The following is a 144,179-nucleotide window of genomic DNA, read 5'->3' as shown; positions in this document are numbered from 1 at the left end:
TGGAATAGTTTGGAGTGACAGAGGTTTGTAGGTTGAGCTGGGGATGGAGGAGACAAACAAAAGAGTAGAAGGTGAAAGTTTACACTGGAGAAGAGAAGGCAGAATAATTTTTCCATTCTGGAATATTCCTGAAAGATGAGTGGTGGTTGTGTAAGTCTGTTTGATTTAAGTTTTGTGCTGTAATCTGATATATTATTGTTGAACATGATAATTTCAAGATATAATTGTTCACAAAACAAACTGTTTGTTGTTATTCTTGCAACAGATCTCCTCTGCAGCATGTGGTTATGGATTCACATTACTGTCTTCACAAACCACTGACATCACCAAGCTGTGGGGAATGGGCCTGAACAGAGATTCTCAAATTGGATTTCACAGGAGTCGACAGGACAGGAGTGAGTTGCTGTTTCCTCCATGTTTAATTTTACTCGATCAGAGATCTGAATTCAGTGTTGAGATTCTTGTGATTACAGAGAATAATTCCTCCATTGGTGTCTCTGGTGTTTGTATTCCTAGAAATTTATCCCATTCCATTTAAATTTATTACTGTGTTGTTTTACAAACAAGTGAAAATCTTCAGATGCTGGAACTCAGCAGGCCAGGAAGCATCTTTGGAAAAAAGCACAGTCAGAATTGGGTTTATTATCACTGGCATATGACGTGAAATTTGTTAACTTAGCAGTCAATTTAGCAGAGAGAGAAGAAAATAATAATCAAATAAAACATAATAAACAAGTAAATCAATTACATATATTGAATAGATTATTTAAAATGTGCAAAAACAAATACTCTATACAATATTTAAAACAAAAGTGAGGTTGTGTCCAAAGCTTCAATATCCATTTAGGAATGGGATGGCAGAGGGGAAGAAGCTGATCCTGAATGGGATGGCAGAGGGGAAGAAGCTGATCCGGAATTGCTGAGTGTGAAATCCTTTGGCAGACTGGGGTGAAAAAGCTGAGGAGTAGATTTGAAAGGTGGTGGGAGGGGATAGGTCAGGTGATAGGTGAAACTTGTGGGGGCGGAGCACCAGAGGGAGGTGATGGGCAGGCAAGGAGATAAAATGAGAGAGGGAAAAGGGGATGGGAAATCGTGACAGGGTGGGGGGACGCGTGGCCGCCTCCACTGTCGGGATAAGGCCACACTTAGGTTGGAGGACCAACACCTAATGTGGTTTGGGTAGCCTCCAACCTGATGGCATGAACATCGATTTCTCAAACTTCCGGTAATGCCTCACCCCCACTTCACCATTTTATCTCCTTGCCCGCCCATCGCCTTCCTCTGATGCTCCTCCCCACCCCCCTTCTTTCTTCCATGGCCTTCTGTCTCTTTCACCAATCAATTTCCCAGCTCTTTGCTTCATCCCTCCCCCTCCAAGTTTCACCGATTGCCTGGCGTTTCTCTCTCTCTCCTCCCCCACCTTTCAAATCTACTCCTCAGCCTTTTTCTCCAGTCCTGCCAAAGGGTTTCGGCCCAAAATGTCGACTGTAGATGCTGCCTGGCCTGTTGAATTCCTCCAGCATTTTGTATATGTCCCTAGATTGTTTTATTCTCTTCTCTTGTTTATCCAGCTTCCCAATAAATTCACTAATGCTACTCATTTCAAAGACAAAAGGAGCAGAATTAGGCCATTCAGTCCATTGAGTCTGCTCCACCAGTCCATCAGGGTTGATTCATTGTCCCTTTCAACTCCATTCCCCTGTAATCTCTGACCCCCTTACTAATCAAGAACCTGTCAACCTCTGCTTTAGATGTACACAATCACTTGGCTTCTACAGGACTCTACGGTAGTGAATTTCACCAATTCACCACCTAAAGAAATTCCTGCTCATCTCTGTTCTAAAGGGAAATCCTTCTGAGGCGGTGCTTTCTGGTCCAAGACCCACTCACTAGAGGAAACATTTTCTCCATGCCCACTTTATCTAGACTTCTCAATATTTGATCTTTGCTTTGGTTCCAATTAAATCTCTCCCCTCTTGCCTTACATCTGTGCCCTCTAATTGTAATTTCCCGGTCCTGCAAATACGACATCCCCAAAGTTGCATTCTCTGTCTATATCCCTCATGATCTCATACATCTCTTTAAGATCACTCCCCCTCCTCCCCCCCCCCACCGACGCTCCAAGGAAAAATGGTCTAAACCGACTCAGCTCAGTCCATCAAGTCCTAGAAACTTCCTTGTAGGTTTTTTCCTGTACTCTTTCCAGGTTAATGCCACCTTCCCAAAAGTAGGGAGACCAAACGAAACACAATTTGTCAGGGGGGTGGGAACTGAAGTGATCGGACTGAGGATGGGGTGATTTGTACACAACTTGATGGAGTGTGTAGTGAGGCAGTGAGGGAGAACAGACAGATAATAGGGCAAAATTGCAGTCAGTGTGGGATGAGTTGAGGTGCAACACGGGAGCAAAATCAAAGAGGGAGATGAACAAGGACTGAAGGTGTTGTACAGTATACAGAATGAGAACATAAAACGTGCAAGTCTACAGCACACTACAGGCCCTTCAGCCCACAATGTTGTACCAACCATGTAGCCTACTCTAGAAACTGCCTAGAATTCCCCTAGCTCATTCTCCTTGGATCCCATGCCTCCTTACTTTCTGAAGTATTTATTCCTAATCATATTATGCCTCTCCAAATGTTCATAAATCCTGTCTCTCAGGATCTTCTCCATCAACTTACCAACCGCTGAAGTAAGACTCACTGGTCTATAATTTACTGGGCTATCTCTACTCCCTTTCTTGAATAATGGAACAACACCCGCAACCCTCCAATCTTCTGGAACCTTTACTAGCCCCACTGATGATGCAATGATCATTACCAGAGGCTCAGCAATCTCCTCCCTCGCCTCCCACAGTAGCCTGGGGTACATCTCGTCTGGTCCCGGAGACTTATCCAACTTGATGCTTTCCAAAATCTCCAGCACATCCTCTTCCCTAATATCTACATGCTCAAGCTTTTCAGTCCACTGTAAGTCATCCCTAAATCACCAAGATCCTTTTTCATAGTGAATACTGAAGCAAAGTACACTTTAAATACCTCTGCTATCTCCTCTGGTTCCATACACACTTCTCCACTGTTGCACTTGATTGGTCCTATTCTCTCACGTCTTACCCTCTGTTTTTCACGTACATGTAGAATGCCTTGAGTTTTCCTTAATCCTGCCCACCAAGGCCTTCTCATGGCCCCTTCTGGCTCTTCTCTTCTTTCTTAAGCTCCTTCCTGCCAGCCTTATAATCTTCTATCTTTCTATCATTACCTCGTTTTTTTTTTAACCTTTTGTAAGTTTTTCTTTTCTTCTTGACTAGATTTACAACAGCCTTTGTACACAATGGTTCCTGTACCCTACCATCCTTTCCCTGTCTCATTGGAACATACCTATGCAGAACTCCACGCAAGTACCCCCTGAATTTACAGGAACATTCCTTTCCACATTGACTCTATCTAGGCCTTTCAATATTCAATAAATTTCAACGAGAACCCTCTCATTCTTCTGAACTCCGGCAAGTATGGGCCCAGTGCCACCAAATGCTCCTCGTACTTTAACCCTTTCATTCTCAGAATTATTTGCCTGAATCTCAACTGGGCCTTTTCCAATACCAACTCACCTTTTCTTGGATAAGATGCTCAAAACTGCTCTCAATTCTCCAAGTCCAGTCTGACCTGACCAATGCCTTATGAAGCATCAGCATTATATCTATGTCCTCCTCCACTGTCAAGATGAAGCCACAGTCAAGTTGGAGGAACAACACCTTATATTCCATTTGGGTAGCCTCCATCCTAACGGCATGAATATTGATTTCTCTAACTTGCGTTAATTCCCCTCCTCCCCTTCTTACCCCATCCCTATTTATTTATTTACTATTCCCCCCCTTTTCTCTCTTTTTCCTCTCTCTCATTCCCTCTCACAATCACTCCTTCCCTGTTCTCTGGTGCTCCCCTCCCCCTTTCTTTCTCCCAAGGCCTCCCATCCCATGATCCTTTTCCTTCTCCAGCTCTGTATCCCTTTTGCCAATCAACTTTCCAGTTCTTAACTTCATCCTTCCCCCTCCTGTCTTCTTGTATCATTTTGGATCTCCCCCTCTCCATCCCACTTTCAAATCTCTTACTATCTCTTCTTTCAGTTAGTCATGACGAAGGGTCTCAGCCTGAAACGTCAACTGTACTTCTTCCTATAGATGCTGCCTGGCCTGCTGTGTTCCACCAGCATTTTGTGCGTGGTGTTTGAATTTCCAGCATCTGCAGATTTCCTTCTGTTTGAGCATTATATTCTTGCTTTTATATTCTACTCCACTCAAAATGAATCTAACATTGCAATTGCTTTCCTTACCACAGACTCAACTTGCAAGTTAACTGTTAGGGAATCTGGCACAAGGACTCCCAAGTCCCTTGGAACCTCTGATGTTTGAATTTTCTCCCCTTTTAGAGAATAGTTTATGCCTTTTTTTCTTCTATCAAAGTGCAATATCATGCACTTCCCTACACTATATTCCAACTGCCACTTCCTTCACCCATTTTCCAAGTCCTTCTGTAGATGAGAGCTACCTGCACATACACCTATCTTTGTATTGTCTGCAAACCTGGCCAAAAAGCCATCGATTTTGTCAGTCAAATCACTGACATACTGTATAATGTGAAATGAACCAGCCCCACCACCGACCTCTGCAGAACACCACTGATCACCCACAGTCAACTGTCACCAGTAGGCAAGATTTCCCCTTAGGAATCATGGTGATTAGGCCTCTTTTATCATGTGCTTCCAATTACCCCAAAATGACATCCTTAACAATGGACTCCTGCACTTTCCCAACCACTGAAGTCAGGTTAACTGGCTTATAATTTCCTTTCTTTTGCCTCCCTCTTCTCAAAGTTCGAAGTTTTAAAAAAAAGAGTGGTGTGACCTCAAGAACCGTTTCAGAATTGAGTAATTCTTGAACAATCATTATTAATGCCTCCACAATCTCTTCACCACCTCCTTCTGGTCCAGGTGGCTTATGCACCTCCAGAGCTCGCGGCATCCCAGGCACCTTCTCCTTAGTAATAGCAACTATACTCCTTTCTGTACTGACACAAAATACTTAAGAAGTTCATCCACCATTTCCTTGTCTCTCATTATGACCTGTCCTGTGGATCAATAGCCACTACCACTTCACTTTTACTCTTTATGCTTCTGAAAAATACTTTTGGTATCCTCTCACGAGGAAATCTGCAGATGCCGGAAATTCAAGCAGCACACGCAAAATGCTGGTGGAACTCAGCAGGCCAGGCATTATATTTCAACTTCTGGTTTTTAAAAACTTCCCAATCCTCTAACTTTCCACTAAATTTTGCTGTATTATATACCCCTCTCTTTTGCTTTAATCTGTCTTTAACTTCCCTTGTCAGCCAAAGTTGTGTCATCCCCCTTTAGACTATTTCTTCACCTTTGGCATGTATCTGTCCTTTATCCTCAATATAATGTGTATCCTGGGATGTTAAGCTCCTTTCAGCCACAACTCAGTGATGCCCACAAATGATACCTGACAATTTCTAACTGTGCTACAAGATCATCTACCTTATTCATCTACCATCTCACCAGGGGAGAAAACCTTGGCTATCGTGGAGATGACTTACAGCGGACTGAAACTCTTGAGCATTTAGACATTAAGAAAGAGGATGCGCTGGAGCTTTTGAAAAGCATTAATTTAGCTAAGTCACCAGGACTGGATGAGATATACCCCAGGCTACTGTGGGAAGTGGGGAACGAGATTGCTGAGCCTCTGGCGATGATCTTTGTGTCATAAATTCAGTGGTGGGCAAGTTGTTGGAAAAGATCCTGAGAGACAGGATTTATGAGCAATTGGAGAGACATAATCTAATTAGGGATAGTCAACACGGCTTTGTCAAGGGCAGGTCGTGCCTTACAAGCCTGATTGAATTCTTTGAGGATGAAGGTAGAACACATTGATGAAGGTAGAACAGTAGATGTACTGTAAATTAGATTTCAGCAAGAGATTTGATAAGGTACCCCATGCAGTGCTTATTAAGAAAGTAAGGAGGAATGGGATCCAAGGGGTCATTGCTTTGTGGATCCAGAACTGGCTTGCCCACAGAAGGGTAGACGGGTCATATTCTGCATGGTGGTTGGTGATCGCGGTGTGCCTCAGGGATCTTCATGATTTTTATATATGACCTGGATGAAGAAGTGGAGGGATGGGTTAATAAACTTGCTGATGACACAAAGGTTGGACGTGTTGTGGATAGTGTGGAGGGCTGTCAGAGGTTACAGCGGGACTTTGATAGCATGCAAAACCGGGCTGAGAAGTGGCAGATGGTAGGTCAAATATGATGACAGAATATAATCTTTAAGGTAAGACTCTTGGCATTGTCGAGGATCAGAGGGATCTTGGGGTCCGAGTCCATAGGACACTCAAAGCTGCTGTGCAGGTTGACTCTACGGTTAAGAAAGCATACGGTCATTGGTGTTCATCAATCATGGGTTTGAGTTTAGGAGCCGAGAGGTAATATTGCAGCTATATAGGACCCTGGTCAGACCTCACTAGGAGTACTGTGCTCAGTTCTGGTCGCCTCACTACAGGAAGGATGTGGAAACCATAGAAAGGGTGCAGAAGAGACTTACAAGGATGTTGCCTGGATTGGGGAGCATATCTTATGAGGATAGGTTAAGTGAACTTGGCCTTTTCTCCTTGGAGTGACGGAGGATGAGAGGTGACCTGATAGAGGTGTATAAGATGATGAGAGGCATTGATCGTATGGATAGTCAGGAGCTTTTTCCTAAACCTGAAATGGCTAGCACGTGGGGGCGTAGTTTTAAGGTGCTTGGAAGTATGTACAGAGGAGATGTCAGGGGTAAGTTTTTTGACCCAGAGAGTGGTGAGTGCGTGGAATGGGCTGCCAGCAACAATGGTGGTGCCGGATACGATAAGAGTCTCCTGGACAGGTACATGGAGCTTGTAAAAATAGAAGGCTATGGGTAACCCTAGTAATTTCTAAGGTAAGGACATGTTCAGCACAGCTTTGTGGGCTGAAGGGCCTGTATTGTGCTGTAGGCTTTCTATGTTTCTATAGTGAAGGAGTCTTGAACTGCAGAGCACAGTCTCAGAACAGAGGGACCTCCCTTTAGAACAGAGATGAGGAGGAATTTCTTTATTTTATTAAGATACAGCACAGCATAGGTCCTTCGGCCCTTTGAGCTGCTCCGCCCTGCAACCCCCAATTCAACCCAAGCTTCATCATGGCACAAACTACAATGACCTACCAACCTGTACTTTTATTAGCCAGAGGTTAGTGAATCTGTGGAATTCATTGCTACAGACATTGGGTATGTATTCAAAACAGGGGTTTACAGGTGCTTGGTTAGTCATGGTGTCAAAGTTTATGGGGAGAAGGCAGGACAATGGGATCGAGATGGACAATAAATCAAACACAGTGGAACGGTGAAGTAGACTTGATGGGCCAAATGGCCTAATTCTGCTCCTATGTCTTATGGCCTCGTACAATGCTATATGTGTAGTCTCATGAATGTTTTGTACAATTGCAATATAACACCCCAACTTCTATACTGGGTGCCCTAACTAATAAAAGCCAGCATTGCAAAAGCCGCTTTGCCATCCTGTCTACCTGTGGTGTCACTTTCAGGGAAGCATGCATTTGTACCCCTGAGTCCCGCTATGTTACTATTTTCAGTGAGCTACAGCCTTGTACCCCAGAGTCTCTAGGAACATCAGCCCTGCTGTTGACTCAAAATGTCATACCAGAATATGACTTCCCAAAATGCATTCACACACCAAAAAGCTTTTGGTACATTGGCCTTCATAAATCAAAGTACCAAGTACAGGTTATGTTGAAGTTGTATAAGAAACTGGTGAGGCCTAATTTGGAGTATTGTGTGTAGATTTGGTCACCTACACACAGGAAAGGTGGAAAGAGTACAGAGAAATTTTACAAGGATGTTGCCTGGTCTGGAGTACCTGAGTTATAAAGAAAGATTGAACAGATTATGACTTTATTCCCTGGAACATAGAGGTAGAGAGGATATTTGATAGAGGTATACAAAATTATGAGGGGTATAGCTAGGATAAATGCAACAGACTTTTTCCATTGTTGGGTGGGACTACAACCAAAGGCCATCAGCTAAGGATGAAAGGTGAAAAGTTTAAGAGGAACATGAGGTGTAACTTGTTCACTCAGAAGATAATGAGAGTGTGGGAACAAGCTGCCAGCACAAGTAGTGCATGAGAGCTTGATCTCAACATTCAAGAGAGGTTTGGATTGGTACATGGATGGTAGGGGTATGGAGGGTTATGGTTGCTATAGTCATCGATGGAGTAAGCACTTTAAATGGTTCAGCACGGACTAGATGGGCTGAAAGACCTGTTTCCATGCTATAATTTTCTATGACTCTTCCAAGACACCATAAGCCTTCTAGAAATACTGGAGAACCAAGTGTCTACTATCGAGGAGGAAATAAATGAAATACTAATTAAACACCAGCAGAAAAGTGAATGAGTTTGAAAGTTGACAGGATCTGTTCCCCATGGTTTTGTGAGAGCTGGCAATGGAAGTGGTCAATCCTTTGATTACCTTCTTCCAAAATTCTAGATTCTTGAATGGATGCTGCGTATTGATGGTTTGCACACTGGGACAAAGAGCGAGTTCGGCCTACCCTCTTCAGAACATGGATAAATAAGTGGTGATGTGATGAAAACATTTGAAGGGCTAGATAAAGTTGTGTGAGATGCAGGAACTAAGTCTCAATTTTCTCACAGAATAGGAGGAGAATATTCAGCCTATCGGGTCTGAGCCAGCTCTCAGAGCAGTACCATCGGCCCTCCTTATCCACGAATTCAACCAACCGTGAATGGCGAAAACCCAGAAGTGCTCTTCCAGCACTTGTTGTTCGAGCTTGTACAGACTTTTTTTTTCTTGTCATTATTCCGTAAACAATGCAGTATAACAACTATTTTACATAGCATTTACATTGTATTAGGTATTATAAGTAATCTAGAAATGATTTAAAGTATACGGGAGGATGTGCGTGGGTTATCGTGGATCGAGATCGAAAAAAATCGGAAGTTCTGTTACTGTAAGTTGAAACAGGTACATCCGGTATTGTTTAGCGTCAGTTAGTCAAACGTTTGTCTTAGTATATAATATATATTTTACCTTTCTATACATATAAAACACTTAAGAACATATGTTTCAGCGCCGGGCCCAGTGACAGACCGCTTTCGAGTGTGGTCTCCATTCATGCCAGGTTGATGTGGAGGATCACAAACTCAAAACCCCAAAATGCAATAATTAAACCACTGTGTTGCTTAGTAATAATTGTAGCTTTCATCAGGGCAGGGTCTTTCTCACTTTATCCTTTAAAATTGTTCAGATCGTTGACCAACGTAACCTAACGCTTTTCCAATGACTGATGGTGTTTCACCTTTTTCCGATCGTTTTATTATTTCCACTTTATTTTCAATCGTGATCGTGATTATTTTTGTGAACAGAAACACTGCGGATTCAGAACATTGCCACCGGGTCCTAATGTCCACCGCACTGAGGCAGGTTAAATAAGGTCTGGGGTGCCGCTGAGTCCTAAGGTCCACCGCATTGAGACCGGTTAAATAAGATCTGGGGTTCCGCTGGGTCCTAATGTCCACCGCATTGAGACCGGTTAAATAAGATCTGGGGTTCCGCTGGGTCCTAATGTCCACCGCATTGAGACCGGTTAAATAAGATCTGGGGTTCCGCTGGGTCCTAATGTCCACCGCATTGAGACCGGTTAAATAAGATCTGGGGTTCCGCTGGGTCCTAATGTCCACCGCATTGAGACCGGTTGAATAAGGGACTTGAGCATCCGCGTTTTTTGGTATCTGAGAGGGGTCCCGGAACCAATCCCTCGTGGATAAGGAGGACCGACTGTACCTTTGCCCCAGTTGTCTATGAAGGTTCTCAGTCATCCAGGTCATACAGGTATATCAAGCAGAAGTAAATCAAGACAACTGGACTTGCTGTGTTGCCCAGCAACTCCTCTGGTGATAACAATGTGCACATTTTGGACAGGGAGGACAGGTAGTTGAAAGAGGTGTTAAAGGAGCCATCTTTGTCAAACTGGAAAACCCATCCCTAAACAGACAGGCTGTGATACAACAGTACCTATCAGCTACTTACAAAGTAGTCGTAACATCTCTACCCCAACATCTCCACAACTGGTCACACCTCCATTCATGCAGATAAGACTAATGACCCTTTCATTACCTCTGTGACTTGTAACAACCCTCATGTGATTGCTATACCTTTTAACAACTCAGAGTTTATAAGCCAGAAAACTACCCACCATGAAGAAGCCTCTTGGATGAGTGGTGAGACGTCTTTTAGACAACACAGCAAGTCCAGTTGCCTTGATTACTACTGCTTGATACATTGCCCCAGTTATTTTCCTTGAACCTTTTTCCTCTCTTACAAGCAGCCATCAGCTCACTCCCCCTCCCCACTCTTACCAGCCACCTCCACCAGGGGTATTTTACTGTGTCCAATTAACCTATAACGAGGTTAGGAGTCTGGGTCTTGGAGATGTGAGGCGAGACTGCAACATTGCCCGCTCAAAATAACGACTGAAACAAGGAGAAATTTCTTTATTCAAAGGGTAGTGAGCCCTTGGAATCCTTAGCCCTCTACTGGTGTCATACCTCTTGGAATTTCAGATCATTCCTGAGTTTCTGTCCTAGCTGAATGCAGTTTGCAAGTTCTCCTGTGACCATGAGGGTTTCCCTGGCACTCAGGTTTCCTTCCAAATCCCAAATGTTGTGCAGATTAATGACTGCCCTGGTGTGTTGATGAGTGGATGAAGTTTAGGGGTAGGGAATAAAATGAAATTGATTTGGGGTTAGTGTAAACGGGTTATCGGTGGTTTGTATCCACTTGTGGGCTAATAAGTACATCCACATACTTTTTAATTTTTCTTTCTCTTAGTAATATTTAATGTTTTCCAAGAGGCAGTAATTTATCTCTAAACAGTGACCCTTTGTGCGACATTCTCCCACCAAATGGAACATCATGCCCTAAACCACCCAGTCAAAACTCCTCATGCAGTCGTGTGTTTTCATCAAGTCACCTCTGGCTCTTCTAAATTCTGTGGAGACAACCCAGCCTGCCAGACCTTTCACATTGGACATCTCACCCGTTTCCCAGGGTAGAGGAGTTTAAAACTAGGGGGCGCAGGTTTAAGGTGAGGGGAGAAGAACCTGAAAAGGATTTGAGGGGTCTTCACACAGAGGATGGTGGGTAAATGGAACAAGCTGTCAGAGGCAGGTACAATTACAACATTTACCAGACATTTAGATGGTACATAGATAGGAAAGGTTTATAGGGGCCCGGGCCAAAGGTGAGGAAAGTTAACAGCATGGACAGGTTTGGCTGAAAGTGCTTTCTCCATGCTCTGTCACTGTGATTCATGGTCTCTAAACTGCTTCAAATGCATTAACATCCATCTTTAAGATCAACACTGTAACCAGTTCTCCAGATGCCCATCTAACTTCTCTACTTCCTATGTAGTTCTCCTGATAATATTCTATTACACAAGATGCTACAAAGGAGAAACACACAAAATTCTGGTTCAGGCAGCACCTATGGAGCAAACTAAACTGTTAACATTTCGGCTGAGACTCCTCATCAGAACCAAAATGTGGACTCTGCATTCTTCACTTCTGTAGCAACAGAGCGCAGAGTGGACCCTTACAGCATTTTGAGCCAGCCACCTCAGCCCCCTCCCTCCCAATTTAACCCTAACCTAATCACAGGACAATTTCCAATGACCAGTTAACCTACCTGGTACATCTTTGGACTGTGGAGGAAACTGGAGCACCCAGGGAAAATGCGTGCATTTCACAGGGAGTGAACCCTGAATCTGAAACAGTAATAGAGCCACGCCAGTTACAACGCTATCATGGCTTTCCCATGCAACACTTGCCCTTTTTACTTTTGTCTTCCCCGCCATGCAGGAATGCACACGAGTGAAGCAATGATTCACTTGCATTCCTTCTTGTCTTGTCTTCTGCATTTGGTGTCCAAAATATGGCCTCCATTGAAATGGAGAAAGCACATGCAGGTTGGCTGAATACAGATTCACTCAGACCACCAGAGTGAATTGTGTGTCCTATTGCCTATTTAATTCTCCATCCCAATATGTTATCTGTCTCCTGCAGTATCCAGTGATGCTCAGATTAAGCTCCAGAAACAACACCTCAACAACACCCTTGGGACTCAATAACAACTTCAGAGAAAGCTTGTTCTGTTTCTGATATTTTGCTGGATATTTCTGTTTCAGTTTATTTAGTTTATTTTCTTTTGCTAACTGCTTTTAAGGTAATTATCACTGAAAGCATCAAGTTGGATAAGTTGTGGGGGGGGGGGCGAGGGAGGACATTTTTTGAGCTTATAGGCAATGATCTTTACATCACCAATAGGGATGGGAGAGGTTCCAGAGGATTGGAGGGTTGCAGGTTTATTCAAGAAAGGGAGTAGAGCCCAGGAAATTATAGACAAGTGAACCTTCTGTGGTTGGGAAGTTGATGGAGAAGATCCTGAGAGGCAGGATTTATGAACATTTGGAGAGGCATAATATGATTAGAAATAGTCAGCATGGCTTTGTCAAAGGCAGGTTGTGCCTTACAAGCCTGATTGAATTTTTTGAGGATGTGACTAAACACATTGATGAAGGTAGAGCAGTAGATGTAGTGTATATGGATTTTAGCAAGTCATTTGATAAGGTACCCCATGCAAGGCTTATTGAGAAAGTAAGGAGGCATGGGATCCAAGGGGACATTGCTTTATGGATCCAGAATTAGCTTGCTCACAGAAGGCAAAGAGTGGTTGTAGATGGGTCATATTCTGCATGGAGGTCAGTGACCAGTGGTGTGCCTCAGGGACCCCTTCTCTTTGTGATTTTTATAGATGACCTGGATGAAGAAGTGGAGGGATGGTTTAGTAAATTTGCTGATGACACAAAGATTGGGGTGTTGTGGATAGTGTGGAGGGCTGTCAGAGGTTACACCAGGACATTGATAGGATGCAAAGCTGGGCTGAGAAGTGGCAGATAGAGTTCAACCCAGATAAGTGTGAGGTGGTTCAGTTTGATAGGTCAAGTATGATGACAGAATATAGTATTAATGGTAAGACTCTTGGCAGTGTGGAGGATCAGAGGGATCTTGGGGTCCGAATCCATAGGACACTCAAAGCTGCTGCACAGGTTGACTCTGTGGTTAAGAAGGCATACTGTGTATTGGCCTTCATCAACTGTGGATTGAGTTTAAGAGCCGAGAGGTAATGTTGTAGCTATATAGGACCCTGGTCAGACCCCACTTGGAGTACTGTGCTCAATTCTGGTTGCCTCACTACAGGAAGGATGTGAAAACTAGAAAGGGTGCAGAGGAGATTTACAAGGATGTTGCCTGGATTAGGGAGCATGCCTTATGAGAATAGGTTGAGTGAACTCAGCCTTTTCTCCTTGGAACGGCAGAGGATGAGAGGTGACTTGATAGATGCTTGGGATTGGGTACAGAGGAGATGTCAGGGGTAAGTTTTTTACTCCGAGAGTGGTGAGTGCGTGGAATGGGCTGCCAGCGACGGTGGTGGAGGTGGAAACGATAGGGTCTTTTAAGAGACTCCTGGATAGGTACATGGAGCTCAGAAAAATAGAGGGCTGTGTGTAACCCTAGGTAATTTCTAAGGTAAGGACATGTTCAGCACAGCTTTGTGAGCTGAAGGGCCTGTATTGGCTGTAGGTTTTCTGTGTGACAACCTTGGTCAGCGTTGCAGTGGGTATTCTCTCCGTTCTCCCTAAATCCTCCCTCTTTTGTTTGTGTCCCACTTCTCCATTTCTGTCTAAAACACTGTTCCTCCCTTCAATGATGTGTCCTACTAGCAGTTTCTGATTATGAAGTGAATTTATTATTCCTTTTCAGCGAGGGGTTATGAATACGTACTGGAACCTTCCCCTGTGCCATTGCCTCTGGAGAAGCCTCAGGAGACGCGAGTGCTGCAGGTGTCGTGTGGGAGGGCGCACTCACTGGTGATGACCGACAGTGAGGGAGGTCTGCACTCTTTCTGTTTCAGCACATTTATCCCTCTTCTCTTTGTATGATCCGAGGTAACTTCCTACGTGTTCCAGTAATTCTTCCCCTAAAATTCCAACATTTGTTTGCAGTTTAAGTAGACCCAGTTGGTTAAATGATGAATTAAGTGTGATCATCAATGAAATACTTGAAGTAGACAAAATTGCTCTGTCATGTTAGGAAAGAAGTGCCTCTTTCAGTTGCACTTATTCCCATTTCATAAGACTGTAAGATATAGGAGCAGGCCATTTGGCCCATTGAGTTTGCTCTGTCATTTCATTATAGTTGATCCAATTTCCAATCTCCTGCCTTCCCCCTGTATCCCTTCATGTCCTGACCAATCAAAAAGCTATCAACCTATGCTTTAAATATACATTTAAAAACTTGGCCTTGACAGCTGCCTGTGACAAAGAATTCCACTGATTCTCCACTCACTGGCTAAAGAAATTCCTCCTCATCTCTGATCTGAAAGGACGCCCCTCTATTCTGAGGCTCAGTCCTCTGGTCGTAGATGCTCCCGCCATTGGAAACATCCTCTTCACGTCCACTCTATCAAGGCCTCTCACCACTCAATCAATTTCACCCCTCATTCTGAGAATTTGGACAGGTTCTGACGTGTTTACTCATGCTGCTGATGGTCACTGTCTGCTGGCCAACAGTGATTCCTATTTCTTCTTTCTTTTTCAATCTTTTTATTAAATTTCATATATAAAAAAAAACAACACAAAATAATGAATAGATTACAGATTCAATAAACTTGAGATTACATTAGTAATAGGATAATAATATCCTATTAAAACATCCATCAACAAAAGGTGCATAAATCAATCAAGTCTATGTAAATATATATGAAAAACAAAAATAATCGTCGAAAAAAGAGAAAAAAAAAATTGAAATTATATATGAGAAAAAATATATAATGAAAAAAAATACTAAACTAACACTAACATGGGCAATAATAACACTTTATAAATATATAAAGGTGTCAAGAAAAGAACTCCAGAACTCCATACCTGAACAAGTATAAGTAGAGAAAAGGATCTGAAATAAGCCAAATTAATTCATATGAAAGTGTCGAATAAATGGTCCCCAGGTTTCTTCAAATTTAATTGAAGAATCAAAGATAGTGCTTCTGATTTTTTCCAAACTCAAATAAGAAATAGTTTGGGAGAGCCACTGAAATGTAGTAGGAGGATTTACTTCTTTCCAGTTTTGTAATATAGACCTTCTGGCAATTAATGTTACAAAGGCAATCATTCGTCTGATTGAAGGGGAAAGTTGATTGCCATCTTCATTTGGTATACCGAAAATTGCAGTAATAAAATGGGGTTGTAAATCGATATTCCATACTGAGGAAATGACATCAAAAATGTCCTTCCAATAGTTATGTAAAGTGGGACATGTCCAAAACATGTGAGTCAATGAAGCCACTTCTAAGTGACATCTGTCACATTGAGGATTGATATGCGAATAAAATCGGGCAAGTTTATCTTTAGACATATAAGCTCTATGTACAATTTTAAATTGTATTAAAGCATGTTTAGCACAAATAGAGGAGGAATTAACCATTTGTAAAATTTTTTCCCATTTATCTGTTGATATATTACATCGAAGTTCTTTTTCCCATTCTTGTCTAATTCTATCCGATATTTCTGGCTGTATCTTCATAATCATGTTATAAATAAAAGCTACTAATCCCTTCTGACAAGGATTAAAAGTAAAAATCAAATCTGAAAAATCCGATGGAGTTGAATTAGGAAAAGATGGAAGAATTTTATGTAAGAAATTTCTAATTTGTAAGTATCTAAAAAAATTAGATTTAGGTAATTCAAATTTGTTGGATAGTTGATCAAAGGACATCAAAGTACCTTCAAAAAAAAGATCACGAAAACATTTTATACCTTTCCTTTTCCATATACTAAAAGCTTGATCTGTCAATGAAGGTTTAAAAAAAAAATTACATAAAATAGGGCTGTCCAAAGCAAAGTTTTTCAGATTAAAGAATTTGCGAAATTGAAACCAAATTCGTAGTGTATGTTTAACAACAGGGTTAGATATCTGTTTATTGAATTTGGCTAAATCAATAGGAAGAAAAGAACCAAGAACGGAAAATATAGAATATCCCTTAACCTCACTACATTCCAAATTTACCCACTGTGGGCACACAGGTGAATCCAAATCTAGTTTCCAGTACATTAGGTTACGAATATTATTCGCCCAATAATAAAATCTAAAGTTAGGTAAAGCTAGACCACCATCTTTTTTAGACTTTTGTAATTGCCTTTTGCTTAACCTAGGATTTTTATTTTGCCAAACAAATGAGGAAATCTTTGAATCAATATTATCAAAAAAAGATTTAGGAATAAAAATTGGTAAAGCTTGGAATAAATATAAAAATTTCGGTAAAATCATCATTTTAATAGCATTAATCCGACCAACTAATGATAAAAATAAGGGAGACCATCTAGTAGTAAGTTGCTGAATTTGATGAAGCATAGGTAAAAAATTCAGTCCAAATAAATCTTTATATTTCTTGGTGATTTTTATACCTAAATAGATAAAGTTATCAGTAACAACTTTAAATGGCATCCTATCACTCAATAAAGTTTGCGCGTTTAAAGGGAATAACTCACTCTTATCTAAGTTTAACTTATAACCAGAAAAACTACCAAATTGAGCCAACAAGGATAAAATAGCAGGAATAGACCTACTAGGATTAGAAATATATAACAACAAATCATCAGCATAAAGCGATAATTTGTATAACTTCTCATTACGGGTAATACCAAAAATATTAGGAGACTCACGAATAGCAATAGCTAAAGGTTCTAATGCAATATTAAATAATAAAGGACTTAAAGGACAACCTTGTCTCGTACCACGAGATAATTGAAAAAAAGAGGATCTATAATTATTTGTAAGAACAGAAGCAACAGGTTTATAATATATTAATTTAATCCATGATATAAAATTAGGACTAAAATTAAAGTTTCTCAATGCATTAAATAAATATGTCCATTCAACTCTATCAAAGGCTTTTTCAGCATCTAATGAGATAACACATTCTGGGGTTGTAGGTGATGAAGTATAAATTATGTTAATCAATTTTCTAATATTAAAGAAGGAATATCGATTCCTAATAAAACCAGTTTGATCTTCTGAAATAATCTGTGGTAATACCTTTTCTAATCTAATGGCTAAAATTTTTGTAAGAATCTTAGAGTCTACATTTAATAATGATATAGGGCGATAAGATGCACATAAGGTAGGATCTTTATCTTTTTTAAGAATTAGAGAGATAGTAGCTTCATAAAACGATTGAGGTAATCTCTTCTTAACAAACGCATCATTAAAGATTTCACATAGCCAAGGAGAAAGCAATAAAGAAAAAGTTTTAAAAAATTCTACAATAAAACCATCAGGACCAGGAGCTTTCCCTGAATTCATTGATGAGATAGCCTCTCTTATTTCATCCATAGAAATAGGAGCATCAAGCAAGCTACAATCTTCATCTATCAGTTTAGGAATATTCAAATTATTAAAAAAATTATCCATCGTAAACCGGTCACCGTCAAATTCTGATTGATATAAAGATTTATAAAAATCTTGAAAAGTGTTATTGATTTCTTTATAATCAGTAGTTAAATTACCGTCTTGTTTACGAATTTTAATAATTTGTCGCTTAGTCGAAATAGCTTTTAATTGATTAGCTAACAATTTACCAGTTCGATCACTATGAATATAAAATTGAGCCCTAGTCTTAATTAATTGATTCTCAATTGAAGAAGATAATAATAAACTATGTTCCATTTGAAGCTCAACTCTCTTCTTATAAAGTTCTTTGGTAGGAGTAACAGAATAAATCTTATCAATTTCTTTAATTTTATCCACCAATAAAGCTATATCTGAATATCTTTGTTTTCTTTTACCAGCGGAATATGAAATAATTTGTCCACGAATAAAAGCCTTGAAAGAGTCCCAAAGTATTCCTTTATCAATCTCTTCATTATAGTTTGTTGAAAAAAATAAGTCAATTTGTTGTTTTATGAAGGTAATAAATTCTGGATCTTGAAGTAAAGTAGCATTAAGTCTCCAAGATCTAGTATTGATAGAAGAATCCGAAATCTTGATAGATAACTTCAGAGGTGCATGATCCGAAATAGCAATAGAATCGTATTTACAATCAATAACATCTGTTAATAAACGATGATCAATAAGAAAGTAATCAATTCTAGAATAACTATGATATACATGTGAAAAAAAAGAAAATTCTTTACCTTTAGGGTTCAAAAACCGCCATATTTCAGTAATTCCAGAATCAACCATAAAAGAATTAATAAGTAAAGCTGATCTATTCGGAAGGGTTCGAATAGGTTTAGATCTATCCATCGAAGGATTCAAACAACAATTAAAGTCTCCACCCATAATCAACATATATTCATTCAAATTAGGAAGAGAAGTAAATAACCGTTTAAAAAATTCAGGACAATCAAAGTTTGGAGCATAAATATTAACTAAAACAACTTTCCGATTAAAAAGTGAACCAGTTATCAACAAAAATCTACCCTGTGGATCAGAAATAATTTCATAATGTGTAAACGAAATTGAGGCGTCTATAAAAATAGACACACCCCTAATTTTAGCGGTACAATTTGAGTGAAATTGTTGACCTTTCCAGAACCTAAAAAAACGTTGATTATCCTCCCTCCTAATGTGGGTCTCCTGTGCAAAAATAATATTAGCGTTCAATCTATGGAATACTTTAAATATTTTTTTACGTTTAATCGGATGATTTAAACCATTAGTATTCCACGAGATAAAGTTAATAGATTTATCCATCATACCAATATTAATTGTGTGTATCATAAAAGGTTAAAAAAACACATAACCCACAATTTAGGAAGAAGGAAAATTGATTCAGGAGCAACCGGAGATCCTGACACCTCAACAATATTAACAATTTAAAGTCAGCCCATAAACTAAAAGCAAAAAAATAAAAAGCAAAAGCATGAAAAAAGATCCCTCCCCCCTCCCCCCACCCTTTGAAAGAAAGCCAAGCGGCAGGCGCATAAACTAATACTAATATTACCCCCATTTCAAGATGGCAGCTCCATAAGAAAATTTTTTAAGAAAAAACTATATAACACCCCAATTAAAATATAGAGTTGCAAAAAAAAAAAATATATATATATATATATATACCTACATATATATATATATATATATATATACATACACATACACACCCATATCAGACAAATCAAAAAAAAAACTAAAATAGTAAAACCAGAAAGATCATTAATAAAAAAAAAATGCACATTAAAGTTTAAAAATGTGATACACCTTTAAAAAAGAATTTCCATATTCAGATACAAAGATGACGTTTCACAAGCCAAGACTTATGGGAAGAAGAAACGACATTTTGAGAAAGCCATATTACAAAATATGAATATAAATTCAGCAATCTAATGAGAAAATATAGTAAAAAAAGTTATCAAAATAGAATATTTTTATATAAAAAAAAAAGATTTAACAGACACTACAACATATTTAAAAAAAAAACTAAAGAAAAAGAATTCAAAACCTTTGTTCCATTTCTAAATACAGGCAAGCAAATAAACGCTTATAAAAAGTAAAGACTTATGGGAAGAAGAAACGACATTTTGAAAAAAATAATTCATTATTACAAAATACAAACGTATATAAAAAAAGGATATTATAAAGATTAAAACAGCATCTATAAGCGATAATAATAGTAAAAAAAAAGACCCAGACCCATAGTTCAAAATAAGAAGTTATAACCCAACTTCCAGGGTTAAAACTTAAAATGAAATAACATCCTCTCTCCAAAAAAAAAAAATCTTCAATGTAACTCATAGTTCAAGTTGCACTAGAGGATCGATATTCTTCAACAAATTTCTTCGCTTCTTCAGGAGTGATAAAAAAGTGTAGACTGTTGTCGGGCAGCACCATTCTAAGTTTCGCTGGATACATTAAAGCTTGTTTAAAACCAAGCGAATGAATCTCTGCCATCACTGGTTTAAAAGCGATCCTGGCTTTCATAACTTCATACGAGTAGTCTTCAACTATTCGAAATGAATAATTTCTGTAGGAGATCATACCTTTTTTACGAGCTAATCGAATTAGAAGCTCTTTCTCACGAGGATAATGAAGGCGAACAATCACCGCTCGTGGTTTATCAGACACAGACGAAAGCCTCGCAACTCTATGAGCGCGGTCAATAACAGGTTCATTTTTCAAACCTTCACCACCGAAAATTTCCCACAGTAATTTAGAGAAAAATTCAGTTAAATCACCGGACTCAACTTTTTCGGGAATTCCGATGATGCGCAAATTCTGTCTGCGAGAACGATTTTCAAGATCAGTAATTTTAAACTTGTACTGATCTAAAGTTTTAGCAGTCGACTCTATCTTCTTCTCTAACACTTCAATTGTACGTGCTTTTTCACAAATTGATTGTTCAAGAGTCGCGATCTTATTTCCATGCTGTTGAACCTCTAACGCCTGCGACTGAAACTTAGTTTCAAGCGATTTAACAACTCCTTCAAGATCGGATATTTTCGAAGTAATCCTCCTTTCCAAACTTAACAGTTTACTGTCCAATTTACCTTCTAGTCTGCCTTCCAGAGCCGCAAATTTAGCATCCAGTTTATTGTCCAATTTACTTTCCATAGCCGCAAATCTAACATCCAGTTTAGTGTCCAAAAGACCAACAATTGCGTCGATGGATAAAGGATCCTTAGCCGATTTCTTACTTGTAGCCATTTTAGGTTTGACAAGATTAGATCAACTATTATTTTAGGAAAAAAGGGTCAATCAAAGGTAGCAACTCATATGATTAAGTTCGAAAAGGTCTAATTAAAGGGTGATTATAGTTAAAAAAATAAAGAGCGCCTAAAAGGCAGATGCTTACGTCGCCATCTTGAAACTCCACCCCCCGATTCCTATTTCTGATGTCGACAGCTGACAATAAGTTCATGAGAATTACCACCAGGGCTTTGTGAAATCCTCTAAGAAGGGGTTTCAGCGGCCTGCTGCAGAACGAGGTGAGTGGAAGGAGTGTTGTCGGGCGTTCTTTTTGGTTCAAGTGTGAATGGATTTAATTTTGACAGTGTTTCACAGACTGGCACAATTATTTATTGAAGGTGGTGAGTGGATGGTGAAATTAACTAGTGGAGAATTACCTTGTCTTATCGCAGCACTACATTCTTAACAATGTTATACCTGTCGCACCTTGGGGTGCTTCTGCTGAAATCTGTAGAGCCGTAACAACATGAAACACTTTTTTTTTGTAGTATTCAGTATGGGAAACAATGCGTATGGACAGTGTGGGAGGAGCATTGTTGACAGTGAGATTTATAGGTAAGCTACCTTGAGCTCTGAATCTGAATCAGAACAGTAATATCTTCCTAAACTCAGTCTAGCTATGGAGAACCACAGATACTTACAACACAGAAGACCTTTTGGCTCATGATGATTGTCAGGTCAAGAAACTCAGCTATTTGGGTTACTTCCCAGATCTCGGTCCCTGTTGTGTCCAGCTCTTCATGTGACCATCTAGGAGTTATTTAAAGTTTTGTATTCCTTCCTCTTCCTACTCGGGTAGTGAGCTCCACCCCACTGCTCTTTAAGTGAAAATCCAGGTCCTCCACTCATCCACATTTCCCCTGTCATTAACTGCTATGGTTTCCTCTCATGATTTTGTTTGTTTAAATCTCTTCCTGATCTGCTTTGCCTCAGTAGTAAGTACCCTATCTCATATCCCTGTAGCTGTTCTTCAGCCCTGATACTATCCTTGTTAATCAGAACAGAAAATGTTGGAAACACTCAGCAGGTCAGGCATTATCTGTGGTCTTCGTAAACATGTTGTTTGTCCTGCTGAATGTTTTCATCATTTTCTGTTTTTATTTCAGATTTCCAACATCTGCAGTGTTCTTTATATTCGACAATGTCGGAAATCTCTTTGGCAATTTCTACAATCCAGTCATAACCTTGCTATAGCATGATGATCAGAATTCATGAAACCTGGCCTGGCCTGTTTGAGATGGTTTCCATGTCTAATAGAACCACTCTATATGCCTTCTTTTCTGGCTTACCTATCTGACCTAATAACTCCAGGGTGCCTCTCTTCCTCTCCACTTTTTGGTCTCATGTCTTGTGTTGTATGTTCCTTTTCCTTGTTCTTTCTACTCTTTGTGTATCTTTCTAGATTAAATTTCATTTGTAATGTTGTACCAACTAACCAGACCATTAATAGTACCCTCCTGCCAAAACCTAGCTTTCTCACTATCAGCTACTGGTTTTGGTATCAAAGAAAGGAAAACATCTTAATCATGGGTGCTGCATTAAAGTTCATGTATACCAGAGAAGGCAAAGGATTCAACATAATCTTCCATTCATTGAAGTTCTCATTGACCATAATTCTTGGCTTTCTCACATGAACCAGTTTTATAATCCAACTTATCATGTTCTTTTGGATCTTGCAGGGTTTTGCTTTCTTGATCAGTATTTGCTCACAGGAGTTTGTCAAATACTTTGCTAAAAATCCATGTAGATTAGATCAAGTGCATCTTCCTCATCAGCTCTCCTCAGTAGACTCAGTAAATGTTAGCTAGGTTAACAGACTTTAACGAATCCATGCTGATTGTCTTTGATTTACCCTTTGCTCTCCCTTAGAAGTTTTTCCAATAATCCCTCCATCGTTGCTGTGTGGCTAACTTCCCAACAGTTACTTAGTCTATCCAATTCCCCAGTTTTAAATGTTAGCAATCTTTCAGACACAATGCCTGTTGTCAAAGTGTCTGAAGAGATGATACCAGCTATTCTCCCTGCATCCAGACTGACGGGTCTTGTTAGAAATTTTGTGCACTCCCATCATGTTAGGTTGACTAGACTTGTTACGAGTGGGGAATGTTCTCCCATTATTCTTCTAACTAGTTAGTACAGGCCCAGTCAACTTGATCTCTCCTCATCTGACAGTCCTGCCATCCAAGAATCACTCTGGTGAATTTTCTTAACTCTCTGTGGCAAACATTTCTTTCCTGAAGTAAGGAAACCAAAAGTGCATGTAATATTCCAGGTGTGGTCTTGCCAAAGGAATTGATTGTAGCCTTCAGAAGAGGGTAACCAGAGGCCCAAGAGCCAGTCCTGTTCGGAGGATCAGAGGTGGAGAGGGTCAGTAACTTTAAATTCTTGGGTGTCATGATCTCGCAAGATCTGTCCTAAACCCGTCACATAAATATAATTGCAAAGAAAGCACAACAGCACCTCTGCTTCCTTAAGAATCTGTGCAGATTCGGCATGTCATCGAAAACCTTGACAAACCTTTACAGATGTGTGGTGGAAAGTGTGCTGACTGGCTACATTACAGCCTGGTATGGGAACACCAATGCCTTTGAGTGAAAATCCTACAAAAGGTAGTGTATTTGGCCCAGTACATCACACGTAAAACTCCCAACCACTGAGCATATCGACATGAATTGTTGCCATAGAAAAACAGCATCCATCATCAAAGATCCCCCCGCCACCCAGGCCGTGCTCTTTTCTCACTGGACCATCAGGTAGAAGCTACAGGTGCCTCAGGACTCACACCAGCAGGTTCAAGAACAGTTACTACCTCTTAACCATCAGGTTCTTGAACAAAAGAAGATAACTACACTCTTCTATTGAGATGTTCCCACAACCAGTGATCTCACTTCAAGGACTCTTTGTCTTGTTACTTCATGTTCTTGTTATTTATTGCTATTTATTTATATTTCCATTTACATACCCCTATCCTCATTATATGCGTCTTCAGACAATGCAGATTCACAGTTATGCATCAAACCTATTTCTGCCAACTTTTCTTTATATGTGTCCAAAACTCACTGTTATGCGAGGCTGTTGGGATGAGAAGCACCACTTTCCCGCCAATACAAGTCCCGTGCGCACGCTTCAAAGTCACTCCCGCCAGTCTCGCATTGGTTTTGACAGCGTGTGGATGTGTGATCTTGCGCTGTTAAACTTTTGTTGTTATTACCTACGATGCACTGATTTTGTGCTTGAAATATTTTAACTGTGCCTCCTAAGCATCCTATCTCGAGGCCGGGCCATTAGCCAAGCAGCAGAGAACTGCTTTAACACTTGAAAAAAAGTTGGAAATTGTAAACAGGGTGACGTCAGGTGAGGGTAACACAGCTCTGGGATGCTACTTCGGCCTGTGTGAGTTACTTTGTAAACCAACAATTCCCAGTCTGTCACATGTTATATTAATACCCGGCCTCCCGAAGAAGAAAACCCCATTGACCATTTCTGTGTGAACTAGGGTGATCTACCTGAAAGTGTTGAGGGTACTTAAGAGATTTCAGTTTTGCAAACAACCAAGCTAAGGCATTTCTGGTCTTTGTCATTAGTTCCCTTCTTGGAAGTTCACCCACCAGTAATCTGCGAAGCCAGAAGATTTTGTTCAGTTCCATTGTCTTTGGTAGCACTATCTCACTGTTTTTTGATTCCTCTGAATCAAACTCAAAGCTCATGGTCTCCTTCTGGGATCCCTCTGTTATCATCTTGCTCTTGTTTATGTACGAGAGGGTCCTTCTCTCATCCTTCCCTCCCTGGAGAATCAGCTTCCTGAGGCTGAATTGTACTTTGTAGAATTTTAAATTTTAACTAAGTATTTAATGATCCAAGTACAAAGAGGCTTTGAATGGTTTAGGATTGCTGTAGTGCCTGCAGTTCTGGGGTTAACAGCAACAGGCTGTTGTAATGTGAACTACAGTCTAGATAGACCAGGTAACTATAGGGTAGTCCTCACAGCAATGGTGGAGTAATGTATACCAAAATATTTGCTGATCTCACACACTGGCTGTGGTTAATTTTAATATCTTATTGTATTTTTTTCCAGTGGCAGCCAGATTATTCACCGCATTGAAGGTGTGGATAGTAGAATTGTTGAGGTAATATTTAAAATCCTTGTTCCTTTTTAAAGTGATGAAAGTGCATGGAATTATAAACTAGTTCCACTGAGAATTTTATCTTGGCAAAATGAAGTACAGAGCTAACAAATTCATTATCAAGTTTTTCTTTTCATTGTGTTCTCAGCTTTAAGCATGAGCAAGTTTTCTCTAAGCATGTGCAGACCAGTTTGAAGAACCTGCACACTTTGACAATTTATCCATGCATAATCCAACTTGTGTCCCGCTCCCTCAGATGCACCAGGACATCACTTGACCCAGCTCACACCTACCCTTTGAGATACCGCAGTTCATTAACCTCTACCTGTCTGTGTGTTCAACTTCATCAAATGCTAATGTGCTAAGAAACAGGATCTGGGTACATTTGGAAAGGCAGGGGCTGAACAATCTTAACTGGCGTAGCTTTGTGTGGGGCAAATCCTTTCTCAATAACTTGACTGAGTTTTTTGTGGAGGTAACCATTAAGATTGATGAATACAGGGCAGTAGACATTTTCTGTATAAAATTTAGTAAGGCACTTGACAAGTTCCCACATCATACTAGTAATCCAGAATGTTGGGATACATCCAAGATCACTTTGTCATTGGATCCAAAATGGGATAAGTGATAGGAAGCAGAGGATAGTGATGCAAGGATTATTTTCTGATTGAAAATCCATGACCTGTGATGTTTCACAGGGATTGGTGCTGGGAATTTTGTGATTTATGTTAACAACTTGATATGAAAGCAGCAGGAATGATTACTAATTTTGTAGATGTCACTAAAAGCAGTATTGTGGACGATAAGAACAGTTGGCTAAGGCTACAGTAGAATACGAATCAGAAAAAAAGGTGGGTGGAGCATTGACAAGTGGAATTTAATCCCAACAAGTGTAAGTTTATAAAAGGTTCAGAGAGCTAGTTAACATTAGAGATCTAGAAGATTATAAGGCTAACAGGAAGGATCTTAAGAAGGAAATTAGGAGAGCCAGAAGGGGCCATGAGAAGGCCTTGGCGGGCAGGATTAAGGAAAACCTCAAGGCATTCTACAAGTATGTGAAGAACAAAAGGATAAGATGTGAAAGAATAGGACCGATCAAGTGTGACAGTGGGAAAGTGTGTATGGAACCGGAGGAAATAGCAGAGGTACTTAATGAATACTTTGCTTCAGTATTCACTATGGAAAAGGATCTTGGTGTAGTAGTGATGACTTGCAGCAGACTGAAAAGCTTGAGCATGTAGATATTAAGAAAGAGGATGTGCTGGAGCTTTTGGAAAGCATCAAGTTGGATAAGTCACTGGAACCGGATGAGATGTACCCCAGGCTACTGTGGGAGGCAAGGGAGGAGATTGCTGAGCCTCTGGCAATGATCTTTGAATGATCAATGGGGACGGGAGAGGTTCCGGAGGATTGGAGGGATGTGAATATTGTTCCTTTATTCAAGAAAGGGAGTTGAGCTAGCCCAGGAAATTATAGACCAGTCAGTCTTACCTCAGTGGTTGGTAAGTTGATGGAGAAGATCCTGAGAGGCAGGATTTATGAACATTTGGAGAGGCATAATATGATTAGAAATAGTCAGCATGGCTTTGTCAAGGGCAGATCATGCCTTATGAGCCTGAATGAATTGAGGATGTGACCAAACACATCGATGAAGGACGAGCAGTTCATGTAGTGTATGTGGATTTCAGCAAGGCATTTGATAAGGTACCCCATGCAAGGCTTATTGCGAAAGTATGGTGTATTGGCCTTCATCAATAGTGGAATTGAATTTAGGAGCAGAGTGGTAATGTTGCAGCTATATAGGACCCTGGTCAGATCCCACTTGGAGTACTGTGCTCAGTTCTGGTCGCCTCACTACAGGAAGGATGTGGAAACCATAGAAAGGGTGCAGAGGAAATTTACAAGGATGTTGCCTGGATTGGGGAGTAGGCCTTATGAGAACAGGTTGAGTGAACTTGGTCTTTCCTCCTTGGAATGATGGAGGATGAGAGGTAACCTGATCGAGGTGTATAAGATGATGAGAGGCATTGATCATGTGGATAGTCAGAGGCTTTTTCCCAGGGCTGAAATGGTTGCCACAAGAGGACACAGGTTTAAGGTGCTGGGAAGCAGGTACAGAGGCGATGTCAGGGGTAAGTTTTTTACTCGGAGAGTGGTGAGTGTGTGGAATGGCTGCCAGCAACGGTGGTGGAGGCGGATACAATAGGGTCTTTTAAGAGGCTTTTGGGTAAGTACATGGAGCTTAGAAAAATAGAGGGCTGTGGGTAACCCTGGCAATTTCTAAGGTAATGACATGTTCGGCACAACTTTGTGGGCCAAAGGGCCTGTATTGTGCTGTTGGTTTTTTATGTTTCTGTGTTTTTCTATGTGATTAATTCTGTCGTCAGATAGGGGAAGGGCATATACAGTAACTGATAGGGCAATCAGGAATGTTGACAAACAGAGAAACCTTGTAGTAGTGGGAGGGAAAGTCAGTGCGGGTGGGTGAGGAGGGCATACAGCGTGCCTGTCCTTATAGGCTGGGCTCGGTTTTGCAGCTTTACAGAACACTGGGCCACAGCTGGGGTATTGTGTGCACAATATGATTACACTGGAGAGGGCACAGAGGAACTTCATCGGGCTGTTGTCTAAATTAGAGCCCTTTAGTTCCAAGGATATATTGAATAAGATGGGTTTGTGTAACCTGTGAGGTGGTCTGAGGGCTGACCTGATATAAATATGTCAAATTGTGAGATGCATTGACAGCGTAGGCATTTATAATCTTTTTCCCATGGTAGGGGTATCAAAAACAAGAGGGAGTAGGTTTAAAGTGAAGAGCAGGAGTTTTAAAGGGGATCATTTGTTAGCTGGAGAGGGGTTGATATTTGGGACATGCTGGCAGAGGAGGAGGTGAAGTCAGATACAACCACTGTCTAGGAGACTTGGGCAAAGCACAGGAGGACGCAAACCTAATGCTGGCAGATAAATAGACCACACTTGCTTCTGTTCTGTGCAACTCCATGACCTTGTTAAAACTTTGCTGTTAAATTACGGCTTTAGGGGAATGAAGGTTTCTGGGCAGGGAACCTCATTTCCTGTTTGTTGCAGTTGGCACTGAGATCTGCTTTCACCACATCAGTGAGCAGAGCAGAGGAGTAAAAGCTTGCAGGGTCTCTCCTCATCCTCCTGGCTGTGTGGCTCAGTCACAGGGCTACAACGCCCAGAGTTGATAAGCAGAACAAAACTAAAATTGTGACACAAGTTTGCGAGATAAAAATACGAAGGTGTTCAGCTCATCTGATAGGATTAATGGAAAGCCATGATTCTATGAGCCAAATAGTGTTACTTTGGATGTAGTGCTGTTCGACGAACTTTGTCTTTGTAATTCATCAATGGACTGTCTGATTTACAGGTTGCTTGTGGGCAGGATCACAGTCTCTTCAGAACAAACAAAGGCGAGGTATACTCCTGTGGATGGGGAGTTGACGGACAAACAGGTGGGGGTTCCGTGTGGCCCAGAGTTTGACCTGGTGCAGTCAGGATTCAGTTTAACAGCTTGTAATATCTCCATAAGGCAGTGTCCATTATTAAGGACCTTTATCACTCACAACATGACTTCTTCTCATCATTACTGTCAGGAAAGAGGTATAGGAGCCTGAAAGCACACACTCAGAGATACAAGGACAGCTTCTGTCCCTCTGCCATCTGATTTTTGAATGGACATTGAACCCATGAACAGTACCTCACTTTTTATTATTTGTGTTTTTGCACTATTTAATTTAACTATTTAATATACATATATATATACTTTTGATTAATGTTTTATATATTATCATGTATTGCATTGAAGTGCTGCTGCTAGGTGAACAAACTTAATGACACATGCCAGTGATATTAAACCTGATATGATCTTGCAACAGGAAACTATTTACTAGCAGAGTCAATACCAGATCATCAAAGCAATTCGAATCCCCCACTAAATTTATCTACAAACCCTTAGCCCCACATTCCCAACAACTGTCCGTTTGATTCTGCCAACTGGCGGTTTACAGCAGCCTGTTAACTTTTAACCCAGTGTCTTTGGAGGAAACCAGAGCAGCTGGGGGGAGGAGGGTCCTTGCTGTTACAGGGGAACTTGCAAACTCCACATAGATAGCACCAAAGGGCAGGATTGGAGAGGTATGCCAGAGCTCTGCATCAAACCACCAAAGATTCAAGTGTAATTGTTAATTATTTACTCAAATCTTTAAACTTGGCAAGAAAAATTGAACACTTTTTTAAAATCTGTCTGGATCCTTGTTCTTTTATAAATTGTGGCATGGTAGGTTTAAAAAAAATAAGTTATGTGGTGAGTCTTTTGCCCAGATGTGGGCATTAGAATGGTATTGGAGAAATGCGTGTAACAAGAGATTAACAAGAGATTAACAAGACATTAACAAGAGATGTAATCAATGTTCACACCCAAAGGACTTGGAGCCAAATAATGGTGTTGCAAACGCCTATAAACCAAGACAGTGATGTGGGATACAGGGGTAAGGGGCCAAAGGTTTGATGGAGAAGCAGCTTCACAACAAGTGCTGGATTGCACTGACCCGGGTGGCTATGTTCTGCCTGTGCTTGGTGTTACCTGTACAAACATTGTTGCTACACACACAAACTGCTGAGTTCCTCCAGCATTTTGTGTGTGTTGCTCAGATTTCCAGCATCTGCAGACATTCTCATTTGTGGTCTGCTTTGCTGGTCTTTTATGCCCAGATTTGTGTTCTCTTAATCAATTCTTGATTCCTCCTTTGCTAAAATCCAAATTGCTCCTGCTCCTTGGTTCCTCCTTTTCCTGGCAACTTGATGTGGCTTCTCCTTTTACCAAATACTACTCAGGACATAATTTGCTAGCCTCATGGTTGGGTTACATTTTTTTGTATTTTTATACTGGTACGTAATGTACGAGGGGTGATTGATAAGTTTGTGGCCTCGGATAGAAGGAGTCAATTTTAGAAAGCCTAGCACATTTATTTTTCAACATAGTCCCCTCCTAGATTTACATACTTAGTCCAGTGGTCGTGGAGCATACGAACCTTGGACCTCCAGAAAGTGTCCACAGCAGGGGTGATTGATAAGTTCGTGGCCTAAGGTAGAAGGAGATGAGTTATACAGCTCTCGTTACATGCACATGCAGGTCAACTCTTTGAGTGATTATGCAGGAAGTTTGAAGTTAATAACTCATCATGTAATGAAGGCATCATATTGTTGTCTCTCTTCCCTGTTGGACCCAACATGAGAAAATTATTAAGTAACTCCTTCCCATTGCACAGCACCAAGATAGCCTGTTCTCCAGCTCATTGTTCAGGATGCTGGTCTAAAACGCCATCCTGTACACACTCCAATATGTCTTCCTCCATGGTATTATTGTTGATAAGGTTTGATAAGTCAATATATAAAAGTCACTCATGGTAACTGTCCTACCCTGACTATATGCATCTTTAATTTCCTGTTGGGTGCCATCCCCTGTATTACCAGGAGTGTTTGGAACCCCACAGACAACTCCCACCAGTGTTTGCCATGACCTAGTGATTGTCGGCTCCACCCACACCTCATCTTCATTTTCAGAACTAAGTGAAGTTCATTCCTTTTTCTCCACCCCCTCTGTACAACAGTCCCACAGACAGTATTCATGTCAAAAGATTCCATTGACTCAGTTTATGAGAATTTACTCTTTAGTTGTGGGCTAGTTCAGTATTCCCTGATCTTTCTTTACTCAGGTCTCGGTCACAATGGTGCAGTGTCCAAACCAACCAGGCTGACAGGAGATATTGCTGGAGTGAATATTGTGCAGATCGCAACATATGGAGACTTCTGTTTGGCTGTATCGGCAGAAGGAGACCTGTTTGGTTGGGGTAACTCTGAGTATCTGCAGCTTTCTACGGTCACTGAGTCCACACAGGTGAGCATGGTTCGTAGAACACAGAACTATAGGGCAAACAACTCACCTTTGCCCCCCCCCCCCCATGTCCATTCTGCCTGTGTATGGTCATATCTCCTAACTCCCTGGCAGCACATTCCAGGCACTCTGTTAAGATAACGTTATCTCACATCTTTTCCTCCTCATCTTAAAACTATGCCTCTCAAAATTTTGTATACCTCTAACAGCCACGTGCTCCAGAGAAAATAATCCAAATTTATCAGAGCTTCATTATAGCTACTTACCCTCTAATGCAGGCAACCTCTTCTGCATGCTTTCAAAAGCCCCCACATCCATCCAGTAACGGGATGGCCAGATCTGCGCACAATAATGCAAATGTGTTATATGTAGCAGCAACCCAACTTCCCAACTTTTATACTCAGTGCCCCAACCAGTGAGGGGAAATACGCTGAACACATTCTTCCCCACCTATCTACCTGTATTGCCACTCTCAGGAAGCCTTGGACTGTACCCTAAGATTCCTCTAGATATCAGTACTCCTAAGGGCCATGTCAGTTACTATACACTTTCCATTTGCATTTGATCTTCCAAAATGAATCACCTCACACTTGTCCAGGTTAATCTCCATCTGTCATTACTCCACCCAAGGTTTTGATTGCTCTATATACTGCGGCTCTATACAACCTACCTCAGTATCCCTAATGTCCATGTTGTTTTTAAACTTGTTAAACCTCCATCCTCATCCAGATCATGTATATCACAAACAACTGTGTTCCCAGCAGTGATTCCTGTGTAACCACACTGGTGATGGAATAACGCCTCTCTACCACAGCTCTCAAATCAGTTTTGTATCCAATTCACCAACTCACGGTGTGCGTTGACCAGCCTCACCGTGCAAATTGGGAGGGAGAAGGTAAAGTCAGATGTATCAATATGACTGTGAAGTAAAGGGAATTACACAGGCTTGAGAGAGGAGCTGGCCAGAGTTGATTGGAAGGGGACACTAAGCAGGGATGACAGCAGAGCACCAATGGCTGGAGTTTCTGGGAGCAATTTGGAAGGGGCAGGATAGATGCATCCCAAAGAAGTAGTATTCTAAAGATAGGATGATGCAGCTGTGGCTAACAAGGGAAGTCAAAACCAACATAAAAGCTGAAGAGAGGACATAAAATAGATCAAAAATTAGTGGTGAGTTAGAGGGTTGGAAAGCTTTTAAAAACCAACAGAAGGAAACTAAAAAAGCCATAAGGAGCAAAAAAAGATGAAATATGAAGGAAAGCTAGCTAATAATATCAAAGAGGATACCAGAAGTTTTTTCAGATAAAGAGTAAAGAGAGGTGAAAGCAGATATCAGACCACTGGAAAATGACACTAAAGAAGTAGTAATGGGGGACAAGGAAAGGAAAGGGTGGACTAACTGAATGAATATTTTGCATCAGTCTTCACTGTGAAAGACACTAGCAGTATGGTGGAAGTTTGAGAATGTGAGGAGGCAGAAGTGAGTGCAGTTACTATTACTGTAGAGAAGGGGAGAAGGTGCTTGGGAAGCTGAAAGGTCTAAAGGTAGGTAAGTTAGCTGGACCAGATGGACTACACCCCAGGGTTTTGAAGAGATTGTGGAGGCATTAGTAATGATCTTTCAAGAATCACTAGATTCTGGCATGGCTTTGGAAGACTCTTAAAATTCACTTCATTCTTCAAGAAGGAAGAGATGTAGAAGAAAGGAGATTATAGGCCAGTTAATCAGATCCCAGTGGTTAGGGAGATGTTGGAGTCTATTGTTAAGGATGAGGTTTTGAAGTACTTGGAGCACATGATAAAATAGGCTGAAGTCAGCATGGTTTCCTTAAGGGAAAAGCTTTCCTGACAAATCTGTTGGAATTGTTTGAGGAAATAACAAGCAGGCTAGATGACAAAGGAGAATCGGTTGATGTTGTCTACTTGGATTTTCAAAAGGCCTTTGACAAGGTGCCATACATGAGGTTGCTTAGCAAGATAAGATCCCATGGTATCACAGGAAAGATACTGGCATTAGACAAGAGAAAATCTGCAGATGCTGGAAATCCAAGCAACACACACAAAATGCTGGAGGAACTCAGCAGGCCAGGCAGCATCTCTGGAAAAGAGTGTAGTTGATGTTTTGGGCCAAAACCCTTAAGCAAGACTGGAGAAAAAAAAGCTGAGGAGTAGATTTAAAAAGTGGGGGAAGGGGGAGAGAGAGACACAAGATGATAGGTGAAACCTGAAGGGGGAGGGGTGAAGTAAAGAACGAGGAAGTTGATTGGTGAAAGAGACAGAAGGCCATGGAAGAAAGAAAAGGAGGAAGGAGCACCAGCAAGAGGTGATGGGCAGGCAAGGAGATAGGATGAGAGAGGGAAAGAGGGATGGGAGAAGGTGTGGGGCATTACCAGAAGTTTGAGAAATCGATGTTCATGCCATCAGTTTGGAAGATACCCAAACGGAATATAAGGTGTTGTTCCTCCAACCTAAATGTGGCCTCATCACGACAGTGGAGGAGGCCATGGATAGACATATTGGAATGGGAATGGATTGTTAGAACCGTTGAAGTCAGCAGCAAGGATCGCAGCTTGGAGACATCTGTGCCTGCCAGCGTTGGAGACGGCAGTTTCTGTGGACTGTAGATGGACGATCTTCCGATCCTTGCAGGACACGAGAAAGTCAAAGAACTGGAAATTGAAAGCATTGATCCGGCGGAGCATAAGGTATCTTACAGTTAGTTATAGGCGATGGAGAGAGAATCCCAGAGTTGTGGAAGTGACTGGCATAGGGACACCAGGTACTTCCTCATGGCGGAAAGCGTGGCATGTAGAACGTGGAGGGAGAAGCACGGGGAAAAGCCGTCATTTGAGTGTGAGTACTAGGGGTCCTCAGAGGGTCCAAATTGAGAAGTTTGAAAATGAATGTGGAAACGGTGTGGTACAAGCTGGTGGTGAAGACATGTTCCCAGAAAGGATACATGCCTGTGGTAGTGGGGACTGGATGAGCATTGGTTAATTGACAGAAAGCAAAGAATGGGAACAAAGGGGCCTTTTCTGATTGGCTGCCGATGACTAGTGGTGTTCCGCAGGGCTCAGTGTTGGGATCACTTCTTTTTAAACATAAAAATGCATGTCAGTGATGGAATTGATGGCTTTGTGGCCAAGTTTGCAGACGGTACAAAGGTAGATAGAGGGACTAGTAGCATTGAGGAAGAAAGGAGTTTCCAGAAGGACTTAGACAGATTAGGAGAATGTGTAAAGAAGTGGCAGATGGAATACAGTGTTAGAAAGAGTGTGGTCATGCACTTTGGAAGAAGGAATAAAAGTGTAGACTATTTTCTAAGTGGGGAGAAAATTCAAAAAACTGAGAAGCAAAGGGAGCCCTCGTGCAGGTTGAGTCAGTGGTGAGGAAGGCAAATGTGATGTTAGCATTCACTTGAAGAGGACTAGAATATAAAAACTGGTGAGGCCTCACTTGGAGTACTGAGAGCAGTTGTGGATGTGCTGACATTGGAGGGGGTTCAAAAGAGGTTCACGAAAATGATTCCAAGATTGAAAGGCTTGTCATATGAGAAGTGTTTGATTGTTCTGGGCCTGTACTCACTGGAATTTAGAAGAATGGGGGAAGTAGGGCTCTCATTGAAATCTATAGAATGTTTAAAGGTCTAGATGGAGAGGATGTTTCCTATAGTGAGGGAGTCTCGGACCAGATGGCACAGCCTCAGACTAGAGGGACATCCATTTAGAGTAGAGATGAGAAGGAATTTCTTTAGCCAGAAGGTGGTGAATTTTTGTAATTTGTTGTCACTGACGGCTGTGGAGGCCAAATCATTGAGTGTATTTAAGGCAGATTCTTAATAAGTCAGGGCATGAAAAGTTGCGGGGAGAAGGCAAGAAGATGAGGTTGAGAGGGAACTAGATCAGACATGATCAAATGGTGAATAATCTTGATGAATCAAATGGCCTCATTCTGTTTCAATGCTTTATAGTCTATGGAATACTTGATTAAACGCTTTACTAAAGTTTGTGTTGCAAACATCCATGATTGTCACTTCCTCTAAAAACTCAATCAACTGAATAAGACATTCGAAGACATTGAATAAGACAGTCGGGATGACTGTCGCTAATAAGTAAACATTTTTCTAAATGCAGGTAAATTATGTCCCAAACAATCTTCTGTGGTAGTTTCCTTAGCAATGGTGTAAATTGGTCTCTAATTGGTCACTGGTCTATAAATGCATGACTTCTAAGCAAATGGACAACATTCTGGGATCTTATTTGTGGCAAAAGATGATACAAAGATCTTGATCAAAGCCTCAGCATTCTCCTCCTTTGACTGTCTCAATAACCTGGCATCGATTCCGTCAGACCTGGGAACTTATCCACTTTAGTGTTTCTTAAGAATCCTGACATCACCTCTTTCTTAATACCAACGTGCCCAGAATGTCAACGTATTCATCCCTGATGTAACGATCATCCATGTTCTTCTCATTAGAGAATTCCAATGCAAAATATTTGTTTAGGACCTTGCCCACTTCCTCTGCTCCAGACCTGGATCCCTTCTTTTGGCTTTGAATGAGCTTCCCATTCCCCTCATTACCCTCTTCTTTTTAATGAATGTTTCAAATTCCTTGAGGTTCTCTTTAATCTGACATGTCACAGACACAGACATGGACTCTTTTAGCCCTCCCAATTCTTTGTTTTTGTTTATTCCCAATTCCTTTCATTCCTTAAGGGCCTTCTCCAATTTAAGCTTCCTCAATCCTACATATAATTCCTTTTCCTCTCTGACTGAATTTACAATATCTCTTGTCCTTCAAGATTGCCAAACCTTGCCATCCTCATCTTTCATCCTCACAGGAATGCTTAATAACTTCCAGAATTGTGTTCATTGTTCCCAAAGTGCACCTATCCAGATGTACTCCTCAGTATAAAGTCTAGTACAGCCTCTTCCTTATTTACATTGGAGAATCCACGAATTGTTTCAAGAAACCCTCCGGGATGCACCTAACAAATTTTGTACCATTTAAGCCCTGTTCACTAAGGTAGTTTCAGTCAATATTAGGGAAGTTAAAGTCTAGAACAACTCTGTTGTTTTTGCATCTTTCTGTGATCTGCCTGCATATCTGCTTCTCTATCTTCCGCTGACTATTGCGAGGTCATTAGTACAACCCTATCATAGTGACTGCACTTTTTGTATTCCTGAACTATACCTATATTGCCTCAGTGGCTGTGCCCCTCACTAAGTTCTTTTTGAGTGCAGTTGTGGCATTCTCGCAGTCCTGTAATACAGCTTCTCTCCCCCACCCCACCTCTTTTACCTCCCTCTCTATCACATCTGAAACATCTAAACCCTGCAACATTGAGTTACCACTCACTATCTTAACTAATGGTCACAACGACATAATTTTGTGAACTGATCGAGACACTAAGCTCCTGTACCTTACCCATAATGCTCCTTGCATTAAGATAAATACACTTCAGACGGCAATTCAACTGGTCCAGTCTATTCCAGTTCGATTTATTGACCTAACCTCTAGACTAGTCCCATTTGTCATGTTTGGTCCACATGCCTCTAAATCTTTCCTATCCATATATGTACATGGCCAAGTAGCTTATCAATTTTGTTAATGTACCATACTCGACCACTTCCCCTGGCAGTTCATTCCATTTTCGGACCACTCTCTGGGTCATTAAGCTGCCACTCATATTCTTAAATATCTTCCTTCTCAATTCAAACCTATGCCCTCTAGATCTTGATTCTTCAATCCTGGGAAATTTCCCAAGAGACTTCCATGTCCCCGGCATCAGGGAGGCGACACTCCATATAGAATCTTGCTCACAGCCATAGAAATGCTGTCTGTGCACCTGACTGGAGAGTCCTCTGTCACTAGTGTCCATAGTCAGAGTACAGATAATTCAGGAGGGATCTTCATTCACTGCTGGGAGAGAACATTATCTCACCAACTCTGGGTCACTGGCATGGTGTCCCACCTGGTCACACTCACTGTTGTCCTCCTAACTCTGCCTCACACTCAGCTTTCCATCAGCCCTCTCTGCCATTCAGCTGTGATTTGATGCTGCTCTGTGCTGAGATTACATGGCTTTTACAGTTCAAGTCAGAAAGAAGTTTTTCGGTCCACTCCGACTACACGCACCCATCGATAATCATTCCACGATCAAATGATCTGATCTGTGGCTGGGTTTTGAGCTTTTTCCTTTGAAGGTATAAGTTATTTTATATCTTAAGATAGTTAAAATAGTTTTATTAGAACTTTTGTATAATAATACCTTCCTGCTTTGATGACTACCATAAGAAGATTGTCAAACATCGTTACAGATGTGGAAGAAATGGCAGATGGAGTTTAATGCAGCCAAGTGCCAGTTGTTGTGCTTTGGGAAGTCAAATGCAAAGGGAATGAACACAATTAATGGTAGGACCTTCAGTAATGTTGATGTAGAGGGGGATCTTGGGGTCCATGGCTCTCTGAAAGTAGCCAAGCAAGTAGATAACGTGATGATGAAGGTGTATTTTATTGTATGCTGCCTTCGTTGGTAAGGACATTGATTAAAATGGCTGGTAAGTCTTATAGCCATTAAAACTCCGGTTAGGCCCAGCTTGGAGTATTGTGTGTAACTCTACTCTCCCCATTGTGGAAAGGATGTGGAGACTTTGGAGAGGGTGCAGAAGAGGTTTGCTAGCATGATGCCTGGATTAGAAGGTATGAGCTATAAGCAGAGGTAGGACAAACTTGCCTTGTTTTCTTTGAACGAAAGTCAAATGCCGAGCGTAGACCTGATAGAAGTTTATGAAATTATAAGGTAGAAAGTTGGAACCTTTTTTCCAGGGTAAAAATAAAAATACTGGAGGGTATGCACAAAGTGTAAGGGGGCAATTTCAAAGATGATGTGCAGGAAAGCTTTGTGGTGGGTGCCTGGAATGTGCTGGAAACCAGTATGATAGAGGTTTTAACGAGATAGAGGCTCTTAAGACAGGCATGTGAATATGCCTGGAATGGAGGGATTGGACCATGTGTGGGCAGAATGTCACTAGTTCAATTCAGTACTTGGTGCTGAAGTGCCTGTACTGCTCTATGAGCAGAGATCAGTAACTCTGTCCCGTCCGTGGCTTTGCACTCTTGCAGTGTAACTACGAACTGGGAATTAATTCTCGTCGATTATTTCTTTGGTTCCATCAATGAAAACCCAAATCCCTAAAAGCTCTGGAATGAAACCAATTTCTGCAGGCAGGTTGTCAATGGGAAAGAAGATGCTGAAAATGCATGGGGAGAGTAGGGTTCCAGAACTGGACGGGTGGATTTGTGCAAAGCCTAGCAGTGGTCATTTGGAAACTTTTCACTATGTCTGATGTGATCTTTCAGGTGAACGTGCCGAAGAAGCTCCCCTTTAAAGGCCTGGGACGGATAAAGTCTGCGGCATGTGGTGGTTCTCATGCTGCCGCCCTCAATTGTAAGCTATCACCTTCTGTAACTCTTTAAACCTTCCACTTCCTCTTCATCCTTTATTCCAGAAAATTGGATTGTGCATCAGGGAGGGCTTCACACATCTGAAAGTGATGTTAGCTGTGACTACCGGCCACATTCGGTTCAGAGTTCGCTTGTGGTCCCTGCCTGCCCAAGTTAGAATGCTACATTGCCCCAAAACTTGTAAAAGAACAACATCCACCTTGAGCAAAACTTTAACATTTCATCTAAAAAATGCACTCCCTCAAAGGACTAGGGTATCATTGGAGTGTCAAGTGTGGGAGTGAGTCCACTCTCGTGTGTGTCAAATGTTCCTGCTGTCCATTCGTCAATCAGCTGACCCTTTTATATCTCTATCTGGAATTGTTCATAACAGTACTTGGATTTTCTGAACACATCTTCGCTTTGGTATTTGCAGGTGATGGCAATGTGTTTGTGTGGGGGTATGGGATCCTGGGGAAAGGACGTAATCTCTCTGAGTCCAGAATACCAGAGATGATCCCACCGACTCTGTTTGGCTGCTCGGAGTTCACACCCCAAGTGCGAGTTGATCGTATTGCCTGTGGGCTCCACCATTTTGCTGCCATCACTAGTGAGTACATCGTATAGTTTGAGGTGTTGCCATTTTATCATGCTCCAAGCTCCCGTCTCTTGGTCTGTATTTCATTTCCTTTAACTCATCCTTCAGCCTAACTCTACCAACCTTCTATTAAACTATTCAAGACTAAAGACTTGAACTCCCTGGTCTCTCTGTCCATCAACATTACTTAGTCCTCTACCCCATCCCATATACGGATGTCCCACCCCACTGGATTTCCCAAAATGCATCACGTCAGATTCAGATTTTCTTTTACAGTATCTGTACATTTTAACATAGAGTGAAATGTATCCTTTGTGTTAACAGCCAACAGAATCCAAAGGTATCCACACATTCTGGCTCCATCACGCTCACAATGTTCAACGGAATTCAGTTCTGCTCTGTCCAATTTTCTAGCTGCTCTATATATCCTGCTGTCGCCTTGTACCATTTTCTTCACTGTCCACAACACCACCAACGTCTGTGTTCTCTGCAATGTTTGGCTGCAGATCAACCTTTGACATCCTGTGATGTCACTATATGCTGCCATTGTTCAAACGTCACCTGTCTCTCCTATATGTTCTCTTTATTCAACCAATAGTTGAAGCTCTGTATTTGGGAGAACAGTGGATTACATTGTTTGCTTAATGGTCCTTGTGTTCCAGATCGTGGTGAGCTCTTTGTTTGGGGCAAAAACCAGCGAGGTTGCCTTGGCATTGGGAACAAAGATGACCAGTACTTCCCCTGGAGGGTGAGTTCTCCAGAATACTTGGTGTGAGTTCTGACATTTCACAGGTCTAGCTCACAAAATTGTTAATAAACAAAACAAAATTAAGGCAAGCAGCTGCCAGCAGCTTTTGTCATTCCACATTCTCTTTAATAAATCCCAGGGGGTCGAGAATTAAGGGGATCTCTTATGCAGACATTAATATTTCAACAGAAGGTGTCCAAAGAATGATTGTCTTCTGAGGAGAGGCATGGACACAGCAGAGATAGCTGACTTACTGAGCACTGATGCTCAGTTTGAAAACTTGATAAATCTCCTGTTGTGAGGATGCTCAACTCCTTTAATGAAACAACTTCCTCAGAATCATTTCATTTCATATGCTTACTATCTGAAGTCATTTCAATAGATATATTTAATAGAAACATAGAAAACCTATGGCACAGTACAGGCCCCGTGGCCCACAAAGCTGTGCCAAACGTGCCCTTACCTTAGAAATTACCTAGGGTTACCCATAGCACTCTGTTACCTCCCCAGGAGTCTCTTAAAAGACCCTATTATATCCGCCTCCACCACCGTTGCTGACAGCTCATTCCACACACTAAAAAAAAAACTTACCCCTGACATCTCCTCTGTACCTACTTCCAAGCACCTTAAAACTGTGCCCTCTCGTGCTAGCCATTTCAGCCCTGGGAAAAAGTCTCTGACTATCCACATGATCAAGGTCTCTCATTATCTTATACACCTCTATCAGGGAAATGTATATAATATACATCCTGAAATTCTTTTTCTTCGCAAACATCAATGAAAACAAATGATGCCCCAAAGAATGAATGACAGTTAAACCCCAAAGCACCCCCCAGCTACCCCTACCCACGCACAAGCAGCAAAGCAACAAACCCCACCTCCCCCACCAGCAAAAAAAAGCATCTGTACTCGCTCATGTAGCACTCGAACATGCTGTAAAACTTCAGTAAAGACACAGACTTGCAGTACCCCAAAGGCTACTTGTTCACCGAGTACTTTACATACCACAGGCTCTTTCTGCCCCTAATAAGGAAAAAAAGAGGTGTCCCCATTTCACAGTTAGAGTGGAGGCATAACAAAACAACTTGCTGATTTATGGTGTTGAAAGTCTTTTTTATGGTGTTGTGTCGCTTTTTCCGAGCCCTGTGCCCAAAGAACTCGGTTCTCAGGGCTCACAGCCAGCCCACTGCTTCCGATCTTCCACGTTCTCGTTCTCCCGCGATGCATCAGTCAGCAGAAGCACCAGCATTGAATCGGCCCACCTCCAGAACCACGAAAATCCTTATCCCTGGAGACGTGCTAGTCTTCCGGGCTGCGTCCTTGGCGTATGGAAAGGTAGCCCGACAGCAGGTCACGTTCCCGCAAAGAACCAAAATCAGTACGTAACTCCAGGTCGGGGGCTTCAAAAGAACCTTGAAAGGGGAAAAGAGATGTCAAAGATAGAAATAGAGCTGTTTCCAAAGATGCAAGCAAAGGAGTTTAACGCCATCATCACTCCAAATATCAAGTTGCAAGACAGAAGGCCTCGTGTATCTGATCTCCAGCTCGTGGAGATCAGGTGGAACCCACTGCTCTGACTAATTGTATTTGTTTATCTGTTTCAGGTGACGGTACCAGGAGAAGTCATGGACATGGCTTGTGGGGTCGACCACATGGTGGCAATGACAAAAACATTCATCTGACCTGTTGGCCCACGATTATCGAACATGCTTGACTCTTGGCAAAAACTGATTCGAGTACTCGACTTGAATCTCACACGGAGGCTCATTTTGAATGAGACATGCGTTTCTGGTTTTACTCCAGTGTTCACGATGGTCCAAATGTGTTCGAGCTGCTTCCAGTCCCACAGCCTGGCCATCCTAACTATTATTTCTTTAAGACTGAGTGCTGAAATTATTTAAACACTGTGCAGTGAAATTAATACTACAGCTGTGATAATGTTGATCACTGAATGTCACCTCACCTGCTCATAACAGGGATTTCTACCCCAACAATCACACCAACAAACTGGCTTCTATGGATAAGAATTCCTCTGTTGCAAGTGCCATAATTCTCAACTAACTTTTCACTATGATGTGGTTTTGAGATCCACAGCTTTCCCTGCTCTATTGTTTCCTGGCTCTTAAGTTTCATTTACAGATACTTGGAGTGAGAGAGCCTCATGGAATGACTGAGCTTCACCACACAGTGGTGTGGTCACACTGCCAGCAACAGGCTAAAGAGCACACCAACTACACCGACATTCCCATGGAACCTGCATCCCAGCTTTATGGGCAAACTGCCCTTTGTTGACAGAATGTCGTTTCACAGTTAAGCAAACATCTTATCGGTCCACACTGGGCCTGAAGAAGGCGGTGAATCCCAGTCCCACGATAAACTCTCCAATTACACCACTCATCTGCCTTAAAGGGAAAGCAAGACACATTCTCAGAATTTATGTCTCAGAACTTCAAACTCTTCCTGCTGACCCAGCACACACTCATCATTGGTTGAAAGCAGCACCAGCAGTGTGGTGGGACAGGAAGTGGTTGGTGCAATGTTGGGGTATGGGCTCTCTGGTCCTGATGTTGGGAATGTGGGACAGACTCTCCTAGCATTGGAATGGTCTGGATTCTGCTGACCGCCTGGTGGACCAGATCCTGATAGTGGGAATGTTGGGAGAGTCTGGATTCTGATGTTGGGACTGTGGATGGATTGTTAATTAACTACTGATAGCAGTAAACACAGGGTTACAGCATCGGCCACTGGTGGAGTTTGGGTGTGTGAATCAGCCTCAATTATTTGCTTCAAATTATTAAATTTGATATCAGAGAATGTATACAGTATATATAATCTGAAATTCTTACTCTCTACAGACATCCATGAAACAATGACAGAAAAACGTTTGAACCCCAAAGCCCCCTCCCCCCACCTACCATCAGACCCCCCCCCTTCACCACCCACCATGCAGGTAACCCCAAAGCCCCCTCCCCCTACCTACCATCAGACCCCCCCCACCACCCACCATGCAGGCAACAGCAAAGCCCCCTCCCCCTACCTACCATCAGACCCCCCCCTCACCACCCACCATGCAGGCAACAGCAAAGCCCCCTCCCCCCCTCACCACCCACCATGCAGGTAACAGCAAAGCCCCCTACCCCCACTTACCATCAGACCCCCCCTCACCACCCACCATGCAGGCAACAGCAAAGCACCCTCCCCCTCTCACCACCCATCATGCAGGCAACAGCAAAGCCCCCTCCCCCTCTCACCACCCACCATGCAGGCAACAGCAAAGCCCCCTCCCCCCACCTACCATCAGACCCCCCCCCTCACCACCCACCATGCAGGCAACAGCAAAGCCCCCTCCCCCTACCTACCATCAGACCCCCCCCCCTCACCACCCACCATGCAGGCAACAGCAAAGCCCCCTCCCCCCCCACCTACCATCAGACCCCCCCTCACCACCCACCATGCAGGCAACAGCAAAGCCCCCTCCCCCTCTCACCACCCACCATGCAGGTAACAGCAAAGCCCCCTACCCCCACTTACCATCAGACCCCCCTTCACCACCCACCATGCAGGCAACAGCAAAGCCCCCTCCCCCTCTCACCACCCACCATGCAGGCAACAGCAAAGCCCCCTCCCCCTACCTACCATCAGACCCCCCCCTCTCACCACCCAGCATGCAGGTAACAGCAAAGCCCCCTACCTCCACTTACCATCAGACCCCCCCTCACCACCCACCATGCAGGCAACAGCAAAGCCCCCTCCCCCCACCTACCATCAGACCCCCCCTCACCACCCACCATGCAGGTAACAGCAAAGCCCCCTCCCCCCACCTACCATCAGACCCCCCCTCACCACCCACCATGCAGGCAACAGCAAAGCCCCCTCCCCCCACCTACCATCAGACCCCCCCTCACCACCCACCATGCAGGTAACAGCAAAGCCCCCTCCCCCCACCTACCATCAGACCCCCCCTCACCACCCACCATGCAGGCAACAGCAATGCTCACAAAGAGACCATGATCTGGAGCCGGTCATAAATTCAGTCTCCGCACCCACATCCCGCAGACTCTCACCAGGGAGCGATTGCTGCTGTCAGAGTGAGGGAGCCGCGCAGCTTCACTCATTTCGACTGCTGTCTCGATGTTGCAGGCTGCTCGGTGAGCTCCAGCCCGCTGTGAAGAACCGCAATTTGAGTGCAGCTGTAGATCACAGACTTTGAAGAGGAGAGAAGAAACTGTTTTGCAAATGAACTGGAGGAAGTCGCCCTGATCTCGACCACCTGTGCCAGGTTGCATCGTTGGACAAGATTGACAGTGTGAGTTCCGGAGTTCAAATTAGTGAACGTGTAAATGATTCTTGTTTACATGACAACCATCAAGGCAAAACATGATTACATTTGTCCTAGGATTGGAAAAATTATTTAATTCAGCATAGCACTAAGAGAAGGTAAAATAAATGGAACTGGCAAGAAACAGTAAAGCAGACACCCTTGATCGGTTAGAGCGGAGATCGCCCACAATAACCTCCGTTATGGCTCCCCTTGAATGCCAGAAGGGAATCCAGCGCTCCAAGCGCAGCCGGAGACGAGCCGGGGCCTCTCTGCTGTGTGCCCAGAAACAAGATTCCGGACAGGCTGATCGGCTCCGGCGACAGGTAAGGCCTTTCAACCCAGGAGAGGCGGGCTGGCTAGCATCAAGGGATCTTACCCTGACAGTGGAGAACCGGAAAATGGCACTGCGCTACGTGGGACCATTTGTAGTGGAAAAGGCTGTCAACAAGGTGTCTATAGATTGTGTCCACCAGCACCACCGAAAATCCACCCAGTATTCCATGTTTCCCAGCTCAAGCCGGTTACTGCCTCTCCCCTGGCCCCGGTCACCCCTCCTGGTGGATGTCTGTACTGTCCATGTTGCTGGGTACGTGGTAAGGTCCAGTACCTTGTGACGGGAATGGTGGCCAAGGGCATCTTGGACAAGTCGCTGAACCGGGACTTCCAGCGGACAAGGTCTGTGGCGTCTCAGGGGCTGCGCCCAGAGAGGAGCCTGTCACAACCACGGATTCGGCATCGCACTAGATACGACAATTCCGCTTGTGAACTTGCACGTGTCAGGTAATTATTACTTAGTCACGATGGTATTTAACTCCATTCTCGTCGTAGTGCTGCCGAGACTTGCGCTTCGCTGCCTTCCCTGAGGTATTGGTCTTTCAAATCAACCTACTCCGAAAACTAGCGGTATTCGTTTAATGCTCTTTTCACCCACAGTGTGGGCTTCGTTTTCCTTTTGGGAGTTTTAGTTAACGGTCCTGTTTGGCCTAGTGTTTGTTGTTTTATTTCCCCTTTAACACCACTCGTATTAAAGTCTGTGAACTGTCGACCTGTTTCAGTGTCTCTCACTCCGCACTTGGGCCATGTCGGAACCGTGATGTGTTACGCTCCAGCAAAAATAGATCACAAATTGATATGTCTATCCATGGCCTCCTCTATTGTCCCCATTCCCATTCTGATATGTCTATCCATGGCCTCCTCTATTGTCAAAATGAATCCAAACTCAGGTTGGAGGAACAACACCTTATATACCGGCTGGGTAACCTCCAACCTGATGGCATGAACATTGACTTCTCTAACTTCTGTTAATGCCCCTCCTCCCCTTCTTACCCCATCCCTGACATATTTAGTTGTTTGCCTGTTCTCCATCTCCCTCTGGTGCTCCCCCCCTTTCATTCTCCCGAGGCCTCTCGTCCCATGATCCTTTCTCCAGCTCTGTATCACTTTCGCCAATCACCTTTCCAGCTCTTAGCTTCATCCCACCCCCTCCAGTCTTCTCCTGTCATTTCGCATTTCCCCCTCCCCCCCACTACTTTCAAATCTCTTACTATCTTTCCTTTCGGTTAGTCCTGACGAAGGGTCTCGGCCCGAAACGTCGACAGCGCTTCTCCCTATAGATGCTGCCTGGCCTGCTGTGTTCCACCAGCATTTTGTGTGTGTTGTTGTTTAGATCACAAATTGAGTCCAGTTTAAAGTTAAAACCACTATCTTTATTAGTATCTACTCATAATATAAGAAATTAAACAAAATCAACAGAAGTTAACAGTCAACATGAGTGAATCTGCAGATGCTGGAAATAAATAAAAACACAAAAACGTCGTCACTATCTCCTCCCATAGATGCTGTCTGGCCTGCTGAGTTCTGCCAGCATTTTGTGTGTTTAGAAGTTAACATTGTTATGCGTATATGTGTGTGTGTGTGGCTCTCAAACAGTCAAGTTTAGGAACAATGATGTAAGATTCAGATGGCAAAGTAGAAAGGTCCAGTAATCCACGGAATAAATGAAGGGAGAGATTTGTAAATACTCTCCCCCTCCCCCCCCCCCCCCCCACAATTGAAAATCCCAGCAGTCCGTCACAACTTGTTACACTGATATCATAGCCCGCCTCATCCAGGCATCTCCTAAAGTGACTCTCACAGTAAATGAAACCCGTGGGCATGGAACAGGTGACACCAGGCATCATTCAGGGACAGAGCTTGCCATCTCTCTTGTTCACAAAAATAGCCCGCTCTTGCTGGCGAGGTTGACGGACAGATAAACCCCATACTCAATGCCTCCTCAATGGCCACCATTTCAGGACGAGAGAGGGAAAAGAGGCAGCCCGGGGTGGACCAGCACCAGGTAGGAGGTCTATGGCACAGTCGTACGGCTGGTGTGGTGGCCTTTCTTTTACTGAAAACCTCAAGGAGATCCACATATTCAGCCGGAATCCCAGACAGGTCTCATCCTTAGCTGACACAGGAGGGGATTCATGGAACGGAGCTTGAACTGAACCCAAACAGGTAGACAGACACTCTTGGGGTACCTTCAGAGACCAATCGATCCGTGGGTTATATCGGGATAACCAGTGGCAGTTCAGGTGAATTAACCAGATAGAGAGATATTTCATCATGACGGTTGCCTTCGAGCACCAGTTGGAGGTGGAAAGGTGGGTCTGGCCGGTTCCCAGATATCGACCATCCAGCGCCTTGACATTGATCTTTTCCCTTAATTCCCGAGTTGAAACTCCCCATCTTTCAGCGAGAGAGATGTGCATGAGATTCCTGGCTGCACCAGAGTTGATAAATGGCTTGTTCATGGGTCTGAGACCTCCATCACAAGGAAAGTGAGAGCATCACAAATTAGGGGAAGCTGACTGAAGCTCTTCTTTTCTTCGTGACTAGATTTACAACAGCCTTTGAACACCACAGTTCCTGTACCATACCATCCTTTCCCTGCCTCAATGGAACTGTTGATAGACTGTAATAAGTTTGAACCATTTAGAATTTTTTTGCAGCATTTAAATGAATTAATTGTTTTTTTGTTTTATATGCTTTTGTAAAGATCTTTTAAGTAATTATTTGGATTTCCTTATGTTTTAAAGATAGACAGGACAATTTAAAGATGGTGATTGTTTTTCTTCTGCACAAATATTTCAAGAATTGTTTTGGATGTGTTTTTCTTCCCTTATCTAATATTATGAAGGTTACTTTCAAATTGAAGGTCGTTTTGTTATACAAGAAAAACACTTTCCTTCCAAGTTAATTATGTTGAGATACATGACTGTAATGAGTTTTATGTTCGGTAGAGGGAGACAGAGATTATTTTTTTTTTCTTTTTTTACTTGGGTAGGCGGAGTTGTATTCACATCTATGCTTTTCTTGGGGCTTGCGTCGGTTGATATCGACTTGTTTCTGGGCTTTGTAGTTTGGGTGGGATTTTTTTCTTTTTTCCCCCATTATGGAATCCCGGAGCATACGCCAATTATTTTTATTGTTATTCATCTCTGCCATTTTTGACTATCCTATCCTGACATATGTCTAACTACTCTTTTTAGATACAAAGTTCCATGATGTTATCTAAACAGTTAAATGTTTTAACTTGGAATGTTCACGGTCGGAATCATCCTATTAAGCATAAGAAAACACTTAAAGTTATTAACCAATTCCAGCCTGATATAATCTTTGCTCAAGAGACGCACATCAGGTTATGTGATAAAAATAGATTTTTTAAATTTTGGAAGGGTACTCAGTTTCATGCAAACTCCCAGAGTAAAACTAGAGGTGACTCTATTTTTATTGATTCCAATATTCCTTTTAATCAGGAGGATATTATAGCTGATATTAGTGGTAAATTTTTAATTGTTAAAGGAATAATTTGTAATAGGAAAATGGTTTTGGTTAATACTTATGGACCAAATGTTGATGATCCCTCATTTTTAAAGCTGTTTTTGCTCTATTACCTGATTTAAATGAATATATATTATTAATAGGTGGTGATTTTAATACTTATCTAAATCCTTTAAAGGATAAGTCATCATCCAAACATCAACTCCCTAATCCTTCTGCATCACTTATTAATTCCTTTTAAATTGATTACGGTTTAATTGAGATCTGGAGGCATATGCACTCTAGTGATAGAGAACACTCTTTTTTTCTCATATGTTCATAATAAGTATTCGAGAATCGACTATTTTATAGTTGCCCCTCAACTTTTATTTAATGTTCAGAAATGTGAGTATGATGCGATCTGCCTGATCATGCCTCTTTAAACTTCATATTTGAACTGAAAGATGTTGTTTCTACCAGACCATTTTAGCGTTTTCCAGAACATTTATTACGAAGTTCAGAATTTGTTGAGTTTATTGAAGCTCAGATAAAAGAGTTTTTTCTCTTTAATAATACAGGAAACGTCTCGAAGTTAGTAATTTGGGATACATTAAAAGCTTATTTACGTGGTCAAATTATTTTGTATATAGCTAAACTGAAGAAACAGACAAGAATGGAATTAGATAAAATCTCCAAACAAATTAAAGAATTAGATGACATCAATGCAATCTTTCCAAAAGTTGTTTCATTTAAAAGAAGAGTGGAAATACAATCACAGTATAATTTATTACTAACATATCCTATTGAAGGATATTTGCTTAAATTGAAAAGTCAATTTTATATCTTCGGAGATAAAAATAATAAGCTCTTAGCTTTTTAATTAAGAGCAGCTAGAGCTAAAAGACAAATCTTAAAGATTCATAAAAATAATGGAGATATAGCAAGTAACCATGAGGACATTAATAATACTTCTCAAGATTTTTGCTCTGATCTTTATAGATCTCAATTTCCTGCAGATTCCTCCAAAATGAAGGGTTTTTTACTTAAAATTAAATTTCCACAAATTTCTGTTGAAGATCAACAGATGCTTGATGCTCCAATTACTGAGCATGAAATTCAGAAAGCTGTTTTATCAATGCAATCAGGTAAAGCTCCTGTACTTGATGGTTATTCAGTGGGATCTTACAAAAAATTTGAAAGATTGCTTTCTCCGTATCTTTTGGAAATATTTCATGAATCCTTTGAGAAGGCTAATTTACCTTCTTTTTATGAAGCATCTATTTCCCCTTAATTCTTAAAAAAATAAATATCCTGTTGAATGTTCATCATATAGACCTATTTCACTATTAGATGTGGATGCAAAAATTCTCTCTAAAATAATGGCAAATCGATTGGAAAATATTTTAACTAAAATAATTTCTATGGATCAAATGGGCTTTATTAAAAGCTGTTATTCTTTCTCTAACGTTCGGGGATTGATAAACATTATATATTCATTATTATCTAAGCAACCTCAATGTGTTATCTCTCTCGATGCAGAAAAGGCATTTGATAGAGTTGAGTGACCTTATTTGTTTAAAGTATTAGAAAAATTTGGTTTTGGTAATAATTTCAATAGATGGATTCAAATGATTTATAAGAATCCTATTGCCATGGTCATTACAAATAACTGCAGGTCTTCTTTTTTCTCACTTTCTCGTGGCACTAGACAGGAATGTCCATTAAGCCCTTTATTATTTAATCTTGTATTGGAACCTTTAGCTGTAATACTACGTGAAGCTAAAAATATCCATGGGTATCTCTATGAATGGAACCATACATAAGATTTCTCTTTATGCAGATGATCTTTTGATTTTTATTTCAAATCTTGAGGAATCAATTCCTAATCTTTTGGAAACATTTAAAGATTTTGGTAAATTTTCAGAATATAAACTTAACTTGAATAGAAGTGAATTGTTTCCATTAAATATCCCTGTTAGTATATATAATGATATTCCTTTTATAATTGTTAATACATTTATATATTTAGGTATTATAATTACTAAAAAAATAAAGATCTCTATAAAGTGAATATAGTTCCTTTAATGGACTCCATGAAACTATTTTCTAGATGGAATCTACTTACTTTTTCTTTAATAGGTCATATTCATGCTGTGAAAATGATGATTTTACCTAGATTTTTATATATTTATAAATTTTTATATATTTTCCAAAATATACCTATCTTTTTAACTAAAAAATTTTTGGATAAAATTGATTCTCTTATTTCTTCCTTTATTTGGAACAATAAGAGACCAAGAATTAATAAGTATCTACAAAAATCTAAAAAAGATGGCGGACTTGCACTTCCTAATTTAAGACTATTATTGGGCTGTGAATATTAGACAATTATGTTTTTGGTTATATTGGCTTGATAAGAACCAAAAACCATTATGGGTTGATTTGGAATTAAAAGCTGTTAAACAATTCCATTTAACTTCAATTTTAGGAGCTCCATTACTTTTACAGCTCTCTAAAATTCCAAATTTAAATCTTTACCTGGTTATTAAACAATCCTTATGGATTTGGGTTCAGTTTCGTAATTTTAAAAATTTTAAACAATTTAAGTTGTCTAGTTTTTTATATCGAAACTTTTCATTTAATCCTTCAACAACTGACCCCAGTTTTCTCCTTTGGAAAAATAAAGGGATTGATTCTTTTACAGATTCATTTTGTGATGGTCGATTGATGACCTTTGAAGAGTTAATCAACAAATATTCTCTCGCTCATACACATTTTTTTGGAATATTTTCAGGTTAGACTTTTTTTTACAATACTTACCCAAGTTTCCATATTTACAAGAATCTGATTTATTGGATACCATTTTGAAATTGAATCCCTTAGTGAAAGGTTCCATTAGCAGAATTTATAATTTACTTTTGTTACAAAAAGAAAACCTATCACTAAAGATTAAACAAGATTGAGAGAAAGAACTTAAAATGACTTTTGTTAATGAAGATTGGCTTCAAGTTTTGAAAAACGTAAATTCTTCTTCTGTATGTGCCAACTATTGTTTAATTTAATTTAAAATTGTTCACCGTTATTACTTAACAAAGGAGAGACTATCTAAAATATTTCCTAGTATAGATAATTACTGCAATAGAAGTAAAACTGAAGTAGCTACTTTGTCACATATGTTCTGGTCATGTTCTTCATTAAAATAGTTTTGGAAATCTTTATTTTCTACAATCTCTAAAGCTCTGAAAATTAATTTACAACCTAATAGATTGACTGTTCTATTTGGAATAGTTCTGCATCATATTCAGGGTATTTCAACTTCAGGTCAACATGTAATTGCATTTGTTACATTATTGGCAAGAAGGGCTATTTTATTAAAATGGAAAGATATTTCTTCCCCTACATTAATTGAATGGTTTTCTCAAGTAATGTTATGTCTTAGTTTGGAAAAAATTAGAAGTAAAACTTTTGATCCTCGATTTGATTTTGAGAGAAGATGGGGTTCTTTTGCCAAATATCATTCAATTTGAATTATGCTATACAGTTTCCTTCCGATTTTACTTTTTTTATAAATATGAAATGATGGTTGGTGACTCTTTTTTTAATATTTAGATGATGGTCAAATGTATTGCTCTGGGGAGTTGATTCCTAATGGGTTTTTTTTCTTTTTTTTGTAGTTAGTGGGTTTTTTCCCTAGTTAGATGGGGTTCATTTTTCCCTTCTTTTTCCTATATATATATACACACACACTCATAAATTTTTTCCATTTTTATATTTTACGATCAGCTTTTTTTCTTCAGCTTTATTAATTGTATACATATTAATCTGTTGAAGTTTTGTATCATTTTATAGCTGTAGAAGATTATGTACCACTAAGAAGATTCTTAAAAAAAAGTAATGTACCTATGCAGAACTAGATTCTTAAAAAAAAGTAATGTACCTATGCAGAACTCTACGCAAATATCCCCTGAACATTTGCCAAATTTCTTCCATACATTTCTCTGAGAACATCTGTTCCCAATTTATGCTTCCAAGTTCCTGCCTTTTAGCCTCATATTTCCGCTTACTCCAATTAAATGATTTCCTAACTTGTCTGTTCCTATCCCTCTCCAATGCTATGGTAAAGGAGATAGAATTGTGATCACTAGCTCCAAAATGCTCTCCCACTGAGAGATCTGACACCTGACCAGGTTCATTTCCCAATACCAGATCAAGTACAGCCTCTCCTCTTCTAGGGTTATCTACATATTGTGTCAAGAAACCTTCTTGAATACGCCTAACAAACTCCACCCCATCTAAACCCCTCACTCTAGGGAGATGCCAATTGATATTTGGGAAATTAAAATCTCCCACCATAACAACCCTGTTATTATTACACCTTTCCAAAATCTGTCTCCCTAACTGCTCCCTAATGTCCCCGTTACTATTGGGTGGTCCATAAAAAAACACCCAGTTGAGTTATTGACCCCTTCCTGTTCCTAACTTCCACCCACAGAGATTCTGTAGACAATCCCTCTATGTCTTCCTCCCTTTCTGAAGTTGTGACACTATCTCTGATCAACAGTGCCACACCCCCACCTCTTTTGCCTCCTATCACCATTTTCATTTCCTGAGATTCATTTCACTGCAGGCATACTCAATAAATCTATAATAACCATGGCAGAAATCAACAAAAAACCACACCAATGTGGACGTTCAGTGTGCAAAAGGCAACAAACTACAAATACAAAAATAAATTAATAATAATTAATATTGGGAACTTGAGATGAAGAGTCCTTTGGTTGAGGGAACGTTTCAATGGTGGGGCAAGTGAAGTCATCCCCTTTGATTCAAGAGCCTGATGGTTGAAGGGTATTAATTGTTCCTGAACCTGGTGATGTGAGTCCTGGGATTCCCATACCTTCTTCCTGATGGCAACAGTGAGAAGAGGGAACAAAAGAAAAAGGTGCAGGAGTCGGTTATCTGGCCTGTCGAGCCTGATCTGCCTACCTGCCTTCTCCCCATAATCCTTAATACCCTGCTATGCAAAAATCTATCAAACACTGTCTTAAATGTATTTAATGAAGTAGTCTCTACTGCTTCCCTGGGCAGAGAATTCCAAAGATTTACTACGGGAAAAGCAGTTTCTCCTCATCTCCATCTTAAACCTATTCCTCTGAATTCTGAGGCCATGTATCCTGGTTCTTGTCTCACTCACCAGCGGAAGCACCTTTCTTGCCACTATCTTACCTATTGCTTTCAGAATTTTAGATAATTCTGTGAGATTCCTTCTCACTCTTCAGAATTCCAGCAGTATAGTCCCAGGCAAGTCAATCTCTCCTCATAGGCTAACACCCTAATCTCTGGAATCAACCTGGTGAACCTTCCCAAATACATCAGGCATGAACATATAGTGGAGCAGACTCGATGGGCTAAATGACTTAATTTTGCTCCTATGTCTTATGGTCTAACATTCCATTTGCCTTCTTCATAACCCGTTGCACCGGCAAATCAACTTTTTGTGCTTCGTGCGTAAGACTAAACCTCACTGCTCCCTGTTACTATCGATGGTGAAGATGTGGATGTGATGAGACCTACAAGTACCTGAGGGTGCACCTGGATGGCATATTTGAGTGAGCACCAACACAGAGACTGCGTACAAGAAGGGCCAGAGTTGCCTCTACTTCCTGAGGTCCTTTGGAGTATGTAGGCTCTCCTTCACATGCTCTACCAGTCTGTTGTTGCCAGTACAATATTCTATGTGGTGGTGTGCTGGGGCAATGGCATCAACACAAGCTTAAAAACTGATTAGAAAGGTTGGCTCTGTTACAGAAGTCAAACTGGACACACTGGAGGCTGTGGTAGAACAAAGGACCTTACGGAAAATCCTGGCAGTTCTGGACAATGTACAATGTTTCTCACCCTCTGCATGCCCCCTTGGCTGAACAGAGGAGCATTTATGGTAATAGACTAAGACAACTGTGCTGCTTCAAAGAGCACTAGATGAGGTCATCCTCCCTTAGTTGCCTTCTGTTGGTTTTTAAAAGTGTGGCAATACTTCATACTAACTCACACTAATTTTTGCTCTATTATATGCCCCTTCTTTGGCTTTGATGTTTGCTTTGACTTCACTTGTCAATCACAGTTGTGTCATTCTGCCTTTAGAATACTTCTTCTTCCTTGGGATGTATCTATCCTACGCTTCCAAAATGTTCCCAGAAACTCCAACCATTGCTGCTCTGCTGTCATGCTGGCTAGTGTCCCCTTCCTATAAATTCCGGTCAACTCCTCTCTCATGCCTCTGCAATTCCTTTTACTCCATTGTAATACTGATACACTTGACTTTAGCTTCTCCTTTTCAAATTGCAGGGTTAATGCTATCATATTATGATCACTGCCTTCTAAGGGTTCCTTTACCTTAAGCTCTCTAATCAATTCCATTTCAGTACACAACACTGATCCAGAACAGCTGATCCCCCACTGGCCTCAACCACGAGCTTCCCTAAAAACCAGTCTTGTAGGCATTCTGGAGACTCCCCCTCTTGGGATCTCTCACCAACGTAATATCCCCAATCTACCTGCATACCGAGATCCCCTTTGAGTACTGTAACACTTTGACATTCATATTCTTTCTCTCATTGTAATTAATAGACCAGATTTTGGCTACTGTTCAGAGGTTTGTATAAAGGTCCCATCAAGGTCTTTTTACCCTTGCAGTTTCTTAGCTCTACTCACAATGATTCTACACAATGAAGATGACACAAAACTGGGGGAGACAGGCTGATAACATTCAGGCAGCAGAATCAATACAGTTAGATCGAAACAAAATCCAGATATGAGCAGATAAATGGCAGATGAAATTCAATGTCAGTAAATGTAAAGTATTACATATAGGAAGTAAAAATATTACAATGGGGGTCTTGAGTTAGAAAGTGCACTGTATGAGAAGGATTTGTGGAGGATCAGAGGAATCTTGGAGTCCGTATCCAGAAAAGGTCCCTTTTAATCCCACATGTTGTCCTGCCTGTCAGCCACTCCTCTATCCATGCCAGTACCTTTCCTGTAACACCATAGGATTTTATCTTGTTAAGTAGCCTCATGAGTGGCACCTGATCTGAAAATCCAAGTAAATGACATCCTTGGCCCACCTCAGATTTGTCAGGCAAGATTTCCCTTCACAGAAACTACGCTGACTTTGATTTATTTTATCATTAGTCTCCAAGTACCCCAAAACCTCACCCTTAACAATAGACTCCAGCACTTCCCCAACCACTGATTAGCTAACTGGCCTATAATTTTCTTTCTTTTGCCTTCCTTCCTTCTTAAGGAGTGGAGTGACATTTGCAATTTTCCAGTCCTCTGGGACCATGCCAGAACCAAGTGATTCTGGACAGATCATCCGTTATCTCTTCAGCAACCTCTCTCAGGACTCTGGGATGTAGTCCATCAGGTCCAGGTGACTTATCCACCATAAGACCTTTGTATTTGCCTAGCACTTTTTCCTTTGAAATAGCAATGGCGCTCACTCCTGCTCCCTGAAACTCACGGACCTCTGGTATCACTGAGTCGTTGCTGAAAGAAGACTCTAGCTGGGGGTTAACATTTAAGAATACACATTGTATCAAAAGGACAGGCAGGTAGGCAGAGGTGTGGGGTGGTTCTGTTGATTAAAAAAATGAAATGAAATCATTAGAAAGAGGTGACATAGGATTGGAAGGTGCACATTAGAACAGGCCAATCAGCCCAACAAACCTCATTAAAATTCCTATTCCCATTGGGTGTTGAAATAACTGTTGAGTTTAAATTTAAAGTCTGTAAGGTACTACTCTCAACTACACAACTAGGTAGTTTTTTCCATGTGTTCGCAACTTGCTGTGTGAAGAAATGCTTCCTGATGTTAGTCTGAAATCTCCCCTTAACCAGTCTCCAACTATGGCCCCGTGTCCATGACACTTTAATTTTGAAGTAGCAGCTGGCATCCACCTTAATGATTTTGAACACTTCTATCATGTCTCCTCTCATTCTATGTCTACTTAGGCTAAAAAGATTTAATTCTTTCAATCTTTCTTCATAGCTCATACCCTGCAGACCTGGAATGATCTTGCCCTTCCCTGAACTCTCCAGTGCCTTCACAACCCTCACAAGATACACAGACCAAAACAGTACACAGTACTCGAGGTGTTGCCTCACAAGCGTATTATAGAGTTTAATGAGAATGTCTCTAGACTCTGAACTCCACTGAGTGCGTTCTATAGCCCAACATTCTACTGTATTAGGCTTCCTAATCACCTCAGTGCATTGTCTAGATGTTGGCAGTGATGAGTCTATCAGGGTGCCCAAATAGAAACATAGAAAACCTACAGCACAAACAGGCCCTTCAGTCCACAATGCTGTGCCAAACATATACTTACTTTAGAAATTACCTAGGGTTACCCATAACCCTCTATTTTTCTAAGCTCCATGTACCTATCCAGGAGTCTCTTAAAAGACCCTCTCGTATCCGCCTCCACCACCACCACCGGCAGCCCATTCCACACATTCACCACTCTCTGCGTAAAACACAGAGACATTTCTTCTGTACCTATGGAAGCTCCTCAAAACTGTGCCCTCTTGTGTTAGCCATTTCAGCCCTGGGAAAAAGCCTCTGACTATCCACACGATCAATACCTCTCATCATCTTATACACCTCTATCAGGTCACCTCTCATCCTCCGCTTCTTTAAGGAGAAAAGGCCAAGTTCACTCAACCTATTCTCATAAGGCATGCTCCCCAATCCAGGCAACATCCTCGTAAATCTCCTCTGCACCCTTTCTATGGTTTCCGCATCCTTCCAGAACTGAGTACAGTACTCCAAATTGAGTTTGACCAGCATCCTATAAAGCTGTAACATTACCTCTTGGCTCTTAAACTCAATCCCATGGCTGATAAAGGCCAATGCACCGTTTGCCTTCTTAACCACACAGTGAACCTGCGCAGCAGCTTTGAGAGTCCTATGGCCTCGTACCCCAAGATCCCTCTGATCCTCCACACTGCCAAGAGTCTTACCATTAGTACTCTATTCTGCTATAATTTTCCAGTGGTCTGATATCTACTCTCACCTCTCTTTTGCTCTTTATATAAAACCAATATTTTTGGCTAGCTTACCTTCATATGTCATCATTTCCTCTTCTGATGTTTTTTTAGTTGCCTTCTATTGGTTTTTCGCTGATTTTTGCTATATGTCGTCCCTTTTGTTTTCATGCTGTCTTTGCCTCCCCTCATCAGCCATGGATGCCTCATCTTTCCTTTGGATTGCATCTTTGAGATGTATCTGTCCTGCACCTTCTGAATTCCCATAGAAACTTCAGTCATGGATTCTCTGCTGTCATCCTTGTTGCAGCCCCCTTCCAATTCTCTCTTATGCCTCTGTAATTCCCTTCACTCTGTAATTCTGATACTGAGACCTTAGCTTCTCCCTGTCAAACTGCATTCTTTGAACACTATCTCCCGATGGTTCCTTTACCTAAAGCTCCCTAATCAAACCTGGTTCATTACAGAACTCTCAACCCAGAACTGCCTTTCTCCTAGGTGGCCTCAAGCTGCTCTTAAAAAAACCCATCTTGTAGGCATTCAACAAATTCCGTTTCTTGGGATTGGCACCAAATTGATTTTTCCAATCTACCCGCATATTGAACTCCCCTATGACTGTTGTAGCATTGCCCTTTTTAGATGTCATTTCATTCTCCCATTGTAATTTGTACGGAACATTCTGGCTACTGTTTGGAGGCTTGTATATAACTCCCATTAGGGTCTCTTTACACTTGCAGTTTCTTACCCTTGTCTGTAAGGATTCTACGCCTTCTGATCTTATGTCACCTCTTTCTCAGAATTTGATTTTTTTTAAACCAACAGAGCCATGTCACTCCTTTTGCCTACTTGGCCTCCTGTCAGCACAAAGTGTATCTTTGGATGCTGAGCTCACAACTCAGTGATGCCCACAATGTCATATCTGCCAATCTCTAACTACACTACAAGATCATCTACCTTATTCCATATACTGCGTGCGTTCAAATGTAACATCTTCAGTCCTGTATTCAGCACCCTTGTTGATTTTGCCCCATGTTACCTCATTCAATTGAGTGTGGTATCATTTGCCAGTCCTTCCTCACAGTTCCACTACCCACTGCATTGACTTATATACCAACTGCCCCATCCTCAGCCCTATCACTCTGTTTCCAATCTCTGGAATTCAAAGAATGAGGTGTAACCTAATTGAAACCTATCAAATGGTGAAAGGCCTTGATAAAGTGGATGTGGAGAGGATGTTTTCTATAATGGGAGAGTCTGAGATTCGAGGTTTAAACTCTCCCCCAACAGTTCTAGCAAACCTACCCACAGGGATATTGCTCCCCCCACCTCAGGTTCAGGTGTAACCCGTTTGTTTTGTAGTGGAAAGAGTGGATTCCTAAGGGATTCTGGCATTCCAGTGCAGGAATCAGGAATCACACAAAGGGAAACATTGGGCACAGAACATTAGTGAGAAGGCCAATGAAGGTTTTGGCCATGAGTGTGAGTGGATGGATTTTAACAGCTGAACACTGTTACACCGTTGATCTGGGGACACTGATTTAGGAATGGGTAGACCAGGAAAGATTCACAGTCAATTCCTGGTTTGAGAGCGTTGTTCTATGATGAACAGTTAAGAAATGGTAGACCTATATATTTGTTTAGAAGAAAAAGGGGTAATATTTGGAGCCAGCTTAAGTTTGCAGTTTGTGTCTTAATGTAATTATTTACAGCCAATAAGAAGGGTTCTAAATCAACAATTAGGCAGGAAGCCAGAGTAATATATTACAGTGCACGTGGGGGGGGATGGGGGTGCAATTCCCAACATTATCTGGCTGTAAGGAGTTTGTAGGTGGTTTCCTCTCACATTCCAGAATCTAACAGGTTAGTAAGTTGTAGGCAATTGTGTATTTAATATTTGAGTAATATTATAAACGTACTTTGGCGAGCATATTGAGTGTGTTGTGTCATGGGCCTAGTAATGTCATAGGTAATTTCCAAAGTAAGTACGTGTTTGGCACAGCACTGTGGCCAAAGGGCCTGTTTGTGTTGTAGGTTTTCTGTTTCTATTTGGTTCGTTTGTTCTCGGGCTGCCTGCAAGGAAACAAATCTCAAGGTTGTGTATAATAAATATTTCAATTTTGAATGGCATTACTTCATCAAGACACCACGTCATATATGCACGTCTGGCAAAAGTAAAACCGAAGCTAAGACAAGTATTTCGGGTGATGCACCATCAATAACTCTCGGAGACTGGAAGTGAACGATAGGCTTTATTAACAGCAAAAGGGAGCTCGGCGTGTCGGAGACTGAGGGAAGAGCCACAGGGCCGTGTCCAGACAGGTATACATGGTTGACCGCACCCGGTTCCCTGCGTTTCTTTCCATTAGTTATGTTGCACAACCTAGCAGCCTCGGATTGTGTCGGCGCTGACGCAAACACTGACGTGACAAATGAAACTAATCGGGTTAAACTGGTGAATTAGCGGGTACACCTAACCGCCGCTCCTGCCATCACAGAGAGTGAGTGACAGCCGGCCCTGTCCGGACAGGATAACCGCCACCATGTCCACCGGCAGCCTGGAGACCTTTGAGGAAGTGCATTACGACCAGTACGAGTACTACAACCTAGCGGACTACCGGGCACACAGCTCAGGGAAGGGAAAAAGCAGGAATAAGATGGGCCAGACCAGCGGCCGGCACGGGGCGGCCGGCCACGCCAGGAGGATCGCGGAGAAACTATTCAACAGTGAGCTGAAGAGGAAGCGGCCCCGGAGCTTGATCTAGGTCGGGGCCGTCATTCTCCGTCCAGAACAGCCAGCCCCTAGCTTCATCCCTCCCCTCTCCAGGGTAACCACTATCGTCCTTTCGAATCTTACCAACAATTTTTAACGTGAAGTTCGGTCCGTGAATATTCGCATCCGTTCACTGATTCCGTCGCACCCCCGGCTCAACCTCAGAATGAGGATTGGCTGTCCCAACCTGAGCTGAGTTGATTCTTGTTTTCTGCCTCCACATATAATGTCGGGATCATCCACGTTCGCTCACCCTTCCCACACGTCTCCACTGCTGCGTGCGCTATTCAAGATGAGCACAAGGGAAGAGTCTCCTTTGGTAGAATTCCCACTGTGGACACTCAGATAAGGAATTAAAGCCCAGTTCACCAGCGAGACCCGGAGCAGTTGGTCACTGACAGGGACGCAATGTTGAGAGCGGCTTCTGTGATTTATTACAAAATAGTATTGTGACCAAGGGTAACTGTGTCTCCCTCCATTGACATTGCCTAAACTGCTGAGTGTTTCCGGCCTTTGTTTTAATTATCGATGAATATCTGCCTGCACAGAACGACCCTGCCAATTAAATGTGTTTGTTGCATTTGCTAACGAGGTGAATAACCTTGTTTACCGCAGCTCACGAGTAAAATGGGATCTTATGAAGCAGTAAGTGGTCTGTTATTACATCAACAAGTTATGACCCAAACTAAATATAAACTGCGTGTACAGACGTTCGACACTAACTTGAATATAAATAATGCACCAACAGGAAAACAACAAAAAAAGCCCCAAGAATGCAGAGTGGGGATAAAGGGCGCTGACGGCTGGAGGCGCTTCCCAGCGACTGCTTTAAGCTATACGCCCGCCAGTGGTTTGGATGATGGCTTCATGACCAAGTTTGAGGTGGAGCGGCAGAACAGTAAGGAGCAGGCATTTCTTTAGCCAAAGGGTAGTGAATCTACGATTTTGTTTTCCCTCCCCTTGTATTCTGCCTACCTGCATCTTTGCAACTTCATCATAGCATGGTGAATGAACCCATGAAACATCTCTCTCAACAGATGCCACCTGACCCTCAAATACCAGTTTCTCATTTAAGATATCCAGCAGCTGACTGGGCAGGAAGGTGGTCATCAGGGTTTACAGGGCAGAGTGTGCAGAGCATTCTGCCAGAAGACTCATTGCCTTTTTGTGCATTGTATTTAATTGTTCACATTCTCAAACTATTTCATTAACAATTAATTGAAAGATTAGTTTCTGAGTTGAAGAGATTGCTAGATTCAAGGTGGACAATTCAGAATCTTGGGCCTTCAACCCAGAACCACAAATTCAAATCCCATTTCAACTCAAATGAGATTAGGGATTAGGGAAAATCCAACAAAGCTACCATCAGGACCCACTAGGTTCACAGGTTCCTTTACAGAAGGAAATCTGCCCAGCACACTGCCCAGTGTGTACCTCCCAGCACCTCACTGGGACAGCCTGCTCTCAGTCACACTCAATCCTCTTGCATCGAAATTCTGCTTCTTTTCCCTAATCCCACGGCAGTAAAACTGCTCCAGTCTGACCCCAGAATTAAAGAAATAGATGAAAACACAATAATAAATCATGATAAAGAATCAAAGAGTAAACAAGTTCAAGAAGTGAGCATTTTATTTTCCTCCTGTAGGCCACTGGGTTCAGCATGAAAGTCTCAGACACACAGGAATGACCATGCAACACACACATATACACTCAGAGATACACACACACGCACCCACCCACACACACTCACACACATGCACTCACAGAGACGCACACCCCCCCCACACACATATACACACGCACACTCAGAGATACCCACACACACATGCACAGACACACCCCCCACACACATAAACACAAGCACATGCACACAGACAATAAGAGGCACACACACATACATATACACACACACACACACACACACATACACACACTGAGGCACACACATTCCCCAGCACACACACACACTTCCCTGAGACAAAACAATTCAAGGAAAAAGATGATGAAAATTTACAGCTGTTTACATCCTTTCCAGCTGTTGTTAAAGTGGTTCTGGTGTCCACATCTCCACCAAGGAGCAAACAACTGCAGGCACCATAGATGGCAGGACAAAACACACATTCTTTCTGATATAATTTCAGTTTTGTTTTGCTGTCATGGAAAGCTGCATTAGAAAAGCTCAATGCAGCAAGCTGTATTGGTTCACTCTGCAAAATGTATAAAATTGATTAAAAAACAGGCTGGTTGTTCAGCAAAACTGGTGGATATCAGTCCTCCAGAAATCTCATTGCAACTGCATTTGGAAGCAAGATCCATTAGGTTTTTGCTCCTTTCAGCTTTCTCCTGAAGTATTCCGGAGCTGCCTCATACAGCCACTCGGGATCCACCACACACAGATCTCGCATGTAACACTTGGAGGTGTGCAGCAGCTCATTGTACAGGACATACGAAGGTTTGAAGTGGAAGAGGACAGAAGAAGGATGGATAGCCACTTGATGCCGAGAATCAAGGGTTAAGTAAGTCCCATCCAGTTGAAGCTCTGCTGCATTCAGAAACAAGCTATGAGCCAAACACCGCCGGATATTGCATGTGTCCGAACGGGAAGACTCCAAGCGAACTCCGAACTAAAAGAGAAACAAACACAAATTAGATCATCAAAACGTTCTGCTCATTTTTTGAAACAAGCATCCTGACGAGGCAAAGTCTCCATGAGGCACTTGGGTCACAACCAGATCGTCCAGGCTCACCTCTGCTCAGTCAGTATTGTTCGGAGACATCCAGCTCAAGCTGGGGGTGATGCTCACTATTCCTGAATAGCCACACATCCCTCACTACACTTACTCATGACAAATCTGTCCCCAAAGTGACTCCTAATACATGAACATCAGCAGGTTTGTTAACAATTTAACCATTTACTCCTGTTCTTTATGTACTTCGAAAAACTAGAGGATAGAGTCAGAATAATCAGCACAGAAACAGGCTCCTCAACATAACTGGTCCACACCCACCACAACATCTCCTCACTAGTTGCAGTTGCCTTCATTCAGCCTCTAACCCCTCCTCTCCCCTAACCATCTCCTCTCTTACCTTACACTGGACGACACGGATACAGGAGTTCTATTTTGGGGAGAAGACTATGACCATCCATCATAGACCTTATCTATCATACCTTTCATGATTTTGTAAGTCACTTCTCAGTCCCTTACGATCCAAGGAATAAGATCAAGTGTGGCCAACCACTCCCTCTAGTCCAGCCAGCATTGTTGTAAATCTCTTCTGCATCCCCTCCGCTGGATAATGTCTTTCCCATAACAAGGTGAACAGAACTGTACACAGTTCTCCATAATCAGTTTAAACAACTTGAATAACGTCCCTACTCCTCGACTTAAGGCAGGTACTTTGCCATCCTGTTAACTTGCGTGGCCGATCCCTCTGTTCAACAACATTCATCGATGCCCTGTCATTCACCGGACAGTTCTGCATGAGATAAATCCCATGGGACAGTCCAGCATGGCCATAAAATTGACCAAGGGACATCCCCTTTCAGCATTTCAAAGGAACCCTTCCCTTTCTACCCCAACAAGCAATCCACATCGCAACGTAGTCACCTCCATGTTGGAGAAATTGAGTACTCTGATCTGCCATTTTATTTCACCTCCCCATTCTGACCTGCATCCTACCACAAGAGTTGGTTGTACAGTATAAAATGGACCCTTCAGTCCTTCACATACATGCCCATCTATATACACCAAGTACATGCTTTCACTAGCAATGTTCCCTTCTACACAATGACTATTTAATGTCAGCAAATGTTTCTTACACAAGTACTTTCCCCAGTGCAATCACATTCTCCACTGATGCTGGATCTGTAAGCATACTTACCCAGTGTGGACCACTAGTGTATTAAAAAACTCAAGCAATAATACCCTACCTGCTGTCTAGGTACAATGCAGCCTTCTAGACTCATTTATCAAATTCTGCAACTTCCAGTAACCTATCTCTGCTGCAGGCCATGTATTCAGGACCCTAACACACACAACCTGCTGTGCACGTCCCACAGCTCTGTATGTCCCACTCCATGACCCTAACACACACAACCTGCTGTGCACATCCCACAGCTCTGTACGTCACACTCCATCACCCTAACACACACAACCTGCTGTGCACGTCCCACAGCTCTGTACGTCACACTCCATCACCCTAACACACACAACCTGCTGTGCACGTCCCACAGCTCTGTACATCACACTCCATGACCCTTACACACACAACCTGCTGTGCACGTCCCACAGCTCTGTACGTCACACTCCATCACCCTAACACACACAACCTGCTGTGCACGTCCCACAGCTCTGTACGTCACACTCCATCACCCTAACACACACAACCTGCTGTGCACGTCCCACAGCTCTGTACATCACACTCCATGACCCTTACACACACAACCTGCTGTGCACATCCCACAGCTCTGTACGTCACACTCCATCACCCTAACACACACACAACCTGCTGTGCACGTCCCACAGCTCTGTACATCACACTCCATCACCCTAACACACACACAACCTGCTGTGCACGTCCCACAGCTCTGTACGTCACACTCCATGACCCTTACACACACAACCTGCTGTGCACGTCCCACAGCTCTGTATGTCCCACTCCATGACCCTAACACACACAACCTGCTGTGCACATCCCACAGCTCTGTACGTCACACTCCATCACCCTAACACACACAACCTGCTGTGCACGTCCCACAGCTCTGTACGTCACACTCCATCACCCTAACACACACAACCTGCTGTGCACGTCCCACAGCTCTGTACGTCACACTCCATGACCCTAACACACACAACCTGCTGTGCACGTCCCACAGCTCTGTACGTCACACTCCATCACCCTAACACACACAACCTGCTGTGCACGTCCCACAGCTCTGTACGTCACACTCCATCACCCTAACACACACAACCTGCTGTGCACGTCCCACAGCTCTGTACATCACACTCCATGACCCTTACACACACAACCTGCTGTGCACATCCCACAGCTCTGTACGTCACACTCCATAACCCTAACACACACACAACCTGCTGTGCACGTCCCACAGCTCTGTACATCACACTCCATCACCCTAACACACACACAACCTGCTGTGCACGTCCCACAGCTCTGTACGTCACACTCCATGACCCTTACACACACAACCTGCTGTGCACATCCCACAGCTCTGTACGTCACACTCCATCACCCTAACACACACAACCTGCTGTGCACGTCCCACAGCTCTGTATGTCACACTCCATCACCCTAACACACACAACCTGCTGTGCACGTCCCACAGCTCTGTACGTCACACTCCATCACCCTAACACACACAACCTGCTGTGCACGTCCCACAGCTCTGTACATCACACTCCATGACCCTTACACACACAACCTGCTGTGCACGTCCCACAGCTCTGTACGTCACACTCCATCACCCTAACACACACAACCTGCTGTGCACGTCCCACAGCTCTGTACGTCACACTCCATCACCCTAACACACACAACCTGCTGTGCACGTCCCACAGCTCTGTACATCACACTCCATGACCCTTACACACACAACCTGCTGTGCACATCCCACAGCTCTGTACGTCACACTCCATAACCCTAACACACACACAACCTGCTGTGCACGTCCCACAGCTCTGTACGTCACACTCCATCACCCTAACACACACACAACCTGCTGTGCACGTCCCACAGCTCTGTACGTCACACTCCATGACCCTTACACACACAACCTGCTGTGCACATCCCACAGCTCTGTACGTCACACTCCATCACCCTAACACACACACAACCTGCTGTGCACGTCCCACAGCTCTGTACGTCACACTCCATGACCCTTACACACACAACCTGCTGTGCACGTCCCACAGCTCTGTACATCACACTCCATCACCCTAACACACTCACAACCTGCTGTGCACGTCCCACAGCTCTGTACGTCACACTCCATCACCCTAACACACACACAACCTGCTGTGCACGTCCCACAGCTCTGTACGTCACACTCCATGACCCTAACACACACAACCTGCTGTGCACGTCCCACAGCTCTGTACGTCACACTCCATCACCCTAACACACTCACAACCTGCTGTGCACGTCCCACAGCTCTGTACGTCACACTCCATGACCCTTACACACACAACCTGCTGTGCACATCCCACAGCTCTGTACGTCACACTCCATCACCCTAACACACACAACCTGCTGTGCACGTCCCACAGCTCTGTACATCACACTCCATCACCCTAACACACACAACCTGCTGTGCACGTCCCACAGCTCTGTACATCACACTCCATGACCCTTACACACACAACCTGCTGTGCACGTCCCACAGCTCTGTACATCACACTCCATGACCCTTACACACACAACCTGCTGTGCACATCCCACAGCTCTGTACGTCACACTCCATCACCCTAACACACACAACCTGCTGTGCACGTCCCACAGCTCTGTACGTCACACTCCATCACCCTAACACACACAACCTGCTGTGCACATCCCACAGCTCTGTACGTCACACTCCATCACCCTAACACACACAACCTGCAGTGCACGTCCCACAGCTCTGTACGTCACACTCCATCACCCTAACACACACACAACCTGCTGTGCACGTCCCACAGCTCTGTACGTCACACTCCATCACCCTAACACACACACAACCTGCTGTGCACGTCCCACAGCTCTGTACGTCACACTCCATGACCCTTACACACACAACCTGCTGTGCACGTCCCACAGCTCTGTACATCACACTCCATGACCCTTACACACACAACCTGCTGTGCACATCCCACAGCTCTGTACGTCACACTCCATCACCCTAACACACACACAACCTGCTGTGCACGTCCCACAGCTCTGTACATCACACTCCATCACCCTAACACACTCACAACCTGCTGTGCACGTCCCACAGCTCTGTACGTCACACTCCATGACCCTTACACACACAACCTGCTGTGCACGTCCCACAGCTCTGTACATCACACTCCATGACCCTAACACACACAACCTGCTGTGCACGTCCCACAGCTCTGTACGTCACATTCCATCACCCTAACACACACACAACCTGCTGTGCACGTCCCACAGCTCTGTACGTCACACTCCATCACCCTAACACACACACAACCTGCTGTGCACGTCCCACAGCTCTGTACGTCACACTCCATGACCCTAACACACACAACCTGCTGTGCACGTCCCACAGCTCTGTACGTCACACTCCATGACCCTAACACACACAACCTGCTGTGCACGTCCCACAGCTCTGTACGTCACACTCCATGACCCTAACACACACAACCTGCTGTGCACGTCCCACAGCTCTGTACGTCACACTCCATGACCCTTACACACACAACCTGCTGTGCACATCCCACAGCTCTGTACGTCACACCCCATCACCCTAACACACACAACCTGCTGTGCACGTCCCACAGCTCTGTACGTCACACTCCATCACCCTAACACACACAACCTGCTGTGCACGTCCCACAGCTCTGTACGTCACACTCCATCACCCTAACACACACAACCTGCTGTGCACGTCCCACAGCTCTGTACATCACACTCCATGACCCTTACACACACAACCTGCTGTGCACGTCCCACAGCTCTGTACGTCACACTCCATCACCCTAACACACACAACCTGCTGTGCACGTCCCACAGCTCTGCACGTCACACTCCATCACCCTAACACACACAACCTGCTGTGCACGTCCCACAGCTCTGTACGTCACACTCCATCACCCTAACACACACACAACCTGCTGTGCACGTCCCACAGCTCTGTACGTCACACTCCATCACCCTAACACACACACAACCTGCTGTGCACGTCCCACAGCTCTGTACGTCACACTCCATGACCCTTACACACACAACCTGCTGTGCACGTCCCACAGCTCTGTACATCACACTCCATGACCCTTACACACACAACCTGCTGTGCACATCCCACAGCTCTGTACGTCACACTCCATCACCCTAACACACACACAACCTGCTGTGCACGTCCCACAGCTCTGTACATCACACTCCATCACCCTAACACACTCACAACCTGCTGTGCACGTCCCACAGCTCTGTACGTCACACTCCATGACCCTTACACACACAACCTGCTGTGCACGTCCCACAGCTCTGTACATCACACTCCATGACCCTTACACACACAACCTGCTGTGCACGTCCCACTGCTCTGTACATCACTCTCCATGACCCTAACACACACACAACCTGCTGTGCACGTTCCACAGCTCTGTACGTCACACTCCATCACCCTAACACACACAACCTGCTGTGCACGTCCCACAGCTCTGTACGTCACACTCCATCACCCTTACACACACAACCTGCTGTGCACATCCCACAGCTCTGTACGTCACACTCCATCACCCTTACACACACAACCTGCTGTGCACGTCCCACAGCTCTGTACGTCACACTCCATCACCCTTACACACACAACCTGCTGTGCACGTCCCACAGCTCTGTACGTCACACTCCATCACCCTTACACACACAACCTGCTGTGCACATCCCACAGCTCTGTATGTCACACTCCATCACCCTTACACACACAACCTGCTGTGCACGTCCCACAGCTCTGTACGTCACACTCCATGACCCTTACACACACAACCCGCAGTGCACGTCCCACAGCTCTGTACATCACACTCCATGACCCTTACACACTCAACCTGCTGTGCACGTCCCACAGCTCTGTACGTCATGTTTCTTTGTCTATATCCTCACAACCTAACTGCCCTCATCACGTCGCTTTTGTTGCATTTATTTCCTGCCCCATTAGCTATTGGCCAAGATTACTCTCACGGCAACTCTGGCCTCACCCTACCACAGACATTCCCTTTACTTTATCCATTCCTCCCCCATCTTCTCTCCATCTTAAACCAAACTTTTCTCACTTTCCTGCTTCTAATGAAAGGTCATCAACTCAGAGTGTTAACATTGTTTCTCTCCACAGATGCTTCCTGAACTGCTATCTCCAGCATTTTCTGTTTTTATTTCAGTTTTCCTCCTGCATGTATTTACAGCCACAGAATAGTACTGCACGGAAACAGGCCCTTTGGCCCATAAGTCCATACTGAAACTGTTTAAACTGCTTACTCCCACTGACCTGCACCCAGACAATAATGCTCAATACCCCTACCATCAATCTACGTCTCTAAACTTGGCTTAAACGTTAAAAGAGAGCTCCCGTACACTACGTGCTGGCAGCTCATTCATGACACTGAGTGAATGTTTCCCTTAAACTTCCCACCATTCACCCTTAACCATGACCTCTGGTTGAAGCCTCAGAGTAAATGCAAGCACCAAATGCAAATTTCCCACCATCTGTACCCCTCATAACCTCTATAAAATCTCTCAATCTTCTACATTCTAAACAATAAAATCTGAACCTATTCAATCTTTAGTCCTGGCAACATTCTTACATTTTTTTTCTGTACTCTTTCAACCTTATTTACATCTTTCCTGTAGGTAGGTGACCTAAACTGCAAAACACTCCAAATTAGGCTCACTAATGTCTTATACAACTTCAACATAACATCCCATCTCCTGTACTCAATTCTTTGATTTATGAAGGCCAATGTACCAAAAACTTTCTTTACGACCCTATCTACCTGTGACGCCACATTCAATGAATTATGGACCTGTATTCCCAGATCGCATTTGTCTACCATGCTCCTCAGTGCCCGACCGTTCACTGTGCAAGATCTACCCTGGCTGGTCCGACCACACTGCAACACCTGGCACGCTCTGCATCCAATTCCATCTGCCACTTTCCAGCCCATGTTTCCAGATCCCTCTGCAAGCCATGATAGACTTCCTCACTGTCCACTAAACCCCCAATCTTGGTGACATCCATAAATTCAATCCAATCAACCACATTTTGATCTAGATCATTGATATAGATGACAAACAACAACAGACCAAACACTGAACCCTACGGCACACCATTTGTCACAGGCCTCCAGTCAGAGAGGCAACCATCTACTCCCACAAAGCCAATGCCTAATCCAACTTACTACCTCAACTTGCATGCCAAGCAACTGAACCTTCTTGATTAGCCTCCCATGTGTGACCTTGTCAAATGCCTGTAGACAAATCCATGTAGATAAATCCATGCAGACAACATCCATGCAGACAACATCCACTTTCCTGATAGCCTCCTCAAAAAACTCTTAAGACATGACCGACAATGCACGAAGCCATGTTGACTATCATTAATCAGTCCATTTCTAACCAAATACTCACATATACCTTAAATTCTGACAGGCACATACAAGCTTTGTACTCTCAAAACTTCTCTTTTGAAGAACTCCCACTTATCAAGTACTCCTTTGCCAGAAAACAGTCTGTCCCAATCCACACTTGCCAGATCCTTTCTGATACCATCAAAATTGGCCTTTCTCCAATTTGATATCACAACCCGTGGACCAGGCTGATCTTTTTAAATATTTACTTTGAAGCTAATGGCATTGTGAACAGTAGATGCAAAGTGTTCCCCTACACAAAGCCCTGCCACCTGTCCTGGTTCATCCCCTAATAACAGATCAAGTATCACACATTCTCTCTCATTGGGACTTCTACTTACTAAGTAAGGAAACTTCCCTGAACATGTTTGACAAACTCTATTCCATCTAGTCCTTTTACAGTATGGAAGTCCTAGTCAATATGTGGAGAACTGAAATAACCTGTAACATTTTTTCTTGCAAAAGACTGTGACTTTTCTACAAATTTGTTCCTCTAAATCCCTCAGACCGTTGGGTGTTCTGTAATATAGCCCCATTAATGTGGTCATACCTTTCTTATTCCTCAGTTCCAACCTAACACCTCTCTAGTCAAGTTCTCCAGTCTGTCCTGACTGAGAACTGCTGTGACATTTAATGCCTTGACCAATAATGCCACCCATCCTCCTTTAATCCCTTCCACTCTGTCACGTCTTAAACAGCAGAACCCCGGAATATTTGGTTCCTGGTCCTGTCTTCCTGCAATCCAGTCTCACTAATGGCTACAATATCATAATTCCAGGTGTTGTTCCATGCTCTGAGCTCATCTGCCTTTCCTACGATACTTCTTGCATTGAAATATACTCAGCTCAGGACACTATTGCACCATGGTCAGCCTTTTGATTCCTGACTTCTTCCTGAGGTCTCACCAACATATGTCTCCACGATCTCTCCACTAATTGTTCTGGCACTCTGGTTCGCATCCCCTGCAACTCTAGTTTAAACTCCACTGTGCAGCATTAGCACACCTTCCCACTTGGATGTTAGACCCCCTCCAGTTCAGGTGCAACCTTCCCTGGAATGATCCAAAAATCTCATACCCTCCCTCCTACACCAATTCTTTAGCCACGTGTTAAACTGTATAACCTTCCTAGTTCTGGCCTTACTAGCACGTGGCACGGGTAGCAATCCTGAGATCACAACCCTTCTAAATGGATCACGACCTCTGGCTGTTCACCCTCCCACTTCAGAACGCTGAGGACTCGATCTGACATGTATTTAATTCCTAAGCAAGTACAGCCAGTGGGGCTCAGTTTGAAGTACTTTGCTTACTCAGGACTTTGATTAGTGTAAGAAACAGTGAAGAGGACGGTTACAGACTTCAGCCATGTAGCATGGTGAAGTGGGCAATGACATGGCAGATTAAGTTAAACAATTGTGAAATGTTAAATTTGGTTACTTTTGAAGTGATGCTCATTCCCCAGAAGTCAAGAGAAACTGATTCATTCGGCTGCCCGCTTCAGTTCTCTGTCAGGGGCTGTCAAAGGCTCAACCATGGACACCAATGTATGTAAGGGAGAAGAGGAGAACGTTTCCTGTCACGCAGTGGGCTGCTTTCTTTTGTCTACTCGCAGAAATCCAAAACGTACCACCTCACGATATTGAAATCAGTTAGCTATTTAACAAACAAGATGTTTACAGACTCAAGCTGACTGACAGTCCAACAGACCAGGCACGTGCTGTTCCTTAGTGATATACATCCTGATGGACAGCCATATATTGTTTCTTCATGTCATAAGGAAACAGGCATGGACATTGCCTTAATCGGCAGTGACAGGGAGTAGGGAAATGGTTGGGAAATGTGCTTTACCTTCACGCAGATGTCCCGCAGTTGGTGTCTAACCTCTGCCACCATCATCATGTTTCGGCTATTCACAAAGTTCTCCCTACACCATTCCTGAACACCAGACGTTGCACAAAATAGAAACATAACATTAGAAATACATGGTGAACACAGGTCAGATATTCAGTAATGTACACCTACCGGCTACTCCAATTCTTCCTCCTTGAGCTGAACACTTGCACTGAGCTACAATTCCCAGAAGCAGCAAGTGACTGTTCTCTCCAAATCTACTCTACAGAGGCAGACTAGTTTCAGGCAGTTCCTCTAATCAAATGATAGACCCGATTATAAATGTTCCGCAGAGCATGAACTCAGATCCAAATGACACTGTCACACTTGCTCAATAACTTTTTCGTACTGGATCTCAACAAATAGTAAATCTGAACTGTGTCTGAAGTCACACAAGCAGACACATCACTTTCAGCACATTTACAACAGCTCTGGAAACAGTCAGATTCAAGATGTGGTATCTAAAACAACAACACACACAAAATGCTGGTGGAACACATCAGGCCAGGCAGCATCTATAGGGAGAAGCACTGTTGACGTTTCGGGCTGAGACCCTTCGTCAGGACTAACTGAAAGGAACCATAAGAGATTTGAAAGTAGTGGGGGGAGGGGGAAATGTGAAATGATAGGAGAAGACCAGAGGGGGTGGGATGAAGCTAAGAGCTGGAAAGGTGATTGGCAAAAGTGATACAGAGCTGGAGAAGGGAAAGGATCATGGAATGGGAGAATTCGGGAGAAAGAAGGTGGGGGGGGGGGGAGCACCAGAGGGAGATGGAGAACAGGCAAATAACTAAATATGTCAGGGATGGGGTAAGAAGCGAAGGAGGGGCATTAACGGAAGTTAGAGAAGTCAACGTTCATACCATCAGGTTGGAGGCTACCCAGCCGGTATATAAGGTGTTGTTCCTCCAACCTGAGTTTGGATTCATTTTGACAATAGAGGAGGCCATAGATAGACATATCAGAATAGGATTGGGATGTGAAATTAAAATGTGTGGCCACTGGGAGTTCCTGCTTTATCTGGCAGACCGAGCATAGATGTTCAGCGAAACGGTCTCCCAGCCTGTGTCGGGTCTGACCAATATATAAAAGGCCACACCGGGAGCACCGGACACAGTATACCACACCAGCCGACTCACAGGTGAAGTGTCGCCTCACCTGGAAGGACTGTCTGGGGCCCTGAATGGTGGTGAGGGAGGAAGTGTAAGGGCAGGTGTAGCACTTGTTCCGTTTACAAGGATAAGTGCCAGGAGGGAGATCGGTGGGAAGGGATGGTGGGGGGACGAGTGGACAAGGGAGTTGTGTAGGGACCGATCCCTGTGGAAAGCAGAAAGAGGGGGAGGGAAAAATGTGTTTGGTAGTGGGATCCCGTTGGAGGTGGCGGAAGTTACGGAGAATTATATGTTGGACCTGGAGGCTGGTGGGGTGGTAGGTGAGGACAAGGGGAACCCTATCCCGAGTGGAGTGGCAGGTGGATGGGGTGAGGGCAGATGCACGGGAAATGGGAGAGATGCATTTGAGAGCAGAGTTGATGGTGGACGAAGGGAAGCCACTTTGTTTAAAAAAGGAAGACATCTCCTTTGTCCTGGAATGAAAAGCCTCATCCTGAGAGCAGATGCGGCGGAGATGGAGGAATTGTGAGAAGGAGATATCCTTTTTGCAAGAGACAGGGTGGGAAGAGGAATAGTCCAGGTAGCTGTGAGAGTCTGTAGGTTTATAGTAGATATCAGTAGATAGGCCGTCTCCAGAGATGGAGACAGAAAGATCAGGAAAGGGGAGGGAGGAGTCGGAAATGGACCAGGTAAATTTGAGGGCAGGGTGAAAGTTGGAGGCAAAGTTAATGAAGTCGACGAGCTCAGCATGCGTGCAAGAGGCAGCGCCAATGCAGTTGTCGATGTAGCAAAGGGAAAGAGGGGGATGGATACCGGTATAGACTTGGGACATGGACTGTTCCACAAAGCCAACAAAAAGGCAGGCATAACTGGGACCCATACGGGTGCCCATGGCTACACCCTTGGTTTGGAGGAAGTGGGAGCAGCTAAATGTGAAGTTATTGAGAGTAAGGACTAATTCCGCTAGATGGAGGAGAGTGGTGGTAGGGAGGAATTGGTTAGGTCTGGAATCCAAAAAAATAGCAAAGAGCCTCGAGACCATCTTGGTGGGGCATGGAGGTATATAGGGACTGGACGTCCATGGTGAAAATAAGATGGTGGGGGCCAGGGAACTTAAAATCATTGAAAAAATTCAAAGCATGAGAAGTGTCATGAACATAGGTGGGAAGAGATTGAACAAGGGAGGATAAGACAGTGTCAAGGTATGCAGAAATGAGTTCAGTATGCAGAAATGGTTGACATTGATCTATTTCTAAAAGCAAGCACTTAAAGCATCTAGGAAACTACGGCCCATCGTTCAACATCAGTTATGAATGGGAAAATGGGAAGCTTTATTTAGGCTTGGTATTAGGAAGTAATTGAGTTGAAAGAGAAGAACAAAACAATTTGGTGTACAATCACGAGAGGACGTTTTACCAATATAATTTGTTCATAATGGAAGTGTAACTTTTGAGTGAAATTTCACAATAGATCTAGAACTGGGGCCAGGTGATTACAGATTGATACTTTAGGAAATACCTGTATTATTTGTAGAAATGTGGGTCAGGCATTAAATGGCAATCCCTGATATCCTTGAAAATGAGCAGTGGAGAGAGATAGGAAAAGACAAGTTAGAAAAGCATTTAATTGGAGTAAAGAGAATTAAGAGGCCATCAGGCAGGAGATTAGAAGCTTAATTTGGAAACAGATGTTCTCAAGGAAAAGTCGGGAAGAAATGTGGCAAATGTTCAGGGGATATTTGTGTGGAGTTCTGCATAGGTACGTTCCATTAAGACAGGGAAGTTATGGTAGGGTACAGGAATCGTGGTGTACAAAGGCTGTAATAACTCTAGGCAAGAAGAAAAGCTCACAAAAGGTTCAGAGAGCTAGGTAATGTTAGAGATCTAGAAGATTATAAGGCTGATAGGAAGGAGCTTAAGAAGGAAATTAGGAGAGCCAGAGAGGGTTATGAAAAGGCCTTAGAGGGCAGGATTAAGGAAAATCCCAAGGTATTCTACAAGTATGTGAACAGCAAGAGGGTATGACTTGAAAGAATAGGACCTAGCAAGTGTGACAGTGGGAATGTGTGTATGGAACCGAAGGAAATAGCAGAGGTACTTAATGAATACTTCACTATGGAAAAGGATCTTGGTGATTGTAGCGATGACTTGTAGCAGACTGAAAAGCTTGAGCATGTAGATATTAAGAAAGAGGATGTGCTGGAGCTCTTGGAAAGCATCAAGTTGGGTAAGTTGCCGGGACCGAACGGGATGTGCCCCAGGCTACTGTGGGAGGCAAGGGAGGAGATTGCTGAGCCTCTGGCGATGATCTTTGCATCATCAATGAGGATGGGAGAGGTTCCAAAGGATTGGTGGATTGCGGGTTCAAGAAAGGGAGTAGAGATAGCCTAGGAAATTCTAGACCAGTGAATCTTACCTCAGTGGTTGGTAAGTTGATGGAGAAGATCCTGAGAGGCAGGATTTATGAACATTTGGAGAGGTATAATATGATTAGGAATAGTCAGCATGGCTTTGTCAAAGGCAGGTCGTGCCTTATGAGCCTGATTGAATTTTTTGAGGATGTGACTAAACACATTGATGAAGGAAGAGCAGTAGATGTAGTGTATATGGATTTCAGCAAAGTATTTGATAAGGTACCCCATGCAAGGCTTATTGAGAAAGTAAGGAGGCACGGGATCCAAAGGGACATTGCTTTGTGGATCCAGAACTGGCTTGCCCACAGAAGGCAAAAGAGTGGTTGAGACGTGTCATATTCTGCACGGAGGCCAGTCACCTGTGGTGTGCCTCAGGGATTTGTTCTGGGACCTCTTCTCTTCGTGATTTTTATAAATGACCTGGATGAGGAAGCGGAGGGATGGTTTAGTAAATTTGCTGATGACACAAAGGTTGGAGGTGTTGTAGATATTGTGGAGGGCTGTCAGAGGTTACAGCAGGACATTGGTAGGATGCAAAACTGGACTGAGAAGTGGCAGATGGAGTTCAACCCAGATAAGTGTGAAGTGGTTCATTTTGGTAGGTCAAATACGATGGCAGAATATAGTATTAATGGTAAGACTCCTGGCAGTGTGGAGGATCCGAGGGATCCTGGGGTCCAAGCCCATAGGATGCTCAAAGCAGCTGCGTATGTTGACTCATTGGTTAAGAAGGTGTACAGTGTATTGGCCTTCATCAATCGTGGAATTGAATTTAGAAGCCGAGAGGTAACGTTGCAGCTATATAGGACCCTGGTCAGACCCCACTTGGAGCACTGGGCTGAGAAGTGGCAGGTGGAGTTGAACCCAGATAAGTGTTAGGTGGCTCATTCTGGTAGGTCAAATATGATAGTGGAATATAATATTAATGATAAGACTCTTGGCAGTGTGAAGGATCAGAGGGATCTTGGGGGTCCGAGTCCATAGGACACTCAAAACTGCTATGCAGGTTGACTCTGTGGTTAAGTGGGCATATGGTGCATTGGCCTTCATCAATCATGGGACTGAGTTTAAGAGCAGAGACGTAATGTTGCAGCTATATAGTACCCTGGTCAGACCCCACTTGGAGTACAGTGCTCAGTTCTGGTCACCTCATTACAGGAAGGATGTGGAAACCATAGAAAGGGTGCAGAAGAGATTACAAGGATGTTGCCTGGATTGGGGAGCATGCCTTATGAAAATAGATTGAGTGAACTCAGCCCTTTCTCCTTTGAGCGAAAGAGGATGAGAGATGACCTGATAGAGGTGTGTAAGATGATGAGAGGCATTGATTGTGTGGATAGTCAGAAGCTTTTTCCCAGGGCTGAAATGATTGCCACAAGAGGACACAGGTATGAGGTGCTGGTAAGTAGGTACAGAGATGTCAGGGGTAAGTTTTTTTTACTCAGAGAGTGGTGAGTGTGTGGTATGGGCTGCTGGCAACGGTGGTGGAGGTGTATACAATAGGGTCTTTTAAAGAGACTTTTGGTTAGGTACATGGAGCTTAGAAAAATAAAGGGCTATAGGTAAGCCTAGTAATTTCTAAGATAGGGACATGTTCGGCACAACTTTGTGGGCTGAAGGTTGTCTATGTTTCTAAGAGACTTTGCTGGTGCATTTCAGAAAATGGGTGAATCAAACTTATTTATGTTGTGTACATCACAGATCTCTCTTCATAAAGGACTTGGTGAAACAGGAAGTTTTTCTTTCAGTCTGGTTTTCTATACTAAGTTCTGAGAATCACCACTGTGATACTGGGGCACTGAAGGGGAACCCTGACACATGTTTTGCATTTGGGTCACTGTGCCTCCTCTTGGCTCCTGCAAATGTCTACAGAACTAAGGGAAAGTTGTCCATTCTGCCATCAGTCCTTGTACCCCAGCTCAACCACTCCATGGCCAGAGGAAGCTCTTCAAGGACACACTGACCACTCTCTAGGAACGGGATTGAAACCTCTGAAATGGTTCCCGCGTGCAAGGTTGCAGCTGTCACCTCAGCATTCAAGAGGAAGCAAAGAGACTGGGCATTAATGATTGATTAATAGATAGAAAAGTAAGCAAGTCAATGGATGGGAACTTGAACAGATGACAGATGATGCCATTCTTCACTCTGAAGGGACAAATGAAGGTCACCCTTGGAAATAATACTTCAGAGAGCAATCAATCTTTGAAACAGGTTTCCAATAATACAAAATACTCAGGCAAAATCACATACTTTACTGGAAGACAATAATACCTTAGATCATGTACAAGTAACCCAAGATATCTTAGTGGATCTGGTGTGCTTGGTAGGAACAGACAGCTGAGGGTGTATGGTTACAGAGTTTTTCACCACTGGAACTTTCCTTGTGATGACGTAGACCGATTGACATCGGTGTGATGAGACAATATCCCTATTGCTGTATCGCTCGATTACAGAACAGCAGAGGGTGAATAAGGTGGACGTTAATCTTACTTCAACTAAAATTTATGTTTCTAGCCCTTAAAGGGTAAAGAAGAATTCTCCTTGCCTTTTGCCCTTGAACATTTTTAAAGGCACGATATATATTCAGCAGGGTCATGTGATCACCCTCGCTGGAGATGAACTTCCGCCTGGCAGAAAGTACTTCATCCTGCTGTGCTCGGGGGTTGTACAAGACACTTTCCACAGACAGCAACGAAACAATAGTCAGGATTTCTTCAGTACAGTGGAATTCTGGGGACACCAAGAGAGTCTGTTAAAGAAGAAAATGACAATTATAATGCCTTACCGGGTTTCGCTGGAACATTACAGCATAGTACATGGGCATCTGGCTATCTGTGCTGGTGTTCACATTCTTTAAGCCTCACTTCCATCCCACACCTGGCCCTATCCACATATCCTACCTACCTTGCTTCCAGCAGCCTCAGTGAAAGCAAGTTCCACATTTCCACCATTCCCAAGTTAAAAAAAAAATCATAAGTTCCCCAATAGAGTGACTATGGACTAGCTTGGATTTATGATCCTAATTCCCAAGGTCTCAAGTCTGTTCCCATTAGTTATTAAAATCTCAGAATCAGATTTAATATTACTGGCATTTGTCATGAAATTTATTATTTCTTTTGGTTCTGGTTTCCAACACATTGCTGTCAACCCTGCTGAGTCATTTCCATTACTAGCAATGCTCAATGGTTACTACTGGAAATCAGTAATTTACCAAGGCAAAAACAGCTACCTTGTGTACAAATATAAATGGAATAAATACAATTTGTTTGAATTTCAGTTAAGAGTTGGTTAATGAAGGAACACTGGCCATAAAACATGACCTTTCTTCAAACAATGTCACAGGACTTCGAACGGTTTAGTAAGAGGCAGCCAAGGAAAGAGTCGGTACCCCTAGAAATCAATGTTTGATCTATGTATGGAAATGGACAATGTGGGTGAGGTCCTAAATGAATACTTCTCATCTGTACTCACCAATCAGAAGGATGTGGAATATGGTGCGTTCAGGGAGGAGCGTGTACTGTAGATGATCCAGTGCAGATCATGGGATGTTAGACATCATGGAACACAAGGATGGATAAATCCCCAGAGTCTGGTGAAATCTATATCAGAACACTACAGAAAAAAAGGGAGGAGAAAGCTGGAGCCTCGGCTGGATTTTGCATCTTCACTGGTACCAGAAGGGAGAGGACTTATGTAATTTGGAAAGACAGGGACTGAATAGGGACGCACAGTATGGCCTTGAGGAGAAATCCTATCTCACTAATTTGATTGATGAAGGCAGGGTGGTAGAACTCTTTTAGGATGATGCCTCTTGTCTGCCTGTAGGTACTAGGGTTAAGAACTTTCCCCAAGTCTTGCCAGGTTTTGACGACTTTCTGAAACTGGCCACCTCCTTGTGTCCACTTGTAACCCTAGGGTCTGGATTGCCTCACTTTGAAAAGCTGTGAATTACAGCTTTTTGTTACCTTGGAAAATCTGGGTTCCAGAGGAAATGCTGCCATTTTCTTCCCCAAAGGTGTCAGGCTGATCTGGTTGTCTTTGTGTTCTACAGCTCCCAGCTGTTCCAGTTGCTCAATGGCTGCCCGCACAGCATCTGCAGATACACAGCATCTGGCTCAAATCCCATAAAGGCACAAATCCACGGATCAGCAGAACATGCCTGCAATAAGGCAGGCAGTACCACAAACAAGAATACAAAATTTACATGCAGAAATATAAAGGCATCTGTAAGCGTTATTACTTTTATTTATTTTTCAAATTCTTCCTCAATTTAATTTATGCTAATTAAAATTCATAGAATAGAGAGCACGGGGATAAAGTTCTGAGATGCAACTATATGCATTCAATAAATCTTATTGATAGTACTTATCTTACTTATAGTAAAACTATATGCAATCAGTAAGCTGATAGAGTGAATGTGAAAATGCCTGAATGGAACATAAACACAAGCCCAAGCAGACCTAATGACTGGATTCTGTTCTGTGCTTTAAAAAGAAATCTTCACGAACAGGTGAAGAAAAGCCAAATTTCAAGCTTTTTTCAAGGGAAACATTATTTTAACTCAATGCTTTCTACATTATTTTAACATAGAACATAGAATAGTACAGCACATTACAGGCTCTTTGGCCCACAGTGTTGTGTCGACCCTCAAACCCTGCCTCCCATATAACCCCCCCCCACCTCAATTTCCTCCATATACCTGTCTGGTAGTCTCTCATATTTCACATATCTGCCTCCACCACTGACTCAGGCAGTGCATTCCACACACCAACCACTCTTGAGTAAAAAACCTTCCTCTTATATCCCCCTTGAACTTCCCTGCCCTTACCTTAAAGCTATGCCCTCTTGTATTGAGCAGTGGTGCCCTGGGAAAGAGGCGCTGACTGTCCACTCTGTTCCTCTTAATATCTTGTATACCTCTATCATGTCTCCCCTCATCTTCCTTCTCTCCAAAGAGTAAAGCCCTAGCTCTCTTAATCTCTGATCATAATCCATACTCTCTAAACCAGGCAGCATCCTGGTAAATCTCCTCTGTACCCTTTCCAATGCTTCCACATCCTTCTTATAGTGAGGCGAACAGAACTGGACACAGTACTCCAAGTGTGGCCTAACCAGAGTTTTATAGAACTGCATCATTACCTCACGACTCTTAAACTCTATCCCTCGACTTATGAAAGCTAACACCCCATAAGCTTTCTTAACTACCCTATCTTCAGGGATCTGTGCATATGTAACCATATGACAATTACAACATGGAAACAGGCCATCTCGGCCCTTCTAGTCCATGCTGACGCTTACAGTCACTACCCCCAGATCCCTCTGCTCCTCCACACTACCAAGTATCCTGCCATTTACTTTGTACTCTGCCTTGGAACTTGTCCTTCCAAAGTGTACCACCTCACACTTCTCCAGGTTGAACTCCATCTGCCACTTCTCAGCTCACTTCTGCATCCTATCAATGTCTCTCTGTAATCTTCAACAATCCTCTACACTATCCACAACACCACCAACCTTTGTGTCGTCTGCAAACTTGCCAACCCACCCTTCTGCACCAACATCCAGGTCGCTAATAAAAATCACGAAAAGTAGAGGTCCCAGAACCGATCCTTGTGGGACACCACTAGTCACAACCCTCCAATCTGAATGTACTCCCTCCACCACAACCCTCCGCTTTCTGCAGGCAAGCCAATTCTGAATCCACCCGGCCAAACTTCCCTGAATCCCATGCTTCCTGACTTTCTGAATAAGCCTAAAGTGTGGAACTTGGAATGTGGAAATTTTGGACTGTCCCACACACCCCTTTGTATCACTTCCTCCCATCAAGACGTTGTCTGATTGCAGTTTCACTGCTGCTCATTTCAAAAGGTACAGCTCACAGCCCACACCATTTCTTCTCTTTCCTCACTAGCAGAGACAATTAAACCATTGGCAATTAAATGACATTAAAGAATAGAAAGTCCTGGAGTTCATCCATCACCAGAAAATTTTAAGTATATTCTATAATGGAAAATATATCTAAAGTTTTCTACATGACTGAAGCTACGAATAAAAGCCACACAGCTCTCAAACCTATTTGCCTGTGCTGAGTTATTTAGGCTTGTAATATGAAATCACTTTATACCAGTACCTGGCTAGCTTCTGCTTTTCAACATCAACATTTGGAATATAACCATGTAAAGGCGCTTAGTGATGTTGTTTACTAACCATCAAGACTACCTGCTGTTTCTCTGAGGAACAAACTTCTTTTTAGGTCAGAACATCATTTCCAGTGGGTGGGAGCTTATGACCACCCCAGACAATGCCGCTCGTACACAACTATAGAAACAACTGTCAGTCTGGGTTTTATCATCTATAGTGAAAAATGCTAGAAATCTTCAAGTTAGATGGGATTGTTTTATTAGCTCTCAAGGTATGTGGCAATCTCATGGAGCAGTTAAGAGTCAGTTATGCTGGCTGGTCTTAAATCTGTTACAGATCAAGCAGGGTGTACTCCCTGAGCAGGGTTCCCAAACTGGGGTCCATAGCATGAAAAAATGGTCAGGAACCTCTCCCCTAGAGGTTGATCGTGGGGAATACCTCTTCCGCACCCTCTCCCTCAGATCTTCACATCCTTCCTAAAGCATAGTGACCAGAATTGGAAGCAACAGTATAATTGTGCCCACCAGCGTTTTAGAATGATTCAACATGACCTTCCTAAGCTCATGCTGTGTCTCATTAATGAAGTGCATGCTCATGTTACCTCATTTCCCAATTCTTCTCAACATGGTCTACCACTATAAAGATCTGTACACCCATGACCCTTGGTCCCAGCACTCCCCTTACAACTGGGTCTCAACAGATTCAAAACAGTTACCTTCCCCAAGATGTCAGGTTGATCAACACCACCATTAACCCACCCACCACCACTACATCCACATTAGTCAGCACTTCACATACATAAGATCAGTCTGTGTATCAGTTTATATAAGCTAATCTTATGTATACAAGGACATACTCAACAACGTCATACTCAATTCAACAATGTGTTTCATAGGATTGCTTTTATATTTCTATCCATTGTGTTTTTTAGGCTGTGTCAGATCCAGAATAGCAATCGGTTACACTCACGTACTGAACAATGACAATAATCTTCAATTCTTTCTGCTGGAATTCACCATTTCGTACTTTTCACATCAAATTTCAGGATTCTATTTAGTATTCACTGAGTGTAGAATGACGAAATTTCCCTGCCTTTTGTTCAATTTGTCAGGCTGCCAGCACTTCTGGACATCAAACAAGTTGATTAGTACTGAAGCATAATTTTAGAACCAGAGCCAACCCCCAGCCAATCATTCAACCATTTCTTTTGCATGCAGCAGCGAACTGGATCAGCTATGAATACTTTCTCTGGAGCAGAGCTGGGTGTATAAAAATATGAAGGGCCCTGATAAAGTAAATAGAAAAGATCTCTTTTCCACATAAGTGTTGTCAAAAACACACAAAGACTTGTTACTGGCCAAAAGATTAGAGGGGGTGGATGAGGAAGCAAAGAACTTGCCACCTGAAAGGACAGAGACCCTAATTACATTCACGTAGTACCCAAACATGTACATGAAGAGCCATGACTCGCAGGGGCACAGGGAGTGGATTTAGAATGGACCAGTATAGCTCAGCACAGGAACAGGCCCTGCAATCCACGATGCTGTACTAATCCCGTCTGTCTACACAATCCCTTCTGCCTTTCCCCCCTCATTTTAAATCTATGCCATCTAGTATTAGACATTTTATCTCTGAGAAAAAAGATACGAGCTGTCAATCCATCTATTTTATAAGCTTCTATCAGGGCTCTCCTCAGCTTTTGCTCCTCAAGGATAAACAACTCTAGTTAGTGCATCTCCTTAAGTGACAGGCCATCTTAATTTAGGCAGCACCATGGTAAACCTCTTCTACACACTCTCCAAGGCCTCCATTCCTATAATGGAATGACCAAAGATGAATGCAATACTCCAGATTTGGCCTAAGAGTTTTATAAAGCTGCAACATAACTTCCTGACTAGAACTCAATGCCTTCATTAATAAAGGCCTTATGCCCATGTTACTACCCTATCAAACAGAGTCAGCACTTTCAAGGAATTATATACTTGGACCCCGAAATCCCTCTGTTCATTAATGCTGTTAAGGGGTCTGCCATTAACTAAGTACCTTCCCTTTACTTTTGAGCACCAAAAAATCCACACTTCACATGTGGCCATTTTCCCAGCCATACCTGTAACTGATCTGTATCCCATTGCATCCTTTGGCAATCTTCTTTACCATCTACAACATGGGTTTCCTTCTGCTTGTGATTGTTCCTCCTTGCAACTCCTCCGGACTACCTCACATTATTCAATCTGAGACGATCTTCTTACTTAAAATACCATACCTAATTAACTGATTTGAATTCTGCAGGTTCCACAGTGGGTTTTCTTCCCACATCTCTGGATTACCTATCCAGTAACAGTATGAATTCTACTGGCACACTTTACAAATTCTACTTGCTTTACTGTGAGGCCAAGTACAGTTCCATGCCAAATTCAAGTTTGCAGGTTACATCACTGTTACTGGCTGTACAAAGGTGGTGACAAATTGGCATATAGGAGGGACACGGAATGGAGTCATAACAACCACCTCCCACTCAACGTCAGCAAAATCAAAGAGCTTATTATTAACTACAGGAGGAGGAAACCCGAAGTCCATGAGCCAGTCCTCATCAGGGGATCCGAGGTGGAGAGGGTCAATTATTTTAAATTCCTTGGAGTTATTGATTCATAGCAGCTCCTATACTTTCTTAGGAGCTTGGGCAGATTCAGCATGTTATCTAAAAATACAATAAACCGAATTATAGGAAAGATGTCAACAAAATAGAGAGAGAGTACAGAGAAGATTTAATAGAATGTTACCTGGGTTTCAGCATCTAAGTTACAGGGAAAGATTGAACAAGTTAGGTCTTTATTCTTTGGAGCGTAAAAAGTTGAGGGAAGACTTGATAGAGGTATTTATAATTATGAGGGGGATAGATAGAGTTGATGTGGATAGGCCTTTTCCATTGACAGTAGGGGAGATTCAAACAAGAGGACATGAGTTGAGAGTTAGGGGGCAAAAGTTTAAGGGTAACACGAGGGGGAATTTCTTTACTCAGAAAGTGGTAGCTGTGCGGAACGAGCTCCTGTAGAAGTGGTAGAGGCAGGTTCGGTATTGTCATTTAAAGTAAAATTGGATAGGTATATGGACAGGAAAGGAATGGAGGGTTATGGGCTGAGTGCGGGACAGAGGGACTAGGTGAGAGTAAGCATTCGGCACGGACCAGAAGGGCCGAGATGGCCTGTTTCCGTGCTGTAATTGTTAAATGGTTATAAATTTCTACAGATGCCCAATAAGGAGTGTCCTGACTGGTTGCTATAGAAACACAAAAGCCAAAGAACGGAAAACCCTAACAGATTGAGCCCAGTCTACAACAGGAAAAGCCTTCTCCACCACTGAGCACATTTGCAAGTAGCACTGCCACAAGAAACAGGCATCTAACACCAAGGATCCTCACCATCTAGGCCATCACTGCTGCCATAAGGAAGGAGGTACCTGGGTCCTACACCACCAGGTTCAGAAAAAGTTATTACCTGTACCCTTCAACCATCAAGCTCCTGAACCAAAGTGGACAACTTCACTCACCTCAACACTGAACTGATTCCACAACCTACAGACTCATTTTGAAGGACTCATGATCTCTGTATTATTATTTATTTATTATTACTACTATTTTTTTTGTATTTGCAGTCTTTTTCACATTGGATATTTGTGATATTTGGATATTTGTCATTTTTCATTCATTCTATTGTGTTTCTTTGAATCTACTGTGAATACCCACAAGAAAATGTCAGAAGTAGATACATACTTCAATAACAATTTTCTTTAAACTTTGAAGTATACCCAGTATTTTCTGTACATTTCTGATGTCCACAACAAGCAATATTTTGTGTCAAACAGTAGTTTTCCCACCATGTATTTTTGTGGGTTATCAATCAGGGTATGGAAACAGTCACACCACTTAAAACCACCATTCCTCTTACCTGGAGATGGTTTGGAGATGAAATCAAACGTGAGAATGTTGGGAATGCCGAGTGCTAGGAGCTGTAGCATTACACTTGACAGGTTACATCTGTGCATGGGAACAGAACATGAATGGCAGTCAGGACACAAGCAGCACTGGCCAATGACAGAAATAAATCAGTCTAGGACAATTTACCAAGTAAAGGCAAACTGGACTCCAGTAACACACAGCAATGAAAACAACAAATTCAGAGAGATTCAACGCAAGAGATCACCTTTGTATCTCTGGGATGGTCATGTTGATGAATTTTTCAAATTCTTCCTCTGTGTAAAGGCGGTAGCAGATTCCCGCGTGTTGCCTTCCAGCACGCCCTGCTCGTTGCCATGCCTGGGCTTTTGATACTTGCTGCACAGCAAGAACCTCCAATCCACTCTCTACAAAACAACATTTACTGAATTTCTCTGACTCTATTGTACCTGCTTCCATTAGGTAGACTTGTAATCACTACTCAGTCTTCACAAAGAAATCTATTATCACAGATAACAAAGACCTCTGTTATATCTCTTTACACATTGATCTGCAAAGAAATTTGCAAAATTCTCCCCCTCTTGAACTGTTTCAAGCCCTCCTTCCACAATGATCCTGAGCCTGAAACAGCAAGCATCAGACAAAATTAAGAGCATTATCATTAGCTTTGAATACTAGGATGCTATACAAAACTAAAGCATGCTAACGATTCTGATTACCCAATGCACTGAAGCTCTTAGCAAGAGTATAAAGTGAACTTGATAAAGGCAGAGAATTAAATTGAACACAAGGACATGATGGAATGAAGGAAAGGGAACACAGGTAGATAGGTGAGTTGGATAACTGGTTTACTGCTCCACATTCGGGATCAAGATTAGCCACGTTGCACCCTTAATGGGAGTGGGGTTTGGAATTACTGTCTCATGTTGTACATTGAGCTGCAAAGTGATCGGGATCAGGACTATTAACTCGAAGTTTGTCAAATGGTAATAAAAAGTTTTACTGCCAAACAAAGTTATTGTTTCACTTGTATCATTGAACAGACATTGTAGAAGAGCGGAGGGAGCAACAATTTCTCTCTGCCAATATGCAGGAAGAGAAATTTCCAGAGTTTCACATGGGAGTCCATGCTCCATGAGCAGGGGGTTCAGGCTTGTCATCTCATGCTGCTGTTGGGCAGAGGGTTTGAGATCTTTAATTTGCAGAGTCTATGGTCACAGGTACTAAGGTTCACATTATAACACACAGTCTGTCCAGGGTCAGAGAGATCCAGGCTTCTATTTCACACTGTGATATGGCACAAAGATTGATGGTTCTTCCTCCACTCTGTAAAATAGCTACTGACAAAAATGGGAGCAGGGTGAAGAAAGACAGGAAGCACAGGATGAGAATGTGGAGGGAGAAGTAATGCAGACAATTCTGTATTACCCACCAGGAGTGTAATGCTTAGCTTTAACCATTCCTGTATCCACAACATACTTGATGCCTGGAATTGTGACAGACGTTTCTGCAATGTTTGTTGAAAGAATCACTTTGCGACAGTCCTAAAGAATAAAAACATAAGAAGTCAGTTTTTGCACAAACTCCGTGCTGTCACTGTGCAACTGGTAGAATGAATTATCTGGCTTTGATTCCAGCTTGGTGAAGTCATTCACCAACTGGGTATTAGAACTACCCTCATCCAGAATTTAAAGGAACATACTTAGCAATATGTCTACAGAATGACCAGAAGCAGAAATCCAAGCTAATGTTAAAACAAAGGAAATAAAATCCTTCGTGCTCCACCATTCAATAAGATCATGGCATCATTTCCCTTCACTGACTCCATACTCCTTTGTGCCCAAATATCAATGCACCTCTTCCTTAAATGGTGTAAAAAGGCTGTTGAAAATCTAGTCAAGAAGAAAAGAAGTGCTTAAACAAGGTTCAAAAGACTAGGTTATGATAGAGATCTAGATTAATTATAAGGCTAGCAGAGCTGAGCTTAAGAATTAAATTAGGAGAACCAGAAGGGGCCATGAGAAGGCCTTGGCGAGCAGGATTAAGGAAAACCCCAAAGCATTCTACAAGTATGTGAACAACAAGAGGATAAGAAGTGAGAGAAGCAAAGAGTGATTGTAGACGGTTCATATTCTGCATGGAGGTCGATGACCAGCGATGTGCCTCAGGGATCTGTTCTGGGACCCCTCCTCTTCACGATTTTTATAAATGACCTGGATGAGGAAGTGGAGTGATGGGTTAGTAAATTTGCTGATGACACAAAGGTTGGGGTGTTGTGGATAGTGTGGAGGGCTGTCAGAGGTTTCAGCGGAACATCGATAGGATGCATGACTGCACTGAGAAGTGCCAGATGGCATTCAACCCACATAAATGTGAGGTGGATCATCTTGGTAAGTCAAATGTGATAGCAGAATATAGTATTCATGACAAGACTCTGGACAGTGTGGAGGATCAGAGGGATCTTGGGGTCCGAGTCCATAGGACACTCAAAGCTGCTGCGCAGGTTGACTCTGTGGTTAAAAAAGTATTTTATTGGTCTTTATAAATCATAGGATTGAGGTCAAGAGCTGAGAGGTAATGTTGCAGCTATATAGGACCCTGGTCAGACCCCACTTGGAGTCCTGTGCTCAGTTCCGGTCGCCTCACTAAAGGAAGGATATGGAAACCATAGAAAGGGTGCAGAAGAGATTTACAAGGGTGTTGCCTGGATTGAGGAGCATGCCTTATGAGAATAGGTTGAGTGAACTTGGCCTTTTCTCCTTGGAGCGAAGGAGGATGAGAGGTGACCTGATAGAGGTGTATAAGATGATGAGCAGGATTGATTGTATGGATAGTCAGAAGCTTTCTCCCCAGGGTTGGCATGGCTAACATGAGAGGACACAGTTTTAAGGTGCTTGGAAGTAGGTACAGAGGAATTGTCAGGGGTAAGTTTTGTTTTTTTTAAAAACGCAGAGTGTGTTGAGTACATGGAAAGGGCTGCCGGCGACGGTGATGAAGGTGGGTACAATAGGGTCTTTTAAGAGACTCCTGGACAGGTACATGGAGCTTAGAAGAATAGAGGGCTGTGCGTAACCCTCGGTAACTTCTAAGGTAAAGACATGTTCAGCACAGCTTTGTGGGCTGAAGGGCCTGTACTGTGCTGCAGGTTTTTTACGTTTCTAAATATTTTCGATGACTGAGTCCCTACTACCCAGAAGGGCAGAGAATCCTTGGACTTGTACACCAAATCCCTCTGTTATTCAATATTCCCCAAGGCCCTACCAATAATGATGTATATTGAGGCCTGGTTTATCCACCTCTGACGTTTTGCCATTGTTTAGTCTCCTGGCACCACTCCTACAGCTTTACATAAAACAGATTTGATAGGAATGGTCAAAAACTTGATGTGTTATTGGAACCTGTGGAAGTTTCTGAATACAGGTGACCATTCAAGGCAAGGAGAGGAGTGAAAATAAGCTTTGCTACAGCAGGGGATAATATATATGGCTTGGGACAAGGTGAAGGACATTCTCTCAAAAGAACTTGGAATGCAAATGAAGACTGTATCTATTTGGTACAGAACCTACAAGAAGTTAAGCGTTCACTTACAGTTCTAAATTAATATGGAGAATGTAAGAATCTAAGTACAAAGTAAATAGCAGGATACTTGGTAGTGCGGAGGAGCAGAGGGATCTGGGGTACATGTCCACAGATCCCTGAAAGTTGCCTCACAGGTAGATAGGGTAGTTAAGAAAGCTTATGGGGTGTTAGCTTTCACAAGTCGAGGGATAGAGTTTAAGAGACGCGATGTAATGATGCATCTCTATAAAACTCTGGTTAGGCCACACTTGGAGTACTGTGTCCAGTTCTGGTCGCCTCACTATAGGAAGGATGTGGAAGCATTGGAAAGGGTACAGAGGAGATTTACCAGGATGCTGCCTGGTTTAGAGAGTATGGATTATGATCAGAGATTAAGGGAGCTAGGGCTTTACTCTTTGGAGAGGAGGAGGATGAGAGGAGACTTGATAGAGGTGTACAATATATTAAGAGGAATAGACAGAGTAGACAGCCAGCGCCTCTTCCCCAGGGCACCACTGCTCAGTACAAGAGAACATGGCTTTAAGGTAAGGGTAGGGAAGTTCAAGGGAGATATTAGAGGAAGGTTTTTCACTCAGAGAGTGGCTGGTGCGTGGAATGCACTGCCTGAGTCAGTGGTGGAGGCAGATACACTAGTGAAGTTTAAGAGACTACTACACAGGTATATGGAGGAATTTAAGGTGGGGAGTTATATGGGAGGCAGGGTTTGAGGGTTGGCACAACATTGTGGGCCGAAGGGCCTGTAATGTGCTGTACTATTCTATGTTCTAATTGTTACCCAAGACTTATGCAATTTGGCAAGTGTCAAAAAAAAGATAAAAGGGTGGTGTGGGAGAGAGAGACTTGTCACAGACTCTGAAAGAGCAGCCCCATTAAGACAGACTTAATTTTAATCAAGCTGGATTCAGTGTCCCAGCAAATATTTCCCAAATGTTGACTGGCATCTCCCTGGAGTGAGGGGTTTAGATGGGGTAGAGTTTGTTAGGTTTGTTCAGGAAGGTTTCTTGACACAGTATGTAGATAAGCCTAGAAAGGGAGAGGCTGTACTTGATCTGGTATTGGGAAATGAACCGGGTCAGGTGTCAGGTTACTCAGTGAGAGAGCATTTTGGAGATAGTGATCACAATTCTATCTCCTTTACCATAGCATTGGAGAGGGATACAAACAGACAAATTAGGAAAATGTTTAATTGGAGTAATATGAGGCTATCAGGCAGGAACTTGGAAGCATAAATTGGAAACAAATGTTCTCAGGGAAACGTATAGAAGAAATGTGGCAAATATCCAGGGGATACTTGCGTGGGGTTCTGAGTAGGTATGTTCCAATGAGACATGGAAAGGATGGTAGGGTACAAGATCCGTTGTGCACAAAGGCCGTTGTAAATCTAGTCAAGAAGAGCTTACGAAATGTTCAAAAAACTAGGTAATGATATGAATCTAAGATTATAAGGCTTGCAAGAAGGAGAATAAGAATGAAATTAGGAGAGCCAGAAGGGGCCATGAGAAGGCCTTGGTGGACAGGAATAAGGAAAACCTCAAAGACATTCTACAAGTATGTGAAGAGCAAGAGGATAAGACATGAGAGAATAGGACCGATCAAGTGTGATAATGGAAAAGTGTGTATGGAACTGGAGGAAATAGCGGAGGTACTTAATGAATACTTTGCTTCAGTATTCACTACGGAAAAGGATCTTGGCGATTGTAGGGATGACTTGCAGTGGACTGTAAAGCTTAAGAATGTAGATATTACGGAAGAGGATGTGTTGGAGCTTTTAGAAAGCATCAAGTTGGATAAGTCACAGGGACTGGAGAGATGTACCCCAGGCTACTGTGGGAAACAAGGGAGGAGATTGCTGATCTTTGCATCATCAACGAGGACGGGAGAGGTTCCAGAGGATTGGAGGGTCGCGGATATTGTTCCCTTGTTCAAGAAAGGGTGTAGAAGCATCCCTGGAAATTATAGACTATTGAGTTTTACTTCAGTGGTTGGTAAATTGATGGAGAAGATCCTGGGAAGTAGAATTTATGAACATTTGGAGAGGCATAATATGATTAGGAATAGTCAGCATGGCTTTGTCAAAGGCAGGTCATGCTTGATGAGCCTGATTGAAGTTTTTGAGGATGTGACTAAACACATTGATGAAGGTAGAGCCATAGATGTAGTGTATATGGATTTTAGCAAAGGATTTAATAAGGTACCCCATGCAAAGCTTATTGAGAAAGTAAGGAGGCATGGGATTCAAGGAGACATTGCTTTGTGGATCCAGAACTGGCTTGCCCACAGAAGGCAAAGAGTGGTTGTAGACGGGTCATATTCTGCATGGAGGTTGGTGACCAGTGGTGTGCCTCAGGGATCTGTTCTGGGATGCCTAGTTTTTGTGATTTTTATAAATGACCTAGATGAGGAAGTGGAGGGTTGGGTTAGTAAGTTTGCTGATGACACAAAGGTTGGGTGTGTTGTGTGTAGTGTGGAGGGCTGTCAGAGGTTACAGAGGGACATTGATAGGATGCAAATCTGGGCTGAGAAGTGGCAGATGGAGTTCAACCCAGATAAGTGTTAGGTGGCTCATTCTGGTAGGTGGCGGGGAACATCATAAAGGACTCCTCCCATCCTGCGCACGGACTGTTTGAACTGCTTCCGTCTGGTAGGCGCTTCAGATCCCTCCAGACTAAGACTAATAGGCAAAAATAGAAGTTTTTTCCCTACTGCGGTCACTTCGCTGAACAGTTAACTGCCGGTTAACTGTCGGCTAACTATTACTTGGATTGCACTACTTGTATGTATAATCTATATTTTCATTTATATTTATCATCTGTTATGAGCAGAGAGACAACATCTGCCGGAAGTAAATTCCTTGTATGTGTACAGGTACTTGGCGATTAAAGTCTGATTCTGATTCTGAAATATGATGGCGGAATATTAATGGTAAGACTCTTGGCAGTGTGGAGGATCAGGGGGATCTTGGGGGACCGAGTCCATAAGACACTCAAATCTGCTATGCAAGTTGACTTTGTGGTATGGTGCATTGGCCTTCATCAATCATGGGACTGAGTTTAAGAACTGAAATGTAAGTTGCAGCTATATAGGACCCTGGTCAGACCCCACATAGAGTACTGTGCTCAGTTCTGGTCGCCTCACTACAGGAAGGATGTGGAAGCCATAGAAAGGGTGCAGAGGAGATTTACAAGGATGTTACCTGGATTGGGGAGCATGTCTTAAGAGAATATGTTGAGTGAACTCCGCCTTTTCTCATTGCAGCAACGGAGGATGACAGGTGACTTGATAGAGGTGTACAAGATAATGAGAGGCATTGATCATATGGATAGTCAGAGGCTTTTTCCCAGAGCTGACATGATTGCCACAAGAGAACACAGGTTTAAGGTGCTTGGAAGTAGGTGCTGAGGAGATGTCAGGGTTAAGTTTTTTTTACGCAGAGAGTGGTGAGTACGATGAATAGGCTGCCTGCAGCATTAGTGGAGGTGGAAACAATAGGGTCTTTTAAGAGCTTCCTGAATGGCTACATGGAGCTTAGAAAAATAGAGAGTTATGGGTAAAGCCTAGGTAGTTCTAAGGTCGGGACATGTTTGGCACAGTTTTGTGGGCCAAAGGGCCTGTATTGTGCTTTATGTTTTCTATGATTCTAAAGTGAATATCTCGTAGATAACTCAAAACAGTGGAAAAAACTGGAGGGTGGGATGTGGTGTGTTGAAGGAGTCAAGCAGGTTAAACCGTAGCAATTTAAAGGTAAAGAACCGGGTAACAGTATATGACAGCAACATCTACAGGGATGTGGCAAGACAAGGGAACAAATTAAAGTGGCAAATACAAGTTCAGTTGTCAAGGAATGGAGATGGAAAGCAAGATACTACAGATCAGTTATGGAAAGCGTGTAGTAAGTGACGCTGAGCCTAAACCTACAGTGATTCACTCTCTAAAAATACTTGAACAGAAAAGCTAGCATCCAATTTGAAATCTGAACATGCAAGTTTTTGACTGAAAATTCCTACTATTTATAACAATACTTAATGCATAAACAGGAAATGCAAACAGAAGGACTATAAGAACATTTCACCTGAACAGACATAACACTAAAAGTAGCTGCAGTACCACCAAGAAAATCACAAGTTTTTCTCAAAACTAACATCTTCTTGTATCTGAAATCCATCAACAATAAGCATACCATTTTGGATACTGTTGGTGGGGACGATCTACAAGGGACAAGTTGTAGTGGTTGCATCTCTGGCACCAAGACTGGACCCTCAGCTCAGAAGGGAAGGAGGGAAAAGAGGAGAGCAGTAGTGATAGGGGATTTGATAGTTAGGGGGAAAATATAGGAGGTTCTGTGGGAGAGATCGAGAATCCTGGATGGTCTGTTGCCTCCCTGGTGCCAGGGTCCGCGATATCTCGGATTGAGTTCTCAGTATTCTCAGCAGGGAGGGTGAGCAGCCGGATGTCGTGGTCCATGTAGGGACTAATGACATGGGTAGGAAGGAGGAGGAGGTTCTGCAAAGAGAGTTTAGGGAGTTAGGTGCAAAGTTGAAGGACGGGACCTCCAGGGTTGCAATCTCAGGATACTTCCCTGTGCCACGTGCTAGTGAGGCTAGAAATAGGAAGATAATGCAGCTAAATACGTGGCTAAGGAGATGGTGCAGGAGCAAGGGCTTCATGTTTCTGGACAATTAGGTTTTGTTCCAGGGAAGGTGGGACTTGTTCTTACAGGACGGTTTGCACCTGAACTGAAGTGTAGGTTAGCTAGTGCTGCTCCAAGGGGGGGTTAAACTAGTTTTGCAGGGGGAGGGGAACCAGAGTGTTAGAGCAGCTGGTGAGGGAGGAGGATAAAGGTCATGCCAGGACTGCTTGTGTGGACAGAAATCAAAGGTTTGTATGTGATAGAAATGTTCTCAGGTGCCAAACTGAAGAGACTGTGGAAGAGGCGTCAGGCTGTCAAATAGAGAAAGATGGGAGACAGCGTGTGAGTGAGGATAGGCAGGTGATAGAGAAGGGACGCACTCAGACCGAAGGCTTGAGATGTATCTATTTTAACACAAGGAGAGTGGTGAACAAAGTGGATGAGCTTAGAGCGTGGATCAGTACTTGGAGATATGATGTGGTGGCCGTTATAGAGACTTGGATGGCTCAGGGGCAGGAATGGCTATGTCAAGTGCTGGGTTTTAGATGTTTCAGAAAGGACAGGGAGGGAGGCAGGGCACTGTTGATCAGAGATAGTGTCATGGCTGCAGAAAAATTGGACATCATGGAGGGATTGTCTACAGAGTCTCTGTGGGTGGAGGTTAGGAACAGGAAGGGGTCAATAACTTTACTGGGTGTTTTTTATAGGCCACCCAAATAGTAACAGGGATGTCGAGGAGCAGATAGGGAAACAGATCCTGGAAAGGTGTAATAATAACAGAGTTGTTCCGATGGGAGATTTTAACTTCCCAAATATCGATTGGCATCTCCCTAGAGCAAGGGGTTTAAATGGGCTGGAGTTTGTTAGGTGTGTTCAGGAAAGTTTCTTGACACAATATATAGATAAGCCTACAAGAGAAGAGGCTGTACTTGACCTGGTATTGGGAAATGGACCTGGTCAGGTGTCAGGTCTCTCAGTGGGAGAGCATTCTGGAGATAGTGATCATAATTCTATCTCCTTTATTGGAGATAAATTGGAGAGAGATAGGAACAGACAAGTTAGTAAAGCATTTAATTGGAGTAAGGGGAATTATGAGGCTATCAGGCAGGAAATTGGAAACTTAATTTGGAAACAGATGTTCTCAAGGAAAAGTACGGAAGAAATGTGGCAAATGTTCAGGGAACATTTGTGTGAAGTTCTGCATAGATACGTTCCAATGAGACAGGAAAGTTATAGCAGGGTGCAAGAACCGTGGTGTACAAAGGCTATAATAAATCTGGTCAAATAGAAAAGGAAAGCTTACTAAAGGTTCAGAGAGCTAGGTATTGTTAGAGATCTACAAGATAATAAGGCTAATAGGAAGGAGCTTAAGAAGGAAATTAGGAGAGCCAGAAATGGCCATGAAAAGGCCTTGGTGGGCAGGATTGAGGAAAACCCCTAGGCGTTCAACAACTACGTGAAGAGCAGGAGAATAAGATGTGAAAGAGTAGGACCTATCAAATGTGACAGTGGGAAAGTGTGTATGGAACTGGAGGAAATAGCAGAGGTACTTAATGAATACTTTACTTCAGTATTCACTGTGGAAAAGGCTCTTGGTGATAATAGTGACGACTTGTAGCAGATTGAAAAGCCTGAGCATGCAGATATTAAGAAAGAGGATGTGCTGGAGCTTTTGGAAAGCATCAAGGAGGATAAGTCACTAGGACCGGATGAGGTGTACCCCAGGCTACTGTGGGAGGCAAGGGAGGAGATTGCTGAGCCTCTGGTGATGATCTTTGCATCACCAATAGGGATGGGAGAGGTTCCAGAGGATTGGAGGGTTGCAAATGTTGTTCCTTTATTCAAGAAAGGGAATAGAGATAGCCCAAGAAACTACAGACCAGTGAGTCTTACCTCAGTGGTTGTTAAGTTGATGGAGAAGATCCTGAGAGGCAGGATTTACAAACATTTGGAGAGGCAGAATATGATTAGGAGTAGTCAGCATGGCTTTGTCAAAGGCAGGTCATGCCTTACGAGCCTGATTGGATTTTTTGAGGATGTGACTAAACATATTGATGAAGGAAGAGCAGTAGATGTAGTGTATATGGATTTCAGCAAGGCATTTGATAAGGTACCCCATGCAAGGCTTATTGAGAAAGTAATAAGGCATGTTTTGTGGATTGAGAACAAGCTTGCACACAGAAGGCAAAGAGTGGTTATAGACGAGTCAGTCACCAGTGGAATGCCTCAGGTATCTGCTCTGGGACCTTTACTCTTCATGAGTTTTATAAATGACCTGGATGAGGAAGTGGAGGGATGGGTTAATAAGTTTGCTGATGACACAAAGGTTGGAGGTGTTGTGAATAGTGTGGAGGGCTGTCCGAGGTTACAGTGGAACACTGATAAGATGTAAAACTGGGCTGAGAAATGGCAGATGGGGTTCAACTCAGATAAGTGTGAAGTGGTTCATTTTGGTAGGTCAAATATGATGGCAGAATATAGTATTATTGGTAAGACTTTTGGCAGTGTGGAGGATCAGAGGGATTTTGGGGTCCGAGTCCACAGGATGCTAAAAGCAGCTGCGCAGGTTGACTCAGTGGTTAAGAAGGCATACGGTGTATTGGTCTTCATCAATCATGGGATTGAGTTTAGGAGCTGAGAGGTAATGTTACTGCTACATAGGACCCTGGTCAGACCCCACTTGGAGTACTGTGCTCAGTTCTGGTCACCTCACTACAGGAAGGATGTGGAAACCATAGAAAGGGTGCAGAGGAGATTTACAAGGATGTTGCCTGGATTGGGAAGTATATTTTATGAGGATAGGCTGAGGGAACTCGGCCTTTTCTCGGAGTGAAGGAGGATGAGAGGTGACCTGATAGAGGTGTATATGATGTTGAGAGGCGTTGATTGTGTGAATAGTCAGAGGCTTTTTCCTAGTGCTGATATGGCTGCCACAGGAGGACACAGGTTAAAGGTGCTGCGGAGTAGGTACAGAGGAGATGTCAGGGGTAAGTTTTTTTTTACTCAGAGAGTGGTGAGTGTGTGGAATGGCTGCTGGCAAACGTGGTGGAAGCGGACAAGATAGTGTCTTTTAAGAGACCTTTGGGTGGGTACATGGATCTTAGAAAAATAGAGGGCTATGGGTAAGCCTAGTAATTTCTAGGGTAGGGACATGTTCGGCACAATCTTGTGGGCCCAATGGCCTGTATTGTGTTGTAGGTTTTGTATGTTCCTATGTTTCTTTTAATCGATAAGACTGCAAGTTTAAAGAACTAGAGGTAAGCTGATATTTATTTATTTATTAGAGATATAGTGCGGAAAAGGCCCTACTGGCCCTTTGAGACAGGACATTCCCGCAACCACAACCCAAACCTCTTTAATCACTGGACAAGTTACAGTGACCAATTAACCTGCCTGCTATGTCAAGTCACTTTTATTGTCATTTCAACCAGAACTGCTATGTACAGTACATAGTAAAAATAAGACAACGTTTTTCAGGACCATGGTGTTACATGACACAGTACAAAAACTAGACTGAACTATGTAAAAAAAAAGGAAATAAAAACAACTACACTAGACTACAGCCCTACCCAGGACCGCATAAAATGCACAAAACAGTGCAGACATTACAATAATAATGAACAGGACAACAGGGCAGTAAGGTGTCAGTCTAGGCTCTGGGTATTGAGGAGTCTGATAGCTTGGGGGAAGAAACTGTTATATAGTCTGGTCTTGAGAGCCTGAATGCTTCGGTGCCTTTTTCCAGAGGGCAGGAGGGAGAAGAGTTTGTATGAGGGGTGTGTGGGGTCCTTCATAATGCTGTTTGCTTTGCTGATGCAGCGTGTAGTGTAAATATCTGTAATGGTGGGATGAGAGACCCCGATGATCTTCTCAGCTGATCTCACTATCCGCTGCAGGGTCTTGTGATTCGAGATGGTGCAATTTCTAAACCAGGCAGTGATGCAGCTGCTCAGGATGCTCTCAATACAACCCCTGTAGAATGTGATGAGGATGGGGGTGGGAGATGGACTTTCCTCAGCCTTCGCAGGAAGTAGAGACGCTGGGGCTTTCTTTGCTATGGAGCTGGTGTTGAGGGACCAGGTGAGATTCTCCGCCAGGTGAACAAGAAATTTGGTGCTCTTTACGATCTTTACGAGGAGCCGTCAATGTTCAGCAGGGAGTGGTTGCTCCGTGCCCTCCTGAAGCCAACAACCATCTATTTTGTTTTGTTCACATTCAGAGACAGGTTGTTGGCTCTGCACCAGTCCGTTAGCTGCTGCACCTCCTCTCTGTAAACTGACTCATTGTTCTTGCTGATGAGACCCACCACGATCGTGTCATCGGTGAATTTTATGGTGTGATTTGAGCTGTGTGTTGCAGCACAGTCGTGGATCAGCAGAGTGAACAGCAGTGGACTGAGCACGCAGCCCTGGGGAGCCCCCGTGCTCAGTGTGATGGTGTTGGAGATGCTGCTCCCGATCCGGACTGACTGAGAACTCCCAGTCAGGAAGTCTAGGATCCAGTTGCCGAGGGAGGTGTTCAGGCCCAGTAGGTTCAGCTTTCCAGTCAGTTTCTGAAGGATGATTGTGTTGAATGCTGAACTAAAATCTATGAACAGCATCCGAACGTATGTGTCTTTTTTGTCCAGGTGGGTTAGGGCCAGGTGGAGGGTGGTGGTAATGGCGTTGTCTGTTGAGCGGTTGGGACAGTACGCAAACTGCAGGGGGTCCAGTGAGGGGGGCAGCAGGGTCTTGATATGCCTCGTGACAAGCCACTTGAAACACTTCATGATGATGGATGTAACTGCAACGGGACGGTAGTCATTTAGGCAGGACACTGAAGACTTCATCCGCACGGGGACGATGGTGGCGGCCTTGAAGCATGTTGGAACAGTGGTGCTGCTCAGGGAGATGTTGAAGATGTCAGTGAGAACATCTGCTAGCTGGTCTGCACATCCTCTGAGCACTCTACCAGGGATGTTGTCTGGTCCAGCAGCCTTCTGTGGGTTGACCCTGCACAGGGTTCTTCTCACATTAGCCATGGTGAGACACAGCACCTGGTCATTTGTAGGAAGGGTGGACTTCCTCGCCGCCATGTCACTTTCCGCCTCAAAATGGTGTAGAAGTTTTTCAGCGCATCTGGGAGGGAGGCACCACCCTCACAGTCAGGTGATATTGTCCAATGTCTTTGGACTGGGGAAGGAAACAGGAGCATCGAATTCCAAACCCTGGAATGCTCCGGGATGTAAGAGTGTCACACTGACCACTTCGCTACTGTGGTGCCCACTGAAATCATCCTACATACCAATGCCAATAACACAGCGAGCAGGGCTAAATCACATTTATCAAATGCCAATAAACGCAGACTAATATACTCAACAACATGTAATCTTAAACAAAATGCTAATTTAAAATAAACAATTATTAGATTTTTTCAAAAAATTACCTTCTTTCCTGGTTGAAAAACTCGAAGCTGCTGCAAGTGAGGGAGCGATGCATAGAGAGGAAATACTGACATCTGGCAAGAGCCCTGTGGAAGGTTCTTTGAAATTTGCTTGCATGTCCTGCTCATTGCCTCAATCTCCTCTTGACCAGTCAGAAATACTAGGACATTGTCAGAGGGTTGTGCTTCCTGTTGGGAGAACAACGATCACCACTTATTCAGAGGAAAATGTCTCAGATGCCTTCCTTGGAGGCCCATTCCTTCTCCATACTACATTCCATTTAATTTTCTATGGAAAGGACAAGCAATTTGGATACCTGCATTATAAAACCTGAAAAGGTGCTCATGTAACTTCATTGACAGCAAAAATTCAATGAGTAATGGTTCAAAAGCTGGAAAATAAACAGGAGCAGACACTGATTCCTACATGATTTAAAAGATGGTGGCTGAACTTGTACAGTGAATCCTTTTCTGTTCTCAATGCTTTTCTTTCTCCCTGCCCAAAATTTTATCAATTTCAAACTTGATAAATTCAACAAATGAGTATCTACATTCCTTCAGGACACAGAATTCCAAAGAAACATTCCTTCTGAGTGAAGACATTTCTTCCCAAGTCATAAGCTGCCAACCCTCTGAGGTAATGAGACAGATTGTATACTTCATTAGAATCAGCTCAGAAATAAACAGAACCTGAGCATATTTCAATGCGAGAGGTATCGTAAGAAAGGCGAATGAGCTCAGAGCATGGATCAACACCTGGAATTATGATATTGTGGTCATTAGTGAGATGATTGCAGGAGGGGCAGGACTGGCAGTTCAATATTCCAGGGTTCCGTTGTTTTAGAAGCGACAGAGTGGGAGGGATTAGAGGATGACTATGTGACTCCTCTGTCCATTTCTCCCTCCTGGCACTTATTCTTGCAAGCAGAACAAGTGCTATACCTGCCCCTACATCTCCTCCTTCTCTACCATTCAGGGACGGAAATAGTCCTTCCAGGTAAGGGAGCACTTCACCTGTTGGGAGTCATATGCTGTGTCCGGCGCTCCTGTTGGTGAGACCCAACGTAATTTGGGAGACCACTTTGCCGAGTACCGATCCTCCATCTGCCAGAACAAGCAGAATCTTCCAGAGGCCACCCATTTTAATTCTACTTCCCATTTCCATTCTGACATGTCAATTCATGGCCTCCTCTACTATTACGATGAGGCTACACTCGGGTTAGAGGAAGAACACCTTATATTCCATCCGTGTAGCCTCCAACCTGATGGCATGAAGATTGATTTTCTCGAACTTCTGGTAATACCCCCCCCCCCTCTTCACCATTCCCCATCCCCTTTTCCCTCTCTCACCTTATCTCCTCGCCAGCCCATCATATCCCTCTGCTGCTCCTCCCCCTTTTCTTTCTTCCATGACCTTCTGTCCTCTCCTAACAGACTCCCCCTTCTCCAGCCCTGTACTCTTTCACCAATCAACTTCCCAGCTCTTTACTTCATTTCTCCCCCTCCTGGTTTCACCTATCACCTTGCGTTTCTCTCTCCCCTCCCCCCAACTTTTAAATCTACTTCTCATCTTTATTTCCACCAGTCCTGCTGAAGGTGCTGCCTGGCCTGTCGAGTTCCTCACCACTTTGTGTGCTGACTTGATTTCTAGCATCTGCAGATTTTCCCATTTTTGCATTTGTATTTACTCAGGAGAAAGACACAGAGTCTATAGAAATGCGGCAAAATGGCATCAACTTCACAGAATACAGAGGATCAACTCGGGTTGATCATTCGCCAGCGCCCGGCAAGGTGTTCCCTTGGACCCTGTGGCAAATGTAGAAATCATCCTTAGCGGTAGCTGAGGAGTCGGGGGATTGGAGAAAAGCCGAAAATTGTTCTGCTGTTTTAAGAAGGGCTCTTAAAAAAATAGAAAGCCCGACATCAGCTGTGGGACCAGTATTCTAAGGGACCAAATGTATGAATATTTGGACAGACATGGACTGATTAGGGATAGTCAGCATGGCTTTGTGTGTGGTAGGTCATGTCTAACCAATCTTATAGATTTTTCCGAGAAGGTTACCAAACAAATTGATGAAGACAAGGCAGTGAAAGTTCTTTACATGAACTTTTGAAAGGCATTTGATAAGGTCCTCATCTGGGACATTGGTCAAGAAGATTCAGTCACTCGGCATTCAAAATGAGGCAGAAAACTGGATTAGATATTGGCTCTGTGGGAGAAACCAAAGAGTGGTCGTAGATGGCTACCTATCTGACTGGAGGCCAGTGACCGGTGCTGGATCAACCATTGTCATCTATATGCAGAGGGATCTGGACCAGCTGGGAAATTGGCAGATGGAATTTAATGCAGACAAGTGTGAGGCAGACAGGGTAGGTCTTACACAGTGAAGGCAACACAGGTTGATAGGGTCGAAAAGAAAGCTTTAGACACGATGGCCTTTATAAATCAAAGTACTGAGTACAGGAAATGGAATGCATGTTGAAGTTGTACAAGACATTGGTGAGATCTAATTTGGAGCATTACGTGCAGTTTTTAGTCACCTACTAGCAGGTTGAAAGGACAGGGGGAACTTATAAGGATGTTACCAGGTTTGGAGGACCTGAGTTATAAGGAAAGACTGAATGAGTTAGGACTTTATTCCTTGGAACGAGGAAGATTGGGAGAGATTTGATAGAGGTATACAAAATTATGAGGGTTATAGATAGAGTAAATACAAGCAGGATTTTATAGACAATAGACAATAGGTGCAGAAGTAGACCATTCGGCCCCTCAAGTCTGCACCACCATTCTGAGATCATGGCTGATCATTCACTATCAATACCCATTCCCTGCCTTGTCCCCATATCCCTTGATTCCCCTATCCATCAGATATCTATCTAGCTCCTTCTTGAAAGCATCCAGAGAATTGGCCTCCACCGTCTTCCGAGGTAGTGCATTCCACACCTCCACAACTCTCTGGGAGAAGAAGCTCTTCCTCAACTCTGTTTTAAATAACTGACCTCTTATTCTCAATCCATGCCCTCTGGTACTGGACTCTCCCAACATCTGGAACATATTTCCTGCCTCAATCCTATCAAATCCTTTAATTATCTTAAACGTTTCAATCAGATCCCCTCTCAATCTCAATTCCAGCGTGTACAAGCCCAATCTCTTCAATCTCTCTGCGTAAGACAGCCCTGCCATCCCAGGAATCAACCTAGTGAATCTACGCTGCACTTCCTCAACTGCCAGAATGTCCTTCCTTAAACCTGGAGACCAAAACTGTACACAATATTCCAGGTGTGGTCTCACCAGGGCCCTGTACAAATGCAAAAGGACATCCCTGCTCTTGTATTCAATTCCCCTTGTAACAAAGGCCAACATTCCATTTGCCCTCTTCACTGCCTGTTGCACTTGCTCATTCACCTTCATTGACTGGTGAACTAGGACTCCTAGGTCTCTTTGCATTTCTCCCTTACCTAACTCTACACCGTTCAGACAATACTCTGCCCTCTTGTTCCTGCTTCCAAAGTGGAGAACTTCACATTTATTCACATTGAATGACATCTGCCAAGTATCTGCCCACTCACCCAGCCTATCCAAGTCTCCCTGTATTCTCCTAATGTCTTCTTCGCATGTCACACTGCCACCCAGTTTAGTATCGTCAGCAAACTTGCTGATATAGTTTTCAATGCCCTCATCTAAATCATTGACATAAATCGTAAAGAGCTGTGGTCCCAATACAGAGCCCTGTGGTACCCCACTAGTCACCTCCAGCCAGTCCGAGAAACACCCATTCACTGCTACCCTTTGCTTTCTATCTGCCAACCAGTTTTCTATCCATGTTGAAACCCTGCCCCCAATGCCATGAGCTCTAATTTTACTCACCAATCTCTTATTTTTTGCACTGAGGATGGGTGGGATTACAACTAAAAGCCATGGATTAAGGGTGAAAGGTGAAAAGTTTAAGGGGAACATGAGGGGAAACTTCTGCACTCAACCGTCATGAGACTGTGGAATGAGCTGCCAGCACAAGTGGTGGTTGCAAGCTCGATTTCAATGTTTAAGAGAAGCTTAGACAGGTAGATGAATGGTAGGGGTATGGAGGGCTATGGTCCCAATGCAGGTTATTGGGAGTAAGCAGTTTAAACTTCAGCACAGACTAAATGGGCCAAAGGGCCTGTTTCTGTACTGTACTTTACTGTGACTGTAATCAAAAACCACTCTGCTTCCCTCAACTTGTGTCAAACTCTCAGAAACTTAATGAACTTTCTTTGCAACATTTTTATCCAAATTGATTATTCCATATAGAAGCATGACAAAACTACTTCAGATGGAACAGGTAACTGCAGCAGGGGATCCTTCAATAAGGTAACAGAGATTGATGAAAAAAGAGTGCATAGGTATTGGGTAAAACACTGTTGTGAATTGAAGATTGATTAATGAAAAGAAAACAGAGCAAAATGGGTGACAATGATTTGTGGATGCAGCAGCAATCAGATGTTAACAATCGTCAATGAGAGGATTGGGTAACTTCTCCAGGTCAGCTGATACAAAGTTGATTAGCGCTGTGGGTCAGGTAAATATAAATGAAAAATATTGTCATACGTCAAATTTCATACTTCAATCTTTGCTGAGCTTACTAAACCAAGACCATAAGACATAGGAGCAGAATTAGGCCATTCAGCCCATCAAGTTTGCTGCACCATTCCATCATGGCTGATTTATTATTTATTTATTCCCCCCCCCCCCCCCCCAATCCCACTCTCCTGCCATCTCCCCATAATCTTTGACAACCTGACTAATCAAGAACATGCAACACACACAAGATGCTGGTGGAACACAGCAGGCCAGGCAGCATCTATAGGGAGAAGTGCTGTCAATGTTTTGGGCCGAGACCCTTCAGATTTCCTCGTGTTTGCTAATCAAGAACATATTAACTTCTGCTTTAAATACAACCGATAACTTGGTCTCCACATTTGCTTGTGGCAATGAATTGAACAGATTCACTACTCTCAGGCCAAATAAATTCCTCCTCATCTGTTCTAAATAGATGCTGCAGTATTTTGAGCTGTGCCATATGGACCTAGACTCACTCACTTATCCTCTCACATCCATATTCGATTGGTTTCAATGAGTTTCTCCACCCACCCCCCACCATTCCAGGAAGTACAGGCCCAGAGCCATCAAATGCGCATTATACAATAACCTTTTTCCCTAGAATTATTCTTGTGGACCTCCTCTGAACTTTCTTCAATATCAGCACATCCTTTCTTAGATGAGCACCTAAAACTGCTCACAATACTCCAAGTGCAGTCTGACCAATATCTAATAAAGCCTCAGCATTACATCCTTGCTCATATTGTAGTCCTCTCGAAATGAATGCTAACATTACATGTGCCTTTCTTTCCAGCAATTCATCCTGCTTTTGGAAATCCTGCATAAGGACTCCCAAGTCCCTTTACTGCTCTGCTTTTTGAATGTTCTTCCCTTTTACAAAATAGTCTACGCCTTTAATCCTTCTACCAAAGTGCATGACCATGCACTTCCCTACACTATATTCCATCAGTCACTTCTGTGCTCTTTCTCCCAATGTCTCTGCCCTTTTGCAGACTCCCTGCTCCTTCAACACTATCTGACCCTCCACCTATCTTTGTATCATCCATAAACTTGGCCCAAAAGCCATTAATTCCATCATCCAAATCACTGATATGTAACGTAAAAAAAAAGCTGTCCCAATACTGACCCCTTGGAACACTATTAGTGATTGGCAGCTATTCTTTGCCTCATGCCAATCAGCCACTACTTTATCCATGCTAGAACCTTTCCTGTAATAACCTTTTCTTATCTTATTAAGCCGCCTCTTGTGTGGCACCTTGACAAAAGCTTTCTAAAAATGCAAGTAAACAACATGCACTGGCTCTCCTTTATTTACCCTCCCTGTTATGATTTCTCCATGCTGAACCATTCGTAAGTTGGTGTGACTACAGTGCTGAGGTAGCACCAGGGGATGTAGACAAACTGGGTGTGGGGCAGATGGAATAGAATTGGAAATGATCTTTTCAGGTGATTACAAGAGAAAAGCAGAGACTCTGTTAAATGGTGAGAGGTTAGATAACGTTAATGTTCAAAAGAATCCGCACATGCATTAGTCACAGACAGCAAAAACAGTAAGCAATTAACAGGGAAATGTTTGTCAGCTTTTATTTCTAAAGGGTTTGATTACAGGTGGATGAATGGGACTTTAACAAAAATATAACATACTATTACTCAAAAAGGGCAATAAGGTTGTCAGGTAATTATAGGCCTGTGAGTCCAACTTCAGAGATAGGGAAGTTATTGGACAAGGATTATGGGGAGGTCAGCAGAATGTTGCCTGGATTTAACCATTTTGGTTACAAGGAGGGACTGTTTAGGCTGGGTTTGATTGCCCCGGGAGGGAGAGGCCAAGGGATGACCTAATGGGGGTATTTCCTGTGACTGTACGGGATTCCTCCGGATGCTCCAGTTCCTCTTACATCCTAAAAACATGCAGGTTAATAAGTTAATTAGTCACATGGGTGTATTTGGGTGGTGCCAGAAGGACCTGTTACTGTGCTGTACCCTAAAATAAGTAAATATTTTGAGGAGCAGTATTAATCAACAATAGTATGGCCCTCTTAGGGAAAAATCCGTGTCAACAGATTTGATTTAATGTTTGGATGAGGTACCAAAAAGAATTGATGTGGGCATGCAGTCTACATGAATATTAGTAAAACCTTTGATTTGGTCCCAAATGTAATACTAGCCTGAACAAAACACATTGGTCCAACTCAAGTTGGCAAATTAGACTGAAAATTGACTGGCTAATAGGAGGCAGTATGTGATGGTGATGGGTGTTTCTGTGATTGGATGCCTACTGTTTGTTTATGCACATTAACAAATTGGATAACTGGCAACAAGGCAATACACTTTGGAAGGACTAATGGTTTGATATACACATGAATGGTAGGATTGCAGAATGTATTGAGGTACAGTGGGACCTCAGTGTACTTGTCCAAGTATTCCTGAAGGTGGTAGCTCTGGTAGATAAGATAATAAAGGCAGCATAACGAATACTTAACCTTCATCAGCCAGGGTACAGAAATACAAGAGCAGGGACATGATGGTACACCTTATATAACATTATGTATATACTCTAGTTGCAATACTTTACGAAGCATATGAATGCATCAAAGAATCTCCAGCATATTGTTGGAGAGGATTTCAGTCATGAGAACAGGCTAGATGGGTTTGATTTCTTTGGAATAGTGGAAGCTGAGGCGGACCTTTTAGAGGGGACGGATAATTTAATTTATTCATAGAAACCTTGAGGTACCTAAAACTAGAGAGAGGTTTATGGTAATGGGCAAGAAATTTGAAACAGATTTGAGAAAGATTTTTTAAAATTACCCAGAGGGTAAAAGACACTACCTGAATGGGTGATGGAGGCAGGAACTCCAGAACAGTTTAGAAGTATCCAAGGTCAACACTTGGTTATGGATCAAGTGGTGATAAAAGGGAATATAGATGGTGGTCAGTATGTACATGGTCTGCCAATGATTCTGTGCTGGAAGACTCCATGAAATAACAGGTTACCTGGTTGTCCCTGCCTGCATCATCATTCATCAAATCATGGCCAAAATCTGTATCACAGCCAATTACCAGCACTAACACCTGATTCCCTCAATTTTCAGAAATCTATCACTCTGCTTTGAATGAGGGCAACAAATTCAGCCTTCACAGCCTTCCTGGGTGAAGAATTCTGAAGTTCCAATACTCCACAAGTGTGGGGGAAAATCTCATCTATTCCAAACAGCCTACGCTTTATTTTAAAACCTGGCCTCACCTGCAAACTTTAAATGATTTAAAAGCACCAATGAATACTCAGTTATTGGTCTACAAGGGACCTGGCTCCAATTTCCAGTATTCCATCAGGAACCACTTTGATCAAAATTTCTACCTAACGGATTCCATAGGCTTTTACTTTTCTGATCACTGGGGGACTGAAATCCAAGTACATGACATTACCCTCACACACTACCCTAGTTATCTCTCTCTAATATTCTATTTAACACAGTCAATGCATCTGCAGAAATGAATGCCAGAAGAACTATTTGGACCCAAAATCCAGTTGAATTAGAAACAATAACAAATCACTTCGCCATTATCAAATAAAGAGCAAATACCACATATCCACTCACCTGGTGGATCTGAAAAATTGACACCAGCGAAGCATGGAGGTAGTCAGTCTGAGTTTCCTTTGTGTAAAAGATCTGAATGGAATGTTGTCTCCCTTCAAGATACAAAACTGGTGCTTGGTTGAAGTACTGTGAGAAGAGATCTACATCCATTGTGGCAGACATGATAATTACCTTGTAATAAAGAAAGACTCACTTAGAGACTTTTTAGTGGCAAAAAAGGGTGAATAAAACTACATAGCACCCCAAGGTTTAGGAAAAGAGACATAAAATACAAAAACACAAAGGAAGCTGCATTGAACACATAAAAACTTATTGTGGCCCCAGAAGTGTACCCAGTTCAGCATAACACACTATAGGAATGCAATATTTCCAGAAGCTACAGAAAGACCGCAGGGATAATTCAAGAGATAAAGGTTTCTAATTACATTTATAGACTGGAATTGTTCTCCTTCCAGCAAAGGGGATGATGCGAGATACAACAAATTAAATCATTTAAACAAAAAAGCAATTATTTCCAGTGGCAGAAGCATCAATCCCCAGAGGCTATGGATGTTAGGTGATTTGGATCTGGAATGTAAGTAGTTGATGCAGATTAGACAATAGCTTTCAAAATGGCACTTAAATAACTAGTTGCAGGAAAATATGTGTAGTAATATGGGTAAAGTACAGGGACTAAGATTGATTTAAGTATGCTTTGAAAGTACTGGCAAAGTTTACAAGAAAATGGACCCATTATGTTCAGTACTACCCTAGTATTCCATGATACCTCAAAAGTGGGGTGGGGGTGGGTGGAAGAAGAAGAGAAGGAGGGAGAGAAGGTGAGAGGAAGAGGAGGATTAGGTCAGTGGAAATTGAGGAAATACTTCAGTTTTTTCCAGAGGCTTTCTGTGGTTAGACTATAATTTTTGTACCTTCAATGGCATTTTACTGAGTTCCTTCCTCTTCTTCTGGGCACTTTTTACAATGCCAAAAAGAACATCTGTTTGTATAGTCCTTTCATGGGCCTCATCGAGAATCACAATACTGTAATGGCGCAACAGAGGATCCAGCATAGCCTCTCGGAGCAACATTCCATCCGTTAAAAACTTGATTTTACTCTTGTATGATGTAAGATCTTCAAAACGCACAGTGTATCCAATCTGTCAGACAATTTACAATAAATACAATATAATTCATGGAAATCAGAAGGTAAGGTTTAAGTACTGGGAATACAAAGCAGGTCAGTCAGTACCTATAAAAACAAAATGAAGTCCCTGCTTTAGAAATTCATTCCTCATTACAACTGAATAACTATGAGACTGGGAAACTAGCAGTAAGGTGTGAAGGGTTGGCCAACAGATGAACATCTTTGTTTTCAAATTACCCACATTTATAACCTTTATTTCATCTATCATTCCTGATGACTCTGCACTCCTCTAGTTTCAATCTTTTATCTATCTTCAAATACATTTTCATTAAATCACTAAAAATAACTTTTCTGAGGTAAATTGTGCCAAATTATCACTGCAACAGTAAAGAGGGTGAGTGATGCGAGGTGAGTTTGGGGATGAGCTGAGATGGTGTGTTATAGAATCATTGCAGATAGAGTTCCGATGCCAATACAGCTGGCCGGGGAATGAGGTCGGATCGCTCTGGGTGCTGAAAGAAGTCGAGGGCTGGACAGAGGAGGTTCAATGTCCACAGAACTGGCCCGGGCGTGAGAATGGATCACTCTGGGTGCTGAGCTGATAGAAGAGCTTGACAGCGGCTTTGCCTAAGTGGTGAAATCTGGATCTGGAGCGAGTTGCTAGGCAGCCTGGTCTGGGCCTTTCACAGCAGCGGCATCTGGTCATAGTGCAAGGTACAAAACACTGTTTGGACAATTTAAATGCCAGCCTAGATTGAAGGCGAGAGCAAATTTCGCTCGCTCTCCGTGGTGTTCACTCTCCTCAGCTGCGAGCTTTATGCTTGCTAATATGATGAGCTGACAAAGCGAGGCTTTGGGCTTTGCTCCAAGGTTCAGATCTGAGGACTTAATTTTGGTTCAGAATGTTGTTGTTTGCTTTAATTGTTTGCATAACTTGTATTTTTTTCTCTCTCGTGCATCAAGTGTTGGTCTTTTATTTTTATTTTTAAAAATTTCTTTAATTCGGTTCTTTCTGGTTTTTTGCTTTGCAGTTACCTGTGAGTAAGCAAATCTCAAGGTTGTGTAATTTATACAGTCTTTATTAATAAATGTACAGTACTTGAATCTTGAATCTCTCTCATCTTCCCAAGACTACTCTAACTTTCCTCAAAGCTACAACTGGTAATTGGTTTATTACTTTCACATATTCTGGGATACAGTAAAACTTTGTTTTGAATGCCATCCATACCGATCATTCCAAATAAATACATTAAGGTGCCACAAGGGTAAAACAAAAGCAGAATGCAGAATATAGTGCAGGTAGGCAAATTAAGAGGCTGCTTTGATTACAGATCACTTATATTAGCTTTCATGAAGGTGCCTGCATCTCCTCTAAAACAATCACCAGCTTCAGCAATGATAAACTCTGGTTCAATACAGAGCTTAGACAGTTGTGTCTGCAAAAAGAAAATACCTACAAGAGTGGAGATGGGGGAGGGGGGGTCAAAAAGGCCAGTACAAGCTGGGGGTGGCAATCATAGCTGTCAAATACCAATATTCAGTCAAATGGGAAAACCAGCTTTCTAGATAGGACTGTTCTTCAGTCTGAAAAGGCATTCAATCCATTACCAACTACAAAAAGGTGGTACCCCCTGCCCTGATGACTCCCTCCTCCAAAACATATTGAACAAGTTCTACTGCAAATTTGACTCACTGATCACACTCAAACAGCTCCTCTATTGTCCATCCAGCAAGACCATCACCAATGCACTACATGTTAGCTTTGTCACAAGGAAGAGGAGGTGAGGAAGCTGTTCAGAAAGCAAAATATCAAGAAGGTTGCCAGCCCTGACTCCATCTCCTCTGCCACCCTTAAATACTGCACTAAGCATGGTCTTCACAGACATTTTCAGTCTGTCTTTTAAACTATGCACTGTTCCAGCAAGTTTCAAGAAATCTGTTATTATTCTGGTTCCCAAAAACAAAAAAAAATCATGCGAGTCAATGACTACAGGCCAAATGCTCTCACATTAATCATAATGAAGCCTTTTGAAAGGCTGATCATGTCATTTCTCAAATTATATCTCAAAATTTTCTAGATCTGCTGCAGTTCACCTACAGAGCCAACAGATCTGTGGATGACACAGTTGACACTGGTCTTTATTGCACACTACAGCACCCCAACTCCCATGGTAGACGTCAGGATTCTTTATTGATTTCAGTATAACCTTCACTATCATCCCTCAACTTCTGAAAGAAAACACTCCAAATTTAATTCACCAGGTCCCATCTTGAGGGGGAACACAAATCTCCTCTCTGGAAGTGAAAAAACAGTTATCTGCTCTCTGACCAGTGGCGGTGTGAAACCAGGAAAACACACAGTATCTGCTCTCTGACAGGATGTGGGTGTGAAACCAGGAAAACACACAGTATCTGCTCTCAGACAGGATGTGGGTGTGAGACCAGGAAAACACACAGTATCTGTTCTCTGACAGGATGTGTGAGACCAGGAAAACACACAGCATCTGCTCTCTGACAGGATGTGGGTGAGAGACCAGGAAAACACACAGTATCTGCTCTCTGACAGGATGTGTGAGACCAGGAAAACACACAGTATCTGCTCTCTGACTGGTTGTGGGTGAGAGACCAGGAAAACGTATAGTATCTGCTCTCTGACAGGATGTGGCTGAGAGACCAGGAAAACACACAGTATCTGCTCTCTGACAGGATGTGGATGTGAGACCAGGAAAACACACAGTATCTGCTCTCTGACAGGATGTGGGTGTGAGACCAGGAAAACACACAGTATCTGCTCTCTGACAGGATGTGGGTGAGAGACCAGGAAAACACACAGTATCTGCTCTCTGACAGGATGTGTGAGACCAGGAAAACACACAGTATCTGCTCTCTGACTGGTTGTGGGTGAGAGACCAGGAAAACGTATAGTATCTGCTCTCTGACAGGATGTGGCTGAGAGACCAGGAAAACACACAGTATCTGCTCTCTGACAGGATGTGGATGTGAGACCAGGAAAACACACAGTATCTGCTCTCTGACAGGATGTGGGTGTGAGACCAGGAAAACACACAGTATCTGCTCTCTGACAGGATGTGGGTGTGAGACCAGGAAAACACACAGTATCTGCTCTCTGACAGGATGTGGGTGTGAGACCAGGAAAACACACAGTATCTGCTCTCTGACAGGATGTGTGAGACCAGGAAAACACACAGTATCTGCTCTCTGACCAGTGGCGGTGTGAAACCAGGAAAACACAGTATCTGCTCTCTGACAGGATGTGGGTGTGAGACCAGGAAAACACACAGTATCTGCTCTCTGACAGGATGTGGGTGAGAGACCAGGCAAACACAGTTATCTCCACATACTACTCTCTCAGCATTGGCATACCACAGGGGTGTGCCCTCTCCCATCTCCTATTTTTTCTGTATACCAATGACAGTATCTGCAGTGATCCGTCTGAAAAATTGAAAAAGTTTGCAGACAACACAGTTACTGAATTAATCTCCAGAGGTGAGAAATCCAAGAACCACTAGGAAGTAAATAGGCTAGTGCCCTGGTGCAGTCACAACTTGGAGCTAAATGTCCTCAAAACCATGGATATATGCATCCACCAAGAGAAATGTGTGTCCTCTGCATCCACTGATCATCAACAGTTCAGGTTCCTGGGCATCATTATTTCGCAGGACCTCAGGTGGGGAAACCACATCTCCTTTAGTAGCAGAAAGGCTCACCAAACGATTTACGTTGTGGCATTTGGTAAAATTCCATCCTCCGCAGTATCTATACTGCCATCGTAGAGAACATCTTCAGCCCTTACTGTCTAGTTTGGTGCAGCATCCTCTCGCAATATCGAAATACTACAGTAATCTGTTAAGTCAGGAGAAACAGTCATTGGTTCCAGTCTACCAAAACTGCAGGATTTATGTCCAGGACAAAGAAGTGGGCAGGGGGAGAAAACAATATGGACACCAAAGCTCCCTTTTGGAAAGCATTACAGGAAAAAATTCACACCATCTTAAAAGTTTCATCCTGAAGCAATTAATCTGATCAACCATTCTGTTAGCCCATATAAACCCCCTTCTAATTATTAATCGCTTTTTTAATAATGCTATTTACATGTAAACACATGCTGGTATTTATGCAGCTATGCATAGTTTATTCCACATCCATTCTTTAGTTTCTAGTTTTATTTTTATATAATTCTTTATTCTTTATAATTGCTGAATATTGTTTTTATTTTGCATGTCATGCCCTGATCAATACACCACAGCAAATTCCTAATACAGTGGATTCTGGTTAATTGGGCCAGCCTGTTATTTGGAGCAACTCTGGAAAATAGGCTGTATTCCCTTTGTTTATTTGGGACAGTATGCTGCTTAATTAAGACCAGAGACTTGCTGAACAGGTTCTAACTAGCATTAGTCATGCGCACTTGTGTGGCCATTAGATATTATACTGTGCTTAGAGCAAATAGTCTTTAAATAGTATCAGTCGCCTGTTTTTGTGTTTGATAGTTGATGAGAAATAAGCAGTAAGACAATTCTGAACTGGTTTGCTCACTGTAATTTTAAGCATTCAGGCTTGGAGATAGCAAAAATGGCCAGGAAAGGAAACAGAACAATTTCACTACTTCAACTAATTCAGGAACAATGAAGAGTTTGAAGGTGATGCAGGTGGATGCTTCCCTGGTGTCATGGATTATTGATTACCTGACTGGCAGACCACAGTACGTGCGCTTGCATCACTGTGTGTCAGTCAGAGTGGTCAGCAGCACTGGGGCTCACAGGGGACTGTCCTGTCTCCCTTCCTCTTCACCATCTACACCTTGGACTTCAACTACTGCACAGAGTCTTGCCATCGTCTGAAGTTTTCTGATGACTCTGCCATAGTTGGATGCATCAGCAAGGGAAATGAGGCTGAGTACAGAGCTACGGTGGGAAAGTTTGTCACATGGTGTGAGCAGAATCATTTGCAGCTTAATGTGAAAAAGACTAAGCAGCTGGTGGTGGACCTGAGGAGGGCTAAGGCACCGGTGACCCCTGTTTCCATCCAAGGGGTCAGTGTGGACATGGTGGAGGATTACAAATACCTGGGGTTACGAATTGACAATAAACTGGACTGGTCAAAGAACACTGAGACTGTCTACAAGAAGGGTCAGAGCCGTCTCTATTTCCTGAGGAGGCTGAGGTCCCTTAACATCTGCCAGACGATGCTGAGGATGTTCTACGAGTCTGTGGTGGCCAGTGCTATCATGTTTGCTGTTGTGTGCTGGGGCAGCAGGCTGAGGGTAGCAGACATCAACAGAATCAACAAACTTATTCGTAAGGCCAGTGATGTTGTGGGGGTGGAACTGGACTCTCCGACGGTGGTGTCTGAAAAGAGGATGCTGTCCAAGTTGGCCATCTTGGACAATGTCTCCCATCCACTCCATAATGTACTGGTTAGACACAGGAGTACATTCAGCCAGAGACTCATTCCACCGAGATGTAACACTGAGTGTCATAGTTAGTCATTCCTACCTGTGGCCATCAAACTTTACAGCTCCTCCCTCGGAGTGTCAGACACCCTGAGCCAATAGGCTGATCCTGGACTTATTTCCACTTGGCATGATTAACTTAATATAATTATTTATGGTTTTATATTGCTATATTTCTTCACTATTCTTGGTTGGTGCAGCTGTAACGAAAGCCAATTTCCCTCGGGATCAATAAAGTATGTCTGTCTGTCTGTCTCAACATTATCTTGAATGTTACAATGAAAATGAAGATTTGGAGGATGCAATCATCGAAATTAAAGGCAGTCCATTAGGTGTCTGCGCTGATTTTGCTCATTGCATACACTAGATGAATTTCTCCACTGATAACTATTAGGGATAAAAAAAAAAGTTTTTAAGGTACTGTAGTACTATTGGTAGGGTTCTAATTTGTTCTGTATTTCATTTAAATACATAATTTGTTACTCCATTTGTCTTTTTATACATTTTAATTATCTCCAAATAAAGTTGATGAGGTATATTGAGAAATCAAGAGTAAGCTGGTGTATTATTTACAAATTTTTACAGTCATAGACTTTAAATTTAAAAGAACAGAATAATTATAACAAAGGTAATGAGTAGATCTGCACAAGAGTGGTTTTGAACAATTTGCCACATCCATCACCATCTTTGTCTTCATTAGCCTCCAAGGGTTACCAAATCTTTTCTACAATGTGGTGACTCCAGCTGTGATAAAAATCTTATACTGTTCTCTAATAACATCACTATGTTTCCTTTTATGTACTAGAACAAAATAAAAAATAAAACATTCTATCCACCATTGGAAACAATGAGTAAAGCTTCCTAAGAGCAGACGGTATGAAAAAGCATGTAACTTGGAGAGGGTGAATTATGATGATATTAGGCAGGAACTTGGGAACAGATGTACTCAGGGAAATGTGATCTGAAGGGCCTATGCTGTGCTAAATTATATGTTCTTAACCACCCATACCATATGTTTTTGTTGACAGAGGAACATTCACAGGCATAGCATAACATTCAGTTCCATTCATGATTCCTCCACCAAAGAATTCCAGGCCTGATGAGGGGCAGGAAACATTTGAGTCACAAGGGAGTCTGGCAATAACCTTGTCCAACGAGACAGTCTAACCACTTGTCCTTCACATTGAATGTTAACTCCCAAATCGTCAGAAATTAGAGGGTCACCATAGACCAGAATCTCAACTGGACCACAAACATAAATACTGTAACTATAAGAGCAGGCCATAGGCTGGGTTATTCTACTGTGAGTGACTGCGTTCTGACATCCCAAAGGCACCACCTACAAGACACAGATGATGGACGGGTAGAAAACTCACCACTTGCTTCCATGAATGAATTTCAATGATACAGAACAAGCTTGATTCCACAACAGAATGCCTGATTTGCCACCACATCCACGTGCACTGTGACTACAGGGTGGGATTCTACAAAACACACTGCAGTCACTTACCAAGTTTAGTCCAACAGTACCCACCCCAGCTTAAACATTTATGCAACAATAAGAGCAAGAACGGGTTCATAAGAACACCGTCACCTGGAGGTTCTCCTCCAAATCACAGACAATGAGCAACAGCAAATCTTTTGCCAGCCTGTTATCGTCGCTGTCTGTAAATTCAGGACCTTCCATCGTGGAAGCAGCTTGAGATAGCAGCTCACTATCATTTTCTTGATTAAAGAATGGTAATGAACACTGCCTTTACCAGCAATGACTGCTTCATGAAAATGAATCCTAAAAGCATTCACTCTTTGTTGCATTTCCTTCCGCTCATTTCCCCTCCAGTAATACGTTCCATCACAGTTCTAATCTGCTCAGTTCACTCTGGTCATCATTCAGCACGATACAACTTAGTTCCTCATGATCAGCTGCATATTTCTTAAAGAACTACTTAAAAATAAATAACTAAAACACCAGAAAACAGGAGGGCTAGTGCCGGACAACGGAGAACATACAGGAAACAGCTTTTCAGTCACAAAGCCTGACAGATTGTTTCCTGCTCCTGATTTTGGATCTGATGAGTCTTTAACTCTCCTAACCAGTCTGAAATTTTATCAAAGCCTTATTAAAGATCTAGGGAGGGAACATCAACTGTAAAAAAAGGCTAAATTGGATGCACATGCATCTTATGTTGAATGTACATGAATCATTGATGCCTTTTAAATGAAAATGTGTTTTGTAATAGTTTGCTCACCACTAAAGTAGGTCAGTAATTACCTTGAACTACTGTGCATTTTTTTTCTTAAAAAATAACATCAGCAGAACTCAAATACCTTCTGTAATTATCAAGAATTAGAAAATGCTATGTAGATGTGTACTTGCAGAGCTGAAACACAAACTGTAAGCATATGGCCTTCTGAGTTGCAAACGTTATGATTTTAAACTGACAAAGACAAGCAGAGCCCAAGAACAACATAACTTTAACACTGCAATCCTCACTGGCTTGGACAAGCTCACTGTTGTTTTACAGTTGCTGCAGACTGTCACTATAAGACATTGTCCTTCAGGACTGTTCACCGTCAAGGGCAGTTAGGAATGGACAATAAATGCTGTCTTGTTACTGACATCACAGTCAAAGTGAAGAAATAAATTCATCCTTACCAATGTGCCCAATTCCGTTTTCTTTTCCTCCGAGACTCTTGCTGCAAGTGAAATTGCTGCCACTCGCCTAGGCTGCGTAATGGCAATGACACCATGCCCTCCGATGCTAGCTTCATAAAGATACTGAGGTATCTGTGTCGTCTTCCCAGAACCTGTTTCCCCTAAAATTTGTAAATTTAATTAAATGTAAAATTATAATTCGATTTGTATTAAAATAATACAAAATTAACTAACTTTGATGAAGCATTATCATCAAAATTCTTTCACAAATGACCCCTGGAAACAGAGGAGAAAATCTATTCAAATTGAAATAGCAAATTCCAATTCTACAGGTCAAGACCCCAGCAGCATTTTCAATCAATCTGTAGAGTTCATCTCTACTGAAAGGATCAGTTCAGTACCTGACATTATCAAAACATTAAAACAGAAATGCAGAGTACAATATCTAAAGCCACATATTTCACCATTTACTCACTTTGACTTATTTGATACTGTGTGTAAAATGGATATTTTGGTTACAAATTTAATGGCTGTTTCTCAGAGAATGAAAACTGATATAGAACAGTATAACACAATATTGTGCCTTTGGTCCACAATGTTGTGTCAACCAATATACATCTACACCACAACCTTCCCTCCTACATAGTCCATAACCCTCTATTTCTTATATCCATGTGACTAAGAGTCTTTTAAAATGTCCCTAATGTATCTGCCTCTATCATCACCCCAGCTGTGCAGCCAACACTCCCTCTAACATCTTCCCTAAACTGTCCTCCATTCATATGGAACAGATGCCATTTGGTATTGTCTATTGGACCAGGGAAAAAGTTGCTGGCTGTCTATTCTATCCATGCCCCTCAATTTTGCACACCTTTACTAATCATCTTCATCATCCTTCACTGCAAAGAGAAAAGCCCTAGCTCACCCAGCCTTAAGACATACTGTCTAATCATGTCAGCATTCTAGTAAATCTCCTCTTCACCCTCTCTAAAACTTCCACATCCTTCCTACATTGAGGGGACCAAACGGAACTCCAAATGTATTCTAACCAGTTTTATGGAGCTGTAACAACACCTCACGGCTCCTGAACTCTTTGCCCCGACCTATGAAGGCCAACACTCCACGGGCCTTTTTAACCGTCCTATCAACTAATGGAACAACTTTGAGGGATCTATGGACTCAGACCCCAAGATCACTCTGTTCCTCAACACTGCTCAGAACTCTGCCATTGACCAAGATCAAGTTTGATCTTCCAAAGTGTATCACTTCACACTTCTCTAGATTCACCTCCATCTGACACTTCCCCGATCAGTGCTGCAACCTATCAATGTCTCTGACAACTTTCTACATATTTATAAGTGCAACCTTTATGTCACCCGTAATCTTACAAAACTACACCTCCACTTCCTCATCCAAGTTATTTATAAAGTATTACAAAGAGCAGAAATCCAGGAATGGATCACTAGTCACTGACCTCCAGGGAGAATACACTCCCTCTACTTTTTGTGGGCAAGCCTATTTTGAATCCAAAGTTCAAAGTACATTCATTATTGAAGTATGTATACTATATACAACTTTGAGACTTGTCTCCTTACAGGCAGCCAAACAGAACAGAAACCCAACAGAACCTGATAAAATAAAAAAGGCGATCAAACACAATGTGCAGAAAAAAATCAAATATAATATGGAAATAGCATCCAGAACTGAAGTTCACTAAAGTGACTGCACAGTCACAAAGCCGATCGTCACTGCAGCTGATCCAGAAGCCCATTAATTGCAGGCCACAGCCTCAGCTCAGTGCAGAGACAAGTAAACCTCACGAAGCATTAAGCTAATGGCACTGGTGAAGGACAGTGACTACTTACCAATGGCAAACAAAACTAATTAAATGGCTAACTACTTTATTCACACTTTTTCCTGAAAACGGTTATTGCAACAACCGCCTGTAACTTCTCTGTGGGAGTCGAGCTTTTGAAGCACCCATACAACCTGGCATTTTTGTGGTGTGAACTGAAGTCTAGAAGGTGGTGTCTATGGGCCAAATAGAGGTGGCAGGGCCCAGGCCTGAGAGTGGGGAATGAACCAATCTTGGTCAATGCTGGAGTGGACTTGCAGGTGATTCGATGGGCCATAACTGAGGTGAGGCAAGCAGAGGCGAGACAGTAGAGGTGGCAGGGCCTGGGCCCAGGCACGAGAGTGAGGAAATACCTGAGGTTTGATCGGGTGGACCGGTATTTAGCTCAGTGCTCTGCAAGGTTTACCTACCGCTGTGCCGAACTGAGGCTGCGGCCTGCAACTAACAGGCTCCTGGGTCGACTATGATTGACTTCGTAGCTGAGAACTCACTTTCATGAACTTCGGTCCTGAATGTTATTTGCTTACTTATATTGTTTGCACGATTTGTTTTGTTTTTTTTTGCATATTGGGCCCTTTTTTTTTATTGGGTTTCTTTGTTTTGGGCCCTGCCACTTTGACTCGGCTCGTACCCGACTATTCCAATTCGGCCCAGCATTTAAATAGGTCAATCCTCGGGTCTTTCCTCACTCTGCCACATCGAATCACCTCCAAGTCCACTCCAGCAATGGCTCATTTGCTGCTCTAGGCTTGGGGCTCAGCCTCGCTGCCTCGACTGAACACATACACGGCACGCTGTAACCAGCCTGCACCATGTAGAAAGTTTACCTTTCTTCCTGAATGAGCCTACCATGAGGAAACTCGTCAAATGTCATACACTGCCCTGCATTCACCACTCTACTCAACTTGTTGCTTTGCCTCAGAAGAAACAAAAGAAATAGGAGCAGGAGTTAGTCATTCGGCCTGTCAAACCTGCTCTGCCATTCAATAAGATCATGGCTGATCTGACCATGGACTCATGTCCACCTACCTGCCTTTTCCCCATAATCCTTAATTCCCTTACTATGCAATAATCTATCCAACCTGATATTTACTGAAGTAGCCTCCACTGCTTCAGAAAACTCAGTTAGACTAATTTGACATGATCATCACAATGCCATGCTGACATCTCCAATAAGACTATGCTTCTCCAAGTGCTTGTACATCTATCCCTAACACGCTGATTTATCATTCGCAGGATTACCCTATTACCTTTCTTGAATAACAAAAATGTATTTGCCATCCTTCAATCATCTAGGAGTACTTCTGTGCCCAGGGAGCATAATGGTGCAACACCCCAGAATCTGCTCCCTCACTTCCCATATTAATGCTGGTATATCTTATTCAAACCCAGGGACTTATCTATCCTAATGCTTCTCAGAATCTCTTTCTTAACCACTGTATTGCCCATCACATTAGATGGTTTCACATACTTTAAAGTGCCTCTCTCCGGTGAATACGGAAGCTAAATATTAAATAAGGCATTCTTCCCCTTTTATCCCTGATTGGTCCAATCCTTACTCTGATCATAATTATGTTCCTCACATATGTGTGGAATGCCTTAGGATTTTTCTTAAACCTATTTGGCAAGAACTTTCACATGCCCTGCTTCAGCTCTCCCAAGCTCCTTCCTGGCTACCTTATAGCTCTCAATAATCCTGTCAGTTCCTTATTTCCTAAATGCCAAGTATGCTTCCTTCTTCCTTTTAACTAAATGTTCAACCTCTCATGTCAACCATGATTCCTTCGCCCTGGCATCTTTCCCCTGTCTCAGTGGGACAAACATCCAGAATCCCATGCATCCCTAAACAACCTCCACATTTCTGCCATGCATTTCCCAGAGGACGTGAGTTACACTTCACACTCCCAAGTTCCTGCTTAATACCATCGTAATTAACCGCCCCAATTAAATACTTAACTATATTGTCTGCCCCCATCCCTAGCTATGCTGAAGGTCTGAGAGCTGTGGTCACTATCTCTAAAATGCTCGTCCATTGAGAGCTCAGTCATCTGACCAGGTTCATTACTTAGTACTAATTTAGTATGGCCTGTCCAGATACTGTGTCAGGAATCCTTCTTGAACACACCTAGTAAATTCTGCCCCATCTGAACTTTTTGCACTAAGGAGGTACCAATCAATATTTGGGAAGTTGAAGCCACCTGTGATAACAACCTCATTAAATTCTGCAACCAATAAGTCCCTATAAAGGCCACATCGTATTTCCACGTACTGATCCATACTCTAGGTTCAAAGATCAAAGTAAATATATTATTATTTACACATATATGTTACCATATACTATCTTGAGACACATTTTCTTGCAAATATTTACAAGAAAAAATACAACAGAATTTTACAAAAAACTATTCATGGAACAAAAGGTGGCAAAAAAACAATTTGTAAAACAAACTGCAAATAAAATTAACATTAAGACATAAGCTGTGAAGAGTCCTTGCAAGTTAGTCAGTAGCTATGTTCCCTCTAAGCTGTGCGTGCACAAAGGAAATTAATGGTTAGGTTAGTTACCTAAAATAATGCAGTAATTAATAATTATACTTATTGAAATGCCAAAGACAGGAGAGAGAAAAATAACTGAGTGACTTCAATATGTATGTTATTTTGTTGTTATTCTGTTCAGTTTTATGTCGAATATTTTGTAAACCTACAAATACTGTGCATGTATGCATTGTGTGCACATACTTTTGTCATAGGAAAAAAAATTGCACAACATAAGATTTTTGCGCACACTGACTACTAAACATTAGAGGGAACATTGGTCAGAAGGTTGTAGAATCAGTTCATAAGAGTGGATTTTGAAGTTATCCACACCGGTTCAGGAGCCTGCTGATTGTTGGGTTGGTTATAACTGTTCTTAAACCTGATGGTGTGGTACATCCTGTCTGATTGTAGAGAAGAGAGCATGGACTGGGTGGTGAGGATCTTTGATGATGAATGCTGTTTTCTTGTGGCACTGTTCTAACATAAATGTTCATCATTTTTAACACCTCTCACATCAAACACATTTGAATCCATCCAACTAAATGCATTTATCCTCCATTCACTGCCTATCCTTCCTCATTATCTCTGCACATTGCATCTACCTTTACACCAACTGGACTATCACACTGATTCCCATTCCCCGATAACCTAGTTCAAACCCTCCCCAATAGCTCCCGTAAACCTGCCCACAAGGATATTGATCCCTCAAGTTCAGGTACAAACCATCCTTTTATGCAGGTAATAGCCGTTACAAATCTGAGATCCTGCTCCCACACCAACAGCCACGCAGTAATCTGTCATAACCTCCATACCCTCATGTGCTTTTGAGAGTTAAACTACCTATACCTCGAGGAAGGGTGGAGGGGGCTGAAGGAGAGTGAGGGGGAGGGGTTGCAACGTCCACCTGGCCGGCTCCGGGGTGGGGGCAGTTAGGTAGTGTGGGTGACAGCAGGCCCCTGGGACAGGCGTGTAGGAGGGGGGTTGACGCGCTGACCCACCTATAATGATGGCGGTATCCAAACGACGGAGCTGGCCGATGAGCTTGGCCCGGGCCCGGTAAATAGGCAAATCCATACGCTGCTGCTCCATATTGTGAGCGAACACATAGTTCCTCCTGTAGCCGCCCCCCACCGACGACGTCCTCAACCGCTTTGCCGGCGGGGGCCGGGACTCCATCGGACCGCCGGAGATACCGGAAATACGTCAAAGACCGCGCCGGAACTATTTACACATGTGCTCTCTGCAGCTGATTGCGTCATTATCCTGCGATCACAGTCAACCATCCCGGAAGTGCTGTTCTCACCACTGACTCGCTGGGTCCCATTGGTAAACTAGTATACACTTGCTGCACTGAGGGATTAATAGTGGGATCCTAGTCTGGTCAAACGTAAAGTCAAACAATGTTAATGCCAGGACGAGGAACTGCATTGTCGAAGTCCGTAGCTGCCTAGATTGACAGGGGTGGCATGCTTGCCTTTATTGGTCAGGCATTGAGCTAAAACTCGGGAAGTCACGTTTCAGCTTCTGGTTAGGCCGCAGCAGAAGTCTTGCATTCGATTCTGGTTGCCTCATTGTTGGAGGGAGGGCAGAAGAGATTTACTACAATGCAGCCTGGATTCAAGGGTTCGTATGATAAGGAGAGTTTGAACAAATTTTTCTTTTTCTGGGACAATGGAGGCTAAGGAGGTTATTAAGATTATGAGAGGCATGTTTTCAAAATGTTGTTTTCTACAGAGCATTTAGGTGAGAGGGCAAGTGCAAAGGCATTTTGAATACGGACAGTGGGTGCTTGGAATGTGCAATCAGGGGTGTTAGAGGAAGTGTTTAAGAAGATATTAAATGGACAAATTAGTAGAGAATGGAGGGATATGAGTCTTTGTTGGCAGACAGCATTAAGTGTCATTCTCTTAATTAGTTTAGCACATTGTAGACCTAAGGACCTGTTCCTGTGTTATACTGTACTAATATTCACAGGGACAGTAGGAGAGTCAAAGGTATTAAAAAGAAATATTGGAACACGTTCAAGAGAACTGTTTACTAGGCAATAAAAATGCTGAAATCTGGAGCAAGGAAAACTGGGGAACAGCAGGTCAGGTCACATCTGGAGAGAAATAGTAATCAAGGTCTCGAGCTTGTTACGTAAGATTTGGAACAACCTGTTAAAGAGCTGGAAAACGTTTGTTCCAGCTTGAGCGACAATAATAACAAGCTAATAGCAAAAGTTACTGACCCGGAAAGCCGAAGCAGACGTCAGAACCTACGTATCTTGAGCCAGCCAACATCTATTGAACGTGGATGTCCCACTGAATTTTTCTCCACTCTGCCATGTGAGATTTTCCGGAAGGATATACTTTCGATTCCATCCAAGATAGATAGAGCTCACCATTCCTTAGCACCTAAAACAGCTTCGAGACACAGACCACGCCCAGTAATTTTATGATTTCATCACTGCCAGATTAAAGATCTCCTGGTCAGGGAGGCTCGGCAGAGAAAGAATTTAGAGTATAAGGGTCAATTGATTTGTGCTGTTGAGGATTATGCTCCTCAAGTTTTGACTCTACGAGCTGCGTATAGAGAAGTAACGAAGGAGTAATCGTGGATTCAGGCCTTCTCTTCGATTTCTGGCACGACTTCAAATTACTCTTCCCAGTGAGGACAAGAAGTGGTTAAATTCAGTTGCAGAAGCTCAGAAATTTATTGATATTGTTTCCCTATTACTTCGATTTCTTCCGATTCAGTTTGATTAGCTAGATTGGTAGGATTTTTTTTTCTGTTTTCTTCAATTCAGTGGATTTTTTTTACAATCTTTCATGAGTGGTTCATTGGGTAAAGTCTGTTTTCTTGTTTTTATCTTTCTTCTAAATAATAGTTTATATCCTTTTTTTGGATTGTTACTTTGAGTCATGCTTAATAAATTTTGACGGTATTGCTCTAATTTTCACAATGTATAATATTAGTCTGGAGTCCCAATAGTTTTCTGGTTTTTTTTAAATTGATAAAAGATGGAGGGAGTTGATGTCACGAGACAGGAAGTTGAATAATGGGGTGACTTTTTTTTAAGAACTTGCTGCTGTTTTTCGGTAGCTGTCCTGCTGTGGGTTGGGAGGTAGTGGGAGGGAACTCTTATTGCCAATATCATTGATAGAACCTTTAGATATTTTTGTTATTCAGGACGTATTTTTGTCCTGTTTTTCTTTGTTTTCTACTTTTGTCCCAGATCTGTTATTTGAATTTCTGACATTGCTTATGCCTATTATATTTCTGTTGAATTTTGTGAGCTGGAATGTTAAGGGATTGAACCATCCTGTTAAAAGAAGGAAGGTGTTTTCACATCTTAAACAGCTTAATGCAGTAATTGCTTTTTTGCAGGAAATGCACATTCGTAGTTCTGATAATTTTCGTCTCATAGAACATAGAATAGTACAGCACATTACAGGCCCTTTGGCCCACAATGTTGTGCCAACCCTCAAACCCTGCCTCCCATATAACCCCCCCACCCTAAATTCCTCCATATACCTGTCTAGTAGTCTCTTAAACTTAACAAGTGTATCTGCCTCCACCACTGACTCAGGCAGTGCATTCCACGCACCAACCACTCTCTGAGTGAAAAACCTTCCTCTAATATCCCCCTTGAACTTCCCTCCCCTTACCTTAAAGCCATGAGCAGTGATGCCCTGCGGAAGAGGCGCTGGCTGTCCACTCTGTCTATTCCTCTTAATATCTTGTACACCTCTATCATGTCTCCTCTCATCCTCCTTCTCTACAAAGAGTAAAGCCCTAGCTCCCTTAATCTCTGATCATAATCCATACTCTCTAAACCAGACAGCATCCTGGTCAATCTCCTCTGTACCCTTTCCAATGCTTCCACATCCTTCCTATAGTGAGGCGACCAGAACTCAACACAGCACTCCAAGTGTGGCCTAACTAGAGTTTTATAGAGCTGCATCATTACATCGCGTCTCTTAAACTCTATCCCTCGACTTATGAAAGCTAACACCCCATAAGCTTTCTTTTTCTTTTTCAATCTTTTTATTAATATCAACATGATAAGATTAGTACATAGATAATGGGATTACAAACTTACAAAATTAAAATGAACATAAAAGGATACACAAGCAATAAGTACATTATAGTTAAGTCTTCCCAAATCATGAATGGTACAAATATATAAACGAAACAAAAAAAACTAAGTAATTCATATTGGGAAAAAAACAGAAAAGAGAAAAAGAAAAAAATATTAATACCCTAAGAAAAACTAAACTGACAAACTAACTACTATTAAGAAAAAAAAGGAAAGAAGAAAAAAATATATATAAATGGGCTGTTTATAGTATCTATAAAAAAAATCACAAAATCATCAGTGTCCCCAACTCCGATCCTCTCTATATATAATCAAAACCAGAAAAACAAATAGGATTGGAACAGGGTCAAATTATATCATGTGAAAATATTGAATAAATGGCCTCCAAATCTTTTCAAATTTAATAGAAGGGTCATATACGACACTTATAATTTTCTCCAAATTTAGACATAACATAGTTTGAGAAAACCAATGAAATACAGTAGGGGGATTAATTTCTTTCCAATTCAGCAAAATAGATCTTCTAGCCATTAATGTAAGAAATGCAATCATCCGACAAGCAGAAGAAAATGGATTGCAGTAATACATAAGCTTTCTTAACTACCCTAGCTACTTGTGAGGCAACTTTCAGGGATCTGTGGACACGTACCCCCAGATCCCTCTGCTCTTCCACACTACCAAGTATCCTGCCATTTACTTTGTACTCTGCCTTGGAGTTTATCCTTCCAATGTGTACCACCTCACACTTCTCCAGGTTGAACTCCATCTGCCACTTCTCAGCCCACTTCTGCATCCTATCAATGTCTCTCTGCAATCTTCCACAATCCTCTGCACTATCTACACCACCACCAACCTTTGTGTCGTCTGCAAACTTGCCAACCTACCCTTTACCCCCACATCCAGGTCGTTAATAAAATCACGAAAAGTAGAAGTCCCAGAACAGATCCTTGTGGGACACCACTAGTCACAACCCTCCAATCTGAATGTACTCCCTCCACCACAACCCTTTGCCTTCTGCAGGCAAGCCAATTCTAAATCCACCTGGCCAAACTTCCCTGGATCCCATGCCTTCTGACTTTCTGAATAAGCCTATCGTGTGGAACCTTGTCAAATGCCTTACTAAAATCCATGTAGATCACATCCACTGCACTACCCTCATCTATATGCCTGGTCACCTCCTCAAAGAACTCTATCAGGCTTGTTAGACATGATCTGCCCTTCACAAAGCTACGCTGACTGTCCCTGATCAGACTATGATTCTCTAAATGCCCATAGATCTTATCTCCAAGAATCTTTTCCAACAGCTTTCCCACCACAGATATAAGGCTCACTGGTCTATAATTACCTGGACTATACTACCTTTTTGGAACAAGGGGACAACATTCGCCTCCCTCCAATCCTCTGGTACCATTCCCGTGGACTACGAGGATATAAGGATCCTAGCCAGAGTCTCAGCAATCACCTCGTGCAGCAGCCTGGGGAATATTCCATCAGGCCCCGGGGACTTAGCCATCCTAATGTATTTTAACAACTCTAACACCTCCTCTCCCTTAATATCAACATGCTCCAGAACATCAACCTCACTCATATTATCCTCACCGTCATCAAGTTCCCTCTCATTGGTGAATACCGAAGAGAAGTATTCATTGAGGACCTCGCTCACTTCCACAGCCTCCAGGCACATCTTCCCACTTTTATCTCTAATCGGTCCTACCTTCACTCCTGTCATCCTTTTGTTCTTCACATAATTGAAGAATGCCTTGGGGTTTTCCTTTACCCTACTCGCCTTCTCATGCCCCCTTCTTGCTCTTCTCAGCCACTTCTTAAGCTCCTTTCTTGCTACCCTATACTCCTCAATAGACCCATCTGATCCTTGCTTCCTAAACCTCATGTATGCTGCCGCCTTCCACCTGACTAGATTTTCCACCTCACTTGTCACCCATGGTTCCTTCACCCTACCATTCTTTATCTTCCTCACCGGGACAAATTTATCCCTAACATCCTGCAAGAGATCCTTAAACATTGACCACATATCCATTGTACATTTCCCTGCAAAAACATCATCCCAATTCACACCTGCAAGTTCTAGCCTTATAGCCTCATAATTTGCCCTTCCCCAATTAAAAATGTTTCTGTCCTCTCTGATTCTATCCTTTACCATGATAATGCTAAAGGTCAGGGAGTGGTGATCACTGTCCCCCAGATGGTCACCCACTGACATATCTGTGACCTGACCTGGTTCATTACCTAATACTAGATCTAGTATGGCATTCCCCCTAGTCAGCCTGTCAACATACTGTGACAGGAATCCATCCTGGACACACTTAACAAACTCTGCCCCATCTAAACCCTTGGAACTAATCAAGTGCCAATCAATATTAGGAAAGTTAAAGTCACCCATGATAACAACCCTGTTATTGTTGCACCTTTCCAAAATCTGCCTCCCAATCTGCTCCTCAGTATCTCTGCTGCTACCAGGGGGCCTATAGAATACCCCCAGTAGATTAACTGCTCCCTTCCTGTTCCTGACTTCCACCCATACTGACTCAAAAGAGGATCCTGCTACATTATCCACCCTTTCTGCAGCTGTAATAGTATCCCTGACCAGTAATGCCATCCCTCCTCCCCTTCCCCCCCTCTATCCCTTTTAAAGCACTGAAATCCAGGAATATTGAGAATCCATTCCAGCCCTGGTGCCAGCCAAGTCTCCGTAATGGCCACCACATCATAATTCCATGTATGTATCCAAGCTCTCAGTTCATCACCTTTGTTCCTGATGCTTCTTGCATTGAAGTACTCGCACTTTAGCCCTTCTACCTTACTACCTTTACACCCTTTATTCTGCTTCTCTTTCCTCAAAGCCTCTCTATATGTTAGATCTGGCTTTACTCCATGCACTTCTTTCACTGCTCTATCGCTCCGGGTCCCATCCCCCTTGCAAATTAGTCTAAACCCTCCTGAACCATGCTAGCAAACCTACCTGCAAGGATATTGCTCCCCCTCGAGTTCAGGTGCAACCCATCCAATCTGTACAGGTCCCACCTTCCCCAGAAGAGATCCCAATGGTCCAAAAATCTAAAACCCTGCCCCCTGCACCAACTCCTCAGCCACGCATTCAACTGCCATCTCCTCCAATTCTTACCATCACTATCACGTAGTACTGGCAGCAATCCTGAGAATGCCACCCTTGAGGTCCTGTTCTTCAGCCTACTGCCTAGTTCCCGAAACTCACATTTCAGGACCTCATCCCTCTTCCTGCCTATGTCGTTGGTACCAACATGTATCACGACTTCTGGTTGCTTTCCTTCTCGTAACAGTATGACATGCACCCGGTCAGAGACATCCCTGGACCCTGGCACCCGGGAGGTAACAAACCATGCGGGTTTCCTTCTCATGTCCACAAAATCTCCTGTCTGCTCCCCATCTATAGAGTCTCCAATGACAACAGCTCTCCTCTTCTCTGTCCCATCCTTCTGCACCACAGACTCAGTGCCAGAGGCCCTGCCACCGTGGCTCACACCTGGTCGGTCGTCCTCGGACCAATATCCAAGATGGTAAACTTATTCAGGGGAATGGCTACAGGGGTGCTCTGCACTACCTGTCTACTCACCTTCGCTTTCCCCCCTCAGACTGTCACCCAACGACCTGCTTCCAGCAGCCTAGGTGTGACTACCTCCCTGTAGCTCTCATCTATGACTGCCTCATTTTCCCTTTCCATTTTCCGAAGGTCATCCAGCTGCTGCTCCAGATTCCTCACACGGTCTTCCAGATCGCTCAGCTGCATGCACTTCTGGCAGATGTGACTCTGCGGGAGAGGGGAGTCCCCCAAGACTACCACATCTCACAGGAGAGGCACATCACCGTCTCATTAGGCATTGTAAAGACTAACTGGGAACAAGCTCATCCTCCGCCTCTTCTTTTCTAGTCAAAGCCTCAAATCTCCACTCCTTCACTGGCCCACTCACTCACTGGCGGCCTTCCACAGTCCCATGTCAAGAAGGGCAGGGCAGCATTTTTCATTCTATTTTTCAGACTAAAGCCGGTGGGGGGGGGGGGGGGTCTCAATTCTCATAAATCTAAATGTTCCCTTTGAGTTCCATAACAAAGTATCAGATACAAATGGTAGTTTTATCATTATCTTGGGGAAATTATATAATACATTGGTAGTGTTGGCTAATTTATATGCTCCTAGCTCAGATGATGTGGAGTTTTTTGATTGTTTCTTCTCTCTATTGCCTGAGTTGAGTTTATACTCTCTCATATTGGGTGGTGACTTTAACTGTTGGTTAGATGCAGTTTTCCATCGATCGTCTTCTATTCCCAGACTACCAAACAAATCTGCTTTATTAATTCAGTCCTTCCTTTACAATTATGGTATCTCCGATGAATGGCGTTTTCTCCACCCAAATGAGAGAGATTATTCTTTTTTTTTCACATGTTCATCACACTTTTACTAGAATTGATTACTTTTTAATTGATAATAAGTTGATTTCTTCTGTCTGTTCTTGTGACTATCAGAGTATAATGATTTCAGAACATGCCCCGGTCACCCTGTCTATAATTCTTCCTGGTTCCCCACAAATAAAAAAGCATTGGCATTTTAATTCGACCTTACTGTCAGATAATGATTTTGTAAAGTTTATGGAGGACCAGATAACTTTTTTCCTAAGTACTAACATGTCACCTGAAACTTCAAGTCTGGTTGTTTGGGATGCTATGAAAGCATACCTAAGGGGTCAAATAATTTCATACTATGCAAATTTGAAAAGAAGGACTTATAAAGAGCGATTAGGTTTGGTCAATCAAAGAAACAGACCAATATAGGCCCAAACCAAAAATCCAGAGCTGTTTAAGAAACGAGTGGAACTTCAAACTAAGTTTGACCTTATTTCCACTCATCCAATTGAATGCCAACTTTTAGAAAGTAAGAGCTGGTTTTATATTCATGGTGATAAATCCGTTAAATTTTTAGTCAACCAACGAAGACGCTTCAAAGCTAAACAACACATTACAAGAATTCAAATGGGAAATGGGAATATTACCTTGAATCACTCTGAAATCAATGACACAGTTAGGAATTTTTATTTCCAACTCTATACTTCTGAATGTTTAAATGATAACATTTCGGCCGAGAATTTCTTAAATAGTTTAAATATTCCTATGCTTTCTCCTGATCTCAAAGCAAAACTGAATGAGCCAATATCACTAGAGGAAATATCCTCAGCCATTTCTATATAGCTGACAGGTATAGGTGTCCCCTGCTTTAAGAATGTTCGCTTTACACCACTTCGCTTTTACAAAAGACCTACATTAGTAACCTAATTTTGCATTACAAAGAGGATTTTTGCCTTTACAAAAATTTTTCCCATATAAACTAATGGTTCTTCACTTTACTCCATTTCGGCTTAAGAAAGGTTTCATAGGAATGCTCTACCTTAGTGGGGGGGGGGGGGGGGGAAACACCTGTAAATCTCCTGGATCTGATGGGTTCTCTGTAGAATTCTACAAATCATTTTCCTCATTGCTGTCACCTCAACTAACCCTGGTTTTAAATGACTCGTTTAAACAAGGTAAGTTGCCAGTATCATTTAATGAGGCATGTATCATTCTTTTAGCGAAAAGAGGCAAAGATCCAACAGAGTGTTCTTCGTATAGGCCGATCACTTTGCTAAATGTTGATGTTAAAGTTTAGGCCTGTAGATTGGAGAACATTCTATCTTTAATTGTTTCTGAAGACCAAAAATCATCTCCCTTTTTTTAATATATGGCGTCTATTTAATATATTCATCTTCAGCTGGGATTCCTGAATGTGTCATTTCTTTAGACGCAGAGAAAGCATTTGATCATGTGGAATGGAACTGGCTCTTTGCGGTTTTAGAAAAATTTGATCTTGGACAAAGTTTTATCATGTGGATTAAATTGTTTTACTCCCATCCCACTGCCTCTATTTTGACTAACTCTCAGCAATCGCAACCTTTCAATCTTAAACGTAGCACCTGGCAAGGGCGCCCTTTAAGTTCCTTACTTTTTGATCTGGCCATAAAGCCATTGGCGATTGTGCTGATCTGATGGGGATTTGGAGGGGGGGGTTGTCTCTTTATGCTGATGATCTTTTACTTATATCAAATCTGACTACCTCCCTATCTCCAATGTTTTAACAAATTTAACCAGTTTTCCAGATACAAACTTAATTTACATAAGAGTGAACTCTTTTCAATAAGCAGAGAAGCACAAATGCTAGAGTTTCACAACCTCCCTTTTAAAGTAGTGAATAATCAATTTACTTACCTTGGCATTACAGCAACAAGGAACTATAAGCATCTTTTTGGAGAAAATTTTACTAATCTCTTAAATCATATAAAACAGAGTCTAGTACAGTGGTCACCCCTGTCCATGTCCTTGATGGGTCATATTAATGTTGTTAAAATGCATATCCTTCCTAAATTTTTATACTAATTTTAATCTTTACCAATTTTTATTTCTAAAGCTTTCTTCGACTCCTTAGACTCAATTATTTCGTCCTATATATGGAAGGGCAAACATACCCGATTAAATAAAGCTCACCTTTAAAAACCTACAAGTTTAGGAGGTATGGCCTTGCCCAATTTCCGCTTATATTACTGGGCAGCCAACATACACTGTCTTATCTTTTGGTCTTACTTTTATGATCAGTATGACTGCCTGATATGGGTGGCAATGGAGTTGAACTCTAATAAGAATTTCTCTATCTCCACACTTTTTGGGTCCACACTTCCTTGCCATCCACCCAAATCAACTGTTAACCCTGTTATCAGGCACACTTTGAGAATATGGGCTCAGATTAGAAAGTATAATGGTCTTCACGGTTTTTCTCTCTCTAGTCCTATCTTACATAATTATCTCTTTCAGCCTTCTATGCACGATTTAACATTTCAAGTCTGGCACAGAAAGGGCATTAGGTGCTTTGAAGATCTTTTTATAGACAATCATTTTGCATTTTTTGAACAATTGTCTGCAAAGTTCAACCTACCCAACACTCACTCATTTAGATATCTCCAGATTAGACATTTTATCAACCCTTTAATATCAAACTTCCCTGAAGTACCCGATAAAAATGTTGTTGATTTGTTTCTTCACATGAATTCACTGTGTAAAGGTTTAATATTTACTATTCGAGGTAAGTTAGTGACTTGAGTTGAGCCCCCCAAGTCAAAATTAAAACTGCCTGGGAGAAAGGTTTAAATTTTCCTTTGTCCGATCATGTATGGGATTCAATTCTCAAGTCAGTTAATTCAACTTCTTTATGTGCTTGCCATTGCCTGTTACAGTTTACAGGGCTCATATGTTTAAAACTAAATTGTCACGTTTCTATCCAGACTTTAGTCCCTGTTGCGATAAGTGCAAAGGGGGGCAAGGCTTCCCTTATTCATATGTATTGGACTTGTCCAGGATTGGAGATATACTGGAGAGAAGTCTTTCTAACTTTATCCCATATACTTAATTACTATTTGGAACCTAATCCTCTGATTGCTCTTTTTGGCACCTCAGGAGAGGTTGACACGCATCTGACATTGTGCACTGTCTTTCGCCTCTCTTTTGGCCAGACGCGCAGTCTTTCTTAGGTGGAGACATGCTGCCCCACCCACTCATGCTCAATGGCTCAGAGACATTTAGACCTTGAAAAGATTCATTATTCACTCCTTAATTTGGACATAAAGTTCCAAAGGGTGTGGAGACCTTTTCTTGAATACTTCCATAATTCCCGCTTGGATTAAAGGTCCATCCCTTTTTTTCTTCTGCATAAAAATCCCTTACTCCAGCTTCTTTCAGGTAAGATTTACAGTTTTTGATGTGTAAACATATTATAGTCCCTTCTTTTTAATAATACAGCTCTGTGGAGATAAAAGTTCTGTTTAACTTTTCTATATATTGTAAGGTTGGCTTGGAGTCGGGCAATGGGAGGGTGGGATGGTAACTAACTATATATGATTCTACCATGGGTGCTTTTTTTTTAACTGTTATGAACTACATTTGATACCTTTGTCTTGCACTGTACAAACTTCTTTATTGTTTTTTTTTCATTGTAAAAACTAATAAAAAATTTAAAAAGAAGATAATGTTGTCTGTTCCAAGATATCTGAAGTGTGGCTTCCTTCCCACTGTGTGATGGAGCTCTTACTTTGTTTCCTGGACTCCTGCTCTCTCACCAGACAGAACAAAGGCAGGAGTCACCCCAGCACATCTGTAATGAAAATATTTTAAAATATTTAAAATATTCTTTGTTCTGATTCAGCAGCAAACATTATCTACAACCAATGGAGCCATTGTACACATTGAAGATTACAAGAAATTATTTTATGAGAGTTACATAAAGAATAAAATACAGAAAAAAAAGTAGTTAATAACATAGTGATACAAAACAGTACATGGACCACTCCACACAATATACGTTTCCAGTGTCTCTCTCACCTTTCGCACTAGTTGTCACCCAGCCTAAAAAATTTCCCCTTGCACAAAGAAAATGGCCCTTTTTATTACTTCTCAGAAATACAAGGACCATATCCCTTGATTCTCTGCCTACATAAGCCTTTTAAATGCTTCTATTATATTCTCCCCTACCACCATCCTTGGTGCCCCAAACTCGCTGTGTTAAAAAACTTGCCTCACACATCTCCCTTGAATTTCTTCCCTCTCACCTTAATGCACACCATCTGTATTTTTACCCTAGAAACTAAAGACCATTGTCCTATGCTTCTCATAATCTTATGAACTTCTCCCCTCAGCCTCCACCAATCCAGAAAAAAAAAACCAACCTCACCTAGAACACTAGCTCTCTAATCCAGGCTGCATCTGGCAAACCTCTTCCGCACCCTTCCTATAATGGGTAATCAGAATTTTATGCAATACTTCAACTCCAGTATAAGAACAGTTTTATAAAACAGCAACATAAACTCCTGAGTCTTGAACTCAGTGCCTCAAATAATAAAGTTAAGCCTTCTTTACCACCCTATACACGACTGTGCTGCAACACACAGCTCGAAACATATCATAAAGTTCACTGATGACACCACCGTGGCGGGTCTCATCAGCAAGAACGACGAGTCAGCTTACAGAGAGGAGGTGCAGTGGCCAACGGACTGGTGCAGAGCCAACAATCTGTCTCTAAATGTGAACAAAACAAAAGAAATGGTTGTTGACTTCAGGAGGGCATGGAGTGACCACTCCCCGCTGAACATCAACGGCTCCTCGGTAGAAATCATTAAAAGCACCAAATTTCTTGGTGTTCACCTGATGAAAAATCTCACCTGGTCCCTCAACACCAGCTCCATAGCAAAGAAAGCCCAACAGCATCTCTACTTTTGCAAAGGTTCAATTTTTTCATTTAAAAAAAAATTAGGATAGAGGATACAGGATAGAGGGTTATGGGCTGGGTGCAGGTAGGTGGGACTAGGTGAGAGCAAGCGTTCGGCACGGACTAGAAGGGCTGAGATGGCCTGTTTCCGTGCTGTAATTGTTATATGGTTATGTCCACTCTGAATGTAGCTGTAACATTATCTCTGATTCCTGATTAATTGTGAAACATCCTTGACATCCCCTCTCCCCATCCTCCTTTTGCTTCCATCTCTATCTTTTCTAAAACATCAAAATCTTGGATTATTAAGCATCTGGATATATTCATCCTCTGGCTTCTGAATTCTGAGGTTCCTAACTGCTTCAAATAGGCACCCATTATATAGGAGCCCGAGAAGAGCGTGGTAACCTGCCTCAATTACTACCCTATCTAATGCTTACATTAACTGTAGTGAAGTGCTTCAAGAGATTGGTAATGGCACAAATCAACTCCTACATCAGAGATAACCTGGATCTGCTTCAGGTTATGCCTACCACCACAACAGATCAAAATCAGGTTGATTGTCACTGACTTAAGTCGTGAAATGTGTTGTTTTGTGGCGGCAGTACAATGCAGGCAGAACAAATTACTAAAATTTACAATAAAAACAAAGAAGTAGTGTAGAAGAAGGATAGTGGACCAGTCAGAAATCTGATAGCTGAGGCCCTCTGTTGGTCAGGGCCAACCATGGACGCTGAGTCTCACCTGTCTAAGCCAGGGGAGTATGATATGGAAAGCAAGCTGTTGCCATGCAGCAGGCTCCCCATCTCCATGCAGCTAATGAATCCAAAGGAATGGCAGAGACTGATACAAAGGTGAAGAAGCTGTTTCTAAAATATTGAATGTGGGTCTTCCCTGATTGTTGTAACGAGAACAGGACGCATCCTGGAAGGTGAGGATCTTTTAATGTGCCTCTTGAGGCATCACCTTTGAGAGAACACAGGGAATGTTTGGAAGAGTGAAAAAGGAAGACCAAGATAGTCCAAGTGATACAAAGCTACTTGAGCCAATTCGGAGAGCTAGATGAACGTCGTTTCAATACTGCCTGCAGGTGTTTAAATGTAATGATATGAAAGAAAATTAGAAGGAGAAAAGGATCACTGGAATTGTAAGACGCACAACAGAGCAAATACTCTATTGAACTGATTAGACAGTAAATGTACAGACAGAGAAAATGAGTTAATTTTACAAGTGGATGACCTTGCATAGAGCAGCCAACTTTCACAGAAATGGGAATAGCTGGAAATGTTGAATTCAGTTTTGAAATGCCATGTATCCCTCTGTTCCAATAAGGCCATTTACAGAGAAATCAGAATGGACAGGGAATGGAGAATTAAATTGACAGGCTTTTGAAAGTTTGTGGATTTAACAGATGTGCTCTACAAAGCAGTTGCCTACTCTGCATTTGGCTTCTCTAATGAACATCAAAAGAGATACACCATTACAGAAGTGGTGCAAGTGAATTGTTGCTTCAACCAAGAAAGAGGAAAGATATAAATGGATAGGTGTTACATCTGTTGTTGTGATAGGAAGTACTATACTGTGACGAGAGTGATTTGTGGAGATGGAAAAATAAATCAGAGTTGTAGAGGATGCAGAAGAGGAGGTAGAGGAGATGTGTCTGTGGTGGAATTTCTTTGGCAGAAACTAGGAAGGGTGCAAATTTAATGTGGAGGCTAGTGAACTGGTAGCTGAAGATGAAGCTAAATGGGAGGAAAGGGGGTAAGACAGAAGTGCAGAAAATAGAGGGAAAGTAAAGGAAGCAGACTAGATACAATTCTGAGTTGCAATGTTGCAAATGTTGCAAATTGATACAGATACTTTTGAAAACATAAAATTCTCTGCAGGTCAGACAGCACCTGTGGGAAGAGAAAAGGTTAATAGAACTGGAAAAGATAAAAAAAATATATAATATATAGTATGGACAGCTTGAATTGTTCCCCAGGAATGTATGTTTACAGTTCCCTAAAGGTAGCAGAACTAAGGTTGACCAGAAGGCATACAAGATGCCTGCCACTTTTGGGTAAGGCAAAGAATTTTAGAATAACTGGGTTATGCTAGAATGTATAAAACAAGAGTTGAGTACAGCTATCAACTCTTCTGATCCTCACGCAAGAAGGATGTCATAACACTAGAAAGGGTGCAGAATTATGATTATTAGGAGATTTTATCTAATTTAGAGTTGTTTTCCTTACAGACAGTAGAGATTTGGTTAAGGCATGGTACATAATGAAATGCCCAAACAGGTTGAACAGTAATCTATTTTTCTCACTGCAGAAGACCAAGATAGAGGGCATGGACTTAAGTTGGTTGATAGAAAGATAAGAGATGTGGAATTTTTTATTCACTGAGCAGCATGGCTCTGAAATTCACAGTCTTCAAAAAGTTCTTCAAGAGTTAATAGTGCCTAACAGCAACTCCTTTGCTTGTATCTGGAAACAGATCTATTCCCATCTTTAATATCTCTATTTTTCCCTTTCAGGGATCTTTTGAAGACCCTGACCTGGAGTTAAACGCTGACTACAGTTCTTTGTGGAATGGGACCTCCTCTCGGGAGTTTCACAACTGGCCATTGTTTGGCAGCCAAGGGCTTGGCCTAAGAGCTCCATTCCCTTCAGAGGTCCAAGATTTTGTAGCTCTGGAGACATGGGAATCAGAGGTCAGTGTCCGAACAGAAGACTGGTGTGTCATGGGAGATGGAAGATCTTTGGCTGCGTGTCCAGAGACCCGAGATCTTTGGGCACAGAGCTCGGAAAAAGTGATGCAACAGACTTTTAATATCGTAAACCAACGAGTTGTTTGTTATGTCTCCCCAGGGACGACCAGGGGCGCGCCGTATACCAACTCGGCCGACGAGGCGTGCAGGTCATCTTTGGGTGCTGTGCAGATGCCGAGTAGGACCCAGGGAAGCTCGTCCGCCCAGTTGGCTCCTCGCAGGCGGGCCATGAGGGCCGACTTCAGGTGACGGTGGAAACGCTCCACTAGCCCGTTCGACTGTGGGTGGTAGGCAGTTGTGTAGTGCAGCCGAGTCCCCAAAAGGCTGGCCATAGCTAACCACAGGCTGGAGGTGAACTGGGCGTCTCTGTCGGAGGTAATGTGGGCCGGTACACCAAAGCGAGATATCCAGGTGGTGATCAGGGCTCGGGCGCAAGATTCGGAGGTGGTGTCGGTGAGCGGGACCGCCTCTGGCCATCTTGTGAACCGGTCCACGATAGTCAGGAGGTGCCGCGCTCCACGCGACACTGGCAGGGGGCCCACGATATCCACATGAATGTGGTCGAAACGCCGGTGGGCGGGATGGAATTGCTGCGGTGGGGCTTTGGTGTGCTGCTGCACCTTGGCCGTCTGGCAGTGCAAGCACGTTTTGGCCCATTCACTGACCTGTTTGCAGAGTCCGTGCAAAACGAACCTGCTGGAAACCATCCGGACGGTTGTCCGGATGGAGGGATGCGCCAAGTTAAGAATGGAGTCGAAAACGCGTTGCCAACAAGCTGTCGGGACGACGGGACGGGGCTGGCCGGTGGCGACGTCACAGAGTAGGGTCCTCTCACCCGGGCCTACGGGGAGGTCCTGGAGCTGCAAACCGGAGACTGCGGTTCTGTAAGTCGGAATCTCCTCATCTGCCTGCTGTGCCTCTGCCAGTGCCTCAAAGTCTACCCCTTGGGAAAGGGCATGAATGGTAGGGCGAGAGAGCGCATCCGCCACGACATTGTACTTACCCGAGACGTGCCGGACATCCGTCGTATATTCAGAGATGTAGGACAGGTGGCGTTGCTGGCGGGATGACCAGGGGTCGGACGCTTTCGTAAACGCAAAGGTAAGCGGTTTGTGGTCCGTGAACGCGGTGAAGGGCCGACCTTCTAGGAAGTACCTGAAATGCCGGATTGCCAGGTAGAGCGCCAACAGTTCCCGGTCGAAAGCACTGTACTTGAGCTCGGGTGGCCGCAGGTGTTTGCTGAAAAACGCCAGGGGTTGCCAGCGACCTGCGATGAGTTGCTCCAGCACCCCACCGACTGCCGTGTTAGATGCGTCCACTGTGAGGGCGGTAGGGGCGCCAATTCTGGGATGTACTAGCATTGTGGCGTTCACCAAAGCTTCCTTCGTTTGAACGAAAGCGGCGACGGACTCCTCGTCCCAGGTAATGTCCTTGCTCGGACCCGACATCAGGGCGAACAGGGGGCGCATGATCCGGGCAGCTGAAGGGAGGAAGCGGTGGTAGAAATTGACCATACCTACGAATTCCTGAAGGCCTTTGATTGTGGTGGGTCGGGGGAAGTGGCGGACCGCATCTACCTTAGCGGGCAGAGGGGTTGCCCTGTCTTTAGTAATCCTGTGGCCCAGGAAGTCAATGGTATCGAGTCCGAACTGGCATTTGGCGGGGTTGATTGTAAGACCGTACTCACTCAGTCGGGCGCAGAGTTGACGGAGGTGGGACAGATGCTCCTGACGACTGCTGCTGGCTATGAGGATGTCGTCCAAATAGATGAACGCGAAGTCCGGGTCCCGTCCCACCGCGTCCATTAACCGCTGGAACCTCTGTGCGGCATTCTTCAGGCCGAATGGCATGCAGAGGAACACGAAAAGGCCAAACGGGGTGATGAGAGCCGTTTTGGGGACATCATCAGGATGCATCGGGATTTGATGGTACCCTCGGACGAGGTCTACCTTGGAGAAGATCCGTGCACCGTGCAGGTTTGCTGCAAAGTCCTGAATGTGCGGCACAGGGTAGCGGTCCGGTGTTGTAGCCTCGTTCAGCCTGCGGTAGTCGCTGCACGGTCTCCAGCCTCCTGTCGCTTTGGGCACCATGTGCAGGGGGGAGGCCCATGGGCTGTCGGACCGCCGTATGATCCCCAATTCCTCCATCCTCTGGTACTCCTCCTTCGCCAGTCGGAGCTTGTCCGGGGGAAGCCGCCGAGCGCGGGCGTGGAGGGGTGGTCCCTGGGTTGGGATGTGGTGCTGTATGCCGTATCGGGGCATGGCCGCTGTGAACTGCGGTGCCAGAACCGATGGGAAATCCACCAGGACCCTGGTGAAGTCGTTGTCGAACAGCGTGATGGAGCCGAGGTGAGGGGCTGGCAACTGGGCTGCACCCAGGGAGAACGTCTGAAAGGTCTCGGTGTGTACCAGTCTCTTCCTGGGCAGGTCGACCAGCAGGCTGTGAGCCCGCAAAAAATCCACACCCAGAAGCTGTTGGGCTACGGCGGCCAGTGTAAAGTCCCACGTGAACTGGCTGGAGCCGAACTGTAGCTGCACCTGACGGGTGCCATAGGTCCTTACTGTGCTGCCGTTCATGGCCCTCAGGGGGGGGCCCGGTGCCCTGCTGCGGATGTCGTAACTCGTCAGAGGTAAAACGCTGATCTTGGCACCAGTGTCGACCAAAAACCGGCATCCCGACTTTCTGTCCCACACATACAGGAGGCTATCCTGATGGCCAGCCGCCGTAGCCATCAGCGGCGGCTGGCCCTGGCGTTTCCCGGGAACTTGCAGGGCGGGCGACAACGGCGGGCTTCTGCGCCCCACCGCTGGTGGTAGAAGCACCAGTGTTCATTGGGCCGGGGGTTGGCGGGCTCTGCGGCCGGGCCTGGACTGGTTTGCTGCTGGGAGCGCGGCTGGGAGATCTGTGCGATGGAGCTCACCTTTTTGGCATTCCACAGCAAGTCCGCCCGGGCTGCCACCTTCCGGGGGTCACTGAAATCTGCGTCGGACAGCAGCAGGCATATGTCCTCGGGCAGCTGCTCCAGGAATGCCTGCTCAAACATGAGGCAGGCTGTGTGTCCGTCGGCCAGAGACAACATCTCATTCATTAAAGCCGAAGGAGGTCTGTCGCCCAAGCCATCCAGGTGCAGTAAATGGGCAGCCCGCTCGCGCCGTGAGAGTCCGAAAGTCCTGAGGAGCAGGGCTTTGAATTCCGTGTACTTGCCGTCTGCTGGGGGCGACTGTACGAACTCCGCGACCTGGGCCGCTGTGTCCTGGTCGAGGGAGCTCACCATGTAGTAGTAGCGGGTGTTTTCTGAGGTGATCTGGCGAACGTGGAATTGGGCTTCGGCTTGCTGGAACCATAGGTTCAGTCACGTGTCCAGAAACCGCATGAACAGAGGCGGCGTCGGTCATTTCTGGTCCAAAAATCGTTTGGACCATCGGGGTCACCAATTGTAGCAGTGTGCTACATGCAGCGCTAAAATTACAACACGGAGTCGGTAACTGCAGTCAAAGGAAAAACTTTATTCTAAATCCTCAGCCTCACTTTTAAGCCTCCCTCAACCTGCCCCCCGTGGCGCAGAGGCTCCAAAGCTCTGTGCTCGCAAACCCCCGTAGGCTATCTCCCTTAGCCGGAAATCTGGCTAATTGTGAGCCGGTTCAGATGTGCCAGGAAATGGGTCGCAACAACATCCCAACTCCTATACTCAATGCTCTGATTTATAAAGGCCAGCATACCAAAAGCTTTCTTCACCACCCTATCCACATGAGATTCCACCTTCAGGGAACTATGCACCATTATTCCTAGATCACTCTGTTCTACTGCATTCTTCAATGCCCTATCATTTACCATGTGTGTCCTATATGCAGCACCTCACACTGATCAGCATTAAACTCCATTTGCCATCGTTCAGCCCATTCTTCTAACTGGCCTAAATCTCTCTGCAAGCTTTGAAAACCTATTTCATTATCCACAACGCCACCTACCTTAGTATCATCTGCATACTTACTAATCCAATTTACCACCCCATCATCCAGATCATTAATGTATATGACAATCAACATTGGACCCAATACAGATCCCTGAGGCACGCCACTAGTCACCGGCCTCCAACCTGACAGTTATCCGTCATTATTCTCTGGCATCTCCCATCCAGCCACTGTTGAATCCATTTTACTACTTCAATATTAATACCTAACGATTGAACCTTCCTAACTAACCTTCCGTGTGGAACCTTGTCAAAGGCCTTAATGAAGTCCATATAGACAACATCCACTGCTTTACCCTCGTCAACTTTCCTCGTAACCTCTTCAAAAATATTCAATAAGATTTGTCAAACATGACCTTCCACGCACAAATCCATGCTGACTATTCCTAATCAGACCCTGTCTATCCAGATACTTATATATACCATCTCTAAGAATACTTTCTATTAATTTACCCACCACTGACGTCAAACTGACAGGCCGATAATTGCTAGGTTTACTCTTAGAACCCTTTTTAAACAACAGAACCACATGAGCAATATGCCAATCCTCTGGCACCATCCCCGTTTCTAATGACATTTGGAATATTTCTGTCAGAGCCCCTGCTATTTCTACTCCAACTTCCCTCAAGGTCCTAGGGAATATCCTGTCAGAACCTGGAGATTTATCCACTTTTATATTCCTTAAAAGCACCAGTACTTCCTCCTGTTTAATTGTCATAGTTTCCATAACTTCCCTACTTGTTTCCCTTACCTTACACAATTCAATATCCTTCTCCTTAGTGAATATCAAAGAAAAGAAATTGTTCAAAATCCTTACTGTGCTGCCGATCGCGGCCCTCAGGGTGGGACCCGGTGCCCAGTTGTGGGTGTCGTAACTCGTCAGAGGTAAGACGCTGATCTCGGCTCTGGTGTCGACCAAAAAGCGGCGTCCCAACCACTTGTCCCACACATACAGGAGGCTATCCCAATGGCCAGCCGCCGTAGCCATCAGTGGCGGCTGGCCCTGGCGTTTCCTGGGAACTTGCAGGGCGGGCTACAGCGGTGGGCTTCTGCGCCCCACCGCTGGTGGTAGAAGCACCATTGTTTGTTGGTCTCCTCACCCCTGCCTCTGGGGTTAGCGGGCTCTGTGGCCGGGCCAGGTCTGGTTTGCTGCTGGGAGCGTGGCCTGGTGATCTGTGCGACAGACGCCCCACTCTCCTTCTTGGCTTTCCACAGCATGTCCGCCTGGGCTGCCACCTTCCGGGGGTCACTTAAATCCATGTCAGACAGCAGCAGGCGTATGTCCTCGGGCAGCTGCTCCAGGAATGCCTGCTCAAACATGAGGCAGGGCTTCTGTCCTCCAGCCAGGGACAGCATCTCGTTCATCAAAGCCGATGGTGGTCTGTCTCCCAAACCATCCAGGTGCAGTAAGCCAGCAGCCCGCTTGCGCTGTGAGAGTCCGAAAGTCCTTATGAGCAGGGCTTTGAATTCTGTGTATTTGCCATCCACTGGGAGAGACTGTATGAACTCCTCAAACTGAGCGGCTGTTTCCTGGTCGAGGGAGCTCACCACGTAGTAGTAACTTGTGTCATCCGAGGTCATCTGCCGAATGTGGAATTGGGCTTCTGCTTGCTGGAACCATAGGTGAGGTCACAGCGTCCAGAAGCTTGGCAGTTTTAACGAAACTGCATGAACAGATGCGGTGTCGTTCATCTTCGGCCCAAATATCATTTGGGCCGTCAGGGTCACCAATTGTAACAGTGTGCTACACGCAGCGCTGAAATAACAACACGCAGTCGGTGAGCTGCGGTTGCAAAAGAGACTTATTCAAACTTCGCAGCCTTGCTTTAAAGCCTTCCTGATCCCGCCCTCCTTGGGCAGGAATACTGTAGGGGGTGCATATTCACAGTCCCGTCCCGCACATGGGCTTTTCCCCTTGCTGGTGAAGCAGACTTGGCGCCCTTTTTGGAACCAGCCTCTATGCCAGCACGTGCCACTTGGTGAGCCAGTTCGAGTGCACTGGGAAGTGGGTCACCACAATATACCATCTCTAAGAATACTTTCTATTAATTTACCCACAACTGACGTCAAACTGACAGGCCTATAATTGCTAGGTTTACTCTTAGAACCCTTTTTAAACAACAGAACCACATGAGCAATACGCCAATCCTCCGGCACCATCCCCGTTTCTAATGACATTTGAAATATTTCTGTCAGAGCCCCTGCTATTTCTACACCAACTTCCCTCAGGGTCCTAGGGAATATCCTGTCAGAACCTGGAGATTTATCCACTTTTATATTCCTTAAAAGTGCCAGTACTTCCTCCTCTTTAATTGTCGTAGTTTCCATAACTTCCCTACTTGTTTTCCTTACCTTACATAATTCAATATCTTTCTCCTTAGTGAATACTGAAGAAAAGAAATTGTTCAAAATCTCCCCCATCTCTTTCGGCTCCACACATAGCTGTCCACTCTGATTCTCTAAGGGACCAAATTTATCCCTCACTATCCTTTTACTATTAATATAACTGTAGAAACCCTTCGGATTTATTTTCACCTTACTTGCCAAAGCAACCTCGTATCTTCTTTTAGCTTTTCTAATTTCCTTCTTAAGATTCTTTTTACATTCTTTATATTCCTTAAGCATCTCATTTACTCCATGCTGCCTATATTTATTGTAGATCTCCCTCTTTTTCTGAACCAAGTTTCCAATATCCCTTGAAAACCATGGCGCTCTCAAACTTTTAACCTTTCCTTTCAACCTAACAGGAATATAAAAATTCTGTACCCTCAAAATTTCACCTTTAAATGACCTCTATTTCTCTATTACATCCTTCCCATAAAACAAATTGTCCCAATCCACTCCTTCTAAATCCTTTTGCATCTCCTCAAAGTTAGCCTTTCTCCAATCAAAAATCTCAACCCTGGGTCCAGTCCGATCCTTCTCCAGAATTATATTGAAACTAATGGCATTGTGATCACTGGACCCAAAGTGCTCCCCAACACATACCTCTGTCACCGGA

At 43.0% G+C, this 144,179-nt stretch overlaps 2 protein-coding genes across 3 annotated transcripts in view; one reads left to right on the top strand and one right to left on the bottom strand.

Annotated features, from left to right (window-relative positions):
* The window catches only part of rcc1l (RCC1 like), a 44,697-nt gene extending 2,113 nt beyond the window's left edge, over window positions 1–42,584 (top strand). For both annotated transcript variants that reach the window (XM_059972930.1, XM_059972928.1), the window contains 10 exons: window positions 266–395; window positions 13,955–14,083; window positions 21,421–21,487; window positions 25,008–25,059; window positions 28,448–28,532; window positions 30,795–30,976; window positions 38,337–38,424; window positions 38,857–39,030; window positions 39,681–39,766; window positions 41,371–42,584. In XM_059972930.1, coding sequence (XP_059828913.1) covers window positions 266–395; window positions 13,955–14,083; window positions 21,421–21,487; window positions 25,008–25,059; window positions 28,448–28,532; window positions 30,795–30,976; window positions 38,337–38,424; window positions 38,857–39,030; window positions 39,681–39,766; window positions 41,371–41,448 — 1,071 coding nt within the window. In that variant the 3' untranslated portion in view covers window positions 41,449–42,584. The remainder of the gene's footprint in view (window positions 1–265; window positions 396–13,954; window positions 14,084–21,420; window positions 21,488–25,007; window positions 25,060–28,447; window positions 28,533–30,794; window positions 30,977–38,336; window positions 38,425–38,856; window positions 39,031–39,680; window positions 39,767–41,370) is intronic.
* A 17,115-nt stretch (window positions 42,585–59,699) lies between these two features.
* On the bottom strand, window positions 59,700–122,258 carry dhx33 (DEAH (Asp-Glu-Ala-His) box polypeptide 33). The gene is made up of 12 exons (XM_059972926.1): window positions 122,040–122,258; window positions 116,649–116,809; window positions 108,305–108,532; window positions 107,394–107,564; window positions 99,195–99,380; window positions 86,997–87,108; window positions 85,812–85,971; window positions 85,557–85,645; window positions 79,440–79,567; window positions 78,020–78,223; window positions 71,908–71,994; window positions 59,700–62,330 (listed from the first exon to the last, which is right to left on the bottom strand). Exons 1-12 carry the CDS (start codon window positions 122,215–122,217, stop codon window positions 62,022–62,024), a joined length of 2,013 nt encoding a protein of 670 aa, XP_059828909.1. The 5' UTR covers window positions 122,218–122,258; the 3' UTR covers window positions 59,700–62,021.
* Between the last annotated feature and the right edge of the window lie 21,921 nt (window positions 122,259–144,179).

The sequence above is a fragment of the Hypanus sabinus genome, chromosome 6 (assembly GCF_030144855.1).
Source record: "Hypanus sabinus isolate sHypSab1 chromosome 6, sHypSab1.hap1, whole genome shotgun sequence".
NCBI lineage: Eukaryota > Metazoa > Chordata > Chondrichthyes > Myliobatiformes > Dasyatidae > Hypanus > Hypanus sabinus.
This window is presented reverse-complemented; position numbering and strand designations above follow the sequence as displayed.

What these genes read in the sequence shown, in the direction of transcription:
- dhx33 (XM_059972926.1), bottom strand. Translation starts at nt 122,217, where the DNA reads ATGGAGTCCCGGCCCCCGCCGGCAAAGCGGTTGAGGACGTCGTCGGTG. An exon ending in AAACGGAATTGGGCACATTG is followed by an intron (nt 108,533 to 116,648) that starts GTAAGGATGAAT and finishes ATTGTCTGACAG; the next exon opens with ATTGGATACACTGTGCGTTT. An exon ending in AGCTAAGCATTACACTCCTG is followed by an intron (nt 85,972 to 86,996) that starts GTGGGTAATACA and finishes GTTGTTTTGTAG; the next exon opens with AGAGTGGATTGGAGGTTCTT.